The sequence below is a fragment of the Microcebus murinus genome, chromosome 2 (genome assembly GCF_040939455.1).
Source record: "Microcebus murinus isolate Inina chromosome 2, M.murinus_Inina_mat1.0, whole genome shotgun sequence".
In the NCBI taxonomy this organism is placed as follows: Eukaryota; Metazoa; Chordata; class Mammalia; order Primates; family Cheirogaleidae; genus Microcebus; species Microcebus murinus.
Window position 1 is genome coordinate 27,099,549 of NC_134105.1, and position 142,060 is coordinate 27,241,608.

Consider the following 142,060-nt stretch of genomic DNA (forward strand, 5'->3'; position numbering starts at 1 on the left):
TATGTCAACTAGGACAAGGGACTACCCCTATCTCCATCTCAGTTTCCTCATCTGTGAAATGGGGAGTAAGTATGGTACCTACCTTATAGGGTTGTAGTCAGGATCACATGAAATAATGCTTGTAGGGTGCATGACCCAATGGTAGCAGGGCTCGTTGAGATGCCTGTGGTGTTACCGCCGTGGGCTGTGTTCACAGGGTTTTACCTCCATCTGCCATCTCAGATGTCTCATCTGACCCTAAAAGAAAAGAATAGCTCTTCTTTTTTTTTTTAGATGAAAAGTGGAGTGTGAATGTTAAATTTTAAGTGAAAAGCTGGCCTATCAAGATGACCCCCCCACACACACCACCAGGTAAAATGGAAAAAATAGTCTTAATATTATTAATATATCTTTGAACATCTCACCTGATTTGTACTTATTGTTTGTGAAGCTTTTATATCTAATTTTTTTAGAAACTGCCTTAGTACAGAACAACTGTACAGCATGTTGAAGAAAATGCCACATTGGTGATCCCCTGTACACAAGGCCCCCACCTCACTCTTTACCCCAAACATTCTTTAGAAGCCTACACTTAAGGCAGGAATCAATGCACAATATGGAAATGATTTCGGCAAACCCTTTGAAGCTCCTGCATGGTATTCAAGGTGACCCATGCCTGTTGTTTCCAGCCTCCTCAGGTTTTATCTGCACAAAGAAATGTCATTGCCTTATATATAAAATACTTTTCGAATCAAGAACTGTATTCTGGGTTAAAAAGCTATTTATGGCCTCTGTTGGTTTTTATGGGACAGGAAGCTAAAATACCGGACTGTCCAGTTCACTATCAGCCACTTGGCAATGCTTAGTGACTTGCCCAAGGTCCTGCAGAGGAAGGACTGGGGCAGGGACTTGAGTCCTGGTGCCCTGGCCTCCAAACCTGATGGAGGGCGGGCCGTGGATACTACTTTGCACGACTTAGACCTCTGCAGGGATCGGGGAAGTGAAGGTCCCCTCAGCCCCACGCCTCACAACTCGCTCAGGTTTACAACACTCACCTGGGAATCCCTCCAGCATCACAGCTGAAATGACCACCACGCTCACCTGCTCAGGGACAGGTGCCCCACAGCGCCCCCCACCAAGCCTCCTACATACCACAGTGGGACTTGGAGGCCTGGAGGCCTCAGAGGTCATTGCCTAGAAGAAGCAGGGAGTGCTCTCACCCCAGCTCACCTGACAGCTGGCCATAGACTTGAGAGTTCACACTTGCTTCTTGAGTTGTATTCTTGGTCATTTGCTGCTTTTGCTTATGGGAGCAGGGGAGGAGGGGTGATCCTACAGGCAGATGGGCAGTGGGCAGCAGTTCCTGGCTGGCTGTGGCTAATGTCTGGAGGCCATGTCTGGCCCTGCTGGTCCATCGACAGGCACCAACAAGGACAGTGGAGCCACGTGCCAGGTGCTGGGTTCCAGGGAGGACTGGGTCAGTTCAGTACTCCTGCTGGCCTGAGCTTGTCCCACGCTTTCTCAGCAGCCTCGAACTGGCTGGGCCTGCTATCCAGGCCTCTTTCTCAATCTGGCTTCTGGGCAGAGGTACTCAGAGGTTACCAGGCCCAATGCTCAAGACGTTTCTTTTCTACAACCTGGGTTTTAACTCCCAAGTTCTCCCTGGCACCACCCACTCAGGCAGCTTAAGTAGGTGGCATTTACTCACAGGGCCTCAGTCTCCCCACCTGTAGAAGGGACCCAATGGTCTTTGCCCCTATCTAGATTTGGTGAGAAGATGCCTCAGTTTAGAAGCAAACAGGAGAGGGAGGAGGCCTGGATTCAAGCCCCAGTCACTAGCTGTGCAGCCCTGGGCAACTTACTACCCCTCTCAGAGCCTCAGCTTCCTGGCCTGCCCAAGTTCCCTGTGTGAGCTTTGAAAGGGTAGGGGGTGACAGGGATGGAATATAACCCTTGAACCAGAAGCTCAGGCCATTGAGCGTGTTGGATTGAACTCCAGGCAGCTGCCCCACTTGCTCTTTCCTCCTCTTGTTTTCCTGGTTCCTGGAGCCAAGAAGCTGATGGGGAAACTCATGAGTATGCAAATTCCTGCACTGTTGGGAAATGATCCTAGGGAGCTGAGGAAGGACAGCCTCCTGCCTGCCCTTCCCCCCCCCACCCCCCCAACCCTGTGGCTTCACTAGCAGGGGCCTGACCCTGAGTTTTCTGGCAAGTTCTGTCTCACACACATGGGTTAACCTCCCTTGGAGTGCAACCAAGATGACTATGGCTGCTCTATCCTCGGGAAAACTCCAGCCTCCCTGGCAGAGAACACACCAGCTCACAAAGGGATGAAATATCCCTGCTCTGGACATCCAGGCCCTCTCAATCCCCATCCCACTCCTCCAAACTAGGGGAAAACTCAGCAGGCCCTAAAGATCTATAGACCTAAACTAGGAGCAGAGCTTTGGGGCTGCAGGAGAGCAGCTCTCTCAAGCCCCCACCCCCACCCTGCGTGCTGCTAACATCCCAAATAAACACTGCCAGCCTCCTGTGAGGGGAGAGCACAGGTAGTGCCTGGGAAGCGGCCAGCACTCATCACTGCAGCTGCCACTTCCTTCCTCCTCCCACCAGCAAAGTTCTCTGCCTTCCCTCCTCCCCCATGCCTCCTGCAAAGGCAGAAGAGCAAGACCCCTGTCCTGAGGGAGATGCTGGGAAGGACTTTACCAAGACAGAGAATAAGCAACAGAGAAAATGGGATTCAGGGGGCACATATCTAGGATTTGGGGGAAGGAAAGTGGTGCCATCAGCCTGAGCCCTGGTCCCTGCTGGTCCCTAGGGGCTCCTCCCAAAAGAAGGCAGCCCAAGGATCCTAGCACTTTTGTCCCAGGGCTTCTTAAACCTCTGGCTCATTTTTTTCTCCCTAGACTGTAGCAGAGTGGGTGGAAGGTGGTAAGAGCCTGTTCTGGGGACCTCCCAGTTCATGGGAAGGGTGTGGGAGATTTGGCTGATAGGGCAGGAAGTAGTGCCCTACAATTAAGGAAACCCAAGTCATCCCAGGCCATGGCATGTAAATCCTTCCAGCTAGTTCCTGAAAGGGAAGAGGCCCCAGGCTGTCACCTGGGGTGTGGCCTGTTGAAGCTCCTGTCAAGGCAGCAGCTGCTCATCCACTTAAGAAATGACAGCAAAACTAGGTGGGAGAGAAGGATCAGGCACCCGCCCCAAATTCAGCTAGGCACAGTGCTGGGAGGTCAAGTCACTGGGAACCATCCAAAGGCTCCAATTCTGGCTGTTCTCCAGAAGTGCCTCACTAAAGCCCAGTGTCTGTGGTGCCCTGCCTGACACCTGCTGGCGACTCTTGGTACTACTGCCTGTGGAGCATGGGCCTCTCTAGGCCTCCTGGCTACCATGTCTGGCTTGGAGATAAGCATCTTCTGGCAGGATCTGAAAACAAGAGTCTAAGGAGAATAGTATGAGAGGTAAAGTGCTAAGGTAAAAGCAAGGAATTCTTTTTTTTTTTTTTTTTTTTGAGACAGAGTCTCACTCTCTTGCCTGGGCTAGAGTACCGTGGCGTTAGCCTAGCTCACAGCAACCTCAAACTCCTGGGCTCAAGCAATCCTCCTGCCTCAGCTTCCCAAATAGTTGGGACTACAGGCATGTACCAGCATGCCCGGCTAATTTTTTCTATGTATTTTTAGTTGGCCAATTAATTTCCTTCTATTTTTAGTAGAGACGGGGTCTCACTCTTGCTCAGGCTGGTTTCGAACTCCTGACCTTGAACAATTCACCTGCCTCAGCCTCCCAGAGTGCTAGGATTACAGGCGTGAGCCACCATGCCTAGCCAAAAGCAAGGAATTCTTAATGGCTTTTGCAGCTCCACCTTGGAAAGCAACACCAGAGGTCACTGTCATGCCTTCTATAAAATCTAAAGCTCCAGAAAGTTCCAGCTATTCCAGGTTAAAAAAAAAAACCAAGACAAATTCTCAGGAACTAGAGGAATAAGGAGGAAAGGAAAAGGAGGAAAAAAAAATCCAAGTATTCATATTTAAAAAGTGACCTGGAGAATAAAATCACAAGAAGATACTACTGTTTAACCCAGACACTTTGTCAGGGTAAAGGCATCATCCTATCGCTAGTAGGAGTGTCAACAATAGAGGGTAACATGGTGCTCCAGGTTACCAAAGATGCACACACCATTTGACTAAGAAAACCCACTGCTAAGAGTTTATCTTACAGGTACTTGTGTTTGCAGAATGATGTGGGTAAGGCTATTCACCATGACACTGTCTCAAACAGCAAAAGAAGGGAAATAATATTAACACCATCAAGAGAGGACTGGGGCCAGGCGCGGTGGCTCACGCCTGTAATCCTAGCACTCTGGGAGGCCGAGGCAGGAGGATTGCTCTAGGTCAGGAGTTTGAAACCAGCCTGAGCAAGAGCGAGACCCCGTCTCTTCTATAAAATTAGAAAGATACTAACTGGCCAACTAATATATATATAGAAAAAATTAGCCGGGCATGGTGGCACATGCCTGTAGTCCTAGCTACTCGGGAGGCTGAGGCAGAAGGATCACTTGAGCCCAGGAATTTGAGGTTGCTGTGAGCTAAGGCTGCCACAGCACTCACTCTAGCCTGGGCAACAAAGCAAGACTCTGTCTCAAAAAAAAAAAAAAAGAGAGGACTTTCATACGCTTAAACTTTCATACACACATACAATGGAATATTAAATAGCCAGTAACAATAACGAGGTAGCTATACATATGGAATGTTTTCTATGCTAGATTGCTAGATGAAAAAAGAAAGGGCAGAAGAAAGAGCATGCATAGTATGCTACCATTTTTGTAAACAGACACAAGTATGTGTGAGTATTCCTCATACATGTACAAAGTTCCTCTGGAAGGATAAAATCTCTGGAGTTGCCTCTGGGAAGAGGAACTAGTAGCTAACAGATAGGAGTACTTACTTTATCCTGAATGCAGTTCAGTACCATTTGAATGTATGCTAGCTGCATGTTGCTATAGTCTGAATGGTTATATCCTCCCAAGATTCATATGTTGAAATACTAACCTCCAAGGTGATAGCACCAAGAGGCAAGGCTTTGGAAGGTGATTAAATCACAAGGCAGAGTGCTCATAGATGGGATTAGAGGCCTTATAAAAGAGGCCTGAGGGAGCCTCTCACATGTTCCCCACATGTGAGACACAGAGAGAAGGCACCATCTGTGAACCAGAAAGCAGGCCTTCACTAGACACTGAATCTGGTAGTACCTTGATCTTGGACTTCCTAGCCTCCAGAACTATAAGAAATAAATGTTTGTTGTTTATAAGCCACCCAGTTTGTTTTTGTTAAAGCAGCCAGAACAGACTAAGACACATGTATTCAAATGAATTAAATATTTTAAAGTCTCCTCACCCCTGTGCCTAGGATATAGAAATAAGTTATAGGGTGGGTGTGTGGCGCTAAGAAGGGCTGTATTGGCCAGGGGTCTCCAAACTTTATTTTTGGTACACGAACAGTAAAAACTTGAAGCAATACCTTCAATATGTGTATGTTGTTAAACTATGATAACTGCCACCTTTATAGGTCAAATACAATTGAACCAGTAATGTCTTGTGATTCAACCTAATATTTATAAATTATCTACATGTACTCATGAACTATTATATAACAATGTATATTATAAATAAGGCTGACCCTGAAAGTGAATATAAATCAATGACCTAATCTTTTCTTCCTACCAACCCCTGCCATCCTACATGTTCTCTCCCTTGGAGACCTCTGTCCTAAGTGAGGGTCAGCATCAACTCCCACATCTCACTTCAGTGGTAACAACTTTCAGTCTATAGAAGCAGGGTCCCACTCTGTCACCCTGGCTGGAGTGCAAAACTCCTGGGCTTAAGCAATCCTCCTGCTTCAGCCTCTAGAGTAGCTGAGACTACAGGCATGTACTACCATGCCTGGCTAATTTTTCTATTTTTTGTAGAGACGAGATCTCATTACATTGCTCAGGCTGGTCTCAAACTTCTGGGCTCAAGAGATCCTCCTGCCTTGTCCTCCCAAAGTGCTAGGATTATAGGCATGAGCCACCGTGCCCAGCAGAGGGAGTTTTTCAAAATGAAAACTTTGTTTCAAATCATGCAGCTTACCACAATTCAGACATGGTAACACTAATTTAGACTGACACAGGAATGAAAATTCCAATCCTTTTTCTCATTATCACTGCATCTTAGACGCACATCACCTTCCTAAGCACTATGACACTCACCTGAAAGAAGTAAATGTGTACAAAGAAACCCAATCCTGCTCTCTACACACTTCACACAAACCAGTGTAGTGTCCCTGTAGTCAGGGTTTCAGATGTGAATTTTTTTTCTTTTTAGAGATTAGGTCTCACTATGTTGCCCAGGCCGTAGTACAATGGTTATTCAAAGGCACAATTCATAATGCACTGCAGCCTCGAGCTCCTGGCCTCAAGCAATCCTCCTGCAGCAGCTGGGACTACAGCGCATGCCACCAAGCCCAGGTCAATGAGAATTTTTAAGCATAATAATGCCTCAGTAATATGGAGCAAGGTTGAGGGGTAGAGAAGACAGAATAAATGCAAAAACTAAGTCACAGTGTTTCAAAACAACATACTTAACTGCTTTCAAATGTAGGCTATTTAATACTTGTTCTAATTCTCTCATTTACTACATAGGTCAGTATGTCAAGAGTACTCTTTATAGATAACTTACAGAGTACTCACATCACCCCACCACCCACAGGCTCAAGCTTAGAATTGGAAATAAGTCTGATGCCTGCTTCCTACTCTTTCAAAGTGAGGGATTTTCTTCTAAGCAAACAGTATAAACTTGATTGTGGGGAGAATGTCTACCCTACATAATTACTAATCAGTTCCTTCTGGCGCCCAGAGGTCCCTAAGCCATGTGGCCTCTCCAGATCAGTACAGCAGCTTTGAATTCCACACGCTCTCACCCCACATTGGCCTTGTCCGAATTCAGAAGCCTCCTGTCAGTCCCTCCCCTAGGTCCCAAATGGCTTCTGAACGTCATGGGTTGTTCCTGCTCTCCATCTTCAACTTGTAGGGTCTGACAGTGATAAGAATATTTTGATTTTAAACAGAGTGAACTATTTCCTCAGTCCCATGGAGAAATATACTCCCCATGAAGCTGAGTACTGGCACCACCTCCCAGTATAAGACAAAAAAAAAGTAACTAAAAAGGGCCTGGACTTTTTTTTTAACGTCTCATAACTACCAAAAAGAGCAAAAGACAACCTATTACCACCTTAGAGAAGGATAAATCCAGAAAAACAAATTTATCCAGATAGTAGAAATAAACTAATAGGGCTACCCTCAGTCCTCTCATTCCCTCTTTGGTCCCTCTGGATTACAAGAAAGGGGAGAAAGAAGGACACATCGTGGGAGCCAACTTTTTGCAATTTGGCTCTAGTTCTTTAAACCAATTCATTCTGTCCCTATAGCATGTTGTAAAGTACTGTTCCAAACACAACTAAACTTGTGAAGGCATTTTCAGAGGAAGCACATTCTCAGTGGTTCTGGCAGGCATTCCAGTTCAGGGACACCTGATGAGGCTGCTAAGATGGGAAGGGGTAGGCCACCAAGCAGACAATCGCTGCCAAGTGTCACAGGCAGCAACTGTGAGGGCAACTGCCACCTAAATTGCTATGTCAATCCATCTTAGCACATTTGCTCTTTTGACCAAAGTCATTAATTACCTCAACCACTTTTAAAATCAAAACTTTAACTAAAACTAAAATTAAACATGACAAGCACAATGGCAGGGAACCCTTGGTGCCTTTTTCTAAACACCCCAAAGTAGAGAAGCTAAGCTAAGCTCAGGCTTGAAAATCTCCAGGATGCCTAGCCAACTTACAGGAAAACTGGAAGGTCCCGTACTCAATGATTAAACTTTATAGAGAAAATAAGTATAAAGCAAGTAGCCTGTCTTTAACCATAACTACATATATACACAGGTATATTCACACACATAAATATGCTTTTAAATAACTTTTTTTGGGGGGGGTCTTGCTTTGTCACCCAGGATGGAGTGCAGTGGTACAATCATAGCTCACTGAAACCTCAAACACCTGGGCTCAACCAATCCTCCTGCCTCAGCTTCCTGAGTAACTAGGACTACAGGTGTGCACCACCAAGCTCAGCTAATTTTTTAATTTTTTTGTAGGGGCAAGGTCTCACTATGTTGCCCTGGCTGGTCACCAACTCCTGGCCTCAAGTGACCCTCCCACCTCAACCTCCCAAATTGCTGGGATTATAGGTGTGAGCCACTGTGCCTGGCCTCAATACTGTGTCTTTTTAAGAGTGCTATTCTAGAAAAAAAAAAGTTTAAAAAAAAGAACAATACTATTCCCTCTCCAGCAAATGTTTTGAACTATAAGAGTCAAACTATAACATCTGCTGTGTGCTTTCCTCAGAGTTAAGGAAACTGCAAGCAACCCACTCCTCCCTCCCAGAAAAGGAGACAAAGGATACAGAATGCTTCTGGGATTTGAGTTTTTATATGGAACAATCTGAGAAACTACTTCCTTAAAAACTCTGACATTGAAGTTCTGCTACCAAAGACATAGCAAAAGACATCTAAATAGTCACAGAGTCAAAAAAAAAAAAAGTTTATTTGAGAACAAGAGTGAAAGCTTTTACACATCTGACAAGGGAGACTTGTTATGACAGCAGATGCTATCCATATTGAGCTCTACCAATATTATCACAAATGGAACAAACTGTTTCTTACAAAGATACGGTCATGAGTAAAGGAGTATGATAACTAGAGTCAAAGGAAAGGTCAGGCCCCAGATCTTATTCATTAGACTGATTCATAACATACAATTTAAGTCAAACCATTCAAGTCTCCTAATGCAGTAGTTCTCAACTTGGCTTCTTATCAGAATATCTGGAACTGTTTGAAAGGGAATCCCAATAACTAGGCTATGCCCCAGATCTCTGGGGATGGGACCCAGGCATCAGTACATTTTAAAGCTTCCTAGATGATTCCAATGCGTAGCCGATCACCAGGCACTAAAGACAGGTAACTATTATCAGCAAGTCCCTAAACCCGTCAACTCCGGCAAGGAAGGGGGTTCTCTTGGGCGACGCTGGCTTTCACTGATACAATCTTTCACTCCACTTAAGAACTCCACACATTATCAGCTTTTGGTGTCATTTTGAGTCTTTCCATATGCCATGTTGATTTTTAGAAAAATTATTTAATCAGGTGAATACCAGCAAAGAGAGAAAATATAGAAAAAGAAAGAAATTTCCATAAGGCATGATATGAATAAATAAGTGAAAAAACAATCACAGGCTTAAAAGTAAAGCATGAGAAGTCAAAGCCTGTGAAATTTTATTTATACAAAAGAATAAAAATATTTAGAAAGGATTGATTTAAACTTATGTTTTTCCATTTTTCTTGTTCCTTGAACAGGAATTTGCTTCCAACTCAGAAAGATTAAAGATAGGTAATTTCTAAATAAACACTCTTTACCTCCCCTTGCAAAAAACCAAAGAGCCAAGTTTCCCATTTTACTTATAATAAACCAGATTATTTTCAGTTAAGAATATTGGCAACTGCATGAAAAAGATTATCAGATATGCCAGCAGGAAGGTACGAGCTGTACAAAGGCATTACAAAAAAGACCCAAAAGAAAATACGATGATAAAAACAACAATAGAAAAATAATAAAGCACAAAACCAAATAAGAAAATGCCAGATATTTACAGCCTCCATCTGAAATGTGACTTGTGTTCTACTTTCAGCATAAAATAAAACCAGAGAACATTTCTTGATGGGTATCACAGATGAAGCTGGTGCCAGCCAGTTTGGGGGGAGACATTCATTCTAAGAAGGGAGAAATGCACAGTTAGCAATTTGCTGGGATTATAACCATGTCTTGGTCTTCCTGCAGTTCTGTTACTAAAAATGACACAAAGTAAATGATCCAATGTCTTAGAGAAATGACTTGTTTGTCACCACATTTAGAACAAACTACTCAAGAGTCACAGGCACTGGGTCTGGGAGAGCGGAGGTGGATGGCCACACACTCAGGTGAGGGATGTTTATCTTTGTGAGGTCGGAGAAGGGAAGCAGGGCTCTACAGCCTGGAAGCTTCTGCACTAACGCATCTTCTAATAGTCCTAAAGAGAGAAAAACAAAGTCCCAACTTACTCTCAGCAGAACATTAGTTTGACCCTAAGGGAAAAAAATCTCATAAAAAACAAACAAACAAACAAAAAAACCCTACTACGGGACTGTTCTATAGCTAAAGATTCTATTTCAAATGTAATGTACAATATTTTGCATCTGAAAATGGCATGTCTTCTGAGTCCATAAAGGGATTGAAACATCAACTCTGTTCTTTTTTTTTTTTTAATCTTTTTTTGTGATAAAAAAAAGTGCCATGATGTCAGCTTAGCTTACAGAAACCTCAAACTCATGGGCTCAAGTGATCCTCCTGCCTCAGCCTCCAGAGTAGCTGGAACTAGACGTGTGCCATCACCGCCCGCTACTTTTTCTTATTCTTAGTACAGATGGGGTCTTGCTCTTATTCAGACTGATCTCAAACTCCTGTGCTCAAGCAATCCTCCTGCCTTGGCCTCCCAGAGTGCTAGGATTACAGGCATGAGCTACAGTGCCTGGCCCATCAATTCTGTTCTTATTAGACCACCTGAACTTATCAGTCAAGAAAAAGAGCTAGTATTAACAACTTCTTATTAGGCCAGGCGCAGTGGCTCACGCCTGTAATCCTAGCACTCTGGGAGGCCCAGACAGGAGGATCTCTCAAGGTCAGGAGTTCAAAACCAGCCTGAGCAAGAGCAAGACACAGTCTTTACTAAAACTAGAAAGAAATTAATTGGCCAACTAAAAATATATAGAGAAAATGAGCCGGGCATGGTGGTACATGCCTGTAGTCCCAGCTACTCAGGAGGCTGAGGCAGGAAGATTGCTTGAGCCCAGGAGTTTGAGGTTGCTGTGAGCTAGGCTGATACCACGGCACTCTAGCCCAGGCAACAGAGTAAGACTCTGTCTCAAAAACAAAAACAAAAAACTTATTATTTAATAAAAAGGATTTTTTCTTCAGTAAAAATGTGACCTCCTTCTCTCTCCAAAATATAAAAAATGTAAATAACATCTAAAAGGTGAAGTATATCCAGAAGGACACCCCAGACTTTAAAACAAGAATTGTGAGCCCAGGTTAGGAACACTCAAGCTCTAAAGATGAATACATTTTTCTAATCATCTACAAAATTGCCACCCCTCTGAAGTGGTCTGGCTGATACTTACAGCTCGTGGTTTTTTGTTTAACTTCAGATCAATCCTGTGATAGGAAAGATAAAAGATATTTGGATTTTAATTTACAGAAATGAGTCCAACAATCACCTACTGCATAGGGCACAAGCTATAACAAAGACTATTTGGTTAAGTAAAATCCACATTCTTCATTAAGCTATATCATATTTAGTTGTTTACCCAGATATTATTAAGCAAGTATTAAAAATTAAGAGCAGATATTTTTGCCATAGGCAAACTTAGATGACTCTAAAAAGAAATGTATATAGCGGTTACAAAAGCCATATAATTTTTAAAAACTATCCCAAAATTACATATTAAAGAGACTGAATTAAAAGGGCATGCTCTATGTTAGTATGTTAGCTCTTTAACTATATCACACTGAAAATTACTGAGACATATGGTGATTAAGAACAGGAAAGAGACTAGGAGTTTGTATTTCTGGACATGAAACACAAAAGAAATTAAATGAATTTCAATTTTTAAATCTTTCCAAAGCAAAATATCAAGATCTGAAACTATTAATCTCCTTATGAAGCAAAGCCAGAAAATCAATTTAAATATGAATTAAAGTAAAGATTATCTATTTTAAAGGAAATTAAAATGCATAAAAGTGAAGTTTACTTAATTTTGCTTAAGTTATTAAATAAAATGTTACCTCCATCACGTTTTTCTGTTTTTAAAAAAAACTTCCCAGCCTAACCTAATATACATACCTACAATTAAACAGATAAACTATGGGTTAGAAAGGTCTCAAAAAGGCATACTGGTGTCTACACACTAAACAACACAGCACAAATACTAATTCAAATCAAACTTACTCAAAGTCATAATCAAACATGCCAGACGGGCTGAGGGGCAGCATTTGAAAGGAAGAAAGCAATAGAAATTAATACACTAATTGAAAAAATTAGTCGATTAGCCACCCTAGCAAGAATTGTAGACACAAAACAGCTTTAAGAATCTTAAGCCATAGAGTTTCAAACATCATAGCACCAAAGATTTTGTGGCCAGGAGATTCCCTTCCCTCAGTAGATTTCATATCAGAAGAATAGACTATGAAAGGAAAAGTTATTTCATTAGAAAACTACAAATACCTGGAGCCCTTTTATTAGCTGCCAGATTCAGAGTTAGAATTTTAATGATATTTAACTGTATTTAAAAATATAATTAGGGCATTAGAAGAAAACACAGAAAGAAGGGTTTAGTCATATAATGAAGGGCACTTTGAAGACAGTGCTAACAACTCAGCATAATACACTTTCACTAAAATAAAAGATGACAAAAACATTCTAAACTTTAAAAAGGAAAACATTTTACAACTTTTTACTCAAGTTATATGTTCTAAACGTGTCCAAGGAACATGGTGCTCCTTTTCTACAGCCTTCATCCTAGAAGCCAAGGGTTGAATGAATAAACTTCAGTGGGAGAGTCTTTTTCCAAAAACTGAAGAGCAATATTACTCTGTAGCCTAAGTTGGTGCTGGCAGTTAACTGTTTATGCCAGGACTACAATTAAGGAACACCAAATCTGCAGTGCCCCTATTTGTTGACATCCACAAATACCCAAGCCTCAGGGATCTGGATGGAAGTACAGAGGAGGAGGCCATTTTGTGCCATCACTGCTAACAGACCATGGTCTGGGCAGACCTCCAAAGCAAACATTAACCCAGAGCATGATACCTGCTTCTTAGCTGGCTCCAACACCCCAGGCTTTAACAGGTGGCAAAACAATATACAAATCACTACATTTTTCTCCTAAAAATGTCTGCAAGAATGAAGCAGGAAGAAAGCTAATGTCAATATCCTTGACACAATATTTTCACTTAAGACATTTGGAAGAATATACAGTAAGTATACAAACCAGAAATTATCAAATATTTCATTTTCAGCCTGACTTAACTTTGCTCAAAAATTAAAATAGACTGTACCTAATTAATCAAAACTTCACAAACTACCTAGAAGAATTTTAGGGTTTACTATAGAAGCAGAAACCTGCAAGAGCAGCTATATGCTATTATTTCAACTTTTTCTTTATTTTTTTCTATTTTTATTTTTTTGAGACAGAGTCTCGTTTTGTTGCCCAGGCTAGAGTGAGTGCCATGGCGTCAGCCTAGCTCACAGCAACCTCAAAATCCTAGGCCCAAGCAATCCTTCTGCCTCAGCCTCCCGAGTAGCTGGGACTACAGGCATGCACCACCATGCCCGGCTAATTTTTTCTATATATATTAGTTGGCCAATTAATTTCTTTCTATTTATAGTAGAGACAGGGTCTCGCTCTTGCTCAGGCTGGTTTCGAACTCCTGACCTCGAGCAATCCTCCCGCCTCAGCCTTCCAGAGTGCTAGGATTACAGGCGTGAGCCACCGTGCCCAGCCTCAACTTTTTCTTTAAAGACACTAGGACTCACTTATTGTTCAGGTTATCATTTAAAGTATAAGATTAAGAACACTGTGATCACCATGAAGGCTAAAAATTACTTGATATATTTTCATATTCCTGAAGAGGGCAAATTCAAATGTTATTTCCTTTTGTTAAAGTGCCATGCTTATTTCCACTTTGCTTTGTTCAGCAGTGAACGGTACCTAGCACATAGTAAGTTCTCAAATATTTGTTCAAATAATTTACTATTGACTCTCTCTGACCATACAGAGTATGGCACACTGAAGGAGAAACACACTGTACTAGGTATAAACTTCTCAATATGCAGGGACAATATTTATCCCCGCTCCACTAAGCTATCAGTCAGGGGGGTAAGAGACTTGGACAGACATAATTCCTGAATAAGGATGGCCAGAATTCAAGAACCTTAACTAGCCACTGAAGTGCCACTCAGTCACACTGAATCTGGACTCCCTAAAAAAGCAGCAAATCAGCTCTACTCTCCTCTCTTAGGGCAGATGAGTGCTAAGGCAAAGGCCTCTCCTAAGGTCAAAGGAGACAATCAGCCAGATACTAAATCAGAGGAAAGACAAAGGACAGCTATAAAACCCAGGATTCTGCTTTCCGAACAGAAAACACCATTTGTGAAAGCAATAACTAATATCAAAGATCTTTATAACTATTAGTATTTTTTCTGGAATGAGTTAGCTTCTAGGGCCAGGAGAAGAAAAGATAGCAAGAAGTATTCCTATGGAAATTTACTAGAAATCTGCAAGAAGAAAGTAAAGTTCAATGCTTCTCTAATGTCTTTTTATCAGTCATCAGCTGATCATGTCACTAGTGGAAATGAGGTATTACCTGAAATAAACAGGTATCTAGAGAGTCTATTGATCAGTAATGGGAAAAAAAGTCCCAGAAACTTTCAAGGAATTTCCTTCCTACTCTAGACATTATGAAATAACTAAATAATTATTATTTTAAAAGGACACTGGAATAAATTCAATAAAAGCAACATAGAGCATGACATTTAATTATCTTGACAATTTTAAAAAATATTATTTTCGGCCGGGCGCGGTGGCTCACGCCTGTAATCCTAGCATTCTGGGAGGCTGAGGCAGGAGGATTGCTCGAGGTCAGGAGTTCGAAACCAGCCTGAGCAAGAATGAGACCCCCGTCTCTACTATAAATAGAAAGAAATTAATTGGCCAACTAAAATATATATAAAAAATTAGCCGGGCATGGTGGCGCATGCCTGTAGTCCCAGCTACTCGGGAGGCTGAGGCAGTAGGACTGCTTGAGCCCAGGAGTTTGAGGTTGCTGTGAGCTAGGCTGACGCCATGGTACTCACTCTAGCCTGGGCAACAAAGTGAAACTCTGTCTCAAAAAATATATATATATATGCATAATTTTTGCTATTTCTTACTACAGTTATGAAATTAGCATGGTGACTTATGGTTTGCAGAAAAATGTTAAGCAGCAGTTCTTAGTCACTACTTGGAGGAAATACTATTTCTGCAGCCTAAAAAACACTACTGTTATCAACAAGAAAAACTCTTAAAAGAATTAAGGAATCAGCTGATGCCAAGGAGGTTGAAATCAGTTAGAGTTAATTCTACATTATCCCCATATTCATACCCACGAAGCTAACAATTTTACTACCTTGCATGTATGAAAGAATAGCCAAAAGTTTTGTAAAGCAAACCCAGAAACAAACTAGAAGACAGGGAACCCTATCCAATCCTTGCATACCCCACCCCCTCTCACCTCCACAGCATGCAGGCTCCCAAGAGGAGTGGACAAATGCATAGTTTCTAGAGTAAGGAATCTTGCCCTGGCTTCAAACCTGCTGGGAGGCATGGAAACCCTGTGAATACCTGGTTTCCATGTCTCCTAGGAAGTCTGAAGGACTATCCTTCCATCAGCAACAGAAAGGCTCTGAAACAATCCTGAAGAGTTTAATTCTAGGAAAGTCCCTTCACAAGCAATGGTCATGAAGCTCTAGGCAGTGGGATCCCTGCCACTGACCTGTGCCGGTTTTTATTCTTTCGCTTTTTATGGCTGCTGTGATGACTCCCTGAGGAAGTAGAAGAAGCAGCCTTCTGAGGTTTCACTCCCTGCACAGATCCATCCAGATCCTCAGGATCCTCCTGGTTGGGCTCATTTTCCTGATTGTGGAAGTCTGGAGAAGTATCGCTTTCTGTCCCACTTCCTGGCTCCCCTGGAGGGAATAAAACACAAATCCCCAAGTACGTCATCAGTACTACTTGGGCAATCTGTCCATAATCAGGAAAGATTTTCTGAGGACTAATATGCAGAAAAAGACCATTCTCTACCCTCAAGGACCATACATTCTCTTTGACAGAGAAAATTACATGTTGACAGAGAAGATACATACAAAGCATCAAAGTTACCAGAGCTCCTGAAAAACATGTAATCAGAAACAGTATAACCAGAGGCAAAAGATCTAAGCACAGCTGGGAGATGCGAACTTAGGACCAGGATAACCTGACTGCATAAAGGTTATTTAAACATCAAATACACTCATGGGATTAATAATTATACAAAAAAAAAATTACTGAAAATGCCAGATAGATCTCCAGAGGGATAAGGGATGATCCTGGGAAAACTGCCTATAGCTGGCCATGGTTCTTTTCCCAAACCATACAGGAGTCCCATCTTTCTATCAAGAAAAAGGGCCCAAGAGTGAGAAGAGTCCATTCCTGAATTACTAAAATCTTTTTTTTTTTTGAGACAGGGTCTCACTTTGTTGCCCAGGCTAGAATGAGTGCTGTAGCGTCAGCCTCGCTCACAGCAACCTCAAACTCCTGGGCTCAAGCGATCCTCCTGCCTTAGCCTCCCGAGTGGCTGGGACTACAGGCATGCGCCACCATGCCCGGCTAATTTTTTCTATAAATATTAGTTGGCCAGCTAATTTCTTTCTATTTATAGTAGAGATGGGGTCTCACTCTTGCTCAGGCTGGTTTCGAGCTCCTGACCTCGAGCAATCCTCCTGCCTCGGCCTCCCAGAGAGCTAGGATTACAGGCGTGAGCCACCGCGCCCGACCTACTCAAGTCTTAAGAATGTTTTTAAAAAGTACTAATACTCTTCAGCTGACACATATTCTCAATATTAAAGCCTCACTTAGATATAATAAACAAAAGCAAGTTCAAGAAAAACTTGAATAAAAAAATACATATTTTTAAGAATATAATTACATATATTTTTATATACGTATATTAGTTTTTGCTGAAAGGAATTTCTTGAAACTCCGATAAGGATGAAGGAAGACTTTCACATTACTCAAATGTCGAAGGATCCCAAATATATACATTATCTGTTTCTAAAAATTGTCAAAAGGGATTATGTGGATAGCAGGACCAGGGACCAATTTTCTTCTTTTTATGGTCTTCATATTATAAGCTGCTGGGAGGAGATTTTAAATTGAGTAGCATATGGATATAAGAAGTAAAGGAAAGAGACAGTCCCAAAAAGGAGAAGAGATAAACAGCCAAATCTCAGAAATCATGAAATCCTATTTTTGAACACATTTAAAAAAAAACAACAAAAAACGAAGCTCTAGAGCTATGAAGCTAGAAAAAGTAGACTAGACCAATTTTGTCCTTCTGAAGTTCAAGAAAACTGACTTCACATAAAAAAACAACATACTACACAAAGCTGCAGTAATCAACAGTGTGGTCCTGGTACAGGATAGACATATAGGTCAAGGACTAGAATTCAGAGTTCAGGATAAACCCCTTACATTTTTGGTCAATTGATTTCCAACATGGGCAACGACAATTCAAAAAAGAAAGAATAGTCTTTTCAACAAATGGTGCTGGCACAACTGGATATTCAAATGCAAAATAATGAAGTTGGACTGCTATCTCATATCATATGTAAAAAATAACTCAAAATAGATCATAGATAGACCTAAATGTAAGAGCTAGGACTAAAGCTCCTAGAATCCACTGGGTTATGCAATGGTTTCTTAGACATAACCACAAAAGCAAATGTAACAAAAGAAAAAAATATATAAATTGCATTATATCATTTACATAAAAACTTTTGGCCAGGCACAACAGCCTACAATCCCAGCACTTTTGGAGGCTGAGACAGGAGGATTACTTGAGTCCAGGAATTCAAGACTAGCTTGGGCAACATAAGGAAACCCCACCTCTGTCAAAAAACTTAAAAAAAAACAAATCAAACAAAAAAACTTTTGAGCTGCAAACAATAACAAGAAAGTGAAAAGACAACACACAGAATGGGAGACGATATTTGCAAATTATATATCTGCTAAGAGATTTGCATCTAGTATATATAAAGAACCGTTAAAACTCAATAGTAGAAAGACACAAAGCCAAATTTATAAGTTAGCAAAGGATTGGAATAGATATTTCTCCAAAGATAGACAAAATGGCCAATAAGCCATCCAGAAAGATGTGTCAGGATAATATAAAGCTTTTCATGCTAGTTACCTCCCTCAGAAAGTTGGGACTGAAGTATAACAGAAGGTAATTAACCTTTTTCATATTCATTTTTGAATTACTTGACTTATCACATTGAGAATGTATTGCTTTTCTAGTTTAAAAAAAAAAATCTACTAGTAGTCCCAGCTACTCCAGAGGCTGAATCAGGAGGATCACTTGAGCCCAGGAGTTCAAGGCTGTACTAAGATCATGCCTGTGATTAGCCACTGCACTCCAGGCTGGACAATACAGCAAGATCCTGTCAAAGAAAGGGGGAAAGGAAAGAGGAAAAGAAAGGAAAGGGAAGAAGAATAATCTAATGAAATATAAAAAGATACATCTGAAAGGGAGAACTGTGGTCAGGACAGTGAACCCTCCTCTCCCATACCCAGTCACTCCTACTTTGACATAGGTAAAGAAATATCATTTCTAAGAATGCAAATGGCAGAAGCACTGGTTGGAGTGAGAAAAGGTTGACAGGGCATGAAGCCACAAAAGCTCTGGATCATGCCAGAAGGGATTCAGGACTAAGGGGGGGAGGGTGGAAACAGGGGGAGAGAGGGAAGAGATAACTAAAAGGTGGGAGACAGGTAAGAAAGGCAAGTTAGATGCCACAAATTTTTTTTATGTTGCAATTCTACTAAAAGATGCTGATGAGCAAAACCAACTGCTTCTTCATTTTGGGCCAGTTACTATGGGAGCATTGAGTAAAAGGATGAGTTGGTCACTCTGCAAATCCATATGTCCATACACATGTGTACAAACATATATAAAACAGTTTAAATTGAATCAAAGCCCTATAAATGGAGAATTCACCTGTGTTACCTCTCTGAAGTAACATACCAGGCAGTTAACAGATGTCCCAAAGGACTGATATGGACGTTAGCACCATAAGAGTGAGAGAATAAAGAGCAGATTATCCAGGAAAAGCTTCATTAAGAGGGTGGAATTGAAACTAGACTCTGAAAAATGAGAAGCCAAGATAAGTACAAAAAATAGCACAAGCAAAGGTACAGAGGTGAGAAACACAAGGTATATTTGGTACAAATGAATCTAACAATATCTCTCAAACAGAAAGCTTGAAAAATGAAAGATATACTGGAAAGACAGGTTAACAGGGGTCATAAATACCTGACTAGGGAATTTCATCTACACAAACAGTGTGAGGGGATGGTTAAGAGAACTGACTTGTCACTTAACTTTCTGAGTCTGTTTCCTCATTTTTAAAATAGCAATTCTTTCTCACATATGACAAATATTAATATTTATGAGTATCTCTTATGGATGAGGCATCAACCTAGACATTGGAGCTATAGCAATGTTCCCTACTTTCATGGAGCTTACAATTCTGTACCTATCTTTAAGGAGTAAGTAGCTTTAAGGATTAAAGGTGATAATACAAGCAAAGTGCTTGCTCAGAGTCTGGAACACAATAAATTGTGTTCAGATCTTAATATTCTTGAGATCTACAAACATGCAAGTCAAATTTTAAACAAACAATAAAGATTATTTCTAGCACAACAGTTGTGAGCAAGATATAACAAGGGAAAGCCATCAAGAAAGAATTTCTGGGCCGGGCGCGGTGGCTCACGCCTGTAATCCTAGCTCTCTGGGAGGCCGAGGCGGGCGGATTGCTCGAGATCAGGAGTTCGAAACCAGCCTGAGCAAGAGCGAGACCCCGTCTCTACTGTAAATAGAAAGAAATTAATTGGCCAACTGATATATATATATATATAAAAAATTAGCCGGGCATGGTGGCGCATGCCTGTAGTCCCAGCTACTCCGGACGCTGAGGCAGTAGGATCGCTTGAGCCCAGGAGTCTGAGGTTGCTGTGAGCTAGGCTAACGCCACGGCACTCACTCTAGCCTGGGCAACAAAGTGTGACTCTGTCTCCAAAAAAAAAAAAATAAAAAAAAAGAATTTCTGAACAGAGGAGCCACATAAAACAATGAATATTTTGTAAGTTCTCTGTATAAACCCACGTTTTAGGATTACTAGGCTAGAAGTGGTTTATGAAAAGAACCAGGAACAAGGGTGACTAGATTAAACACTATTAACATACAAAGTGAGAAGGACAAAGTGAGAATAATCTTCTGCCTTGGCTCATGGAAGCAGAAGAGGTATGATCATAAAATGGGCAGGTTACGCCTCAAAGTGCAGCAGCAAATGAATCAACTGTATGATGCTGCCATCATGAAAAAACACACAAGTTTGTTTCTCATTGGCATAAAAATAAGCAACTCATTTTAGGGGAAATTTTGATTAATTTGTAAAGCCATAAATGAGGTGCTGCTCTACTTACTAAAAGAAAGAAATGGCTATTAAGGCCAATAACTTTTTCTTTTTTTTCTTGAAACAGGGTCTTGCTCTGTCTCCCAGGCTAGATAGAGTGCAGTGGAGTCATCACAGCTCACTGCAACCTCAAACTCCTTGGCTCAAGCAATCCTTCTGACTCAGCCTCCCAAGTAGCTGGGACTATAGGCATGCACCACCAAAACCAACTAATCTTTCTATTTTTTATATATATGAGGTCTCACTTTGCTCAGGCTGGTCTCAAATTCCTGGCCTCAAGCAATCCTTCCATCTCAGGCTTCCAAAGCCATTAACTTCGGAGCAGCAAAAAAGGTTTAAAGGAGGAAGAGAAGATACCCAGTACAATGCTTACTTACCCACTGGAATGATTTAAATGCTGAAGAGAGATCTGATTTGATGAAAGCTTCAAACAAACAGAGCCTGTGCTGAGACTAGATAAAATCTGCCTGTTTTCTTTTTCTTTTCTTTTCTTTTTTCTTTTTTGAGACAAGAGTGTCACTTTATTGCCCAGGCTAGAGTGAGTGGCGTCAGCCTAGCTCACAGCAACCTCAAATTCCTGGGCTCAAGCAATCCTACTGCCTCAGACTCCCAAGTAGCTGAGACTACAAGCATGCACCACCATGCCTGGCTGGTTTTTCTATACATATTAGTTGGCCAATTAATTTCTTTCTATTTATAGTAGAGACGGGGTCTCCCTCAGGCTGGTTTTGAACTCCTGACCTCGAGCAATCCTCCTGCCTCGGCCTCCCAGAGTGCTAGGATTACAGGCGTGAGCCACCTCGCCTGGCCTTCTTTTTCTTTTACTTTATTGTTTTTACAAAATATACAATGCTTCACAAATTTGCACAAAATTCTCCTTTAGGGATCATGCAAATCTTCTCTATCATTTTAGTGTGTGTACAAATGAAGCAAAAAAAAAGCAGAAAGTAATGCATTTTTGAGAAAAAATTTCAGAATGCTAAAAGTACAAAACTCCAAAATCCTTTAAATCTAAGAATATGCCAAGTAAAAATTCTAAGAAAAAAGAATGTTTGCTTCATCCCCACTGGAGATCAAAGGCATTATGAACAAGAACTCATTCCACAAAATTTGTCACAGAAATTCTAAAACACTGGAAGGACTCTATACAAAGGAAAAGAAGTGAAAAGCAAACTAAACCATTCCTTTCATGGAATTAAAGTTTGGTTTGAATTATGTGGGCCTTCCAGGGACCCTCAAGCCTTGAACCTGGTTTAAAGAAGTCCAAGTGCCTAACAGAAGCAAACATTCTTATCTGGGAGGCAGTACCTTCCATCCTAGCCCTCAAATTATTTTACTAAATACTTTTTAAATTACAACGAGCAATACACAAGAATAACCTAGCATACAAGGAAATTAGATTTCATCAGCAATAACCAACAGAAACAATAGACAATAGAAACAGGCCCTGAAAGCCTTTGGAGGCTGAAATAAAGTACAGACTATAGAACAACAATGCTTACTATGTGTAAAGAAGTAAAAGACAAGTTTGAAAATAACTGCAGAGAAAGCTATTAAAAAATTAAATGGCAGAGTTTTAAAATAATTGAATGATTTTCTAGAAATCAAAAATGCAAAAACAAAGATTTAAAATCAAGAAAAGGGTTAACAGCATATCAGACACAGCTACAAAGAGAATTAGCGAACTGGTAGATATGTGAGGAAAAAATGTGGTCTTACAATGTAACACAGAGACAAAAAGATAGAAGAGACAATAAAAAACATAAAGGATAAATTGGGAAGATTTAAATACATTTAACCAAAGTACCAGAAAAAGAGGAAAACGGCAAACCACAGTTTTAAGAAGTCTAAAGAAAGCCAGCCAGATAAATGAAAAATTCATACTTAGACACATTGTAGTTAGCTGTAGAAAATCAAGACAAAAACAAAATCTTAAAAAAGAGCAGTGAGGGACAGTAATGACAGAGGTGTGGGATATAATGCAACAGAATTACTGTAAAGGGCCTCTGAAAGAATTCAAGGCAGCTTACCAAGACTTATATAATGAAATACAATAAAATAAATTAAAAATGAGAAAAGTAAGGCAAAGATAAACAGAAGAGGAAAATAAGCTGGATATAGTTTTAAGATTCATTCCCAAAATGTATCCTATAAATATCTATTTGGTTGCTAGAGGGGAAAAACAAATTTGGCTTTAAGCATTTTAGCACCCACACAAAGAAGAAAACAGTCAATTACTAGATTTTTCAGTGAAAAAAACAACTTTGTTCAGGGAAAATTACTTCTAAAGGAGATAATTAGTAATGATAATAAACATCTGTAACATCCTCTCACAATATACAGTAACATATTTTACAGGACTAGAGCATAATTCAGCAAAAATAATTTTACAGGGAAAACCAAGATACCAACATGATATACTCCAGAGTGTGGCTCAATCCAGGATGAAGACTTTATTTTTATTTATTTATTTATTTTTGAGACAGAGTCTCGCTCTGTTGCCCGGGCTAGAGTGCTGTGGCATCAGCCTAGCTCACAGTAACCTCAAACTCCTGGGCACAAGCAATCCTCCTGCCTCAGCCTCCTGACTAGCTAGGACTACAGGCATATGCCACCATGCCTGGGTAATTTCTTTTTTTGAGACAGAGTCTCACTTTGTTGCCCAGCCTAGAGTGAGTGCCGTGGCATCAGCCAAGCTCACAGCAACCTCAAGCTCCTGGGCTCAAGGATCCTCCTGGTTTAGTCTCCCGAGTAGCTGGGACTATAGGCATGCGCCACCATGCCCGGCTAATTTTTTCTATATATATTTTTAGTTGGTCAATTAATTTCTTTCTATTTATAGTAGAGACGGGGTCTTGCTCTCGCTCAGGCTGGTTTCCAACTCCTGACCTTGAGCAATCCGCCCACCTCAGCCTCCCAGAGCACTAGGATTACAGGCATGAGCCACCACGCCAGGCCTCCTGGGTAATTTTTTCTATATATTTTTTTAGTTGGCTAGCTAATTTCTATATTTTTAGTAGAGACGGGGTCTGGCTCTTGCTCAGGCTAGTCTTGAACTCCTGACCTCAAGCAATCCTCCAGCCTCAGCCTCCCAGAGTGCTAGGATTACAGGCGTGAGCCACAGCGCCTGGCCAAAGACCTTAAAATCTTTAATATACATAAGTGTCTCATTTCTAAGAGTAGTGACTTTAAGAGTCTTTTCCTGGCCAGGCATGGTGGCTCACACCTGTAATCCTAGCACTCTGGGAGGCCCAGGCAGGCGGATTGCTCAAGGTCAGGAGTTTGAAACCAGCATGAGCAAGAGTGAGACCCCTAGCTGTGAGCTAGGCTGATGCCAGGGCACTCACTCTAGGTTGGGCAACAAAAGCGAGACTGTGTCTCAAAAAAAAAAAAAATAATAATAATAAGAGTCTTTTCCTCACCAGTACATAGACATAGCTATTCTGCATAACTAGACAGATACAGAACCATATACTGAATTATAAACTCATCTCATCCAGGGTGGGATTACAGGCTCTTATGAAAACCAAGTCAGACATCATTCCATCTCAACTTACAGGAATGAGGCCTAGGATGTTCCTTAACCAGTCTTGTTACTCTACAAAGGAGATGACACAGCTCTACATTCTAGAATTGGTATTAATTGAAAAGAAATAAGACACGGCTAAGAGTTACAGTAAAAGAAAAATCAAAAAGATTAGTACTGGGTCAAAATGGTTCTTGAAAAAAAAAAAACGGCTTGGTACAACTGATTAGGTTGGCAGAAAGGAGTCAAAGATGTCCACAGATTTCTGAATGAGTGTGAAGAGAAGTACCATCACAAAAAAACTGGGTAGACAAATTTTGAAAGAAATAAAACAACTCTGTTTTATACAAAATGTTTTGAGTTTAAAGATCTGAGTAGAAATGTCTAGAAGGAAATGTGGGACTAAAGCTCAGGAAATAAGTTAAGGATACAGCAACAAATTTAGAAATCCGTACAGAGAGATAATAACTGAGTAGTTCTAGTTTCCAAACTACTAAAATCCTTTTTCCTCAAATTATTGCCCCAATGCAAACAAAAGAACTAGATCTCACAAGATACATCACCTGAAAGAAGTACACAGCAATACAAAAAAAAAAAAAAACCAGGCTGTATTTCAAAGTGATCCAATACAGAGGAAAACATCCAAACAGCTACACAAACTCAGAAAGTTAAATGTACTGATCTACATCCCATCACTAGAAATTAGAACAGAATGAAATTGTATGGCTTATGAACAGACAATGATATAATTTGTTTACAAAGTAAAAGGTACCTACTTTCCATTATATATTTAAGAACACACAGTACATTCTGTTTATAGGATGAGAATTTCCTAAGAATTATTAAGCTGGGTCTGAGGGGATTTATTAGGTATGTTTGAAGTTTTTCATTAAAGTTATTGCTTTAATTTTTCTAAAATTCCCTAAGAATTTATAAGATTTATCTGGAGTGAAGACATCTTTGTGTATCTGAATATTTGAGATGCTAAAACCAACCTTCATGTGACAGAAGAGGCAGGAAAGAAATGGCAATTTCTTCCTTGAAAGAAAAGCATGATTAAGTCTACCTGAAAGGCTTCCCAACTGCTAAAAAGAAGAGGGAAGAGTACAAGAGATGTAGTCCTCAGATACACAACTGGATATGGGTTAAATATAGGCACTCTGGTAGTTTAAAAATAAACTGACGAGAAAAGTAAAAACATAAACTTACTCTTTTCAATGAGCTGGTCCTGAACTCCTGCCAATGCGCTAACTGCCTAAAAAAAAAAAAAAAAAAAAAAAACACACCAATTACTGGAAAAGCAAGCACAGACCTCAGGAGAGCACTCCCAGAGGAATGGAAAGAGAAAATTCACATTCCCCTACAACAGGCCACAGAAAGATCCACCCCCACCACCACTTACAGCTGCTGATGTAACTGAAGATTTACTGAAAAGCCGCTCAGCTTCCTTAAACTTCCGGTTCCTTCGATCGTTTTTGCTATTGGAGTTTCTACAACACATAGAAGAAATTCATTATAAGCACCAAGCTATGTGTATAGCTCAAGCTGGGGATGCCCCAGGACTTATGTAAAGAACCATTTTTTTTTAAACCAAGTTTCATGCAGGAAGCCTCTATGTCACTTAGGTTGGCCCAAATAACCTTCAGGCGGATTGACTACATAGAAAGCAATGTTTTCTAATGTATGGTATGTGCTCCACTGTGGGACATGAGATTTAGTTGCTTCACAAACATTTTCACTTTAATATTTATTTTTAAATGCTTATTATTGGCCAGGCATGGTGGCTCATGTCTGTAATCCTAGCATTCTGCGAGGCCCAGGTGGGAGGATCGTTTGAGCTCAGGAGTTCGAGACCAGCCTGAGCAAGAGAGACACCCCATCTCTACTAAAAAAATAGAAAGAAATTAGCTGGACAACTAAAAATATATAGAAAAAATTAGCTAGGCATGGTGTCACATGCCTGTAGTCCCAGCTACTCAAGAGGTTGAGGCAAGGAGGAGAGGATGGGTATATACAACCACAACGAGTAAGATATGCAACTTTTTGGGGGGATGGACACGCTTGAAGCCCTTACTCGAGGGGGTAGGGGGACATGGGCAATATATGTAACCTTAACACAAGTACCCCCATAATACACTAAAATAAAAAAAATTAAAAATAAAAATAAAGCCGGGCGCGGTGGCTCACGCCTGTAATCCTAGCTCTCTGGGAGGCTGAGGCAGGCGGATTGCTCGAGGTCAGGAGTTCGAAACCAGCCTGAGCAAGAGCGAGACCCCATCTCTACTATAAATAGAAAGAAATTACTTGGTCAACTAATATATACAAAAAATTAGCCGGGCATGGTGGCGAATGCCTGTAGTCCCAGCTACTTGGGAGGCTGAGGCAGGAGGATTGCTTGAGCCAGGAGTTTGAGGTTGCTGTGAGCTAGGCTGACGCCACGGCACTCACTCTAGCCTGGGCAACAAAGCAAGACTCTGTCTCAAAAAAAATAAAAATAAAAATAAAAAAATAAAAAAATAAAAATAAAGAGGTTGAGGCAGTAGGATTGTTTGAGCCCTGGAGTTTGAGATTGCTATGAGCTAGGCTGATGCCAAGGCACTCTAGCCTGGGCAGCAGAGTAAGAATCTGTTTCAAAAAAAAAAAATGCTTATTATTAAAAAAGACTAGCAAAAACTAGTGAAGTGTCTTTTAAATAAACTTAATTTTCAAATTTAAAGAAAAAAATCAGGGTTCCTTAGAGAAATGGCTAATACTAAGTCTGGAGTGGGGGGAACGAGGTGAGTATAGAACATCTTTTGGGCCAGAAAGCAACAAAGTACTACAAGACTAATGGTGTCATGTCAAAAGGACAAAGGAATCAGCTTGAGGAGGCTCCCTCTGACCACATTTGGGACAAATGTGGAAGAACAAAAGGGAGAAAAGTTAAAAAAGGAAGACTCCTGTTCAGAATGCCAGTAATAAATATAAACAGAATAATAAAATTGGAGTATAACCATTTTGCAACTTCCAATGTAATAACTGAGTCAGATAAGAATCAACAATGGATATTAAAACAACTAAATAAAAATTTAGAGGAAGCAGTATATTCACAATGTCTAAAAGTATAACATTTAGAAACAACATGGCCAGGCATGGTGGCTCATGTCTATAATCCTAGCAATTCAGGAGGCCGAGGCAGAAGGAACACTTGAGGCCAGGAGTTCAAGACCAGCCTGATCAATATAGTGAGACCTCCATCTCTACAAAAAAATAGAAAAATTAGCAGGGGCTGGGGGCGGTGGCTCACACCTGTAATCCTAGCACTCTGGGAGGCTGAGGCGGGCAGATTGCTTGAGGTCAGGAGTTCGAAACCAGCCTGAGCAAGAGTGAGACCCCGTCTCTACTATAAATAGAAATAAATTAATTGGCCAACTAATATATATATAGAAAAAATTAGCCGGGCATGGTGGTGCATGCCTATAGTCCCAGCTACTTGGGAGACTGAGGTAGTAGGATTGCTTAAACCCAAAAGTTTGAAGTTGCTGTGAGCTAGGCTGACGCCACGACATTCACTCTAGCCTGGGCAACAAAGTGAGACCCTGCCTCAAAAAAAAAAAAAAAAAAGAAAAGAAAAGAAAAATTAGCAGGGTGTAGTGGAACCCACCTATAGTCCCAACTACTCAGGAGCATATGGCAAAAGAATCGCTTGTGCCCAGGAGTTTGAGGTTGCAGTGAACTGTCATCACACCACTGCACTCTAGCCTGGGCAACAGAGCAAGACCTTGTTTCAAAAAAAAGAATAAAAGTATAACTTCCAAAATTATTCGTTAATCACACTAGGAAAAATAAACTTTTATAGCAGAGATCATATGATCAAACTTAGCAGCACGAATAATGGGACAATCTGACATTATGTGCCCACTGGTAAAACAGAGGTAGACAACAAAAGGTATACAAATCACTTATGTAATGTTTTTGCCAAAAATGTTTAAAGGATCTCTCATGAGGTCACAATAAAAATCTGAAATTGGTACATTCTACAAGGCAATGTCATGAACACCACTATAACAACCATCAAAAAGGGTGACTCTCTGTAAGACATTAACAGCCAAACTCAATGCATGAATGCGTAATGGATGCTGGATCAAAACAAAGCAGCAAAGCATCTGGGGCACAATTGAGGAAATTGTAATAAAGACTGTATTAGGGCTGGTCACAGTGGCTCATGCCTGTAATCCTAGCACTCTGAGAGGCCAAGGCAGGAGGATTGCTTGAGCTCAGGAGTTTGAGGCCAGCCTGAGCAAGAGCGAGATCTCGTCTCTACTAAAAGTAGAAAGAAATTAGCTGGACAACTAAAAAAAATAGAAAAGATTAGCCAGGCATGGTGGCACGTGCCTGTAGTTCCAACTACCCAGGAGGCTGAGGCAGGAGGATTGCTTGAGCCCAGGAGTTTGAGGTTGCTGTGAGCTAGGCTGATGTCATGGCACTCTAGCGCAGGCAAGAGAGTGAGACTCTGTCTCAAAAACAAAACAAACCAAACAAAAAAGACTATATTAGATGATACTATTAACATAGTGCTAGTTTTCTAGGTATGATAGCTATGGTTAGGTAGGAGAAATGTCCTTATTCTCAGGATAGTAACTACTGACATATTCAGGTGTAAAGTGTCAGGATATCTGCATCTAACTTTCATATGCTTTAGCAGAAAAAAAAGTACAGGGGGACAAGGGGACATAACCATAAAGGAATAGGATGAAGATCTCTGTGGTGATGGAATAGTTCTGTATCTTGATTGTGGTTACATGAATCTACACATGCGATAAACTGATACAAAACTATATATAAACATTGTACCAATGCCAAATTCCTGGTTTTGATATTGTATTATAGTTACATAAAACACAACCATTGGGGGAAACTGGATGAAGGGTACAAAGGACCTCTCTGTACTATTTTTTTTTAATTAATTAATTTATTTTTGACACAGGGTCTCACTATGTTGCCTAGACTAGAGTACAGTGGCGTGTATCATAGCTTACCGCAACCTCGAACTCTTGGGCTCAAGTGATCCTCTTGCCCCAGCTGGGACTATAGGTGCACACCACCAGACACAGCTAATTTTTAAAAATTTTTTGTAGAGATCGGAGTCTTTGCTATTCCTCAGGCTTATCCCAAACTCCTGAGCTCAAGAGATCCTCCAACCTCAGCTTCCCAAAATGCTAGGAGTACAGGTATGAGCAACCATGCCCAGCTCTGTACTACTTTTGCAACTTCCTATGAATCTATAATTATTTCAAAATAAATTTAAGTGTAGATACAAGTGTGTGTATATATGTATTATAGAGAGAAAGTGATAAAGAAAATGTAGCAACATGTTAACAATTTATGAATATAGGTGGATAGTATCAAGTATTCATATACTACTCTTTTAATTTTTCTACAGATTTGAAAATTTTCCAAAAGTTTAGAAATTTTTAAAGAGTATTATTACTAAGTAAATAGCCGTACAGTTGGCACAGAGGTATGGCAAAAATTGTGAGGGTGGAGCTCATGACTGATTAAAATGTGGAAAACATGAACACAACCCTGTTGTGTAAAGTATTGTCATGTGTTGTATTTCATTTTAAGCCTCATATAACTCTGTGTCATAGGCCTGACTGTCCCTATTTTACAGAGGTGGGCTTTGCCAAGATTACTCAGTAAGGCAGTAGCTGAGCCAGAGTCCAAGTTCAAGTCCAAACCTCTTTCCACAAAACCACTTTAATACTGCCTTCTGCAAAGCTGCTACCAAGAGCATATAGTCCTACAAACAAATGTTACTAGGGCACAACTGGTACAGGCTTCTGACACTCACTTTTGGTTGGTCAGGTATCGATCCCAGCCACGAATAATATTGCCATACATCTGAGTGTCTTCCAAGTAGCTTCCTTCAAAAGCATAGATCTGTCTCTCCAAGTTTGCCAGTGTTTCCTGAGAGATGCCAAACAAGGACATAAATAATGCCTTTTAAATATAAACATTTAAGTTTAACCAAACTGAAATCCTGATATTAGACTTGTAAACCCAAGCTCGCCCACACTAAACCACCCTTGCAGAGAGATGGATGACTCGGAGAGAAGCAGACTATTTAGGACCGGACAGTCTAGACCCGGGGTCTCCAACCTACGATGAACTGAATAATTATTTCATTATATATCACAATATAATAATAATAGAAATAAAGTACACAATAAATGTAATGTGCTTAAATCATTCCGAAACCATCCCCACGATCCATGGAAAAACTGTCTTCCATGAAAACGGTCCCTGGAGCCAAAAAGGTTAGGGACCGCTGGTAGACCTTTGGGGGTGATGGACCCCTTGAGAACAGAATGAAATGTATAAAACCTGTCCCCAGAAAAATGCACACATGAGAAAATTTTGCATATACTTCAGAGAGTTCGTGGAAACCCAGCGTCAAGAACCCAGGTTAAGGCAGAACGTGGGGCCGTCTCCACTCCCACGCACAAAAGGTATCGCTACCAGGAGAGGGAAGAGTGAGCAGCCTTTCAGCATCATCTCGCTCCCCTCCCCGCAGGCTCAGACAGGCCGCTGGTCCTGGGCTGCCAGTTGCTATGGAAACCTAGAAGGGCAGCTTCAGGTGAGATAAGCCTCCCGGGTGCTCAAATCAAAATGCGGGGGGATGGACAGCTTTGCCATCAGGGTACACGGGGCCTTGGGAGCATGTCACAATTCCGAATTCTCTAGATTGAGTCCTCTGCCCTTGCCTGTCACCCTCTAGATGTTCCCAAATCACATCCCTGCCTATCAAAAACCCAATTCAATAACTCCTAGTACCAAAAAGGACACGCTCCCCACCATCCTCCGAGTCCAGACTGAGTGAGTGGGTCCTCCTCCCACAGCCGCCTCATTCCCCACAGCCCACGGACACGCCCGCACCCCGGCCGTCAAGATCACGGACTCGCTCGCTCTCACCCACCTCCCAGGCTGACAGACACTGGCCCTTTCTAGCGCTCTCTCAGAAGCGCCGGCCTCCGGCCCCGGCGCCCTCCTCCCTCCACGCCCCCTCCAGCCCTGCCGCTACCGCCGCCGCTGCCCCTCCCCCTCCCGGCTCCCAGCTCCGGCTTCGCACAGTCGGGAAGCCGAGCCGCCGGCGGGCAGCGGGGTGCGCTGCCCGCCTCAGGCCGCCGGACGCCCGGCCCGCGGCGCTGCGTCCCCCGGGGCAACGAATGGCCTGGCGAGGCCCGGCCGGGGCCTGGAGGCAGGGCGGGCTCGGGGCCCCACGCCGGGCGCCCCCGGTCCCAGCCCCTCACCGCCAGCTCCTGCTTCCGCTTCACGAGCTCCGCCAGCTCCCGCCGGGTGTCCGGGATCTGCGGCGGGGCCGCCTTGTTGTGCATCGCCATGTTGGGCTGAGGCGGGCGGCAGCACGAAGCTGGGGGCGGTCCCTGCGCGCCGCCGCCCGCCAGGGGGCGACTGGCCTCACTGCGCCTGCGCGCGCGGCTTCCGGAGGGGTGTCCTGCACGGCGCCTGTGCATCCAGAGCTGGAGTCCCTGGTGATGGGGCTGCTGCTTTTGGTACTTTTCGCCTATCTGCCCCTCGGTTGGCCGCTGTGCTTTATATACACCACACGTTCACCGCGTCCAAAGACAAGCTCGTCCTTAAGCCTCCCACGTCTCCTGTGTGCCCCACTTTAGCCCACCTCAGTGAATGACTTTCCCTATCCACCCAATTGCCCAAGTCAGAAACCTGGTTTTATCGTTCTCATTGTCCACCAGGATTAAAATCTATTCAAAATCAAGTAAGTCCTGCGGACTCGACTCCGAAACAGCTCCCAAATCCATTTGCTTGTATCAGCTCCCCTCTGCCACCTCCCTAGTTTATTCAGGCCCTCCCTATTTTGGGCTACATTATTCCAACAGCCTCCTTATTTTCACCCTTAGCCCCATTTAATCCTTTATCCGCAATGGTACCAGAATTATCTTCTAAAAACAAATGTGCTATCGCTCCCCCATTAAAAACCCTTTCAGGCCGGGCGCTGTGGCTCACGCCTGTAATCCCAGCACTCTGGGAGGCCGAGGCGGGCGGATTGCTCAAGGTCAGGAGTTCAAAACCAGCCTGAGCGAGACCCCGTCTCTACCATAAAAATAGAAAGAAATTAATTGGCCAACTAATATATATATAAAATCAGCCGGGCATGGTGGCTTGTGCCTGTAGTCCCAGCTACTCGGGAGGCTGAGGCAGGAGGATAGCTTGAGCCCAGGAGTTTGAGGTTGCTGTGAACTAGGCTGACACCACGGCACTCACTCTAGCCTAGGCAAGAAAGCGAGACTCTGTCTCAAAAAAAAAAAAAAAAAACCCTTTCAGTGGCTTCCCATTGCCCATTAGAGAGACAAGTATGTGTAGGGGTTAAGGGCACAAACTGGAGGCAGAACTACCTGTTGGAAATCCTACCTCTGCATTGATAAAATGTGCCACCTGGGGCAAGTAACTAGATTTCACTTGTCTCAACTCCCTCATCTGTAAAGTGAAAGTAATAATAGAATCTACCTAATACAGTTGCTGTGAGGAGGAAATCATCTAATATACGTACTGCTGACTAAGTCCATAGCTTTTATCTCTAAGAGCAATGTGTAAAATGGTGTTTTCACTAGGCTCCTGCTTACTTCTTCAGCCTCAGCTCTCCAATTTTCAGTGTTCTCTAATTTCACTGTCATAACTTTAGGTGGGATTTTTTTTCTTTTGATCCACAGCCTTCATTAGATTACCTATATGGGCAAATAGAGTTTAGTCATATGTACTGGTTTCAATTTTGTCAGAAATATAATTTGGATCCAACTGTCTTTTATAAACTAGTGTATTACATGATTTGAAAATGATCCAGACATTTAATGACTAAAATTCTAAAAAGAAAGCTGTAAGATATTTATGTGTGTATATGTGTCTAGATTTTTTTATGTATACGTAAATGTATTATATAGGTGTACATGGTAAAACCTGGCAAAATCAGCCAGAAATCTCTTAAGAAATTCTATTTAGATAGATGCTCATATAAAATATATAATAATTAACCAAAGTGCCTGTTAGTTCACATGACTTTAGTAAATCTTTAATAAATAAGCCGGTTTTAAAATTGCTAATTAAATAAAAATAGAAATGTCTTCAGAACTGTCAGCAGACATGTTTGCCAGGATTTACTAGTCAGTTTTATATTTGTCTCTGATATATAGTTTAAGGTGTCGTGTCAGGGTTTAACATGAAGGTTATAAAACTATACACCCAGCCTAAAACAAAATGATCTTTGTATAATTTTTGGATAAGACTAATTTAATGTTGGTTTAATGAAAACAGCTGTATCTTCTAAGTTACTGGCAAAATACCCACATATTTAACTTTAAGGTTCCTACTTAGGTGAACACCTTATATTTACAGGTTATAGATATGGTTAATAGAAAACTAACTTGAAATGATGACTAGCTTTGTCTACTATCTCAGTTATCATAAGTAATCGAAGTAAACTGTTAAAAAATAAATAAGTTAGGTACATGTAAATAGAATAGGCATCTATAAATGCACTTTTTATGTAATTTGAAATCTAAAGTTATGTTAAATAATAGTCGTTGGGCATTGTGGTGTTCACCTATAGTCCCAGCTACTCCAGAGGCTGAGCAGGAGGATCGCTTGGGCCCAGGAGTTTGAGATAGCAGTAAGCTATGATCACACCACTGCACTCTAACCCAGGCAACAGAGCAAGACCCTGCCTCAAAAAAAAATGAAAAACATTCGGGTGCAAATGTCTTTATAATAGAATGTCTTATGCTCTTTGGGGTAGATGCCTAAAAATGCTATTGCTGGGTAGAATGGTATTTCTATTTTTAGCTCTTTGAGGTATCTCCAAATTCTTTTCCACAAAGGCTGCACTAATTTGCAGTCCCACCAGCAGTGTAAAAGTGTTCCTGTCTCTCCATATCCTCACCAGCTTTTGTTGTTTTGGGATTTCTTGATACAGGCCAATCTCACTGGGGTTAGATCATATCTCATGTAGTTTTGATTTGCATTTCTACATATATAATATGCTGAAATAAAAAAAAGAGAGAAAAAATTAAATAATAGATTCTCATTAAATGTCTGGATAATTTCCAAATAAATTTTAACAAGAAACTGAAACAAATTGAACATAAATAAATTTGTTCTTGGCTTAATTTTATAGGAAGACTAAATACATTTAATTAATATAAGCCTATTAATATACATAAAATTATGTATATTAACATTTTTAAAATTATAAAATGGTTCTCATCTATAAAATACTGATATGTGACAATTTAAGATTTCTTGCATCCTAGATTTTCACTAAAAAATTTAATGTTACTAAGAGTTCAAAATGCTAATATATATGTAATTCTGTATATAAAATGTGTCCCCCCCAAAATAAGTTGTGTTTTTAACTTTAAAAAATCATTACAAAGGCATAAAATCTGTTGTTTAAAAAAGAATAATTTTGCCTAATTTGGAGGTTATTTAAAGGTTGTTTCAAAATATGGAACAAGATAGAAACGAACCAAAAAGTAGGAGAGATATGAAGAAAGTTACGGATATGAAGATATATTTTTGGTCAGGAAGGCTAAAAAGAAAAATGAATAATTTTATGAGAAATAATCTTGTGTGAATTTTTGTCTAAATACAAAATGACTGGTTATTTAAGATGTACAGAACAAAGTAGAAAGTTCAACAATGTTGTCAGTGGTCTAAGTCATGATAAGGTTTATGGAAAAATTTATGAAAAACATTTTGCATGTGATTAAGTCAGCTATAATAAGAAAATTATTTGTAAGTTTTCTAAAGATGTGAGGTTTGACAATGAGTGAGGTGTGCAATGTTTGAGGGATGGTCATGCTTGAAGCTCTGACTCGAGGGGGTAGTGGGGGAATGGGCAATATACGTAACCTTAACATTTGTACCCCCATAATATGCTGAAAAAAAAAAAAAGATGTGAGGTTTGAGCTGGGTCCCATGATACATGCCTGTAATCCCAACTACTTGGGAGGCTGAGGCCAGGGGTTCAAGACCAGCCTGAGCAATGTAGCCAGACCTCAACCCTGACAAAAAAGATAAGAGCTTTGGCCGGGCGCTGTGGCTCACGCCTGTAATCCTAGCTCTTGGGAGGCCGACGCGGGCGGATTGCTCAAGGTCAGGAGTTCAAAACCAGCCTGAGCAAGAGCAAGACCCCGTCTCTACTATAAACAGAAAGAAATTAATTGGCCAACTGATATATATATATAAAAAATTAGCCGGGCATAGTGGCACATGCCTGTAGTCCCAGCTACTCGGGAGGCTGAGGCAGAAGGATCACTCGAGCCCAGGAGTTTGAGGTTGCTGTGAGCTAGGCTGACGCCACGGCACTCACTCTAGCCTGGACAACAAAGTGAGACTCTGTCTCAAAAAAAAAAAAAAAGATAAGAGCTTTGATATTAAAAATGCATTTTAAAAAACTAAAAATATTTGGTCCCCTATGTTAGAACAAGGTTTTCTTAAAGTATTGATTTGCTGTTAGTAAAATTGCAAGAGGTTTTTGTTTTTTTGGTTTTTAAGAAAAGGTCTAGCTCTGGTGCCCAGGGTTGAAATACAGTAGTGTGATTACAGCTCACTGCAACTTTCAACCCCCAGGCACAAGCTATCCTCCTGGCTCAGCCTCTTGAGTAGATGGGACTATAAGCACGTACCACAAAACCAAGCTAATTTTAAAAAATTGTTTTGTAGAGATGGATCCTGCTGTGTTGCCCAGGCTGGTCTTCAACTCCTGGGCTAAAGTGATCTTCCTACCTCAGCCTCCAGAAAGTGGTGAGATTACGATTTTTTTGAGACAAAATCTCACTCTGTCCTGTCACCTGGGCTAGCGTGCAGTGGCATCATCATTCACTCACTGCAACCTCAAACTCCTAGGCTCAAGTGATCCTCCTGCCTCAGCCTCCTGAGTGGTTGGGATTACAGGAATTAGCCACCACGCCAGGCCAATATTTTATGTTTAATAGGGACAGGGGTCTCACTCTTGCTCAGGCTGGTCTCAAAACTCCTGACCTCAAGCAATCCTCCTGCCTCAGCCTCCCATGGTGTTAGGATTTCAGGCGTGAGCCGCCACACCTGGCCAACAAGTGATTTTTAATTCTGAAATCTGGTTCTTTAAAAGCCATTTTCTAACCTAGACAGTTTCGCTTGTTCTTTAGATCTAATTAATTTCCCTAGTTTCAGATTGGAAATGCTGTCTTTTTCATTCAGACTAGTAGCTTCATTTCTTGAAGAAAACAAAAATTTTTTTTCAAGAGACCAGTCTTGCTCTGTTGCCCAGGCTGGAGTGCAGTGGCGTGATCATACCTCACTGTAGCCTCAATCTCCTGGGCTCAAGCCATCTTCCTGGCTCAGTCTCCTGAGTAGTTGGGATTACAGGCATGAGCCACCACACCTGGCTAATTTTTTATATTTTTAGTAGACACGGGGCTTTTGCTCTTGCTCAGGCTGGTCTCAAACTCCTGGCCTCAAGCAATCCTCCCAAATTGGCCTTCAAGGTGTTAGAATTACAGGCGTGAGCCACTGCACCCAGCCCAGACTGGTCTTAAACTCTTGGGCTGAAGCAATCCTTCTGCCCCAGCCTCTGGAGTAGCTGGGACTATAGCCACCATGCTGAGCTATTGCTCCAGAATTCTAAATCACAGCTGTAAATCAACTGCATAAACTAATGCAACTGTTGATTGGATTAACTCGCTTTAGAGTAAGCGTGAACAAATCAACTGTCTTTTAAAATTGTTTCCCATTTGATAAATATACTGAAAACTTTACCCAGGAGACCAAATGAAGCTTTAAATTCCAAAGCTTTAATTTAAATTAAGTAGCCTTTTCACTTGACATAAACTCACATACCCAGGAACATGTGGGCTTAGAACATTATTTCACAAGCATTGCTGGTGTGTTGTGTGCACATTTAGATTCCAATTAACATGACATCATTTTGTTCCTCAGATGCACAACTCATGTCCATAATGGGAAGAATGTTAAAAAATATAACCACCTGTGCAATGTATCAAATGATAATCAACCTGAAATATATACTTAAATTCTAAGCTTTTTCAAACCAAGCTATATTGTATATTGGCATACTTAATACAATTTAAAAAACTGTTTAAAAATCTTCTAGTATCTCAATTGATTATTTCTGCTTTAGCTTATCACCAGGACACAATAAAGGTATTTGAAAGCTACATCACATCACCAGTTGCACCTAATGAGCTGTCCTTTGTCAATATTAGAATGAGGAAACCAGGATACATCTAGGAAGAGACTCCAGGGGAAAAATCTGAAGATTCTGTCCCATACCTCTACAGAACTGTGGACCACCATAGAGGACTTAGGGGTATGGCTCAGAAACAAAGGGCTGTTTTGATTTTGACAACAATGACTTGTGGCAAACAAGCCACAGTGAAGAAAAGGTAATGACGAAGGTGCAAATAGCTAAGATGAGCACGAGTTCCTAATCAGAATGCATTAATTCAAGAAGAAAGCTTTAGCATTATGTCAACTTCACATGAGAAGTCTGCTGGTGATATCTCTCCTTGGAGATGAGTAGTATCTTTGCTTTGATGTTCTTTCTTCAAAAAGAGTGGGAAGGCGAAAACAAAAACAAAAGAACACCTCTCCAGATGTGTAGCATGAAAAATCTCTTAATCCAGGAAGCTATTCCACCACTAAAGCAAAAGTTAACTATACAGTCAGGGCCTCTAGCACAATGCCCACCAAGATGGTGTTTGAGGCAAAGACCAAGGCTACCAGGAAGCAGTACTAGCAGCACAGACTGATCAAGGAGGCCCTGGAATGAAATACCAGACTAGTGTCTAATCCCAGAAGAGAGAAAACCATCAGTCTGGATCAAGTAAAAATTCATCAAAATAAAATCTTCTTAGACATGCACATACGTAATATGTGATCAATGGCACATATCAAAGTGAGGAAAATAGCAATTATGGTAGCCAATGTAGAATACACCCTTCATCTTTTCATGTAATGATCTTATTAAGCGTTCATTCTTCAAACAGGATCTTTTAATTATTTTGAATGAAAATTCGCTGCCCCTCCCCACACTGGCCAACCTTTAGCCCAGAGCATACAGGTATGTGAGATCATAATGTAAAAACAATTGAAAGGAAGATAATCTAATTTAATAGCATCAGAAGTTTCAATCCAAAGGGAACAGTCAGTAGCAGTACTGATTGAGTTGTATCATCTCCTTTCTCTCCAACCCCCCCCCATCACCACCTGAAGATGAAATAGCAGGACTGGTATCTCACTGATGTGAAGGCCAACTGCATATGACTTGTCCCACAATACCCCATATAGTTATCTATTTTTATCTTAAAAATACTGATATACAAAGTCCCCTTTAGCAGCAAACAGACCTATGAAAACAAGGTCTTCTATGCTAGGAAAGTATTACTCTTTGAAATGGGGCTATATTTACAAATTTTATTTTCTATCTCAAAAATACATATAAATGAAAACCTGCTCTTAAAATGCAGGGAGACCTTTGCCTAACATTGTCATATGAAAATCAGTATCAGCTCTTTAACACACAATTTATATATGTACATACATACACACTATATGTAAGTAGTGAATACTTTTCTACTTACACATATTCCTCTGGTGGAAAATTAGGAAACATGGGTAATTCCCTTGCTTTCTAGCCTTGGGAAGGTAAATACAACCTCTCTGAACAATTTTTTTAAAGATGAAATGTTTAGAAATATGTAAACAAAACAACTTCCTTTAGACATATACACATGTTGTTAGAATAACATGAGGACCCTGCCACATAAGTGACAGTGTATTTCTCAAAGAAAAAAGGAGATAACATTTGAGTAAAAATACAAAACTGAAGAACAGTTAATATGATCAAAATTGTTATGTACATGCTCCATGGAGAAATCAGGGATTCTCTCGTGGAGATCAGATCCACAACCCATTTCACTCTTCCGTGACATTAAATCAGCACCCGTTGGTAGTTGCCATGATCCTTCTGTGTAGTCTGTAGGCTTAAGCAGGTGCTTTAAAGCATCTGTTTAAGTTAAATAGTCAATAATGTTTATTGGCTGCAGTAAATTCCCACCCCCAAAACCTAAGTGCAAAATCAACTTATATGACTCAAGAGCTCAACCAGGTCAAAGCTTTGGTATATAGAGGAGACTGTTTTGGTGATAACCAAAGCTTAGTAAGATTCTCTGCTCAGGGGTTTGCCCCCAAAACAAACACACCTGGTCCACAAAGCTTAAACAACTATATAAATAAAGTTAACTGTACAAAGAGAACAAGCCATAATTCCCCCTTAACCAAGCGTTTACAGTTTCCTAGGCAGCAGTTCTGAAAGGACCAACTAAAGCCACAACACTTCTATTAAAACATGGATGTGCTATAATTGGTGAGACTGTTCTGAAAACAAATGCCCCCAGGCATGTGGCTGATGTGCCCCAGAAAAAGGTTCAACAAAACATAAATCAGTGTTCATAAACTGTAACATAAGCTGGTCAGCAACAGAGGAAAGACTTAAGGCATTAAGAGGCATTACAGAGAGCCCCACAGTGCTCTCTGAGTCAAAGCCTTCCAAGAAAAAAAAGGTGTCTCAATAATTTAGGTTCTTAGTTTTGCTAGCTGTCAGACACTTCTTCCTCCTCTTCATCATCCTCATCTTCTTTCCTGTCTATTTCAGAAGTGTCTGATGACTCATGGAGCAAGACATATTCTCTGCTACTGAACCCAAACTTGAGTACGTCCTTTTCTTTAAGTTCATAGTATCTCTGAGGCTCAATACGTTTGTTGTTTAAGAAGGTTCCATTGCCTGAGCCAAGGTCAATGATGTATGGTTTCACCCTTCGACCAACTGTGCCATCAGCACGAGTATATTCCACAAGCCTAGGAGAGAAAAAAGAGAAACCTGTAAGCAAAACCCTGACTTGGATCACCCAGTTTCTCTAAAGCTCTGTGCTAAGACAGCTTAAGTAAATAACCTGGCGTGAACACAGTCCAAGTTAAAACTCTAGGAAATCAAGAATTCAAGGGGAAAACTTGAATTTCCCTTCCCTGGGTAGGGAAATTGGGAGTTTAAAATACACTTAATAGAAAAGGTGAGAACTGGTTGCTGAGGGATAGGGGGAGATGAGAAGATGGAAATGTACAATCCAAAGCCTCTTGCTGTGGTTAAGAAAATACATTTTTTTGCTGTTGTTTATAATCAATCCAATGCTTCTTTCACCACTATTTCAATATATCTTAGCTCCTGTCCAAATATGAAAAACAGTGGACTTGGACTTCAGAGTCAAGGGAGCTATATATTTGAGCCAGAATTCTACCATGGTGATCATTTATTAGCCAAGTCACTTGGTGTTAAGTGAGCTTCAGTTTTCTGTCAAATGGGGATATTAATACCTGTCCTACCCTCCTCACAGGATTGTTAATGAGAATCTAATGTAACAGATGTACCATACAAGCTATCAAGATCCAGATTCAGCTAACACAAATGACAGGCATTTTCAGTTACATTTCCACTTAACCCTCATAATAGCCTCATGAAGCAGGTATAAACCGAGGCCCAGAGAGTGGCTTGTCCCAAGGTTAGGTGGCAGTGGCTAGATTCAAAATCTGGGTTTCTCACACGAAGTTTAATGCTCCCATACAAATGTAAGCAATTATTCAAAAGGCATACTCGTTAGAACTAGCATTTTATGTGAGGGGCATGGGATTCTTCTGCATAAACATGTACGCAAATCTTGGTGATCCTGACTGAGAAATTCAGCTTGTGCTCACATTTTAGTTTCTTCCCCCATATATATATACATACCGATACTGAAAGACCGCATGCTGCTTTGAACAAGATGGATGATCAATTGGAATGTCTGCAATGCGGCGGTGTCGACCCAGGAGGTAAGCACTTTGTCGATGTATGTACATTATTGGAAGCACCTCATCATTTTTAAACGGGTAGAGACGCCACCGTTTTTTGGGGATACGTGCTTCTGGGGGCTCACTATATTTAATGACTACACCTCGGAAGGTGTTGGTGTCCTCAAGAAGTGCCCCAGAAAGTTCAAAGCTTGGTTTTTCTTTAGCGGGCACTTCTTTTTCTTTGTTGTTTCCACCAGGCCGAGGAACCAACTCCTGAGACTCATTACCACTGCCACTAACTTCGTCCTTCTGGCGATGCTCCCGACGCCTAGCATTATAAAACTCTCGCTCTTCTTCTTGAGCCTGCAGTTTCTGAATGTCTCGATCCCGTCCCTGAGCCTGCCCACTGCCAGGCCTCTCATTAGATTTTCTCCTTTGGTGGGAATAGCCCCGGTGTCTGTCTCGGTCACTGTTCCTAGCTCTCCTGTGTTCCTGCTCTGATGGTTCCCGGTACTGCCGATCCTCACGTCCTCTCCGGGGATGATCCTCACGTTCCTGAAATTCAAACAGACTCAGTAAATTAAAGGCAGTGCACAGTCTATGAATAAGCTGCACTCAAAAAGTCATTTGTAATAGGCACTTTGCCCGTTAGAATAAAATGTCCCACACAAATAAGACTATCTGTGGTGGTTATGTTCCCTTGCAAGGACACAAAGACAATATACCATGCCGCTACTCAACTATAATCCCAACAGCAGATGCCCATGTCCAGAGCCCTAAAAAAAAAAGGAGATTATTTGGCATGGAAAGGAGAAGAAAAAATAATCCTCTCCCTTTCAAACAAAGGCAAATTTACAAAGAAGAGTGTACAGAAAACAGAATTAACAAAGAGTTAGTTAAGTAGTCATGTACAAGATATGTAAAGAAAAAAGCTAGCTTTCTCTTCTGCCAAAAATGAAAATATAATAGTAATTCGACAAGATCTTACTTTGGCTAGGGGCAGTGGCTCACCCTGTAATCTCAGTACTTTGTGAGGCTGAAGTGGAGGACTACTTGAGGCCAAGAGTTCAAGACCAGCCTGAGCAACACAGCAAGACCCTATCTCTACAAAAACACAATTCAAAAAAATTAGCCAGGAATGGGTGGTGGTGCGTGCCTATAGTCCCAACTATTCAGAGGGCTGAGGCGGAAGGATTCCAGAGACCCTATCTCTTTACTCCATGTGATGTAAATTACAAATAAACTGCAAAGGGAAAAAACAGAGAGAGAACAGGAATCTACAGACAAAAGAGGCTTAAAAGAAGCATTGACACAATGTATACATCTTATTTTGATCCTGATTTGAACCGATAAATTTATACAAAAATTACAAGCCACCATACAAAATAAATATGAACACTGACTAGACATTTAATGATGTTATGGAATTATTTAAATATTTAGGTGATCTCATACCCATTAGGATGCCTACTATCAAAAAACAGAAAATGGCTGGGCTCGGTGGCTCACGCCTGTAATCCTAGCACTCTGGGAGGCCGAGGCGGGCAGATTGCTCGAGGTCAGGAGTTCGAAACCAGCCTGAGCAAGAGCGAGACCCCATCTCTACCATAAATAGAAAGAAATTAATTGGCCAACTAATATATATAGAAAAAATTAGCCGGGCATGGTGGCGTATGCCTGTAGTCCCAGCTACTCGGGAGGCTGAGGCAGGAGGATTGCTTGAGCCCCGGAGTTTAAGGTTGCTGTGAGCTAGGCTGACGCCATGGCACTCACTCTAGCCTGGGCAACAAAGTGAGACTCTGTCTCAAAAAAAAAAAAAAAAAAAAAAAAACCACAAAAACAAACAAAAAAAACCCCCAGAAAATAACAAGTTTTGGTGAGGATGTGGAGAAACTGGAACTCTTGTACACTGTTGGTGGAAATTTAAATGGTACGGCTAATTTGGAAAACAATATGGTGGGTCCTCAAAAAATAAAAAAATAGAATTACCATATGATCTAGCGATCTCTCTTCTGGTATATATATCTTCAAAAGAATGGAAGCAGGGTCTTAAAGAGATATGTGTACACGTACCATGTTCATAGCAGCATTCACAACAGCCTAAAAGTGGATGCACTGTGACCAAGACCTCATCCCAAGGCCTTCTACCTGCCATAAACAGGAGTCAAGTGGGGGCCTGTTAGCTTTGAGTAAGACTCAATTTCTCTAGACTTCCTAGCTTCCAAAAGACAAGATCAAGAGGGAGCCTCAGACATCCACCCTTCATAGCCCCAAACACAAGACTGCTACTGCTATCTGCCTCCAGTTCACCAGGACTAATCTCATTACACCCTTTATCCCAGATTAAGAGTCACTAGGAGAAGCCACAGACTCCTTCCTGGTCATCACACCCGCTTCCCTGGTATTCTAATCCCCATGAGGTTTTGAACATCCAGTATCTGTCTCCAAAGTCCAACATTCTTCAACTCCTGAACCATTGTACTAAGCCCCCTGGAACTGAAAACTCAGAAAACCTACACCCTTAACATTTCCTCTGACAGTTCCCTTCCCCTTTTGCTCTAACAGAACCCTACCTCTGCCTTGAGGAAGTGCTTCCCCAAAGCTCTCTCAAATGGTAGCTGTTCTTGTCTTCCCACCCCGACCCTCAATCTCTGGACATAGATATAAAGCAAATGTTCTCCTTGCTTCTTGCTGCCAATTCTAGAACACTCCCAACCTCTCATTTCTACCTAAAAACCCTCAGCTCCGAATCTCACACAAGACCATTATCAACACCACTCTTACTGTTACTGTCATCTATTAACCCTCAAATCATTTTCCCTCATTTCTTACTACCCTTCTTACCCTTTCACTTCTAGCTCAAGTCACTTTCTGACGTCATTCTTGGTGATTTTGGTTACACACACACAGGTTTTCCAACATGCTGGTCTCTCTGTTCTCTGAGTTCCTCTCTCCCAATGCCTTCACTTCAATACCACCCACTCTCTGTTATACACAGACCTTTTTGTTTCTAACAACTAACCTCACTATAATTGCAATTTCAAGAAATCCTTTTCCTGGCTACCATTCATCTTTCTAGCTCACATTTTACCCCCAAATCCAACAATCCTTATCCCAGTAAGACAGCCAATCCTTTGATCCTACTACCTGTGTACAGTCCCTCACCCTGATAGCCTCTCACCACTTCTTGTCTAGCTTAAAACATGACTGTCACACTAGAAAAAAAAATTTCCATGGGGCCAGTGTTTTATTATGAAAATAGAATAAAAACTTCAAAAACAAAAGGATCCTAATTTAATGAAAAATTTGTTATTGTTTTCTGTTCATGAGTTATATGCAACCTGAAAAACAGTTCACACGGTTCCCAAGGTGAAGGGCCATGAAGCTTCACGAGGCCCGGCCTCAAAACTAGCGTGAGTTAAAAACAACTCACAGGGCAGTTAATTTGTTAAGTTCCATAGTCAAGCAGTATGATTATTCCTTGCACACACATTCAAATCCTTTGTCTCTGTGCCATTTTGTTGCACTTTCCTGGCAGAACCACAACCAGCACCAACAGATGAATTGAACATGGTTAGAAGAAAATACAAACCATTCTGACTTAGATGCATGATCCCATGACCTCTTTTTTTTTTTTTTTTTTTTTTTTTTTGAGACAGAGTCTCACTTTGTTGCCCAGGCTAGAGTGAGTGCCGTGGCGTCAGCCTAGCTCACAGCAACCTCAAACTCCTGGGCTCAAGCCATCCTGCTGCCTCAGCCTCCTGAGTAGCTAGGACTACAGGCATGCACCACCATGCCCAGCTAATTTTTTATATATATATTAGTTGGCCAATTAATTTCTTTCTATTTATAGTAGAGACGGGGTCTCACTCAGGCTGGTTTCAAACTCCTGACCTGGAGCAATCTACCCACCTCGGCCTCCCAGAGTGCTAGGATTACAGGCGTGAGCCACCTCGCCCCACCGATCCCATGACTTCTTAGGGACACCCAGGAATTACCCTACAGTTCCTCGATCTATTCACTCTCCCAGAAGACTGTTTCACTCCTTCTCTCTCCTCAATCTCCAACATGCTCTTCCCGTCCCTTCCTCACTTACTGAGAAACAATCTTTGACAACTACCCACCCATTAGTATCTACACCCATATCCTCTGCCTTCCCTTCCTGGGATCATAAATGAACTATTTATGCTGCTATCTAAAGTTAACTCCTTACAAGTCAGAATCTGCTTATAAAAAAAAAAAAAAAAAAAAATAAAGTTAACTCCTACACTTGGGAGCTTGATCTCATCCCGTCTCACCAAGACTATTACTCCAGCAGCAGTACCGTCTCGACTGGATCACTACCACCAGCATAGGAATATGCTCTTCTCTAGACTCCATTTCCACCCCATTTTTTCACTCCTCTTTGCAGTTATTCTCCTCAAAGGGGGCCTGGTGTTGTGGCTCATGCCTGTAATCCTAGCATTTTGGGAGGCCGAGGTAGGAGGATGGCTTGCGCCCAGGAGTTCAATACTAGCCTGGGCAATATAGCAAAACCCAATCTCTACAAAAAGTTGTCCAAGTAACAGAGACTCCATCTTGAAAAACAAAAAAGTGTGTTGTTTTTTAAAAATCAGTTCCCAATTCCTCTCCACTGTCTTCTCTTCAACCCTTCTAATCAGGTTTCACCCTTACTACTCCACTAAAATCAGTGGTTAAAATTATCAATGACCTCCACATTGCTAAATCCAATGGCCAATTCTCAGTCTTCGTTTTACTTAACTACCAACAGCATCTATCACTCTGCCCTCAACACACTTCCTTCCTGTGGCTCCAAAGTTACTCTTGCTTTTCTTCCTTTCCAGCCCCCTTTGCTGATAATGCTGCCACCATTTCTTTACACTAAACCACCCCAGAATTCAGTCCTTGGTCGGCTGGTCATCTCTACACTCATTTCCTTTGTAATCTCATCTAATCCTAATCCTTTATATACATCTACATACAGATGATTCCCAAATGTTTACCTCCAGCCCAGATGTCTCTAATTTCACTGTCCACTCAACATTTCCATTGGGATGTCTAACAGATGCCTCAAACATGACACATCTATAAAAGGTTGAACAGTGAACCCTAAAACTCATGTCCTTCCTAAAACCTCAGAATGTGACTTAATTTGGAAATAGGGTCATTGCAGATGTAATTAGTTAAGATAAGGTCATACTGTAGTGTGGGTCATTAATCCCATGTGACTAGTGCTCCTTTTTCATTTTTTCAAATTTCTATAGTTTTCTATTTTTATTTATTTAAATCATAAATTCTTTAAATTCTTTTTTTGTCCACAGATCACTGTTGATGTGCACCATGTGACTGGTGTTCTCTCTCTCTCCTTTTTTTTTTTGAGACAGAGTCTTACTCTGTTGCTCAGAGTAAGACTCTGTCTTACTAGAGTGCCATGGCATCAGCCTAGCTCACAACAACCTCGAACTCCTGAGCTCAAACAATCTATCTGCCTCGCCCTCCCAGAGTGCTAGGATTGCAAGCAAGAGCCACCATGCCCGGCCTGTGACTGGTGTTCTTAATAAGAGACACAGAAAGCCACATGATGACAGAGGCACAGATTCCATTATAGCAATTACCTCTGGCAACAAGGGAAGTGGAGGTTTTTTGTTGAGGTGGTACAATTTTGGGAATGAGAGGAGTAACCATAAACTACAAACACTATACTCTCAGTTTATATTTTATATACTTTTCTGTTATTATAATGAGCACTCAATCAATATATTTGTTTTCTGTTTTTTTTTTTTTTTTTGAGATAAGGTCTTACTCTGTCGCCTGGGCTGGAGTGCAGTGGCATCATCATAGCTCACTGCAACCTCAAACTCCTGGGCTTAGGCGCTCCTTCTGCCCCAGCCTCCTGATTCAGCTAGGACTACAGGTGTACACCACCATGCCTGGCTAGTTTTTCTATTTTATTGTAGGGGTAGGGTCTCAGTCTTGCTCAAGCCGGTCTCAAACTCCTGATCTGAAGCAATCCTCCTGTCTTGGCCTCCCAGTTTGCAAGGATTACACGCTGAGCCACCAACAGCAAACTCCTGGGCTCAAGTAATCCTCCCGCCTCAGCTTCAAAAGTAGCTGGGACTACAGGTATGCGCCACCAAGCCCAGCTAATTTCTAAAAAAATTTTTAGTAGAGGTGGGATCTCATTATGTTACTCAGGCTGGTCCTGAACTCCTGGCCTCAAGCCATCCTCCCACCTCAGCCTCACAAAATGCTACAATTACAGGCATGAGCCACCCACACCTGGCCCAATGTATTTGTTTTGAAAATGGTGATTCAGAGGTAGAAAAGAGAATACAGCTGTCCCTCAGTATCCTTGGGAATGGCTCCAGGATCCCCAGAGGATAAAAATATCCAAAGATGCTCAAGTTCTTTATATATAACCATATGCCTTTCTCCAATTAAGGTAGTAGAAAGGTGGCCAATCTCTCAAATTCACAGAAAACACTATTTGCTTAATGCCAGTATTTCAACCTTCACTCCATAACAGAGTTTAAAACTGAACTTAACTCTCAAGATTTTATCTGCTCTCACTACTATTACTCAACAATAGTGCTTAAAGTTCTAGCCAGTGTAATAACAAAAGGAAATAAAATGCATATTTTATTGTAAGGAAGAAATAAAACTGTCCCTATCTGTAGATTATGATTGTCTATGTAGAAAATCCAAGTAATCTATAATTTAAAAAACCTCCTAGAATAAATGAGTTTAGCAAGAACACACGATGAAGATAAACATGCAAGGATCAATTATATTTCTACATACTAGTAATGAACATGTAATCATCGAAATTTAAAGTACCATTTATAGGCTGGACAGTGGCTAATGTCTGTAATCCTATTTACATTTACATTGGGAGGATGAGGTGAGAGGATGCCTTGGGGCCAGGAGTTTGAGACCAGCCTGGACAACATAATGAAACAGCATCTCTAATAAAAATTTTTAAAAAACTAGCTGGGTGTGGTGGTACATGCCTGTAGTCCCAGCTACTCCAGCAGAGTCTGAGGTGGGAGGATCCCCTGAGCCTAGGAGTTTGAAGCAGTGGTGAGCCATGATCATACCACTGAGCTCCAGCCTGGACAATAGAGCAAGACTCTGTATTAAAAAACAACCCCCCTAAAAAACATTTATAATTATTCAAAAAAGAGGAAATATCTAAATGTAATCTAACAAAATAAGTATAGGACTTGTATGCTGAAAACTATAAATGCTGATAAAATAAATCTAAGAAGGTCTAAATAAAAGGAGAGACAAATGGTATTCATGGATTTGAAGATTTAAATAAAAAAGTCATTCTTGCTCCAAAAATACCATTTTAAACACAATTCCTATCAAAATGCCAGCAAAAATTTATATAGACAAGACTGTTCTAAAATTTATATGGAACACCAAGGAACTAGAATATCTAAAGCAATTTTAAAAAAGAATACAGCAGGAGAAATCAGTCTATACAATTTCAAGACTTATACAGCTATAGTAATCAAGACTGTGTGGTACTGGCAGAATGACAGACTTGTCAATAAAGGGAACAAAATAGAGATCCCACAAACAGACCCACACATATATGCCCGTCTGATTTTTGACAATCAAGCAAAAGCAATTCAGTCTCAGTTTATATTTTACATACTGAGGAGGAGAAAGATGGCTTTTCAACAAACACTAATGCAAGTGGACATAGGCCAAAAAAAGGAACCTTGACCTAAGTCTCATACCTTATATCACAACAAACTGAAAACAGATAATGGACTTAAATGGTAAACTTAACCCTGTTAAGAGAATGAAAAGACAAGCTACAGACTAGGAGAAAAACTTGTAAACCACATATCCAAAAGGACTGTATGTATAATACACAAAGAGCTCTTAAAAACTGTACAGTAAACCAGCAAATAATCTAATTGGAAAATAAATATGGAGACATTTCACTTGAGAGATTATATACAGATGGCAAATAAGCACCTGAAAATATGTTCAACATCATTAGCCCCAGGAAAATGTAAATTAAAATCACAATGATATATCACTCACTACACAGCTATCAGACTGGCTAAAATAAAGCGGTAACACTTAACACTGGTGAAGATATAGAGAAACTGGATCACTCATACATTGCTGGTGGAATGGCAAATGGTATAGCCAGTGTTATGGACTACACTGTGCTCTCCAAAACTATTATGTTGAAGTCCCAAACCCAAATACCTCAGAATGTAACTGGTTTTGGAGATTAGATTTTTTTGTTGTTTTTGAGACAGACTTGCTCTGTTGCTGGGGGGCTAGAGTGCTGTGGCATCAGCCTAGCTCACGGCAACTTCAAACTCCTGGTCTCAAGCCTCAGCCTCCAAAGTAGCCGGGACTACAAGGGCAACCACCCCGCCCGGCTCATTTTTTTCTATTTTTAGTAGAGATGGGGTCTCACTCTTGCTCAGGCTGGTCTGAACTCCTGAGCTCAAAGGATCCTCCCACCTCCACCTTTCAGAGTGCTAGGATTACAGGCGCGAGCCACCACGCCCAGCCTGGAGATTAGGTTTTTAAAGAGTTGATTGAATTAAAATTAGGGTAGGGCCCTGGTCTACTATAGCTGGTGTACTTATAATAAGAGAAATAATAAGAGAAAAAGACACCAGGGATGCCTGTACACAGCAGAAAGATTATGTAAGGGCATAGTGAGAAGGCAGTCATCTGTAAGCCAAGGACAGAGGGTTTCTTTAGGAGAAACGAAACCTGCTGACACCTTAACCTTCGACTTCTAATGTTCACACAAAAACCTGTACACAAATATTTGTACAGCAGCTTTAAGTGTAATAGCCCAAACCAGAAAACAACCAAGATGTTCCTTAATGGGCAAATGGCCAAATCCATGGTATACCATGGATTACCACTTAGCAATAAAAAAGAATGAACTGCAGATGGATACAACAACCTGAATGAATCTCCAAGGAATTCTGAGTGAAAAAAGACAACCCCGAAGATTATATACTGCATGACTACATTTATGTAACATGCTTGAAATGACAAAATTATAGAAATGAAGAACAGATTAGAAGTTGCCAGGAGTTAAGGATAAGGTGGGAAAGAAGTGGGTTTCGCTATAAAAGGACATGAGGTATCCTTGTGGTGATGGAAATGTTTTGTATCTTGACCATATTAAGATCACTATTCTGATTGTGATATTGTACTACAATTCTGTTAGATGATGCCATTAGAAGAAACAGGGTAGAGATAATCTCCCTGTATTATTTCTGACAACTGCATGTGAAACAATAATTATCTCAAAATAAAAAGTTTAAAGAAAACAAGCAGAAAAAACAAAGACACACTCAGTTTTTAGGAACCATTGCAGGTACAGGTGGAACAGGCACTCAGGCTCTTTAGCTATTATGGGAAATGGCTCTTGATTTGGACCCAGCATCAAAACACCCCAACCCCATTTACCTGCTTCACTTTGACTGTCGAGTGGTGAGGACTTCGGCTTCTCTTACTCCGAGATTTGCTTCTTCTCCCTGAGGACTTGTTTTTCTTTTTGGCTGGGGACCTTATTCAGAGCATGGTACACAGGATTTTATCTCAATTTCCCTTCCCCCATATAAATTAGCTTCAAATATCAGGCTTACCAACTAACACAAACCCACATTTGTGAAGGTCTGTACTGACCACACTAAAGGAGCCAAGAGCATCACTTTCCTGTCCCTTAACGTCTCCCTTAAGTTACAGACCCACATATACAACTGCCTACTGCACCTTCTTACTTAGATAACATAACTCTTGATTCCCAACCGCTCAAAAACCTTTCCTCTCCCATGCCATCTTGCTACTTGGCACCACCACCACCCGGAAGTCACCACTCTTTTTCCCTTCACCAACAACCTCCTCCCCCAACATAATCCATCCATTCTGCGGCTCTACTTACTTCTTCCTCCCTATCCCATCTCATTCCTACCACACCCCCTTCTTGATGGTTATACTCCAACTACACTGTTTCTGCCCCATTCCAATCATCAGTCACTTAATTCTACTTCACTGTTCTTTGCACATGCTGTTTCCTCTGCCTGGATCTTTGAGAGGTTGAATTATTCAGCCTTTTAAAGTAGAGAACTATCATTCAGATCTCAGCTCAAATGGCACCTCTTTAGAGAGGCCTTCTCCCACTTCCCTCCAATCTCTCTTACTACCGTTTTAACCTATCCCTAATATTCATTGCTAATTGAATCTGTTTTATTTGCTTGTTATCGTCTGTCTTGGGGCTAGAGTATGACCAATTTCTTGAGGGTAAAGACCATCTATCTTGTTCACTCTTCCAACCCCAGTACCTAGAACGGTCTTTAGCATCTAATAGCACTTTGTAAAATTATGCTGAATGAATGCGAAAAACAAAAAATTTCTCCCCAGAGTTTCTGTCACACAGGTCACCTAGACCTCGATGTGGAAACGTTTAGGGCAGATAACTGGAAAGACAACACCCGCACTCCATTTGCGGGCAGATGGGGAGAAATCTCTTAACAGACGACCAGTGCTATCTGCTGGGCCACAGTCTGCAAAGTGCTGGGGCCACAAGAATGAAGAGGCATTAGGCTCTTAACACTCAGCTATAATGGAAGTGACGGGTACCAGAGTAAAAACTCTTTAACACAAGCACAACTGGGTCCCTCCCACCGCCTCAGTATAAAGTCTAAGCAGCTGCGATCGGTATTCAAAACGTGTTTCTGACGCCAACCCTGTCTTCCTTTCTGAACGAGCCCTACCTAAAAGCCATCCTGAGGCGTTTCCCACTTACCGGCTAACTCCTCGGGCTCGGTTTCCGCGGTGGCTGGGGCGGCCCGGCTCGCCGGCCGGCGGGGACGAGCTACCGCCAGAGCAGTCTGGACGGCGGTGGGCCGGAGGCGCGGGTTCCGGACTGAGCCGCTCCTGCTTCACCACCACCGCCGCCGCCGCCACCACGTCCTCGTCCCGGTGCCTTCGTCGGCTCCCCCGCTCCCGCTCACTCTTCACCGCCTCCATTCTGCGATGTATCTGAGCAAGAGAAAAGAGGTCCGTTGAGCTCCTCTCGCCAAAGGAAATGACGATTTGTCTTCCGGGCTTCCGCTTCCAGGGTGCTTGCTCTCCCAGAAATCTTTGCGTCAGCGAGGTTAAACACGTGACGACCCCCTAGTGGGCGGGCCCGCAGGGACCGGCTTGGGTGGCGGGCTTTTGACTTTTAAAAGCAAACTTCTAGGAAAAAACAACCCTGTTAGGGTTGTTTATTGCCACTGCTGGGGCTCAGAAAGCAAAATATGGCGCGTTAATATGCTGGCCTGAAGAAGCGTCACGGTCTCTCTGACCTTCCTCGTGCGCACACACCGTCTCTCCCAAAACTGCAGTTCTTTTATCTGCGGAGATCCAGCCCCACCGAAAGGAACAATTGTTTTTTTCTTCCCCTCCCAGAAACACCAGGAAAGTAACCAGAACACACCCTTTCACTGTCAAAGAGAACTAATTTATTTACAAGTTAATCACAAATTAATCTCTCTCCCCTCCATCCATTCATTTCTCTAGTAATCTTTTATTGCCCCTCAACAAAATTTGTTTTCCCTTCTCCCATAACCTTTGTTACCAGGATGGTATATAAGCTTCTGAACCCCTTTGGAAGCTGAGCAATCATTCTCCCGTGTCTAGACGTTAAATAAATTTGCATGCCTTTTCTCCAAGTAATCTGCCTTTTTAAAAAAATTTATTTGCGTCTTCAGGAGTTTAGGAATAATCTGCTTTTTTTTTTTTTTGAGATGATCCTTCAGCGAACTTTCAGAAGGTGAAAGGGGCTCCCTTGGCCCCTACACCACGTTATTAGTAATTAGGACACACGAAGACAACCTAAATGCCTAGCGGTAGGAAACTGTTTAGACAATTTGTGGATCTTATGTGGTCATTAGTAAAGCTATTTACAAACTCTAAATGGCAAATGGAAAGTCCCGACTTGTTAACTATAAAGCAAGATACAAATTTGCGCGCAAAACTGTGACTACATTTACGTTTGGAAATGCAAAAGGAAGAGGAGACGGAAATGCAATCGGAGATGGTAAAACCATGGGCAGATCATCAGCATCCCTTCCCCCATCTCCTGAACTTTCTGTTACGTTGCCATTTATCCACTTAATAAACAAAACAAAACAAAACAAAACAAAAAAAAACTCTTAAAAACCTGGGAACCCCAGATGCCTTCCTTTGGGAAGCGTCCCCAACCTTTCTCTGTTGGGTCAGATGATTCCTGTTTTTCAGGTGACAAAACTGAGACTTACCAAAGGTGATCTGCCGACTTCATTCAAATAGCGACCTGGACGCAGCCAGGGACTCGAACCCCGATTCTCTCTGTTTACAAGAGTACCGGGGACACCTGGTGGGCTGGAGGCCTGAGAAGCCAGCACAAGAGCTCTCGCGGAAGTTAACGCAGAACGAAACTCTTACGCTACTGGCCCCGCCCCACTCCGAAGCCCCGCCCAGGCCATGAGGAAGTGAGGGGAAGTTTCCATGGTGACGGCAAACAAGGCCCAGCTTGGAGGGGCCGCCGAAGCTGGGCTGCAATCCCTGCCGCCGCCATGATCCCCCCCGCGGACTCTCTGCTCAAGTACGACACCCCGGTGCTGGTGAGCCGGAACACCGAGAAACGGAGCCCCAAGGTAAGGACGGGGCTCAGGGGATGAGGAAGCCTGGAAGCTCCAATGGGGAAAGACAGACTCCTGCGTTGAGGGTTGGGAATCCCAAGGGACAGGGATTGCAGCTATGGGAGGGAATAAGGGAATTGAATCAGGAAAAGGGTGGGAAAGCGGTACAGGAAGCCCAAGATACTGAGTGTGACACCACCAGACAACAGATTTAGGAAGAGAAAGATGGTCACAGGGAGATGAGTGGGGCTCACTCTTCTTCATGGTAGCTGGGTCCAAGAATAATAGGTCAGGTAGTGATTTCCCCATCACTAGAGGTGGGAAAGCAGAGGCCTGAGCACTTGTGCCAGAAAGACCTGTTCAAGCATTGAGTTGGCATTGAGTTGGGGCCAGAGACTCTTCATGGCCTCCTTCAGTTCTGAGACATAATTTCTGCTGAGAAGACAGAGAAACTAGACTGGGAAAAGAGGAGTGGTGTGCAGGTAACCTGGAGCTGTCCCCAGGGCCAGGATGTGTGGAGCTGTGTGCCTGAATCATTTCCTGCCCTCACCTGTCCCTTCTCAGGCTCGGCCACTGAAAGTCAGCCCCCAACAGCCTGGACCCTCGAGTCCAGTCCCACAGCCACCAAAGGCCAAGCTCCCCTCAAGTATTTGTGTCCCAGATCCTACGAAGCAGGCAGAAGAAATCTTGAATGCCATCCTACCCCCAAGGTAACGGAGGAGGAGCAGTGGCTGGGAGAAGGTTTAGGCTTTGCATTCCAGAATTTGGGAGTGTGGGGAGAGGCACTCTGCCTCTGCTCCTGGCTGAGGTTTCCTCCCAATATTCCAGAGCTAGAGCTTAGTTATGGCTGGATCCTGGGAGGGTGGGCGACAGGAGACCTCTTCTCAATCTGCCTTCACCTCCTGAGCACTCTCACCCAATCTCAGGGCTTTTCTTACCATCTGTATGATGATGGCTCCCAAGTGTTTATTTCCAGCCTTATCCTCTCCCCTAAACTCCAGTCTTCTAATTCCTCATTCCCTTCAGTAAGATCTCTAACAGACATGGCATGACAAACTTGACATGTCCAAACAAAATCACAGGTTCTTCCTCCCTAACCTTCTCCTTTCTACCGGGGACTCAGGCCACCTTCCATTCCCTTTCATCTCTCGCGCAATGTGTCTATTCTTCGTCAAATTCTTTTGGTTTCACCTTCAAATTCTATACCAAATCCAACCACCTCTCACCACCTTCACCTCCACCATCTTGTGCCTAGTCACTGTTGGCCACCGCACTCCTGCCATGGCCTCCTAGCTGAAACCCTGCTTCCACTCTGCTCCTAAAATCTACAGAGCCCCTAAAGCATAAGTCAGGTCATGCAGTCTTCTGCCAGAAATCCCTTAATGGCTTCCCGTCTAACTCAGACTCAAATCCAAAGTCTCTGCAATGGCCTGGAAGATGTGGCATGGCCTGGCCTGTGAAACATCCCTGATTTTATCTCCTGTTATTCTCCTTGTTTGCTGTGCTGAAGCTACAGGAGCCTGGTTTACAGTTTCTGAAATGCCTCAATCACTCTCCCACCTCGGAGCCTTTACAGTTGTCCTTACAGCCAAGAAGGCTCTTCCCTTGCTATACTCCCGGTTCCCTTCATTTCTTCGCTCAGGTCTTGCTTAAATGGCATTTCCTCCAGGAGGCCTTCCTTGAGAATCCTGCATAAAAGAGCACCTCTCCCCAGCACAATCCCCTTTCCCGGCCTTTTTCTTCTGCAGCCACATCTATCACTAACATGCATTTTCATCTGTTTATGTAATACGCTGACAACACAGTTTTTAAGATCATGATGAAAAGGAGTAACAAAGAGAGACTGTGATCTCCTCTGAGATGGAGGTCAAGAGAGAGGGGTGATTTTTAAATTGATTCCCTCCCACCAACAGCATAGAGGTCCTATCCCCCATGGAAGTTCTGCCCTTAAGCTCCATCTTCTTGTGACTCCAAACCCTGGCCACCTCTGATGCAAGTTGCATTATGGGACCCATGCAGACACATACCTTCAAGAACCTCCCCAAGCCCATTACACACATTTGCCTCTTTCTGGTTTGCGCAAGGTTTATGTTTTCCTGTGTCTCCCACCCCGTAAGCCAGTGGGGAATTCCCACTGGGCTTTCTGTTCAGATCAAGCAACAACGACCATAAATCTGTCTTAAGCATGTTAGGAGGTAAGGAACAGTGGCTGGCCAGGCGCAGTGGTGGTTCACGCCTGTAATCCTAGCACTCTGGGAGGCTGAGGCGGGTGAGTTGCTCGAGGTCAGGAGTTCGAAACCAACCTGAGCAAGAGCAAGACCCCGTCTCTACTATAAATAGAAAGAAATTAATTGGCCAACTAATATATATAGAAAAAATTAGCCGGGCATGGTGGCGCATGCCTGTAGTCCCAGCCACTCAGGAGGCTGAGGCAGCAGGATCGCTTGAGCCCAGGAGTTTGAGGTTGCTGAGAGCTAGGCTGACGCCATGGCACTCACTCTAGCCTGGGCAACAAAGCGAGACTCTGTCTCAAAAAAAAAAAAAAAAAAAAAAGGAACAGTGGGTGATGATTTCACAGAGGACCCTTAGAAACTGGAAATTGCCCACCTACCCATTCCCAAAGTAGGGTCCCTGTGGAGGCAGCAGAGTGGGTGTGGCTTTGGAGCCTCACACTCCAAGGGAGGGATGGAGGATTCAAAGCTGTCCCTCACTTCTGCTCAAGCAGAGAGCTCAAAGGGCCCACTCTGCTCATGCCCTACGGACCCTCTCACATCAATGGTTTTGCTCAGCTTGGCTGTGTCTGTGCCACAGGGAGTGGGTGGAAGACACTCAGCTATGGATCCAGCAGGTGTCCAGTACCCCCAGCACCAGGATGGACGTGGTGCACCTCCAGGAGCAATTGGACCTGAAGCTGCAGCAGCGGCAGGCCCGGGAAACAGGCATCTGCCCTGTGCGCAGGGAGCTCTACTCACAGTGTTTTGGTGAGTGGGCCAGGTGGGATTGAGTGCTACCCATCCTACTGCCTCCTTCCTTTCCCCCTCAACACAGACCCAAGCTCTCAGCACCCCTGAGCTGAAGCCCACCCCATGCTAGAATCATCTCTTCTCCTCCTGCCTAACCCAGCCAGCAACTGCTAGATGCCCCCTCCTCTCCCTCCCAGTCCCCCAGCTACCAGTCACTGTCTTCCTGACAATCTGGGCTCTTCGCCTCTTAGCAGAGATTTGGAGTAAGACAAGAACATCCATTTTAAATCTTTGTTTGTTCAAATATTTCTCTAATAAGCATATATTTATCTATTTATTTATTTTATTTTTTGAGACAAGGTCTCCCTTTGTCTCCCGGGTTAGAGTGCAGTGGCATCATCATACCTTACCACAACCTCAAACTCCTGGACTCAAATGATCCTCCTGCCTCAGCCTCCTGAGTAGCTGGGACTACAGGCCTGCACCATCATACTGGCTAATTTTTCTATTTTTTGTAGAGACAGGGTCTCCCTCTTGCTCAGGCTCATCTTGAACTCCTGACCTCAAGTGATCCTCCTGCCTTGGCCTCCCAAAGTGCTAGGATTACAGGGATGAGCCACCCTACCCAGGCAGCATATGCTAATTTTTTAATCAGAAAAATTAATATTCTATATTTATATAGAATACCCACCCATCAACATTTGGCCCTCAAGCCAGAAAAATATTGCAGGGTAACTTGTTGTTAGCATACACAGGGACTTGAGATCTGCCTTGAGTGCCAGTGTCAAATGACTGTCTCCCAGCCCAGTCTCACTGGCTCTTGTGGACTCTGATCTGCAAACCACCTCCAAATGCTCAGGCAGCGGCAGAGCCTGCAGGCTCCCGTGTCTGACTATGGTTTACCCTCTAGGTCAGCATTTTTGGAGGAGATAGGTGGGTGAGCTCTAGCCCCTGCTGTTTCTAGCCCCAAACTAGTCCAGCCAAGGGGGCACATAGGATTTCCCAGCTGCTTTAAAACAGCCACCATCTTTAAACTCAGAAAGTCAGATTTCTTTGACTACCAGTTTCTACCTGAGGATGAAAGGGAGGGGACCCACTGCTGCAAACAAACTGGAGGTTCTTGTCTCCCTCTGCCCTGGCCAACCTAGGCTTGCTGACTGCATGCTACTCCAAAGTGCCAAGTTCAGAGGAGTGGCCGCGTGGCAATACTCCGTGGGCCACTGAAGGCACCCTCCCTGAGGACCTTCTCTGAGACCTTGTCTCCAAGCAAGGAGAGCACACCCTAGAGTCCTTCCCAAGAGGAAAGGTAGTTTGCAATAGACGTGCATCCCCCTGCCCCTGCCTTCTCTGATCCCCTGGTGTGTGTGCATTGGAAGATGAGCTGATCCGGGAGGTCACCATCAACTGTGCGGAGAGGGGGCTGTTGCTGCTGCGAGTCCGGGACGAGATCCGCATGACTATCGCTGCCTACCAGACCTTGTACGAGAGCAGTGTGGCGTTTGGCATGAGGAAGGCACTGCAGGCCGAACAGGGGAAGTCAGACATGGAGAGGAAAGTGAGTGGGGTTTACCATGACCTTTGGTCCTCTGTGACTCATCTGTCAACCTCAGAGCCACGTGGTTGTCATTCGTGGCCCCTTAAGGCGCTCCCCTGACATTCACCACCCCTGGACCTGCATAACCTCAGCAAAGACCATTGGTTGAGGGTAACGGCCAGCCTGGTGGTCCTGGCAGGGTCTTCTCCTCTGTGGATGTTCCATGCCTGTCACTGACCTCCCACCGGGTGGCAGTACACACCCTGGCAATGTCTTGGGATGGACAGCTGTGTCCCATATCCCGTCCTCCCAGGCTTTCACACCACCCCATCCATCCACTTGCTGACATCCCAGGATGACTGGGCTTTCTGTCCTCAGATTGCAGAACTGGAGAGCGAAAAGAGAGACTTGGAGAGGCAAGTGAACGAGCAGAAGGCAAAATGTGAGGCCACAGAGAAGCGGGAGAACGAGAGGCGGCAGGTGGAGGAGAAGAAGCACAACGAGGAGATTCAGTTCCTAAAGCGGACGAATCAGCAGCTGAAGGTAACAGCGCAGGCCAGGCATTGCGTCCTTTGCCACCAATGGCTTTTAGACTTCTGTCCACACGCACTGCCAAGGAGTAAAGGGAGCTGACTTGGGGGTGGAGGAGCTTCTATTCCACCTGGCTCTGGAGGGGGCTCGGTTCTCAACTTGGAATCCCCATGAGACTGCAGCCTGGCTCTCCAGTGGAGGATTCCTCCTCCCCCACCGGAAAAAAGTTGCCCATCCTCAAGGGAGAGGTGGATATGGCAAAGAGTAGAACTTCTTTCCTGTCAAAGTTGATATTTTAGAGCCTTCCTCTAGTGGGCAGGATTCTTCAGCAGGCTGGCATGGAAGTGCTTGCCCACTGCCAGGCCCCTGAGGCGCTGTGTTTGGGACATAACCAGGGAAGAAATCACAACTGGTGGGCAGGCAGGGAAGGCCTTTTGAAAGGAAGAACCATTTCAAGTCAGAAACCTTCCCCAGGTGTGTGACCAAAGGAACCCAGCTGTAGGTGTTTTTCCTCAAAGCCCAGTGCTAGAAGCATGCCTTTCTGCAACTGAGGTGATGTGAGGGAGGGAATAGGCCTGAGGCCATGCTACCGGCCCCTGCAACTCCAGGCTCTGTCTGGTCCAAAGGTTCTCAAAGGTTGGGCCCCAGAACAGTAGCATCCTCATCATCTGGCAACTTTTAGAAATACAAATTATTAGGCCCACCCAGATCTACTGAATCAGGAACTTTGGGGCTGGGGTCAGCAGTCTGTTCTGACAAGCTCTCAGATGATTCTGATGCTTGCTGAAGTCTGAGAATCACTGTTCTGGGTAGATGGCCTGCTGGCATTCTCCCATGGCCCCGGCCCAAAAGGCCCCTGGATGTTATCTCCCTCTCCTCCCTGGTCTCATAGAGAAAGCTTACATTCCTGAGATTGGCAGGCTTGTTAGGTCTACAAACCTAAGGGCCAGCTATTTGTGATAAAGGCAGCTTTCTATGAACCAAGAGTGGAAGGTGACAGATTTCTTGTTGCTGAAAAGTTGAAAAGCTAGAAATTTTCACAGCCAAAGGTGAATCTGTTTGCTTAGCAGCCTCCGAAGCTGTTTCCCTTATCTGCTATGTTCCTTTATCATAATCCTGAGTCTCTCAGTTTCTCCTATATAGTATTAGCAACAAGAGGAAACCAAATATCTTAGCATCTTTCTAACATTTAAAAGCAAGCTTGTAATCCCCAGGGTGAAAAATTCTTTAGAAGTGAGTTATTTTTATTGGCACAAAGCTGCACTGCAAATAAAACAGCTTTGCCTTCCCAAGAACAGAACTACTTAAAATCTGCCCACATAGCATGACAGCAAATTATTTTACTGGCTGCCAGAGGAACACGGTAAATAACTCCCAAGTGTCTTAAGCTTTACAAAAAAGAGGGACAGCTCTTTACTGACTGGTAGCAATTTTCTCTAATTGGGTGTCAAGTTGTCTTGGTGGCTGAAAATCTGCTGTTTCCCAAACCTCTGGTCTCAGCAGAGCTCCTAGGATCCTAAACCAGAGAGACAAATGTTTAACTCAGCCGACATATTCAAGTCTGGAATCTGAGCCATAAAAACCACTATTTCAACAACTTATTCAATTTTTTTTCAGTGTTTCATATTATACACTGAACCATTATTGTATGGAAATCAGGACAGCTCTGGTTACTTCTAATGTAGCAAGACTGTACGGCAGGCTAGAAACCAGCTAATCTAGAAAATATGGAGTTGGGAATGAAGGAAAAAGCAATCGCTTGGAGTGGCAACATTCGGATTATTCTTCCCAGAGATTTTTATCACCTCTTAGCTATTTGTGTTAGGCTGCAAGTTTCAAATATTAATGGAGCTTGTTTTTGTTTTTCAGGCCCAACTGGAAGGCATTATTGCACCGAAGAAGTGATAATTTCCATATGGGTCTCGGCAAACACTACTATCCGATCATAAGCCCTTTGTAATAAAAAGCTAGTTTCCTGAGTGAGCAAGCCATATCCTCCCCTAATCACCACCTGTGTTTTTCAGAAGTCACGCCATTGCCCCAGTGTCATCAAACACTTAAGGTCTGCCAGCCAGGTTCCTGGCTGGGCAGTGGAACGTGGTGTAGCCCTGACAGTCTCAGTATATGCCTATTAGCCAACCTAGGGATTTGCCAACTCAAACAGTAAGACTGTGGCTTTCTCATCACCACACCATCACTTATGTCTAGCCAAATGAAGCTGCCTCTCTGCCCCTCAAACTTCTGGTTCACAATTCATCTTGTACCTCAATTTGGGCTTCTCTGGTCTCAGTTCTTCCTTATTTGATGGTTTTTCATCCCTATTACAATACATTTCTAGTTACTCATTTTGGAACTTTGGCTTTATACTGTTATTATTCCCACCTGCTAAGTCAACTGGACCCCTTCCTACTTTCAAACTGCCTCAGTTAGGAAACAATGGCAGTCAAAGCCATGGCTTTGGAGAAAGTAAATGATTGCTGGAAAGGAATACAAGTCACAGTGTCCTTTTGAGCTGTTAGCAACTCAGCTTCTCCACCACCAGATTTGATTTGTTCACCTTACTCTGCAGAAAATCTAACCCTGACTCTACGTCTCCCCCAGTTAGCTACGTTTAATTAACTGGAGAGGTAACCAAATCTCACATGTAGTTCTAATTACTAATGATCAGACTATGGCATGTAGACAACTGTATTTTACTATTTCTCTTAAACTCTTCTGGTTGTGTAGACCGAGAAGATTGAATTAGTGGCATAAACCTGGCAAGGGTGGCATGATAAGGGACTTCCATCATTCAGTGAAATTGCACAAGTAACATTACCTAAAGAAGGTACTAACATGCTCAATATTCTCCTAAAGAGGTAGAAAAAGGGACTGACTTCTTAGCAGAGCGTGGATCTGCCACCCACCCTGGTTAGGACTTCAAGGCTCACTGGAAGAACGATAGTCCCACAGGACGCGCTGTGTTTCCCTGAGACAAACATGCCCTTGTAGGCTCTAGTCTCGAGTTTGAAGTCACAGCTTTCACACTGATGCGTTGTCCTGAGGAATTACAAGGCTCCACTAAAACGAGCTGCCCATGCTGTCACTTCCATGGGAAAGAACTGTCCACTGAGATCTAGTTCCAGGGCTCTACAGTAGTAACGCACAGCATATGTCCTAAGTGGGTCCATTTCAGACTCAATGAGGGACAGAAGTTGCTGCTGCCATTCCCTCAAATTTTAAAGCCCAGGCCATGTGCACAACCATCCTTGAGATTTTTCTTCTTTTGACAGTTTTGTACCTTCTGTTCCAATTTGCTAATTACCAGCACAAGAGAAATCCACTTTCCATTTTATAGACCTCATTCCCTATTTCTGTCAGACGTTTTCATGACAAAGTTACTCTCTGCCAGTACTAAGAGGGCTAATCCAAGCACCTCAAGTGCCAATGGACTTGATCACTGAAATCTTTAGGGGTGAGGGGGCTTTACTCTTCACCAGCACTGGTGAATGGCTTCAACTGTCAAACCTCAGAACAAACGCAATATGGCCTTAGAAATGCCAGCTCGTGGGAAGAAAATGAACACAATTTCTAATTGCATATTTTTGTATAATTTAATAAACAACTTTGTAAATGTTACTGCTTATGTCTGAATTTCTTGTGTTTGTTTTTCTGTCCCTCTGAGTCATTGGTCTTCTTTTTGTTCCTGTTCCTATTTTTCACATTGTGTGTCTCGTAGTAGCGCACACCGACTTTTTTGGATTGCTGCTGCCGCACTGCTCGCCTCCGCTGTAAAAAATGGCACAATAATGGGAGAGCAGAAAGAGACTTTGAAATCAAACACTGAAAGTCCTAAGACAGGAGCCTCCTCTCCACACGCCACTGCCCGTGCTGCCTCCACAGCCACTGGAAGCAGTGCTAATGAGGGAGGACTCACCTCACAGACCTGTTTACTCTCTTCCACTGTGACCTGTGAGGACTCCAAGTTACAGACTCCCATTTGGGCCCACCCTCATCCAGTGCTCGAATCTTTTCTGCACAAGTGGTCCCCTGCAGTAAGGCTGAACAATGCCAATGACAAACTATGCCCCTGCCCAGTAGGCCTGCCCTAGCTCTGAACAGCTCTGCCCCCAAGCACTCCTTCCAGAGACCGAGATTTGTCTTCCTAACCTGCTCTGCTTGTTGTGTGTCACTTCCCTGGGGCCACAAAAAAACATACAACTCTTCTAGATAGCCCATAGGCTTGAGGACAGTGACCAGGAATTCCTAACACCAAGACATGGAGTCAAGGACCTTCACTCCGCAGGCAACCTCTTAGCCCATTTCTCTCCTCAACCAGGTCACTGATGACTGGGGTTCCTGGCATTAAGCTCTAGACCATTTGTTTCAGAAACAGTGGGTCTTGAGAAATGTATCTCTCTACTTCCTCTATCTGGGTCATATTTAAGACCCAAAATACTCACTTCCTTAGATGTAAGCGTCCTGCGGGTTTTATCTGAACGTTCTTCTTCCCTCTGAGCCTTCCGCTTCCTTCCCTTTTTGGTAGGTGCTAGATACAAACAATACACAAACACATACAAAAAAATAGGAATTTAAAAAAAAGAAGGGAAGGAAAGAAAAAAGCCCAGGAATTTTCTATTAAAAATTTGTCTGTGAACCCAACATGGTGGGAACGAGCTAGATATGTCAGGGGGAGGAGGAGAAGGAAGGCCAGTGTGGATGGAGCTGGTGACCAGGATGCTGGTCAGAGTAAAGCAGGCTTAGACAGGAAGCCCCTAAACACACTCTCAATATGGATGCTGACAGCAAAAGGGAGTAAGAATAAACGTGTGATCCATGCCCCCTCATTTGGCTGCAGATCCACCCTTGGATTTTAAGGTTAATAATATTCCCTTTTAAAGAAGTTTCCTGAACTGCCATTTTAATCCTAAGAAATGTGCAGAATAAAAAAGGGATGATCCAATTTGTATGATAAATACCATGTTTCCCTGAAAATAAGCCCTACCCATAAAATAAGCCCTAGCAAGATTTCTAAGCATTTGCACAATATAAGCCCTACCCCAAAAATAAGACCTAGTGATGGGCGTGGCTACACAGCGTATCTGCACAACCCATGCATTTCCTTGTGGAGCGGTAAAGAAGACGAGCAGCCCTTCTCATCTGCCCCATCGTGACAGCTACTATCCCAGAGGTGACTGGAAAGGTGCGGGCAGCCCCACCAACAAGGTCAGCTCCCCGTCAGGTCCCAGCCATCCTGTGCGTGCTGCAAGCTGAGACTTTGAGGGGAAAATAACACATCCCCTGAAAATAAGCCCTAGGGTGTCTTCTTGAGGAAAAATAAATTTTAGACCTTGTCTTATTTTCAGGGAAACACGGTAGTATGTGGAAGCAAGGCAATCTGTAATCTGCCAGATATGATAAAGACCTGTGTGGACTGTTGTATGAGAGATAATCTGGAGATTAAACTTAGGTTTCCCAAAGTTCTAAAGACGCAAATCACATCTAAATGACTTCAATAATTTATCTTCACCTGTATCATCTACATCTTCTTCAGATGTTTTTCTTTGTTCTTCAGGTTTTGCAAATACCTTTTCACTTAGCCCCTTGCATATTCTGAAACAGAAGAACAAAGCAATGAAGCTGTCGACACCATACATCACATGACCTGGAACCCTGCAACAAACTCACAGAAGACCCCACCCCTTATTTATATAGTTATCACCAGTGTAAGAAGTGAACATCTAACAGTTTTTACAGCTCCCTGGGCATTTCTAAAAGACTGGACAACTAAGCTTCTCAAACTTCAGGCAACTGAATTTTATAAAATTTACAAATCACTTTTTTAAATGGCAATAACAGCCAGGCATGGTGGTATGCACCTATAGTCCCAGCCACTTAAGAGACTGAGGCAGGAGGATCGCTTGAGCCCAGGAGTTTTAGGCCAGCTGGGGCAATATAGAAAGCCCCCATCTCAGAGAAACCAAAGAAAAACAAAACAGAACCCACAAAAAAATGGCAACAATCCCCCTACCCCCATACATATACTGCTCTATACCCACAGCAAGTTTCTGGAAAAAGAATGAACAAAGTACAATTTGTATAAGATGAAAATATTACCTGACTGCTGAAAACTTTTTAGCTTTGGCTTTGTCTAAAAACTTCTGATATTTAGCAATCTTTTCATCAAGGGCTTTAATAATTGCTTTGGTGTCATTTTCCACATGATCTTCCTGGGACTCCTGGTAAGATTCTTCCTCACTGTCTTCTTGTTGCTCTTGTTCCTCCTCTTCTTCCTCCTCTTCAGCAGAGAAGTTCTCAAGCTCTTCCTCGAGATCTGACATCTCCACAGGAACCAGGTCATCCCCAGAAAACTGAGGCACGACGTTGATTTTGCCAAAGTTCTGCCGAACCCGTGCAAGAATCTGTTGCATCTCAGAGTTAGCATCGCAGTGACTGTTTTCTTGTTTTTCTTTCTCAGTGACAGATTCTGCCCCTTCACCTACAGTGCCTGTGACTTCCTCTTCTGGATTGTTCTGGGTAGTTTCTGTGGTAGTTTCTGTAGCAACTTCCAAAGACGAGGATGGTGGGAGCTATTGAGGCCAAAAGGGGTGGAGGTAGGGAAGAGAAATGGAAGAAAATGAAAACTGAAATTTTCAACTTATATCTTACTCTCAAATGAGATAGTTCTCTTTTTTTATTTTTAAATTTTTTTACAAATATTTTTAATTTACGTGAACAAAGTAGCTGAAAGAGGTAGTTCTCTTTTTAGGACTAAGGGAAAGTATTGAAAACACCCAAATTTGAATTATATCATTAATCTATTTCAAGCCAACATACATTAAATCCAGAAACCAGTATTAAAGAATCAAAGGAATATATCTACAATTCCAAAGGATAAGCCAACTAAAAGAGTATTTAACCATTAAAACCAATCAATAATTTACCAAAGCCAAGTAAGATTCCCTAATCTTCCTTGAATATCATTAGGAACAGGAGGCTGTTGAGATAAGCACATACAAAAGTAGCACTCACAACATCAAAATCAAAGTCAGGCTGAATGGTAAGTATGAGAACAGTACTAGCTTAGAAAGTGTCAAGTACTAAGGAGAGGCACTGAGGAGGTCTCGGGCTTTGAATGTATCCTCCAAAACTCATGTGTTGGAAACAATCCCCAATGTAACAGTGTTGGGAGGTAGGGCCTAATAAGAAGTGATTAGGTCATGAGGACTCTGCCCTCATGAAGGGATTAATGCTATCTCAAAAGTGGGTTAGTTGCTGCAAGAGTGGCCAGGTAAAGTGCTAAATAAATGAGGACTCTACAAAATTCCAGAAACCATATAAAATATTTGTATGTACATTTGTACATTTTTCTAGTGAGGCTATTTTTAACTTTCAGATTCTCAAGGGGTTTCTGCCCTCACCAAAGAAAGAAAATAAGAGAATCACAGAAGAGGTGACATAATAGTTCTTAAGAATTTTCTGAACTAATTATTTAAACTTAAAGGCTAGATATGGAGGAAGGATTCAAGATCATTCCATGTTTCCACACAGGGTCATAAAAGCAAGTCCAGCCTCTTCTTGCTCACTTGGCTGTAGCCCTCTCTTGCCGTTTCATGTTCTGCCACGGGATGATGCAGCGCAAAGGCCCCCACCAGATGCTGGCGCCACGCTCTTGGACGTCCCAGCCACTACAACCATGAGCCAAGTAAATTTCTGTTCATTATAAACTACCCAGTCTATGGTATTCTTTTTTTTTTTTTTTTGAGACAGAGTCTCACTTTGTTGCCCAGGCTAGAGTGAGTGCCATGGCATCAGCCTAGCTCACAGCAACCTCAAACTCCTGGGCTCAAGCAATTCTGCTGCCTCAGCCTCCCAAGTAGCTGGGACTACAGGCATGCGCCATCATGCCCAGCTAATTTTTTCTCTCTATATATATTTTAGGTAGTCAATTAATTTATTTCTATTTTTGGTAGAGACGGGGTCTCGCTCAGGCTGGTTTCGAACTCCTGACCTGGAGTAATCCACCCGCCTTGGCCTCCCAGAGTGCTAGGATTACAGGCGTGAGCTACCATGCCCAGCCTATGGTCTTCTTTTACAGCAGCACAAAACAGACTAAGACAGGAGGCAACTTGAAGAAAGACTATAACTCAAGGAGTGGGCATTTTGTGAGTGAGGACAGCTGACAATGAGCACTGAGTTTGAGGACATTAAAATCTAAAATGATCAGCCTATTTAGGTAATAGTGCAAAGATAAGCATGCACAAAGCTCTCTACTGTTGCTTCACGTATGTAAGATCATTTTATCCTTGCAACTGAGAATCACAGAACTTAAGTGATCTTCCAAAATCAAGAGTGGCCAGGTAAAGTGCTAAATAAATGAGGACTCTACAAAATTCCAGAAACCATATAAAATATTTGTATGTACATTTGTACATTTTTCTAGTGAGGCTATTTTTAACTTTCAGATTCTCAAGGGGTTTCTGCCCTCACCAAAGAAAGAAAATAAGAGAATCACAGAAGAGGTGACATAATAGTTCTTAAGAATTTTCTGAACTAATTATTTAAACTTAAAGGCTAGATATGGAGGAAGGATTCAAGATCATTCCAGTGTTTCCACACAGGGTCACAAGACAGCAGTGATAGAGACATACAGGCATCGAGAATGATGCTCAGACCCGAATGATCTCTAACTCAAAATCCCCCAACAGCTTCCCATCACATCACCCTCCCCTGCCCATTGCATTCAAGCCACAGTGACTTCCTTCAGTACTTTGGACACGCCAAGCACACTCCTGCCTCGGGTGCTTTAGATGTGCTGCTCCCTTTGCCTGGAATGTTCTCCCAAGACATTTGCACGGCTCCTGCCTCCTTTCGTTGGGTCTCTGCTAAAATGCCACTTTCTCAGAGCCCTTTCCTGACCACCCCTCACACAAATGTACTCCTGTGTCTCCCCCAAACCCCTCACCTGGTTCAGCTTCCCTCACAGCACACACTACTTCCTATCACTGTATATTTCCCTGTGATATAATTAAAAATACACACACACACACACACATTTGGTCTTTGTCCCCAGTTCTTGGCACCCATCACCCTAGGAATTTCCTGAGTGATGGGTGTCTTTCGTTATTCACAACAAGTCCCTCAGCACCACACCAGGGTTTATGCCAATGTGGTGACTCATGATGGGGCCCCCAGATAGCTTCAGGATGGAGCAACGGTCACCGAAAGACCGAACACTTGATTGGAGGGTTGGAGCTTTCAGCCCCACCTCCCATCTCTGGGGAGAGGTGAGGATCTGAAGATTGAGCCCAGTCACCAATTGCCACAGATTTAGTCAGCCGTGCCTATGTAATGAAACCCCCCAAAAAACCCTACAAGCTGAGGTTCTGAGAGCTGCTGGGTTGGTGAACATCCTAGTTTGCTAGGAGGCAGCCTGCCCTGAGAAGGCACGAAGCTCTGTGCCTCTTCCTTGCCTGTGCTTCTTTCCCACTGGCTATTCTTGAGCTTTATCCTTTATAATAAACTATAATCATAAGTAATGCACTTCCCTCTGTCCTCTGAGTCATTCTGACAAACTATCAAACCCCAGAACCCCTAAATTTGTTGTCAGCCGGGCCCAAGTGTGAGGGCAGCCTGCAGCTGGCATCTGACCGTGAGGGTAGGCATGTAGGACTGAGGCCTTAACCTGTGGGGTCTGCACTAACTCTGGGAGAGTGTGTAAGAATCGAATCTAATTGTTAGACATTTAGCTGTTGTCAAAGAATTGTAGAATCGGTGTGGGAAGAACACACATATTTGATGTCAGAAAAAAACCACACACTCCCCCACTGGAATATAAGTGCAGGAGGGCACGGCCTCGTCTGCTTCTCACTGAAGCACCTCCAGTACCCAGAAGAGTACCTGGCACAGAGGACATGTGAGTTCACCCAGCACTCAATACGTGAGTACCAACAAATGAATAACTTAATATAAAGGAGGGAGAAAACTGCTTTGTTTGGTTGTTTGATGGTTTTGAAAGAGAGAGGAGAAGGTTGATTAATATCAGTTTCAGGCACACTAATTTTAAAATGCTGGAGAATATGTTCTGGGAACTCTGGGCTACACCTGCATCTCTGGGAATGGAGCTCAGGTAAGCAGCAGCTAGAACTGTACAGACCCAACAAGATTACCATAGAAGCAAAATGTGAAGCCACCTCTTCAAGATACCTGGCTGAGTTCTGAAAAAGGTCCTAGAAACAGAGAAGCGAAGCACTGATGTTGAGCCCTGTGGCAGTGCACTGCCGGGGTGTGGGAAACAGGACAGCAGGGAAACCTCTTAACACAGCCAAAGGCCCCAAACCCACAACTTCTTTCCCCTAATATTGACCGTATCACTCTACTCTCCTACCAATCACGAGCTTCTCAAGGGCGAGGGCTGTTATTCATTCCTATATTCCCTGTGCCTGGCACAGGGTTGACACCAGTTAGTGTTTGTTAAACAAACAAACTTTGACAATGATTCTGTTCCTCAAGCATGAGACAACACATGCATATCAGAAGATTACTTAAATTTAATGAGCCATCTCTTTCCAAGGCCCTACAGACTGGTATCTAAGTTTAGTCTTCTCTCAAACATCTATTTATGAGATACTAAATGCACCCCCAACAAGGCCATGGCACTGGCACACTGGAATTAGAGATACTGCAATCCAATACCTACCACATAAGAAAAGATGCTCCTTATATAAAGGGAGGCAACCAAAAGTTACACCCCATCTAGAGAAACCATGCTTTCCAAGAGGTAGGTCCACCGTTTTTACCTGGGGGGCTGCAGGTGGCTCTGCATCAGGCGGCTTGACAAAGAAAGGAATCCGGCCCCTCTGCCAGTCATTGAGAACCATCTTACCCACTGTCTGCAGGTCAGGCTCTCCTCCCTGAAATGTCACAGAAAGATTCCCAATTAAATTCAATGAACAAAACCACCTCCCACTTTGGGGGCATTTCAGTTGTCCCAATTCATCAGCCCCTACAGGACAATAAGCATACCATTTTGTATGCTCACACAACGCATACAAAAAAAGGTCCACATCACAGACACACATGCCTGCGCTATGTACCAGTCTACATTCTCACAAACCCTGGCTCACCTTTAGTAACTTCCCAGTCCGGAAAGCTAGCTTCTCAAGAAAGTCCTCAGCATTCTCCCAGGAATCAATCTTGTACGTTTTGCTGATATATTCTGGCTTTGCTCGCTCAAGTACAGCACCAATGTGGTCTTCGGGAGTCTTAATTTTTTCCACTTGAACCTAAATGTTAACATGAAATCTCCTGCTTATGAAGTTTGTTGTGGAAGTAGTAAAGTTCCCTGTGTTCTTTATGACACTATTTGAAAATAGATTTCAACATCACAAGGCGAGTGGAGCCTGGTCGGAGCCTGTCTCCAAGGTGGCTAGGCACAGTCAGCTGCAGGGAGCACCACTGAAGGCTGACCACAGCCTTGAAGCCCCAAACTCAGCCTTAATCACAGCTCACCACAAACTAACTGTGTGGCTTCCGCAAGCGGTTTAAACTTGGAATGCTTCCTGTTACTCACTTGCAGAAATGGTTAAAACCTGCCAATCCTAGGACACAGAAAGGATGGAATAGTTTAAGAAAGGCGAGGAATGTGCACAGGATGTATAGCCAGAAGCACAGTTAAGGTTAAGTGGAACCATTTAATGTTCTCAGTCATATTCAGAAACAAGTGAGGAAATGACTGGGTTCCAAAATGACTCAACCCATAAACCCACAAAGACGAATTATCACTAAACATAAACAGGCCCTGCTTCCCTTTGGATCCTGTGTGTAAACTATGAACTCTTTTTGTGGGATGATATTGACCAGATATGCCCATGGTTCCACTAACTACTCAAACAGGCTTACACTGAGACGCTGCCCTGTTTAGCATCATGTTCCTAAAGTTTGGTCAGGCAGGCTGTCCCCAGACTGCCTTCAGAATGAGTAAAAAGCAAAGGTACCCAGGATCCCCTACAGAACACTCTCCCCAAAACACAAATGGCCCATCAGGACCAAATACTCACAACTCCTTTTAGCACGATGTCTGTCTCGGAGTCCTCAGAGGGGTAAACCACACCTGGACAGTCAATCAAGAATATCCGACGCATCAAGGTAATATACTGCCAGACCTGAAGACAGAAAAAAGTCAGAGATGTCCTGTGTCAAATACTAGGAATGTAATTTCACAAACCCCTGATGCTCATGTATGAAGTTAGAAAGGAGGGAAGGGGAGTCAAAGGAAAGTAACCTGCTGAGTAATTAAGCTACTCTCTCCTCTATCTGTGCTATGCACGAGACACTGCCACGAAATATAAACGATAGTTTCCATCAGCTAAGAGTCTAAAAATAATACAGAGACATTCCACCTGGTATCGTGAAATAATACCCAATGAACCTTTCCTTGAGTTTTAAAAGTACTCCTGGAAACGCAGTACTGCTTAGCCTCTTTGCCTTTAAGCAGAACCATGCTGTTCCCCAAACACTCTTGTGTTCTAGGATATGACCCCAACTCTCAGAACCTACCCTAAAGTTGAGTTTTTGTTCTTAACCCAGGCTTCAAATTTTCTTGGGTTTGTTCTGTTTACCAAAGTAAAATGTTGGCGTGACAATTTAAAATAGACTTAAATATGAATCACATTAACCAAATCACACCAAAGCCACACAGTGGCATACAAAGTATTCTCTGTCTTATCAAAGTGGGCAGAAACAACTCCAGTATGTTCCAAACTATCATGTGGAGAACCTAAACTCTCGATGGTAGTCTGCATTCAAGAGAAGCAGACAGAAATCTCCTCCGTGGAAATAAAATATGCAGAAGTAACATCCCCCTGAGCCAGACATACCTTCGTTTCACCTGCAATGGGGGCCACGTTGCAAACTTTCTTGGAACGCAATGTGTTTATCACAGAGCTCTTGCCAACATTTGGATAGCCAATGAACCCGACACTGATCTGCTTCTTGTCAGTGTGTAACTGTTCAAAAGGAGAATACATACCACATACATACAGTCATGAATATCCCTTTGGACAAGCAGGATGTGTTAATGTGCTAATATCAAGAATACAGTGGAAAAAAAAAAGAATACAGTGCAAAACTCTTGATACAACTTGATCTAAAGCCTTGACACACACATACAACCTACATAATCTGCGTGAACTGGATACATATGCTTATTAAGTCAGAGGTGAGTCATTTCCTCAATCATCTATGTGAAATTATTCTTCAATATTTAAGGTTAAAACTATGTAGGTCAAGAAACATGGGAAGAAATAGATCATTAGTCATCAACTTAGAACAATACAATCCACTGATAAAATGTCTTCAGGAAAGAAAATTTTAACAGATTTGCCAACTGACAGTCCCATGACTCAACCCTCCTTTTCTCTGCAAAATACGTTTTGTTTTCTTTTTTTTTTTCAGAGTCTCGCTTTGTTGCCCAGGCTAGAGTGAGTGCCGTGGCATCAGCCTAGCTCACAGCAACCTCAAACTCCTGGGCTCAAGCAATCCTGCTGCCTCAGCCTCCTGAGTAGCTGGGACTACAGGCATGCGCCACCATGCCTGGCTAAATTTTTCTATATATATTAGTTGGCCAATTAATTTCTTTCTATTTATAGTAGAGACAGGGTCTTGCTCTTGCTCAGGCCGGTTTCGAACTCCTGACCTGGAGCAATCCACCTGCCTCAGCCTCCCAGAGTGCTAGGATTACAGGCGTGAGCCACTGCGCCCGGCCCATTTTGTGTTTTCACTGCCAAAAATAAACAACAAATGAAAAAGGGCAACCCCGAAAGTTAGACTACTGGGTGAAAGTCTCAGAGAAAGAGCTCAGCCTGTTATCCAGAAGAGATCCATGCACAGATGGGGCCTTCTGATCGAAGATGCTAACCGCACTCCCTCCCTAACTCCACCAGAATGACAGCAGTGGGTATTAACACAGTGGGTATTTTAACCCAATAGAACCAAAAACATAATATCAAAGAATAAGGTGGAGATGAGACAATGAAAATTAACGTTATGTTAAATAAAATACTAGATACTAAAAAGTAGTATCTAACCTGGCTCACCATAAAATATAAAAGCCAGGTGGTTGCAAAGATAGAAAAAGTAAAAATTCAGCAGTAATGATGCCAATGAATCACAGAAACCCCCAGGAATTGATGGTAGATGCCCCTAGGGGTAGGACAAGAGGACTGGCAGAAATCTCTGGAAGCAGCCATACCCCTCCACACTCTCCTCACTCAGCATGGGCACAAAACTTCTCTACCCTAGAAACAGCCCAGAGCCTTAGGAAATAAAGATTTTTTTGAATTCCTATATGTCTGAATATATCTTTAATTTTCAGACCTGAAAGGGATCCTAGATTAAGAGATAACAGCAGCTAAAGGCAAGTATTCTCAGAGTGAATAATTAACAGTCTAAATATTGAATAGTGAGACTCCCCTTCCCAATCCCCTATTCCCCCTGAGTACCCAGAACCCTGGCAATCAGGTTTATACATGCCCAGAGCTGAGACTGGAAGATTCTCTTCTGGGGAAACTCACAAGCACAAGAAAAAAGACCCACAGACAGTGAGATCCTATAAGGTATCCTCCAATAAAATAGTTGAGTTCCTAACCAATCACCCTACAGTGAAGTTTATCAGTCAACAAGCCCACCCCATGCAACAACAAAAAATTCTATCACTTTTTGTGCCTTACTCTTAAATATGAATGGAGAACCAAGAATAACCAGACATTTGAAGTGTGACTCTAATGGAAACTTGGAGGGAACAGAATCAACATAAGCAGAGAGGAAAATTCCAAAATATCACTATTATTAACAGTCTCAGAGAGACAGAGAAGACACTGCATCTGTGAAATAAGATGTCATAGAGGGTGGGGCAAATCATGAGTTAAACAAGAGCTCTCAGAAATTAAAAATTAAAAGTGAAAGGCAAAATAAATTTGTGATAGAACAGCATACCAACCAAGTCAAGGGAATGGCCCAGAAAATAGAGCAAAATGTTATATCTACCAAAATAATGACAAGAAAATTAAAGAATTTGACCAGGAGGTAAAACGAAATATCTAAACAGGAATGCAGACAATAGAGGGGGATAGGAAATGTCATAAAAATAATGTAAGACAATATCAGGCTGAAAGTCCCCAGAAATGCCTAGATCGCTAAACAGTAAAAGCCCCACTGAGGCACATCACTGTGACGCTTTAGAACAAGAGAAATTTTAAGGAAAGATCATAGCCATAAAAGATTAAGAGTCAGAATGGCCTGAGATCTCTCAGAAGACAATGCAGTGGTGCCTTCAACATTCTGAGAAGAAAAGGTACGAGGGTAGAATAAAGATATTTTCAGAACACAAGGTATCTCAAGAAACATTCTTTCTAAGCACCCTTCTCAAGAAACTTTTGCAAAATATGTTCAATCAAAAGGAAGGAGTAAACCAGAAAAAAAAGAAAAGAAAAAAGAAAAGGAATCCAATAAACAAGGAATCCAATACAGGGAAACAGCCATTAGAATTCTCAGGATGATGGTGAAAGAAAATCCCAGAGAGATGAGGCTGCAGCAGGCCTGGAGGGCAGCCAGTCCTGACTGGGGGACAGAGGACTAGCCACCGAAGGGAACAACATGCTGTGCCCTGGACATCCTGAAAGTTTCCACTCTACCAGAGAATTTGGGGGCACGTTAGTGACAGAAACAAAACACAGCAAAGTAACACCAGAGAAAATGAAGGCTTCTATCAGAAAGGAATGACAGTCATAGCACACCAGGTGGCTCAGGTGCGACCAATACTTTACAGTCATAATAACGTAAACACTGACTGAATAATAATGTAACCCAACATTGTTGCCTACAAATATAGGGAAAACGGAGGGAGGAAAGTATGTATAGAGGGAGGGGGGATGGCTGTGAGAAACCGAATCCTCATTTTCCATAGCAGGAAATTAATAAGCATCTAAAACTGGGGCGGTGTGTCGGGGCAAGATCAAGAAATAAAATCATAAGCCTGCACTAAAGTACAGAGAAAAACAACAGAAATAACAGCTAAGGATTGGAAGTATTTGCTTCTGGGAAGTGCGGAAGGGTGAACAGGAGACGTGTGTTTTTTGTTAGAAGCCAGGTAGCATTAATCAAATACACAAATTCAAAATAACAGGGATAGAACATGAAGCTGTGAGAACATGTGATAAGGTAATGCGGTTTCAGTGGTTCCCTGAAGAACTGACATCTGACCAGGGATCTGAGGCTTGAGCTCTGCCATGGCCCTGTGCAGCTAGAGGAGACAGAAACTGCACAGGCCCCGAAGGCAGAGGAAGCAGGGCGAGCCCTGAAAGCCCAGGGTGGAGAAGAGAGTTGGGAGGAGGTCCATCCTCAAGCAGAGGCTGGACCATAAGGTGCCAGGGATGTGGCAGTAAGGGAAGCAACGCTGGTCAGGGATGGAGTGAAAGGTTGAGCAAGAAAACATTTCAGAATCCCTTCCAATCCACAGGCTCTGTGAGTTTTACATCTCTAGAAAACACAGCAGGATGAGGGAAGCGAAGCTAGTAACTTTGTGCCACCCTGTGCTAAGCGAGATTCTTACACAACTCACAGCTACACAACATCAGGAGAAGCAGATCAGGTCTCCATACCTTTCCAAACTGCCGCAAAAGCTGAATGAACGCCCCTTTGCCAAAGGGGTTGGTGAGACTTGCATGGAAAGCAAGTGTTGGGTAATCCTGGGAGAGAACAGCAACCCATCGTTTCTAAAGGGAAAGAAAGAGGCATGCTGGTAAATCATAGCTTGTTTATTTACAATATGTGGAAGAATCAGAGTTTGAATTACAGGATTGTGTTCCAAATACACTGTTGTCTGAGGAAAATGTTGGCTATATTTCTTTGAAATGTTTTTTTCAAGTATGACAGTTAATGCTTTGTCTTTTGTCTTATAAATGCAAAACAATATTCCCAAAATGCCTTCATAGCTACTAAGCACAGTTAATGGAACATAATGTGAAGCAGGCCGGTGGTGGCGGCAACTGTCTCCTTCCGAAGGGGCACACAGTCTTCATTGTGTGGGGATACTGCAGCTGTCTCGTCAGAGTAAGATTACAAACGGCCAGACAATAAAAGGTGCCTCTGCCAATCAGCAATGAAACACATTTAAGTTTCGTTTTCAGTGAGAACAACCCAATGACTACAAGCAATCTCCAAAGTGCAACACGTTATCCTAGAAACCGTAAAACTGATTTACATATACTTCAAGGTCTATACAAGATGTGTGGTCTTGACAGATTGTTTTGGATTAGTAGCTATACTTACTGTTGCCCAGGTTGGAACAAGGTCACATTTGTTAAGAACAAAAATGAGGTGTTTCCAGGGTTTTTCCTTTTTCAAGTAAGTCTCAATGTGAGGGGAACGAGTACCCATTGGATCTCTAGCATCAAGAACTTGAACTACAACATCTGATGAATCTATCACCTGCAAATTTAAAGAGGCAAAAATGATTTGCTATGAGACAAACACAAGAGGGATGACATTTAAGGGAATGTGGAAAAAATAAGAATATTTAGAGATAATTTCAAACCAGTTGTGGGGAGAGTAGATTGTAGCCAATCTCAATGCCCAGAGATCAGAATACAAAAGGTTTTTCATCCTGTGGGTACTTGAATTTGTCAAATTTCAAACAGGAAAACAAGTTAGATGAAGCCCATCTTATTTCATAACTACTATGATTATTGAACTGAATCATTTACTCCTTAGACTTCCGTAAGTTTCTATTTTTATAGGTTTTACGTATTTCATAGAAAACTTAAATATGTAGTTTGCCTTTATGGTACTAGTTTCCAACTATGTTACTGCTTAATTATGTGACTATGCTTGAAGGTCTTTCTTCCCAAGGTTATTATTGCGTGCACATAAAATCAGCCATTTAAAGAGCATTGGATCAAGAGCCACAATATGCAAACCCTCTTCTACTAATGAGCTGGGTAAGCTCAGTAAGGTATTAAACCTTTCTAGACATGTGTCCTCACCTATAAAAGGAAATGGGTGGACTAAATAGCTTAAAACTTCATGTGGCTCTAACCAGGTATCATAAATTTAAATAGGAATATTACTATAGCAGGTAATCTAAAGAAATATTGATAGGTAATATATGAGTGTATAAAAGGTAGCTGCTACTATTTTACCAGTAATTCTAAAAAGTTAGTTACCTAAAACAATGGTAATACATCATGCATGGCTACATCAATCCTAATTTCTTTGGGATGGAGGAAGAGGATGGAACAGGCAGTGGAGTCTGTACTTTAGCTGACAGAGCTTAAATATATCAAAACCAATATTCTCATACAAAATCATGAAAACCAATGGAATCACTCAATGAAAGAGAATTTAAGAGTCTTACCTTGTAGAGCTCACCCCATATTCTTTTTGACTGTCCCTTTTTATATATCTCTTCTTGGGCTTCATTTCTAAATAAGAAAGCACCCAAAATGAGCAATTGAAACACTGTCAAGATTAAAAGGCTGCTTTAGGGAAAAGTCCATGTATGAAAGGTTACCAAACCCAGTTAGAGATGGACTGAAAACAAACTAAATTTAAAAAGTTGGCTGGGCGCGGTGGCTCACGCCTGTAATCCTAGCTCTCTGGGAGGCTGAGGTGGGTGGATTGCTCAAGGTCAGGAGTTCGAAACCAGCCTGAGCAAGAGCAAGACCCCGTCTCTACTATAAATAGAGAGAAATTAATTAGCCAACTAATATATAGAGAAAAAATTAGCCAGGCATGGTGGCACATGCCTGTAGTACCAGCTACTCTGGAGGCTGAGACAGTAGGATCGCTTGAGCCCAGAAGATTGGGGTTGCTGTGAGCTAGGCTGACGCCATGGCACTCACTCTAGCCTGGGCAACAAAGCGAGACTCTGTCTCAAAAAAAAAAAAAAAGAAAAAAAAAAAGTGACTGTACTCAAATGTCCGTTAACAGGTGAAAACACAATGTGGCATATACAATACAATGAAATATTATTCAGTTTTTAAAAAAGAAAATTCAGGTGAGAAAAAAGTAAATTAATTTTAAGAAAAAAGAAGGAAGTTCTGACACATGATGAACCCAAGGACATTATGGTAAGTGGAATAAACCAGACACAAAAGGACAATTACTGTATGATTCCACTTATGTGAGGTACCTAGACCAGTCACACCAGTAAGAGACAGAAAGTAGAATGGTGGTTACCAGGGGCTGGGGAGCAGGAGAGGGGGAAATAGAGAGTTAGTGTTGAGTGGGTGCAGAGTTTCAATTTGGGATAAAAAAGTTCTAGAGGTGGATAGTGGTGATGGTTGCACAACAACGTAAATGCATTTAATGCCACTGAACTGTACACTTAAAAACGGTTAAAACAGTAAATTTAGGCGGGGTGTGGTAACTCACACATGTAATCCTAGCACTCTGAGGCCGAGGATAGCTTGAGCTCAGGAGTTTGAGACCAGCCTGAGCAAGAACAAGACTGGTCTCTACTAAAAACAGAAAATATTAGCCAGGTGTGGTGTCAAATTCTTGGCCTAAAGTGTTCGTCTTGCCTCAGCCTCCCAAAGTGCTGGCAATACAGTGAGACTTCATCTCTACAAAATAATTTTTAAAAATCAGGCCAGGTGTGGTGGCTCACGCCTGTAATTCTAGCACTCTGGGAGGCCGAGGTGGGCGGATTGCTCCAGGTTAGGAGTTCGAAACCAGCCTGAGCAAGAGCAAGACCCCATCTCTACTATAAATAGAAAGAAATTAATTGGCCAACTAATATATATAGAAAAAATTAGCCAGGCATGGTGGCGCATGCCTGTAGTCCCAGCTACTCGGGAGGCTGAGGCAGTAGGATGGCTGGAGCCCAGGAGTTTGAGGTTGCTGTGAGCTAGGCTGATGCCACGGCACTCACTCTAGCCTGGGCAACAAATCAAGACTCTGTCTCAAAAAAAAAAAATCAGGCTGGGCACGGTGGCTCACGCCTGTAATCCGAGCACTCTGGGAGGCCAAGGCAGGAGGATCATTTGAGCTCAGGAGTTCGAGACCAGCCTGAGCAAGAGCAAGACCCTGTCTCTACTGAAAATAGAAAGAAATTAATTGGCCAACTAAAAATATATAGAAAACATTAGCCGGGCATGGTGGTGCATGCCTGTAGTCCTAGCTATTCAGGTGGCTGAGGCAGGATTGCTCGAGTCTAGGAATTTGAGTTTGCTGTGAGCTAGGGTGACGTCATGGCACTCTAGCCGGGGCAACAAGAGTGAGACTGTCTCAAAAAAAAAAAAAAAAAAAAAATTACCTGGGTATGTTGGCTTATACCTGTAGTCCTAGCTCCAGAGGCTGATGAGGGAGGATTGCCTGAGCCCAGGAGTTTGCGGTTACAATGAGCTACAATTGCACCACTACACTCCAGCCTGGGCAAGCAGAATGAGGCACAGTATCTTTAAAAAAACAAAAAAACGAAAACTATCTAGATGGATATATATCAGTGACTAATTCTTAACCTTCTTTTGGGTATAGATTCCTGCAAGAATATGATGAAAGTTATGGACTCTTCCTCTCCTCCTCCTCCCCAAAACAATACAAAAACAAAAATAAAAACAACAAAACCTCACCACCTTTATGCATGTTCATAAATTTCTCATATTATCTTCAGAGGGTCACAGAAACCTCAAAGGCCATCCATAAACTCCCCAGTGGTCCAGAGACCTCCAGTTAAGAAAGGTGTTAACAATGCTTAACATATGTCATGGGTGAGTTATTTTCATTTTGTTGTATTTTCCAACTTAACCGTATGTTTTAATTTGTCCATGACAGGATATACTACTATGATATTGAAGAAGAAAATGTCATCTATTTTATTTGGGGGATGGAAAGAGATGTGTGGCAATCGGCCATCAAGCCACCTTGAACTATTTTCAGTTTGGCCCCAATTTCACCAACATTTCTAGTCCGAGAGAAGAGGATAACTCTCCATCTATGATTTAAAGCTACTGAGCTTCACATAGACAAAATAAGTTTAAGGAAAATGTTTTGTTGCAGAAGAGCAAATGACAAGATCTACATGAACCTCAAAACTGTACCTCACACCAGTGTCTTCAGTGACCAAATCTCGATCTTTGCCCTGGTCATAGCTCTGAGTGGACATTTCAGCATTTTCTAGAAGAGACTGCATATCACTTGCAAATAAGTTTGGTCGCTTCCTCTGTGACTTAGGGCCAAATGTAGTTTCAAAACTTTCAGTATCAAGAATGTGCACTTTCGAGTTCTAATGAGAAAGGAAAATTACAGGTAAAACTAAGGAAAGCACAGAAGAAAAGCATAAAGTTAAAAACCTACCTGGAAAAGACTTTCTGATTCTATTTTTCCAAACTCAGCCCATACCAAAATCCACAAGAACATGGATTCAGTCTGGTTTCAAATCATCAATCCTTTTTTAAATAGCACAACAAGCACTTGGTTCCCCTATTCTGAAGTTCTGTAAGCTTCCTTGGAGAAATATAAAAGTAATATAAATAATCAAAGCAAATATGAATAGTTGTGTAAGACTTGCCAAAAGCTCTCCTTTATTTCATTTATCATAAACTTTAGTCAAATGTAATTAAGGCTACAATGATGAATATTAACTTATCTTTTCTGCCATTTTTTGAGCTTTCAAACAAGTGCATAAAATTCGCCAAATTCACAGATTTTGTCAAGGACAATCATACTCAAATTTGTGTGTGTGTTTTTTTAAACCAACTATAAATGCCAACTTTTTCTTGGAAGTTAATTTCTTTCATGGCTAAAAGGAATTGCTTGTTTTGTAAGATGCATTTTAGTTTCAGATAACATTTTCCCTAATTTAGGTAACGTTTTTATTAAACACACATGGAAAGTCTTCAGATGAAAAACATCTAGCAAAAGTCCAAAATAATAGTTTAGATGTGATAAAAAAGGAACCTGATACTAACTAGAACTTGATGTGCCTGTAAAGAAGTTACAGACATAGGAATTTTTGAAGCAGGATAAAAGTCAAAGCTTGAGTTAGGATCTATCACGTAACAAAATGTTAACAGGCCATAGAGAATATCCTTTAAAAAAAAAACAAAAAAAAACCCCCAAAACTTCCTTTTCTCCTCAGTATAAGCTCCCCCTTCTAAAAGCTGTGGGGATGCCGGAGCAACCCCCTATAGATTCTGAGCTTTAACAGATCTCTGCTTCCAACTTTTACAGATCCTTAAACTATTAGGATTTTCTCAGATTCCCTAACCCAACACTTAGTTTAGTTTTAGTCACTACCCTCCACCAGGACATCTCCAAACAGAAGAATCACATTTTACATGAGAAATAGGTTCTAATGTCACTGGATAAAATCAAATGTAACCAAAATTATCCCTGAAAGTCTCTTAAATAACCTATAAAGTACAGTAAACAAAAAGTTTTATGTTTATAAACCTACACATTAATAAGTATATAATAGAGTACATGCAAAATAAGTTACAGCATTTTTACTGCATTGCTACAGAAATATAGGAATTCTAACACACATATAGTTGAATGTGCAAAAGCTAAAAGCACATCTGATTTGATTCCACTGTGCAGAATAATCTCAGAATTAGAATGTATAACAAGTAGTAGATATCACATTAAAATAAAATAGGTAAGGTTTTTCAAGGCCAAAGCAGAAAATTCATCAACTACACTGAGTACCTTTCTGCATCAAAATAGAAGCTGACTGCTGCAACTGTAGATCCTCATTCTACATGTCAGATATTTAAACACTGAATTTTAGAAGCAGTGAACAACTAGAACAGGCAACAAAGCAATAAATCCGTAATAGAACCTCTCTGTCCTTCCCATAAACAGATTCAATAGTTGGTTAAAAGATGGCTTTAGGGAGAATAGACAAAGAGAACAAGGGAAATGAGCAACTTGTCTGTGGTTCATGAATTACACTCATGTGTTTCCCTGAAAGAAAACAGTCATTCCACTAATAGGTGCCATTCTTCTAGTCCATCATAAAACAAAACATAATTGACAAAACCTGAGGCAATAACCAGGCCTTGGTTTTATTTTGTTCTGCAAGTAAACACTTTTCTTTGAACTGTTTAATCCATGTATGCATGTCAATGTTTCCCTCCCCTCCTTATACTGGAACTGAAGCCTATGTCCTGGCTACATTTCTGGGAATTATTATTCAATGCAAGTAAAAGCGTGCAGGCAAACATTAGGCCACTTCTTTGTTCTGTGTGAAACTCATTCCACTCAAGCCAGACCGAATCCTTACTGTACTTCAAACTTCAGCAACCAACAACCAATGTGAAGAGCACCCTTTCCTTCAGCTGAGAAGAAATCTCCAAGGATCTCACAAAAGCTAGAGGTACACAACACCAAAGTTCTACCAACTCAATCCTAATTCTACGTTTCCCCGAGTTAACAGAATTACGACTTAAAACAAGTTTGCCTGGCCGGGCATGGTGGCTCATGCCTGTAATCCTAGCACTCTGGGAGGCCGAAGCGGGAGGATAATTTGAGCTCAGGAGTTCGAGACCAGCCTAAGCAAGAGCGAGACCCCATATCTACTAAAATTAGAAAGAAATTATCTAGACAACTAAAAATATATAGAAAAAACTAGCCAGGCATGGTGGCACATGCCTGTAGTCTCAGCTACTTGGGAGGCTAAGGCAGTAGGATTGCTTGAGCCCAGAAGTTTGAGGTTGCTGTGAGCTAGGCTGATGCCACGGCACTCTACCGTGTTTCCCAAAAAATAAGACCTACTCATAAAATAAGCCCTAGCAAGATTTCTAAGCGCAGTATTAGCGCAGTATAAGCCACCCCGAAAATAAGACCTAATGATGGGCGTGGCTACACAGCCTATCTGCACAACCCATGCATTTCGTCTCGGAGCAGTAAAGAAGACGAGCAGCCCTTCTCATTTGCCTCAGGAGAGCTCTATTGCTCAACATGAGAGTTTGGGGCCAATGGTTCTAAAGGAAATAGAGTTGCAAGAAATTCAGGATGGAATTCGGGGTTTGGAGAGTTATGATGATGTTCCAGAAGACGATGACTTAACTATATTTGAATAAATGTAGGTTGTTGTACCATACTTAAAAAAAATAACATATCCCCTGAAAATAAGCCCTAGGGTGTCTTCTTGAAGAAAAATAAACATAGGACCCTGTCTTATTTTCAGGGAAACACAGTAGCCCAGGCAAAAGAGTGAAACTCTGACTCAAAAAAAAAAAGAATAAAAAAAAAAGAATTTAAAGCTCACAGAAGAACCTAACTAAGAGCATAGGAAAGGGTAGAGCAAGGATTAAAATTCAGGTCTCACTCCCAAACCTGCGCTTTGATTCACTATACTACTGTACCTCTCTGATAAAATGTGATTCACACTGAAGGTAACTGACAAAGATGGAAAGAGAAGTCCCAGAGAGTTCATCACTGCTACGTTAAAGTCACTATTTTCTAAGAAAAAACAAAAGACAAGAGGGATCTGTATGGAGTTTGCCCAAGAAATTCCATCACCAGGCATATCCTACATCTTACATGAGGCCGGATTCGATCATGGAGAAGAGACATTGGTAACTTGCTTTGCTTCATGACAACTTTGTATGGATCCTTCATAACTGTATCCATTTCTTCTTGAAATTTTTGTAATGATGACTGCTTAATCACACGTGTGTTTCCTGTTTTACAAATAAAGAAGGTTGCCATTTAATAAATAACTTGGTTTTACTTCTGTATCCATCTTCCACTGACACAGTGAAAGGCAAGCTTTTAAATCACCCTCACTCACCCAAGCACCTAATACATCTATCACTTGTAGCTGTTTTCAAACTTAGGGGAAAAAGAAACCAAACAAAAAACTGCCTTTTCTGCACTCATACACTATGAACTATTCTACCAACCCAGACATACAAAGGGTTTCAACAGTTTTCCAACCGAAAAATAAACAGCACTGAATGGAACTGAGATCTAACAAATGTCCTACTTCCTGTTAGATCTGGCAGAGAAATTTGGAGCTGATTGTAGCTGATCAGTCAGTATAAACAGAGAATCTTGAAACACAGACATTTGAGTCATAGTTACAATTTTTAGGGTTATCAGGGTTTGAAAGGACGATTAAATTAACTAATGAATGCATGCAAAGGGAACAAGATGCAGGCCTGCAACACCACAACACCTTGTAAGTGAAAGATCATGAAGAAAGTAAAGTATTGGCAGGGGGTGGTGGCTCACACCTGTAATCCTAGCACTCTGGGAGGCCAAGGTGGGCGGATTGCTCCAGGTCAGGGGTTCGAAACCAGACTGAGCAAGAGCGAGACCCCATCTCTACTATAAATAGAAAGAAATTAATTGGCCAACTAAAATATATATAGAAAAAATTAGCCAGGCATGGTGACGCATGCCTGTAGTCCCAGCTACTCGGGAGGCTGAGGCAGCAGGATTGCTTGAGCCCAGGAGTTTGAGGTTGCTGTGAGCTAGGCTGACGCCACGGCACTCACTCTAGCCTGGGTAACAAAGTGAGACACTGTCTCAAAAACAAAAAAAGAAAGTAAAGTATTCAATTAAATAGTATGTTGCTTTAAATTCAGATGCTGCCCAAATATAAAGGAAAAAAAATCTAAAAGTAAAGTAATTAATTAAAATAAAATAAAATATTTTAAAAAATTACTCTCTATCTGCTATTTACCATAGGCACTATTCTATGCACTCTATATGTATTTACTCATCTGATTACCACGACAGTCCCATGAGATATGTTCTATTTTTATTCTCATTTTAGAGATGAGAAATATCAATGAACAGACTTAATAACTTGCCCATTGTCATGTAAATAACAGAACTAGGATTCAGACCTAGGCAGTCTGGATCTGGAATCATAATACCCAGTCATCATGCTAAATGCCTCTCCATAGAGTTTCCTTCGGACACTTCTCTGTGTTGCAGTTTTTAGGGGGTATCTTCTCAAAAGTTGTAAAAGATACTTAATGGTAGTTGCCATCTGCCCCCAAGCACAGAGGTCAAATGCCAAGCAAACACTGGGGCTGACCATCTGAAGTGCCCACACATCTACCAAAGGCTAAGGGAAAGACTGAAAGCCCAGACTGAAAAGAAGGGGAAGTTTCCAAAGGAAGAAGCTTTGATCCCTTTGTGATTAGAGATACCCTATTCACTCCTGGAAGGACCAAAAACGAGATCCTTTCATTGTTACTCAAGTTCAAATACAACCCCATTAAGAAAAAGTGTTTCAGAGGAACTTCAGCTTAATGCACTTACCCTGCAAGCTAAACACACAAACACACCTGCAAGGCCACCTCTCAAACAATAATCTCTTTAGGCAACCAGAGATTAAGATGAGAGTTCCAAGGTCTGTGAATGCTAGTCATCAGGAATGGTCTTATCTGCTTCAGAGGGTTCACTTACAATTAACGATGACGAGCGCTCTTCACATAGAAGTTATTTATTAAGACTTCAAAATGAGTTTAGAAAAAAGAAAGAAGTTATTTACAAAATCTACCACCCCTACTTTTCTCAGCACTTTTTCCACTAAGGGTATTTCTTATCCCTTTCTCATATAATCCTTGATCATTCCACTTACCACAAACTCCTGCCCGTTAGACATTTAAACATTTTAGCCTTTCCCATACAGCATACATTCTGTAGAGCAAAGTAACAGGTGATAATACTCACCAAACCATTTAATATTTGGCTCTACTCTTGCCACTGTGCCAGAAGCCACCGTTGATTGATATTGCAGAGGCTTAATTACTTTACCACGACTGTTCCTAAATTGAGGAAATAACAGATTTTGGTTGACAACAGAAGAAAGGCAACAGCAAAGTTTGGTTTACAGAATACACTTTCCATCAAAAGAACTTTTTATTCTGGTTCTAAATGATCATGAAATACAGATTCCAGTAAACAAAAAGTATTTCTACATTTGAAACAGATTGCCCCAAGCCATTTAACCTCTTGCAACAGAGCACGTAATGATTTCTGCTAGAGGAATAATAAATAATGCTGATGTTTAACAATCTGTTTACTGTTTGTTTACTTTTTTAAAAAAAGTCACATACTTGAGTTTTTTGGTAATTATTTGAAGGCTGGTTTAAATGAATTTCTAAGTAGAGGGTGATTTATGATGGAACTCAAAATGCTAAAACAAACTGCAAAGTAGGTGACTAAGGAAGATCAAGTTCACTGTTTGGTTTTAGACATGTCTTTTAGAACAGATGAAGAATCTAATTACCAAACAAATTAAGACCAGCAAGCAAAATGCCACACTCAGCAAGTTCCTGTGCTAGAGGCTGTCTCAGTAGAACTCAGAGTTGTGATGAGTGTCCAAGTGCCACAATGCTGTGATCTAAAGTTTGGCATTAAAAAACAAGTCTGCTGGTAGCTTTCTTAACTGTAGTCCTATATGCTTTGTATTTCCATTGACAGGTATTTACATGTGAGATTTAATGTGACATTCATGTAGGCTGGGGCCATGAGGAACAAGACCTCCACTTGTGGAGTATTGTGAAACCACCCACTACTCTTGCCCTTAACAAAAAATTAAGTGTATCACAGCAACACTCATATAAAATGATATTTGAAAATACACTACTAACTGGAATAAGCAGAGATGTGAACATCAAAGGCTTAATCAGTCTCAGCTACAACTCAAGAGGGAAGGATAACAGCACCCAATGCTCACCTGCGCTCCTTTTGCCTGTACATATTCAGGCGCCGGATTGTAGCCCGGTCCCTCATGTTTTGGCCTCCTGCTCCCTGCACTCGATCTACAAAAAGCAGGAGACAGTGCACTATTTGATAACCAATAAGTACAAGTAAGGTCATTGCTTAAAATACGCCAAGTAGCTCACCCAAGCTAGACAAGCTGCCGCCTTGCCACAAAATCTCTACTTTTTCTGTATGTTGCTCCAATAAAATTATTATTACTAGAAGCTACATGATATGACGAAGCTGGCCCAATCTTTGATCTTCACTAGGATTGTGTTTGAGAATGATAATAACTAATACTTTTGAACATTATCACACCACTGTGCTAGCCACATTACAGGTATCACCTCATTTAAGTCACACAATAATTCTATATACATTATCCCAACGCTACAGACTGAGAAATTGAGGCAGTGGTCAGACACCTTGCCAAAGGGCACACAGCTATCCAGTGGCAGAGCGAGAATTTGACACAAACATCCAATCACCATCTGTGCTCTTAACCATGAAGACATGTACCTCTGTGTCTCAGTTTAACAAATACTGAGGGCCTGCTACATGCAAGGCACCATAGAGACAACTTACATATATAGAGACACATAAATATTTATATATATATATATACACACACATACACAGAAGTGTTCTTAACGTGTCAGTTTCTTAACTTCCTAATGTTTGATTTTAGTTCAGTCAACAGCTAACTAGGTAGCAATTCTTGCCTTCCATCTCCAAGAGAAAGAGAAGGACAAATAAGCAAGGTAATACTAGCCTAGCTTCTCATTTTAGGAGCCCTTCAAACCACCTGTCTGCGCCTGAAGTGATGCTGTATAAAACCAGCTGGCGGCTCTACTACTCACTGACTGTGCCAACCGTGACTTTCCCTGTTTTGGTTCCTTCTCTTCACCTATAAAATCATCTCTAAGGGACTTTTCCGGGCTAACATTCTGAGATTACAATCTACACCAATTGAATGATTTATTATCAATCCAGGGAAAACAGTCAACATGCATTAAAGTTGTCAAAAACTCTAGACCATATTTAAAAACAAAGATTTATTAACTAAACCCGAATGGAAAGGACTCCCCCAAAGGCTATCTTGTTCATCCTGTAGGTGGAACCTCACCCCAACTTATACACATCTCCAAAAATAAATTTATTGACGCGATCATATTGATTTATCTGTAGGATTCATATGCACTTTACAGGAATGGCATGATTCCAAGGGCCACATCCACAATCCCGTTCTCATTTAAATGGTCAAAGCTAAGGTGGCAGGCAATTGTAGTTAAGTGTAAAAGGCCCAATGGGTCGGCCTACACCATTTTTATTCGTTCTCTGAATCTCTCAACTTGAGACGACCCAAGGCTGCCGGGCTTGAGTGTTCACGTTACCAGGCGACTACACCTCGGCCTGTCAGTCATGCAAAATGTCAACCCTCCTCAGGACCCCCGAGTGAAGAAACCACCGCAAATGTTGCTTTCCTTTTCCCTTCTCATCCCCCACAGCCACTTTCCTCGAGGTCACTCGCCAAGCAGCGCCACCCAGGTGCCCCTCCTCCCTCTCGGCCTCCTAAGAGCTCTCCCCCGTACTTTCTCCAAGCTCCACCCGCCTCTGTACACCAGACGAGCCCCGCCGCCTGTACCCGGGTTTGTGCTGGCCTTGGAGCGGTTGATGGTGCTCCGTCCTTTGAACTTGGGCTTCACCATCTTGGCGACGAGACGGGGACCGGACTGCGAGGTCCTGCTAACGCCGGGTGAAAGAGCTCAGAACTTCCCAGGCCCGGCCGAAGTGACCCGCGTGAACCACGCCGCACCACGTGTGCAACGACGACGTCACTTCCGCTCGCGCCCAGCCCTGCCCCTGCGCGACTTCCTGCGAACGCGCGGCGCAGGGCCGCCACCTTCCTGGCTCCGCCCCCGCCCTGGCCTCTTAGACACGAGCCTGAGCCAAGTCCCCGCCCTCTCCTGCCCTAGCAACCGCCAAGCTGCCCCTCCATAGCAACCGCCTAGTTACCCTGGACGCGCAGTCCAGAGCTCCTAGTTGGGTCCACTACCAAATACAGAAGCCTCTTCCCAGGCCAATGGCACAAGCTTTAGTTTAATTATCTTCTCAGTTTGTCCTCTAAGCCCTTCCAAAGTGGCCGACCACACGGCAGCCAAATGTCAATGAGAACATGTCATCCTCTTCCTTAAAACGTCAATGGCTTATCATTCTTAGAATGGGAGTGGAGGGGAGGGAGAGAGGAGAGAGAGACATTCAAAATTTTTGCCATCCCTACAGAATTCTGTGATCTAGTCCCTGCCTATTTATCTGACCTCATTTGTACCTCCCTCCCTCTGGTTATTCTGACATTTACTCTGGATGTGCTCTCTGCCTGGACCACTCTGTCCCTAAATCTTTGCATCTCTGATTCCTTCTGGTCATTCACTTCTCAGCTCAAATATCACCTACTAGGAGGGCTGCAAATATTAGCAAATAAGAATACAGGACACCCAGATGAATCTGAATTTCAGATAAAGAGTGAATACTTTTCTTTAGGACAAGTATGTCCCAAAGATTGCCTAGAACATGGTTATATTAAAAAATTATTATTTGTTCACCTGAAATTTAAATTCAATTGTATGTCTTGTATTTTATCTGGCAATCTTTCCTACTGGGAGAAGTCTTTTCTGTCTAAACCAGCCACCTCCCAGAATAATTTTGCAATTATTCTGTTACATTATTCTGTTTTATTTACTTCATGGCATTTATTACTAAATGAAATTATCATGTTTACAAGTTTATTGGCTGCTTGCCTAAAACTAGAATGTAAGCTGCTGCTGCTTCTTCTTCTTCTTTTTAAAATAGGGACAGGGTCTCACTGTATTGCCCAAGCTGGAGTGCAGTGGCTATTCACATGCATGATGATAGCACACTGCAGCCTTGAACTCGCCTCATCCTCCCAAGTAGCCGGGACTATGGGCATGCACCACTGTGCCAGCATAAAATGTAAGCTTCTTGAGAGCAGGGACCTTGTAAGTTTGCTCACCACTGTGACATCAAGCCTTGAACAAAGTAAGTATCCAATATTCATGGAATGAAAGAATGAATAGATGGAAATGCCTCTTGCCCTGAGGGTGAAGGATGTCAATGAGACCTGTCAAAATAACGTCTCTAGATGCCAGTGTTTCAGCCAAGAAGCCCTCCTTCTTGTTTGGTACCTCAAGAAGCCAGAAAGTGTCCATCACTGTGCACTCAGGATAGACCAGACGAGAGATGGTTAGGCAGGAGGAAGGGTGGGTTCCTGCAGTGTAGCTCATTTAGTAAAAACAAACAACTTCTTATAAAGTGAGGTACTCTAATTGAGGGAGGGATGAGTGAGTCTTTATTTCTCTGAGTCTGAAACAAACAAACCAGAAAACATTCTTTCTAGAGCAAAAGCAGGCCATGTCCCAGATAAGAGCTAGACTTACCTTCTCTCCCTTGAGCTTCACTTTTCTTGCCCTAAGGGCAAGTATCATGAGATTAAACAGGTTTTAGCTAGGAACGCTCTGACCCTGACATGTACCCGAGGGAATCTCTCAAAGCTACTTGGAAAACTCTTCATGCTCAGATGCCCCCTTGTGCCCATACTGTCCCTTTGATCCCCAAAACGAGGGTGCAATCGCCTCCACCCAGAGGCTGCTTCCCTGAACTAGAATGTAAGCTAGAAGATTGGGTTAATGTGTTTCTGATGCCTCAACTCGGTGCAACCCAGAATAAACACGAATGGCAAAAATCAGCCCATGAGCTCATTCAGGCTTTGATCAGAGACATAATTTCATTATGAAATTTTGAATCAGGCTGTTGTGAAGTCTTGCCAAGGAGTTTCATTTTCCCAGATGATATGGTGGGTTGTTTCTCTCCTGTTCTCATACTCTGCTTGCATTTATCATACAAACTTTCCATCTATTTTTATAATCTGACCCATCAATCCTTTTACAACAGTATTTGCTGATCCGAACAATCAACTTCAGTTCTACCAGCAGATAATAGGCCTGATCAAGGTAAGTCAAGCTTAAATTACTGGTTTAGTTTGCCTGCCCTGCTTACTGCGATTGTAATACAAGGACTATTTTTCACTCTCCTTTCTGATGTCATGGTGGCCAGTGGAGAGACAAGACACACCTACAGGCCTACAGGCCCTCAGCTTTGAAATAGATTTAACAATTTACCCTGAAAGATTGCAGTATGGTCATATGAGTTATGGTATATGAAAGCATTGCAGACATGGCACACCATGCAGCTGGGATGCTTTCTTTCTTTCAGACCCAGGGTTAGTGCCTCATCTCCTGGAATCTTGCTCCTAGTAACCACAGGTTTGTGTGAATGGGAAGACCTTAGCAGAGACTGGCTGGAAAGGCCACTTTCTGAAACAGCCCTGTGCCACGTTCTGGACTGGTGTTTTCACAGGAAACAGAGAATCTTGACCTCGAGTTTGCCTTCGTTCTGTAAAAGACTTTGTCGCTGGGGTCTAATGAGCAAATAGCAGCAGCCTCTCAAGTAGCAGTTTTCAAAGTGTGGGCTGAGGGCCACCAGCATCAAAATCACTTGGGGGAGCTGGTTAAACATGTGGACTCCTGGGCTTCAGCTCAGAGCTTCCGAAATCACACCCTCTGGGGTGGGGCCCAGAGAATCTACCTTTTAGCAGCTCCTTGAGTGATTCCCATAACCATAAAAGTTTCAGATTTTAAAAGCAAAGTCTTTTCCGAAGGTCACCCTGAGGCTTTCTGTCCAGCTGACCAAAGGCATCCCTGGAAGATCCAGCTTCTTTCCCACCTATCTTAAAGCCTCTCGTTTCTCACAGCAGGGCGAGGAGGGCTGCCGCAGTGTCTAATGCACTCTGAAAATATATGTCTTGGCTCCACCCCAAATGCCTTGATATTTATGCTGCAGCCGGAGGGTTGTTATCCTTTGGCAATGCTCCACTGTAAGGCCATTAGCTCTTAATTAGTGCCAGCTTGGTGGTTTATACTTCCCAGTTGAACTGCTCGCAGAGGCTGCTCTATCCAGTCCCCTCGTGTCTCTTCTCTGGTAAGTCCATGATACATTGACTCGTGCCTGCTGGGGCCAAGACTGGGGCCCCTGGAATGGCTGCTGCCCAATGTGAAACAGTCCTGGTCCCCAAGCAGGAGGCTCTGGGACACTGGAAGAACAGAGAAGTACTCAGCATATGTTTTTCAGGGTTTTGTTGTTTTGTTTCATTTGTAGAAAACAAAAATGTGAGTCCTTAATTATACAACCTCAGCAGTTTACAAGCTTAAGAAAAATAAGGCGAAGCTTCATAGGCCAAATTGCCCTCAGTTTTCAGCCTAGGGTGCCCGGGAAATTCTTGGGCAAAGATTTAGCAAGCTGGTGGGCTAGCTAGCTACGAAACATGGCAGAGAGACTCACCTCTAGGAACCCCAAGAAACTTCTCTTCATGGTCACTACTTCTTAGTGAAAAAAACATAGTTTGTGTTAGTCTTGGCATTCATCTCACCGCTGGGTAGGAGCTCTTCAAAAAGATCCCCAGATTAAGCATTGGAAAAACAACTAGAAGCATTCTGCTCCTTCCTATCGCTGAATCCCTGTGGCCCTCAGCATATTCAGCTTAAGAAAACCTGAGAAGCCCTTTTCTGAGATGCTATTAATGGCCTCTAATTTTCAGCCTGGTTTAGATAACTCAAGATTGCTGGCTGTGTCCTGAGAAATGGATCCAGAAGACACACCGATGTGGGAATTTAAAGTGTAATTCCAAATTGTAGATAACTGTTTAAGCTCTGAGGAGGCTGAAGGGCCCATAGTAAGTCATCTTCCCAGGATCATTCGGTTTTCTATTACACTTGGTATCTATTTGTCTAGTGATCCTTTTGATTCTGAAGCCATTAGACTAAATCTTTACATAGTTCTTTATCCCCTTGTCTGCTATCCACCTCCCCTCTTTTTCTTTAGGAAAACACTTTTTAAAAAATCTGACCAGGTCCCTTGGATTGTTTTCAGAAGAATAATATCATGTTAAAGAATCTGAAAAGTCAGCTCCTAAAACCAACGTGTCAGGGGAAGCTCTGTCTATCAGGAGGTCATTCTTGCCTTAAGGGCAGCTTCTGTCTATGGAGACAGAATGGGATGACCTCCTCCATGCCTCTTGCCCCCCTGTCTGATCTAGTCTAGACTGGGAACAAAATCTTATTTCTAAAAGAGAGATGTAGGCTAAAGTGTGGAAGAAAGGCAGGGAGAATAACTTCTCAAACAGCAGAGGAAAAACTAGTCAAAACCTTCAGTTATGTAACTTTTTAGAGCCCTGATTAGAAAAAGACAAGTCTATCACTCTCTCATCTTTGGAAAAAGCAATCCTTCCAACTCACTGTGTAGCCTAGGTTGGAGGAATCTTCTAGATGCTTTAAATGTCTCTTTGAGAGACTTTAGAGTTGCCAGTTTTGTTTCTAGCTAGAGCTAGGAAAATCCCCAGGATGCGTAGCCACAGTGCCCAGACCTAGGGACTCATGCTTCTGCTGTGTCCTTCCCTCTCCCCTGTATCCCCAGTGCACAAGAAGAGGCATGAACCACACCAAATAGTTTATCTCTGATTGCAAGAGTAGGCAAACTACAGACCCCAGCCAAATCCCACCAGCCGCCTATTTTTATATGGCCCACAAGCTAAGAATGGTCTTTATGTTTTCAAATAATTGAAAAAGTCAAAATAAGAATAATATCTTGTGACATGAAAATTCCATGAAATGCAAATTTCGGGGTTCATAAATAAAGTTTTATTGGAACACGGCCGCACCGTTTGTTTACCTATGGCTGGTGGCTGCTCTTGCGAAACGAAGGCAGAGATGGGTGGCTGCAACAGACGACATATGGCCTGCAAAGCCCAAAATATTTACTACCTTGCACTTTACAGAAAACACTTGCCCACAACCCCTATCCTAGGGTGCTGGGGTGTGTTCTGAGCATTGAATAGACATGTAACTGACGATGAAATGACTATCCATTTGCCGTTGCTCTCTGAGAGTGAATGGTGCCTATCCCCACGTAGAGGTACATTTCATTTTTTCTGCCCTAGGGATTCAGATGAGGGGGTTCACTCTGCATCTGAGTGTCGCTGATGCTTTAGTGGGCCAGCAGGGGGCTCTCTGCAGAGGTTTCAATATCTCAGAGAGCACCGGTGCCAGAGGACAAAAGGGGATCTGGGGGGGTGGCACTGACCTGTCAGTCTCCTAGCCAAGCCTCGGGATTTTTTTTTTCCTGAGCCCTAAAGAGAAGGGAGCTTCAAGCAGAAATCCGAAGAGCCCCTTTGTTCAGAGTCTTTGTGAGAGCAGCTTTGGTGACCTTGAGGCAAAGCATGACACAAAATAGAGGAGACCTGTGCACGGGGGATTCTCAGGGGCTGCCCCCCAGGTGGGCAGCTTCAAGAGCATCCGAAGGCAGCCCCTTGTGGCACGACTCTGGTGCACACACGGTACACGTGGCAGTGGTAATGCAGTCTTGGGCAGCTTTGGGAGCATCTGAGATCGCATTACTTTTGACCCAGTGTCCCATTGAACTTTGCTGTTGGCCTCATTTTTCCTCCCAGAAAGGAAAAAGGAGTAAGCACTATTAATAACTATCATCTCCAGGGACAATATGAGACAAAAACCCATTCAAGTGGGACCTTTTCATTCATTCACTTTTTTTCATTCATTCAACAAACATCTAGCCTGTGATACCAAGAGACAAATGCAATTGATCAGATATATGGGAGAAATATGCACTGGGCAAGCCATGGCTATGAAGAACCTGTGACTACACATCCTAAGGAAAGCAAAAAAAAAAAAAAAAAGGAAGACAAAGGATGGTCGTGAATGGGTGGTAAAGTTTCTCCAAGAGCAGAAAAGCCAAGTCAGCCCACATGCAGGGGGATCAAGAGGATCAGAAGCAGGTTTGGAAAAAGCAAAGAAAAAAAAAAAAAGGTGGGAAACAAGAGAAGGGTAAACCATGGGAATGCGATGAAATGTGTTTGTGAGAAATCGAGATGCGATGTCTGTAGACATTTTGTTGGTTTGGTGGTGGGAAAAGAATTGGAACTATGCATGGTAGGCAAATACCTTGTACAATAAAATACCTTGTGAGAATGAATGCGAGAGCATGAGAGAAATCAGGCACAGTCTATCGGAATGGTCCTGCCCTTGGGAGAAAGGCCAAGTATACATTCGAGGTAGCTGTTGCCAGAGTCTGCAAGCCCCCTGAGGCGTATCGGAGGCCTGAGCCAGATGCGTTATGTGTATCTCAGCCTGGCACAGCAGCTTTTTATCAGGCTTTTCTGTGCAAAGTAGGGAGGCGCTGCTGCCCTCCTCCGCTCTGAGCCCAGCCCTAGCGGTGGCTGCACAGGCTGCAGTTCCACCGTGGTGACTGTAGAGAGGTGATGACTGTCCCAGAGTAGTGCTGGCTTTGGACTTGCCATGTCCCTGGCTCCTGAGGCCCACAGTGCGTCAGATCTAGTGAGTCAAGGGCAGTCCAGTACTCTCTAGGATGTGGTTCTGCAGCACGAAGAGCACAGAAGGGGAGACACCAACCAAAATCAGGAACCATTATCTACATGGAAAGCCCTCAGAGATAAATCTAATGGTAGAGACGTTCAGATTAAAACGTTGGGTTCTGTAATTATGAGCCTGCTTTGTCACTTGGCCTTGGCATTGTGTCCCCTGTTCAAATCCTACAAGATGATACAGTGGAGTTCAACTGCCCGGGTGGCCATCGGCATGGACCTGGGGCCAGCAGAGCCACAGCTCACTGCCCCCACCTCTGTCCATTTCCGTGTCTTGCTCCAGCTCCCAATCCTTAAGAGAACACGTCCCCTGGCCCTCGGGATTGTGACACCCTGGTAGGCACCACCTTTGCCAAGTGAGCCTTCCAGGACTGGCCTGGAAAAGCATTTCTCTTTGTTCCTTGAGCTGCCAGCTCGTTGGACAGGCTTGGATCTGGTGTCTCTGTTGCAGCATCACCTCAGCTCCTCCTCTGCGCCCCAGGCCCTGCCCCCCTCCCCTGCTTCCCTCCCCTGAAGGCTGTGGCTTATTCCTTTCAGAGATGAACTCATTGTTGACTTTAACTCACTTCGATGTTTCCCAGGGAAGCACACTGGCGGGAGGCCCACCCCAGATCCTTGAAGAAGACAGCCAGGCCAGGGCCAAGACTGGGTGCCAGGGGCCTTGGAACTGCCAAAATGCCTCCATTTTATGGACAGGCCTGGCTCACCCTGAAGACATTCCAAGTATTTAATCAGCAGCCCCTGGTACACACTGGGTTGCAGAGGGAGCCCTCAGAAGCCAACCCTTCCAGGAGACAAAACTCAGCCAGGGGAAGGAGCCGCCTTCTCCATGGACCAGGCTGATACTCAACAGATGGAAAGAGTGCATCCCAATAACAATAATCAATAAGCAAAGGCTGACAGCTGCTGTGACCTGGCCTGATGGGCCCTTGGGGGCTTGGCTCTGCCCTCTTTCCCACACTCCACTGAGTCCAGCCAGGAATCCTTCTCACCCACCTCCCCGCACCAAGCTCCGGGAGAGCAAATGGGTGAGGGAGGAACCATTTTTCACATACTTTCTCTTTCAAAATGTAGCCCTGTTTCGCAATTTCCTACTTAAGTTCTGGAAGGCTCCAGGGCAGAACCCAAGCCACCTTCTCCAGCCTCTGGCCTGGATCTCTTGTTGTCACCACCAACCTGGTAGGTTAGTAGTACTGGAGAAAGACAGGGACCCAGATTTACTAAGTCACCCATCGTCCCCATCTGTGCTGCTCATCCAAGGGTCTATTAAGTGCAAGTCATGCTCTTGATGCCAAAGGAGCCTCAACCAAGCCTCCAGCCAAGACCTGTTTATTCCTCACCCTGCATTGGCTCTTCCCCTTGGGAGAGCCAGGAGGTTCGCCACACCAAAGCAGGTGCACCCAACTCTGGTATGCTCACATGTCAGCGATCCCTGAGGCACCTAATCTTCCCATCTTCTCCACTCCCCTATAACGAGGCTTTTGTTCTGGCTCACTTCTGCTAGCAGTACGAGACAGCACTCCAGTTCTTTTGCAATGAATCCGTTCAGTCCTTCAAAATGGAACCTGTTCTCTTTGGTTGTTTTTCTCCTACCTTATCACCATCACTAGGGTTTCTGCCTGTTGCCCATTTAAATCTGGCCTTGGGCCGGGCGCGGTGGCTCACGCCTGTAATCCTAGCACTTTGGGAGGCCGAGGCGGGCGGATAGCTCAAGGTCAGGAGTTCAAAACCAGCCTGAGCGAGACCCCGTCTCTACCAAAAATAGAAAGAAATTAATTGACCAACTAAAAATATATATACAAAAAATTAGCCGGGCATGGTGGCGCATGCCTGTAGTCCCAGCTACTCGGGAGGCTGAGGCAGTAGGATCGCTGAGCCCCGGAGATTGAGGTTGCTGTGAGCCAGGCTGACGCCACGGCACTCACTCTAGCCTGGGCAACAAAGTGAGACTCTGTCTCAAAAAAAAAAAAAAAAAAAAAAAAAAAAAAAAAAAAAAATCTGGCCTTGGTCAGAGTTGGAGGAGTGACAAGCAAAAAGCCAGCACCTGGGTTGCTGGCCCTGTATTGGGGACTTGTGACAGGGCCCAAAAAGCTGACCCTTTTCCTAAATTCCTTCTCAGTTCTCCTAAACCAAACCAAACAAACCAGGAGGAAAAATCGCCACTTGAAAATCCAGAAAAACCATCACCCAAAATACTGAAATGGAAAACAAATCCATATTCTGGTGACTTGATCTGAAACATACCAGAGCTGGGACTGGGTGAGGTGGCCAGAAATGTGTTAGTCTGGGCAAGTCTGTGACCCTGTAGAGGAAAAAGCTAACATTTTCCAAATAACAATGTGGGCAGATAACAACCGCATACAATCATGTGCTGTTGTTGCCTAAACCTGGGCGTAGGGTTAGGCAACCCTACATCTTGACAGATTCCCTCTCTCCAGCACTCGCTCATCCTAAAAAGCACAAGGTGTGAATTCTGGACCAACTGTGGGCTGCTTTCAGCCCTCATTGTCTCTGCCTTAGCTGGGATGCTTCTAAGGTGTAAGCAGGTAACTGTCCCTCATTTTGAAATCCATACCCACCTCCAGCTCAAAAAAGGAAGGAGTGAGACAGACAGGAGTCGGTCTGGGCGGGGCTAATTGTTTTCAGGGATGCATTGGGATCACATTTGGAAGCACCCAGCAGATCAGTACTAGAACATTCTTCGGGCAGTAATTCTGCAGAATGTGGAAGCTGAGGTGTGGGGCGTATAACAGCGGACCCTTCCTGAAACCTGTGTTATGTTTCTTTGCTTAGCTGCCCAGAGCTTCAGGAGCAGCTTTTTAGGGGGTTCAGGGAGGTGATGCAGAGAAGCTGAATGTCTCAGAGCATCACCAAGGTAATCCAGGAGGACCCTGCTCATTCTCTGATGTTGCTAAGATTCTGGATTTCTGTTTCAGTGTTGTTTTAGAGATAAGCTCATGACAGTCCTTATGAAACGTTGAATATATGCATGAATGACCTGGGGCATCTTGTTACAAGGCAGATTCAGATTCTTCTGTCTGGGTGGAGCCTAAGATCCTGCGTTTTTAGCAAGCCCCCAGAAGAGGCCAAGGTCACTGGTCTAGGGCCACACTTTGAGTAGCAAGAGAGATAGCCTAGACATATCCAGACTGAGGATTGATACCCAGAAGGAAGAGACAGAAAGACAAAGAGAAACAATGGTGCATGCAAACAGAGTCAAGGGTTGAGGTGTGAATAGAGAAAGGGTGACAAAAAGAAGGATCAAGAAGAAGACAAGAGTTAGAGAAACAGAGTGGGGCAAAAGCAGAGATGGAAGACTGAGAGGGACAGAGAAACTGGCAGAGAGAGCCAGGGTCAAGGAGAGGAGACAAGGTAAAGAATGAGGGGATTCACACTATTAGAAGTTCAGGAAGTAAAAAAAAAAGAAAACAAAAATTAAATAAAATAATAAAATAATTTAAAAAATAAAAAAAGAATGAGGGGAGAGGGGCTGGTGCTGGCCATGGGCACCTATGACCCTGCAGGCTCCAGTGCGGGCTCTGAATCCCGGGCAGCAGTGAAGAGGATCACAGGCATATGGGGAGGGTGACACAGCAGGGTGGCAGGTGCGAAGACCTGAGGTCCCCCACCTTCCTCGCCTACCAGCCTTCCCACACCTGCATCACCCGCTCCTTGCTCCTGAAGAGCTGTCCCTCCCCCAGAACCTTCTTCTGCCGATGTCCACGTCTCTCTCCCATATACTCAACCCCTTTCTCTTAACTGCACCATTCACAGAGGCTTTGAACATGCTGAAGTCTTTCCCACCAAGGAAACAAGACTCTCTGTTGACTCACAGCTCTTTCCAGGCCCTGTCCTATTTCTCCTGCCCTTTTCTCAGCTAAACGTCCTGAAGGAATGGTCTGCTTCCGTCACCCTCCCCCAACAGCTCTTGCGAGGACTGCTACTGGCACACGTGTTGCTGAGCCCAGGGGCTTTCCCAGGCCTCTTTCACGAGCTCGCTCCCTCCTTCGTGCTGGCTTCTGGGACCTGATACCCGCCGGCCTTCCTCTTACCTGTTCCTTCCCTCTTTTCTTGGTCAACTTGCCCTCCATCGTCTGTTCTTGATGTTTAGAGGGACATGGAGCTGGATCCTGAACCTTCTCTTCACCCAGTGCTCGCTTTTTCGTTGACCCCTACCAAACCCACAGCCTCAAGTGTCTTCTCTGCACCAGTGTATATTCCAGCCCACATGTCCCCTTCCCACCCAGACCTGCATTTCTGTCTGCGCGGTGTCGGCTCGCCGTCTCCACCAGCACGTCTCAGAAGCACTGCAAACGCAACAGGGCCAAAACCAAATTTATGTTTGTCCTTCTTCTCCCAAACTGGTCCTCCTCACAGGCTTCCCATCTCGGAACACAGCTCTGCCATCTGTCTGGATGTTTTGAACCAGAAATGGGGACTGCGGCCATCACACCTCCCTCTCCTTCTCTCCCCTCTCCCATACCCACAGCATCGCAACACTCTGTCGACTTTATTCTCCAAATACCTTTTGACTTTGTCCACTTCTCTCCATTTCCACCACAACCACCCAGAGTCCAGGCCTCTAGCATCTCTCACCTGGACGATAGCAACAGCCTCCTGAGCAGCTTCTCCCCAGTCTGTCTTCCACTCTGCAGACAATGTGACTGTTGCAAAGTGCAAGCTGGCCTGCCACTTAAAACCCTCCAGCAGCCTCCCTTGGCACTGAGAATAAATGCCCAATTCCAGGTAACCCTTCTTGAATCATTTCACCTCATTTGCCCTGCAAGCCTTCCAGCTATACCGGCTTTCTTTCAGTTCTTTGACCAAGCTACTTTCTGCCACAGGACATTTGCATGTGCTGTGCCTTCTGTGTAGACCTGTGCTGTCCAATATAGTAGCCACTAACCACATGTGGCCATTGAGCACTTGAAATATGGCTAGGGCAACTGAAAACTGAAGTGCTAATGTCATTTAATTTTCATTAATTAAATCCAAAATTTAAAAACTTATATTCCATTTGGTTATTGGAAAACTGTTAAATATTCTTAAAACAACTTGAGTATGTCAATCTTCTTTTTCAACTTTAATGTTCATGAAATCTAAATACAGATCAGGTATTTCTGGTGAAAATTTAGCTTTCAAATTAAGATATGCTGCCTATAAAAAAACAAATTAAGACATGCTGTAAGTGTAAAACTACACACAGAATGTTACAGATGTAGTTTAAAGAATGTAAAAGATCTAATAATTTTTTATATTGATTCCATGTTAAAAAGGTTATATTTTGCATATATTTGGTTAAATGACAGATATGATTAAAATAAACTTCACTTCTTTCTTTTTACTTTTTAAAATGTGGCTACTAAAAAAAATGTAAATTACATGCGTGGCTCACATATGTCTATTGGACAGCGCCAGTCTTTGTCCTAAATCCTTCTACCCATCCTTCAGAATTTGGCTTCAACATCACGCCTCCCTGAGATAAAGTCTTTTATTTTTATTCCATTTTATTCACTTTCACAGCTACGTGTATGTGCCAGTGGTTCTTGCCCTCGACTCCAACCTTTTATAATTGTATGTTTGTTTGTGTGATTGCTTGATGCCTGCCTGTCCTCCCCACCAACCTTGAAGCTCCAGGAGAGCAAGGCCCGTGTCTGTCTGGCTCCCCACTGAGAACCAAACACCTACCCCAGAGCCTGGCACGCACTTCAGAATGCAATGAGAAGTCATTCCACCCACTGCCCTGCCCTTGGGCAGGACTGTCGCCAGCTGTCTCTTGAGAGCCTATGCACTCCCTTCCCTAGGAGGGCTGCCATAGCCTTCAGATTCTGCCTTTCCCTGGCTGGAAGTCCTCCTTTATAGCTGACCACAATCCCTCCTGCTGCGAGCTGGCTGGGGCCCTTTGTTCCATCCTTAGGGGTAATTACAGCAGCTCTTCTCAAACTTAAATGTACGTGCCAGTCATCTAGAATCTTGTTAAAATGCAGATGCTGGCTCCTCAGCTCTGGGATGGGACCCAAGAGTCTCACTCCCAACAGGCTGCCCAGTGACAACATTGCTGCTGGTCCTCAGACCACACTGAGTAACGGGGACGTGGAGAACCTGTTTACAGCCCTCAGAGTAGCCCCAACATCATCTTCCTGTGCGCACCTTCTGCTGAGGAGGCTACGAGGGGTCTCTGGAAATTCAGCCCTGTCCCTTCTTGCTCCTGTCGGTACCTCACCAATCCTTGCACCCTGAAAAGGAACGTGGTGCCTGTGGCTACTGCTGTCGTTGATTTTGTTTTTAATTTGAAATAAACCTTAAAGCTGTTTTCAGAGTCAGGTCAGCCCTGCTAAGTACCATGGATGTGTAACAGGACTCTCCAGCGATAAAGTCACGCAGCTGGGAGTGCCGAACAGGGTGGGAAGAAGACTTCTCCCCCAGGGGCCCCAGCGGTCCTCAAGCTTTGGCATCTGCCACACCCGCCGGTCCAACCCCAGCAGCTCCGCCGGAAGGCTCCACTCCGCAACGCTTGGGCTTGGATGCCGGAAACGTTCTCTCTGACACGTCCGCTGGGAGCTTCGTAAACCAAGCAGGTGCTGCTGGGCCTGAGGATGGAAGTGTCTTCTGGTGGCTTCAGTTGTGTGTGCGTACACGCATCACATGTATGCGTGTATGTATGGCTGCATGTTTGCACATGGGGTGTGTGTGTGTGTGTGCGTGCATGGATGGAGTGTGTGTGCGCGTGTTGCCCCCGATGCTCCAGTTCAGGAAAGCTGTCATCACGCAGAGCAGCGTGGGACTCCTTCTGCATGGGCCTGGGGGCTGACCATGTCCCTAGGTGGGCCCCACAGATATGAGTGGCCCCACCGTCCCTTGCTGCTGCTGCTGCTGCCCCTTGCGTCTCCGAGAGCCAGCGCCCGCCTCCTTGCTCTCCTTCCTGGCCAGGTTCCTGCTGGCGTTGTCGCGTCGGCCCTGGCCTCCCTTCCTTCTCTTCTGCCCTGCAACAGCCCCGACAGCAGAAAGAGTCAACTAAGGATGCTCAGGGAGGCCCTGGGCCTGGCCAAGGGCCCTGGGAGGGGAGCCCGAGGACGCTGGGGATCGAGGCAGGGAGGGGGCCTGGGGATGCTGCCTTTGGGGTCACCTGGAGGCCTCCTCTGACCAGCAGCCACTCCAGAGGAGTGCCAGCATGGGCACTGAGAGGGGGTCCCAAGGGCCTTGCCACCCTCCAACCCTCAGTGCACACTGGACATCATCCTCTTCCCTGTGGCTTCTTCAGACCTTGGATGTCAGTAGGCCAGGAGTACTGCCCAGGTGTTCGGTGCAGCCCTCAGGAGAGACGGGACAGCCCCCCACACCCTGACCACCATTGGCCGCCTCTGGGGCCAGGCAACTGAGCAGCAGCCACCTCACTGCCAACTCCCGCTGTGCGACCTTGGTGGAATCGCTACACCTCTCTGGATCTTAGTGCCCCTTCCCACCCCCACAACTGACCTCTGGGGCCCCTCTAGCATGGACACCCACTGGCTCAGGAGAAATGCAGAAACTGGAGGGATACTGGCCACAGAGCTTACAGCTCCCCACACACACAGAGTTCTGGAGCACCAGGCTGGAACAGCACGGGGGCACGAGTCTCGAGTTGACACTGTCGGGCCTTGCCCAGAGGCTCTCTCCTGAGCAGCGGGGACGGGACCTGCCGTGGCTGGCACCCTGACCCCAGGGAAGCAGAGGCTGCAGCTCACCCTCAGGGCACGGCACCCTCCGCACCGTGCACCTCCGGGTCTCCCTGGTGTCGGAGCAGGTGGCGTGGTCGCCCCCAGGGGCATGGAGCACCCTGCGTGTCCGCTCCTCGGAGCCCCTCCGGAAACCACAGAGCTTCTTCTTCTTGGAGCAGGGTCCCCATGGGGACCACTCGCTCATTTCACATTGTGCTGGCAGCAAGAGAGGGGAGAGGAAGAGAGGAAGAGGTGGGGGGGTCACATCTCCGCCCAGGGCCCAGAATACTCCAGGGGAGCCTCCCCCACTTGCCCTCTTCCTGGGCCTCCAGCCAAAGGCAGCTTCAGTCCAGAGGGCAGAAAAGTCCTCAGAGAACCCCCAGAAGGTGGTGTGGGGTCAGCCCTTGTGGCACAGGGCCCCAGCCACATGCTCCCCAGCCAGACCCCACCCTGCCCCCCCCCCTCCTCCTGGGGTCCGGCACCCGCTACCTGCGGAGCCGCCACAGCTTACCAGGACTGCTGCACTCCATGGTGCCATTGGCAGCGGAGGAGCCCTCAGGACAGGCCGGGTAGCAGCGGCCCTTGTGCAAGTACAGGCCCTCCTTGCACTTGGTGCAGAAGTTGTGGCTGAAGCAGGCCTCGCAGTGCTCAATCTTGCATTCTGAGGAGAGAGCAGATCGGGGCCTCTGGCCCGACCTGGAGTGGACATTTCCCCTCCCCTCCCCAACCCAGTGCCCTCTCATCCACACCCACCCCCACGGAGGGGCTGTGACGACTGCAGAGGGGGTGTGGGAGGGGGCAGGGAGGGGCAAGGGCCAGGGAGGGTGGGAGTGGCTGAAGTGGCCCTTGAGGCCAGCTAGGGACGCTTGTTGCCATCGGCTAACCCAACGCAAACCTGGTCTCAGGCCCTGGAACCCAAGGCGAGGCCCAGAGAGGAGAAGGGCGAGGCTCTTGGGGCTTGGTGGTGTGGGAGAGGAGTGTTTCAGCATCTCATGGCATCTCAAGGGCCACCCTCGTCAGAGTTGAGCCCGTATCTAATGACCCCGGAGAGTGGCCATGTGGTCCCGTCTTCCCCCAGTGCTGGGCACCCACCACATCCCAGACCCTGGTTTTCCCCCTTTCTTCGGCCTAGGGCCAAAGGAATCTGCTCAGAGGAGTCGGAGCAATCCCAGGGCAAATTCTTCTCCCTGTGCAAGGCTGAGTTCCAGGAACCACCTTGGTTGGACTCCTGGGTCCCTCCCTGGTTCCCTCCTACTAGTTCTCTCCTCTGGGGGATGGGAGGAGGGAGAGCCGCACACGGCTTGGCTGGAAGCAGGCAGGGTCTTTCACAACCTCTCCCTTCCCAGAGTGTGGGCAGGGCTGACTTCCTCCCAGTCTCTGGCACCTGAAGCCCAGGCTGCCAGTTTCCCAGGAGCCGACACAGCCAGAACCTCCTAACCCCAAATGCCCTGAGGACCAAGAGGGCAGCTCCAGGGTCCCCTCCATCCTCACAATCTCCCCACCCTCCTCTGTGCCTCCTGGCCTCTGTGGCCTTATCTCAGTCTCACCCCCTCCTTCCCTCCCTGACTCTCTGATTCCTAGGTTTGGTTGCCAGCAAAATAAGAAGGAAAATAAGAACAATAGCAGCTACCACTTATTGGGTTCCAGACCCATGTGCATCTCACAACAACCCTAGAGGGTAAAAACATGTATTCCCATTGTAAAGATGAGGTGTCGCGAGGTTGAGACATGCGCAAGGTCACACAGTGACTGAGTAGCAGAGCCGAGATCAGAACGCAGTCTGCTAATCCTGGGCCAGTCATCTCCCTTTTGGGCCTTGATGTTATTAGCTCTAAAAAGGCCACCATCACTTTTGTCCTGTCTCCCTCCAAAGGCGGTTGTGAGACTCAACCGATATGAGATCTGGAAATGCACTCTGAACTGCAAGGCGCTGAACAAAAGGGTGGGAGCATTGGCACTGTCCCTGAGTTTGTTCGCTGTGTGTCCCCCAGGTGGCACAGCTGCGGCTACAGAGATGGGATGGAGACATGATAGCATGTGCCTTGGAGCACGTGGAACTGTAGCTAGCGTGAAAACAGAGCGAGAAGACTGGGGAGAAGTGGGCGGGAAAACGCGCTGACAGGGCGTGTGTTTCCCTGCAGTGCGGAGCCAAGAGTGGTTTTTAAGGAGAAGTGTGATGGGGCAGTTCGTGTGTCTCAGAAGCGTCTTTCTGGCTTCAGCACAGCGGGCGGGTTCTAGGGACCCAGATGAGGGCTGGAGGACAGTTGAAAAGGCTATTGCAGGCCGAGTGCGGTGGCTCAAGCCTGTAATCCTAGCACTCTAGAAGGCTGAGACAGAAGGCTCACTTGAGGTCAGGAGTTCAAGACCAAGCCTGAGCAAGAGCAAGACCCCATCTCTAGTAAAAACAGAAAAATTAGCCGGGTGTCATGGTGCACGCCTGTAGTCCCAGCTGCTCCAGAGGCTGAGGCAAGAGGATGGCTTGAGCCCAGGAATCTGAGGTTGCAGTGAGCTACAATGACGCCACGGCACTCTCACTGGGGCAAGAGAGTGAGACTCTGCCCCCTCCCAAAGGCTATTGCAATGGTCCAGGAGAGAGGCAAGGGGAACCTGGGAAAGACAGCAGCAGTGAGGGCAGAAAGGAGATGAGTGGGCAGGATCTGGTGACTGGATGCATGAGGTGGCAGCACAAACAAGGTCTGTGGCTTGGGCGATGGGTCGGGGCATGAGACAGGGACCTGCGGGAGCACAGGTAGGTGCAGGTGCGGAGGGAGGAGCCGGGTTTCTGGTATGGACACACTGGGTTGGCAGCGTGGGCAGGATGCCTGGCTGGCAGTGGATACCGGAATCAGGAGCCTCCTCCTCTGCCCTGAGCGCCCCCACAACTCCTCTCATCGACCACCAGTGGTTTAAAGCACCCCCTGCAGTGCAGTGTGGGCCCCCTGCAGCCCTGCCCACAACTCACTTATGCATTTGTTCATGTCGGGGTTGCGGGCGTCGAAGTAGCCAGGCGGGCAGGACGGCAAGCAGACGCCCACCTGGCGGATGTCGTTCCTCTCCAGCAGGATGAACAGCTTGGGCGAGCACTTGAGGCAGCCGTTGACCTCTGAGCAGAGCTCACAGCCTTTGGCGCAGGCCTGGCTCCCCTCGGCACTGACTGCAAGGGTGGAACCAGGGTGAGAAGGCAGCTGGAGAAGAGACCCCCGTCTTTCCAGGCTCCCATGAGAACGGGACGTGAGTAGAATGGAGTTTCCTTCCACCGAAGGAATGTGCTTCTCAGAAAGCACGGGTCAGGCTGGCAGCTCTCTGCAAGGCTGCTCTATAAACGTCCCAGTGTCTTCTCTCCGGGGAATTAGCACAGACGCCTGGAGCAAGAGCGCCCAGGGGTCCCACGTGCCTCCCTAGCCCCAGGCATGACACAAGCTCACCCTCTAGGCTGGGTCCACCATCCCCAGGGAAGTGACTGAAGCTAAACCCTTCCTGGAACTTAACCCTACTCTACCCAGAGCAAGAAAAATTCAGCCTCAGGCATGGAAGGAGGTTTTTTTTTGTTTTGTTTTGTTTTTTTTCTTTCTAATCTCTCAGAAAGTTTTAAGGACAAGAGGGATATAGAATCAAACTGAGAAAAGGACTACCTGCCCAGCGACAGGAAGACGATTGGAATAACCTGTCTAGAACAGTGGTCTCAACCAGGGATGATTCTGCTCCTCCCCAGGGGACTTTCAGCAATGCCTAGAGACATTTTCGATTGTCACACCTGGGGAGAAGGGTTGCTACTGCCATTCACGGGGTAGAGGCCAGGGATGCTGCTAAGTATCCTACAAGGCATAGGACACAGCAAAGAATTATTTGGTCCAAAATGTCAATGGCACCGAGGTTGAGAAACCCTGGCTTGGAACCAGGGCTTGAGGCGGCATGATCTTCCGTCCCAGCACCAAGCCTCAGACCTTTGATCTCATTCCCTCATTCAGTGTTCGGCCAACACTCCCCCAGCCCCTGCTGTGCACCACGTGCAGTGTGGGCCCCAAGGACAGGGAGGAAATGAGCCCGCCACTCTGCAGAGGAACTCGCCTTTCAGCGCAGCGGACAGACCCACAAACAGGTAAAAGCTGACAACCAGGAGTCATGCCAGAATGGACCCGCAAAGAAGAAGTGAAAGGATTCACAAAGGAGGTGCCACTGGGGCTAACTCTTGGAGGATTACTAGAGATTTGTCCTTTTGGAAGCAGAGATAGGGGCTCTCAAGGAGCAGCCCCACCAAGATGTAAATCCCCAAAAGGGGGAAATGCAGATCCCTTGGGGTGGAGGTAAGAACGGGAGGGGAATGGGGGAAAGACAAGGTGTCCCATTTTATACCATATCATGATAAAGAACTTGAACCTGATCCTGCCAGGTGACATTTCCCGAAGAGTGTTCCTCAGAGCACGATTCCCCATGCATTAATTCCCAACACGTTAACGTGGAGAAAAGGCTACCACATCAGGTGAGACCAGGAGCCAGTGGCTCCAACAAATCTAAACAAGATTCTGGACCGCGGGGCACGTTCCTGTGCAGAGCAACTCTTTAAGGAAGAACAGAGTGAGCTGCATTTCCCAAACATTCTGGCCACAGAGCAATTGTTTTGCGGAGCTTTCCTTGGGACCTGCTCAGAGCTGTTTAGACAGCAGGGAGCCAGGCTAGTTTGAGACCAGCCTGAGATTTTTAAGCAGGGGTGAGACCTGGTCCAATTTACATGTTGGGAAGATTCCTCTGGCAGCCAGGGTGCAGATCAGGGATGAAAGGACTGTTTGGGAGGAAGCTGGCTAGGTCACCCAAGTGACAAAGGCGAGAAAGTCTTAAAACTCTGTTCAGTGGCAATGGAGGGAGAAAGGCAGATGCGAGAGGGGCTCGAGGAATGCCGTCGGCTGGCCGTGGTGGCTACGAGGTGCAGAGGAGTGGGGAGGAGGCTCGGGTGATTCCCAGGAGTTTGGCCTAGGGTGTGGGCAAACCATGAGGCCAGACATGAAAAGAGCCCCAGGGGCAGAGAAGCGTGTTCACGTGGAAGGAGAGGAAGGAAAATAGTTACGAGCCATTGAGGAGGAGCCACGCTCGAGGCTGCAGACAGAGCACCGCGAACATCAGCATAGAGAAGGCAAGAGACAGCTCAGCATAGCGGACCTAGAGCTCAGGCTTCGGAGTCAGGGGGACCTTGAGCCAATTTCCCAGTCTAGGAGCCTGGGAAAAACACCAAATCCTGTGCACCTCCCCTTCCACCCCTGCAGAAGGACGATAAGGATGTTCACTCTGGAGGGCTGCTGGGGGAGTGGGGAGTCTATGCTCCAGGAATGATTCCTGCTTTCAGAGCAGGAGAACATGTAAGAAGAGTTAGGAGGGTGAGAAGCAGCAGGCAGGAGGGCGATACCAAACACAGCAATCATCACGACAGCACAGTAACGACCACAACAGTGGCAGGGTGTTACTAACTCTCAAGCAGGCCAGGGTGGTAGCTCACACCTGTAATCCTAGCACTCTGGGAGGCCAAGGCAGGAGGATTGCTTGAGCTCAGGAGTTCGAGACCAGCTCTCGAGCAAGAGCGAGACCCATCTCTACTAAAAATAGAAAAAATTAACTGTGCAACTAAAAATAGAAACAAAAAATGAGTTGAGTGTGATGGCCAGTGCCTGTAGTCCCAGCTACTCGGGAGGCTGAGGCAGGATGCTGTGAGCTAGGCTGACGCCACGGCACTCTAGACCAGGTAACAGACTGAGACTCTGTCTCAAAAAAAAAAAAACAAAACAAAACAAAAACTGTCAAGCACTTACTCTGTGGCAGGCACTATTCTCTGTGTTTGACAAGTATAACTCATGCAAGTCTTACAACAACCTGCAAGGTAAGTACTATTGTTATTGTTATTTTTAATTTTTTTTATTGTCCTTGTTTTTACAGATGACGGAATAGAGAGGTTAAATGACTTGAACAAAATTTCTCAGCCAGTATGTGTTTCAGGCAGAGGGAACAAAGTATATAAGAAGGCTAGGGTAGAATGATAAGGGGTTGCATGGAAATTCCAAGTATGATTAGACTCATTTTTTTTAAGTATGGAGTTTATGGCCAGGTGCAGCAGCAGACACCTGTAATCCTAGCACTTTGGGAGGCCGAGGCAAGAGAATGGCCTGAGGCCCGGAGTTCAAGACCAGCCTGGGCAACATAGTGAAACCCCCGTCTCTACAAAAAATTAAAAAATTAGGCTGAGCGTGGTGGCTCACGCCTGTAATCCTAGCACTCTGGGAGGCCGAGGCAGGAAGATCGCTCAAGGTCAGGAGTTTGAGACCAGCCTGAGCAAGAGTGAGACCCCATCTCTACTAAAAATAGAAAGAAATTAGTCGGACAACTAAAAATATATAGAAAAAATTAGCCAGGCATGGTGGTGCATGCCTGTAGTCCTTGCTACTTTGGAGGCTGAGGCAGGAGGATTGCTTGAGCCCAGGAATTTGAGGTTGCTGTGAGTGAGATGGATGCCACGGCACTCTAGCCCAGGCAACAGAGTGAGACTGTGTCTCAAAAAAAAAAGGGGGGAATTTGTATAGAGTCAATGGTGCTATTAATCAATAAATTTAAAAATTACTACTGTTCTTGTTGGTATAGTCATCATATAAACAAAAGTACTTCAAATGCTGTGTTGGAGCTTATAAGGGAAGCCTTGGGATTATTTTTCTTCTACTTTGGGCCTTTATTCAGCTGTATCACTAATTACTAAATCATCGTAGATTTTAGGTACCATTTCCACTTCAAAGACATTGAATGCTCTACCGCTCACTGCTTTTATTTAATTCATTGTTGAAATGAATACTCCCTCTAGGTCTGTGCCTGGGTTTCAGCAACTGAGGTGACCGGGTGTGCCATGTGCAGCCCTTTCTCGCTACGTTGCCAAACTCCTTTATTCCTTTGCTGTCACCTTTGCTGAGGACAGATTGCAAAGGGCGCCTTCTCAGTATCCTGATGCCCAACCCCCCCTCAACCATCAGCCATTCTCTGCGCGCATTTTCCTCCAGCGCTATCAATGACACGGCAGAGAACGTGGCGCACGGGGGCCTGGAATCGGCACAGCAGGAGCGTGGAGCGAGAGGTGGGACAGGAGCCTGGGGCGGGAAGCAGGGCCAGACAAGGAAGGGTCTTCAGCCCGGATGAAGGAGGCCAGACACTATCCTGAAGGCAAAGGGGGCTCTCTGGGGGGAGGGGAGTTACAATAGGAGATGTGGTCAGAATCGCCTTCTAGAAAGATCACTCATAGAGCGGAGCATGGTTTGTAGGAGGGCACAAGTCCAGGTCAGGAGAGCTCAGGCTGAGCTCAGAGGAGGGAAGGAGCAGACACCTGCGACAGCCAGGCGGCAGGGCCAAAAAGACAAGGGGGTGGACTGGGACGTGGGGTGCCAGACGGGGACAAGCACAAGTCAAGGTGACTCCAAGAAGCTGGGCTTGTGTAGCAGGGTGGCCGTCAGCCCTTCCCTGCGAGAGGGACCACAGGAGGAGGAGTGGGCTTGGGTGGGGGAATGATGAGTTGCCAAGTGTTAAACGCGTCGGGTTTGCGGTCCCCGTGGGACGTCCAGGGGAAGGTGTCTATCGGCAGTTGAACACGTGGGTCTGGAACTCAAGAGAAATATTTTGGCTGGAGATTGAGACGTGGAGTCCTGAGTGTGAAAACTGTCATCACGGGCCTGTGGGCCCATGACGGCAAAAAGAGTGGGTCCAGAGGGTGAGAGAAGAATTAGACATTTAAGAGGAGGACAGAAAAAGGCCTTGGCAGGGCACACGGAGGATCAGATCGCTTCATGGAAGCCGAGAGAAGAACGCACTCGACAGAAGAGGGAGGGTCAGCACGCCAGCTGCTGCCGAGATGGCACATAGGGACCTGGCATCCTACAGGTTGTTGGCGGCAGGAGTGGACGCAGAGGGCAGTGTTCGCAGAGTAAAAGGCAGGTGAGGAGGTAGAGGGAGGAAGTAGTGCTGCCTCCTTCTAGAAGCTGGCGTGGAGGGGAGGAGAGAGCCAGGGAGCAGTCTAGGGGGGCTGCCGTTGCTGGTTAGACCATGGGGCTGGCAGCCCCAGGAAGAGGCTGAGCCCCGGGCAACACCCGCACCCAACAGCTAAGCAGAGGAAGAAGAGCCCAGGAAGGAAGCGGAGAAGGACCTTCAGAGAGACTGAGAGGGAGAAGTGACAGGAGCCACATCAAAAAGGAGAGATCTTCAGGGGCCGGGGCTGGGAGGAGGGCGAGGCTGGCGAGCTCCAAAGCAAACCTACAAGACTCTATGATTATCGGTCACTGAGGGGGTGACCTTGAGAAGGGCAGGCTAGGTGGAAAGGTGGGGACCAGAGCAAGCCACAGCGTGCTGAGGGCAAGTGGAAGGGAAGGAGGAACGGACAAAGCAAGGGGAGGGACAGAGAAGAAAACCAGAGAGCACAAAGAGTGCCCAAGAGGAGACAGCTGGGGTGGGAATGTGATTTTGAGGGGCTCAGTGGTGGGGGATTGAGGGAGTAAAGACCCGGGATGTGAGGACATGGCAGGGCCACGGTGCACAGCTCAGGGGTGAGTTTGGCCCTGGTCAGGGGAGGCACCAGTGACCGGACTCAGGGGAAAGGGACTGGGAGGCTGAGCTCCATGAGGGCTGGGGCTCAGAGGGGGTGGCAGCTCAGGGACGGGCAGGGGCCAGTTCAGGGAGGAAAGGGATGTCGATCCAGGAACAGAGAACACAAGGTGCTCTGAGCTCAGTGAGGCAGAGAGCAGGTGGAGAGCTGGGGGAGGGGGCTCGACAGTAGGAGAATGGCCTTGCATGGAGGGTCCGAGGAAGATGGCACGTGTTTGGGGGGATGCCTAATGATTCAAAGGGGAAAACAACACTCATTCATACAGACATTGGCTGCCCACCTCACAGGTGCCCAGAAGTGCTAGCAGCTGGGCTGTGGAGGAACAGCCGCAAAGGCCCACCCAGGGAGAAGGGAAGCAGGGCCACTCACACGCTGCAGAATGGGTGCAGAGGAGTGGCAGAGCGCACTCCTGACCCCGCAGCCTGGGGGACGGGGGTGCCACACAGGAGGAACAGCCTGTGCAAAGGCTCCAAGGCCCTGAACATCCCAGAGTGCCCACCAAATGGGAAAGAAGGCTTCAGGTATTCTAATGGGGAGGAAAGACCGTGGAAAGGCATGGTCGGGTGGGGACGCAGGACATGGATGCAAGAAGCCCCTGCTGCTTGCCTGTCACAGGGGTGGTGTGCAGGGGAGGCAGCCTCCTAGGGGTGTAAGCCTGGCTGAGGAGGCGGGTGGGCTTGGCAAGGGTCTGGGAGGGAGCCTCCTTCCCAGCTTCACACACACACACACACACACACACACACACACAGCTCTGCCCTTCCCACCCCACTCCCTTGGCTCCCTAGCACGCTGCTTCCCAGCCTGCTCCACTGACCCAGCACTTCTGCTCCAGCCCTGGGCAAGGATGAGGACTTGTTCCAGGCGGCCCAGCCCCTGCCCCTCCCTGAAGGATGGCCCAGCCTCACAGCCCCTCCCAGGGGCTTCACTTCCCCCATTTCCCACCTGCCTCCTCTCCAGGGATCTTTCTTAAACCAAAAATCTGATGTTGTCACAGCCCTCCCTAAACTCTGGCACTGCCTGTCCATCATCTCCAGAGTTAAGACCCAGCTTCCTGTCTGGCCTAAAAAGCTTTCATGGGCTGATCCCACCCACCCCATCTCTCAACACCACCCCTAAGCAATATCCAACTATTTTTGTTTTTCTGGACACATCATGCTATTTTGCACCTCTGTGCCTTTGCTTAAGTTGGTCCTGGAAAACCTTCTGCCTCCTCCTGAGGCTGACTGACTCCTTCAAGCCTCAGAATTAAAAATCACTTCCTCCAGGAAGTCTTCCCCGATCTCGCCTCCCTGCAAAGTCTGAATGGAGCATTTCTCTGTGTTCCCCTGCCCCCAGTACTTGAATCTAGCATGATAAACATCACCTTATGTTGTCATCATCTGCTAACATGTCTTTTTCTCCCTCCAGAAAGAGCTGTGGAGGGCAGAGCCTGTCGTTTCTGAATGGGAGCCTAGTGAAGGGGTAGGTCTCCACGAGGGGACAGGGCTCCCCGGGATGTCGGGTTGAGGGTATGGTGAGTGAGACAGAGGCTCGAGAAGGGGGGTGCTGGTGTGTGGATATCTCAGTGAGCATTCACTCCCTAAAGTGCAGGGACTGGGTCGGACAGATATGGGGGCCCAGGGTAGGCTGGATTAGGGTCAAGGAGGGTGGAGAGACTTGCCATGACCCAGAGGAGTGATGGCCTTGGTTTGGGGTGGACTCTAGCCTTGGAGGAACTAGGTTCGGTAAGACAGACCTGAGTTCAGTTGGCGGGGCTCAGAGGACAGGGAGCGGGGCCTCAGGAGACTGAGGAAGGGGCAGGCAAGAGCCTTGTCAGGACACACATCGTCCCAGGAGCTGTCCATTCCTGTGGCTTCCTGGTACCCAGGGCCACCCGCTGCACATCCAACAAGCCCTGGGCATGTCCTCCCGGAAAGACCCAGGGTTCTTTTAACTCAACTGGGAACTTAGTTTACACCTTCACTTTTTCTCCCCTGGGCCAAACAGCCTTGTACCTAGGTTGCTTGTCTCCTGCCACCTCCTCCCCCCACCCCGTACCGCAGCTGGAGCATGTGCGCCCCCGGTTACAACCTCTCAGTGGCCCCTCAACACCCAGAGCTCAAGGCAGGCCAAGGCCACACTCCTCGGCCTGGCGAGTACCAAGAGTGTAATAAACTGACCTCTACCAACACCCTTCCCTTGGCCCCAGACAGCTTTCATTGCTCTATCCTAATGCATATTGGGTCTTTTTGTTTTAGCAGCAGAACCCTTTTTTTCAATAGAAAAGATCCCCAATATATGAAACAGATATAAACACAACTTCTCCAGTTAAAATAGTAGGGCCCCACAGAACCCCACAGACAAATCACTTCGCCAGCTACTCCTAGCAGCACCCACTTCCTAATCAAATACTCCTCCCAGCCTCCTCCCAGCCCCCCTGGGCTCCCCCAGCCCCGGGGCTGCCTCCCGCAGAAGCATTCGTGACACCGGCAGCAATGGTCTCGACCCCCCACCGGCTTGCAGGTGCCTCAGGATTCGCCTCTGCTGTGATCCAGGGCCAGCCTCTGTAGGCTCTAGTGAACATTTGCTGAACGACCCAAGGAATGAGCAGACCGTGAGGGAGGAGGGACAGTGTGGCAGGTGGACAGGTGGTGGGGGTAGAGGCTCCAGATGGAGGAGGGGGTACTAGGAAGGGACAAAATGGGATCAGGATCGCAGCTCTGGAGGGGTCAGCGCTCAGTGAAGGAATGGGGGCTTCATGGAGGACCAGGAATCAGAGCAGAGAAGGGGCTCAGGGAGGGGAGTGCTCCATGCAGGGGATGGTGAGGGGATGAGGTTCTGTGAGGTACAGGGACCCCAGATGGGAAAGGCATCCAGGGGGGTGAGAGCTCATGAGAAAACAGGGGCTTGGTGAGTGAGGAGGGGCTGAAGGAGTGGAGAAGGAGAAGGGGGATGAGGGAAAGGGTGAGGGGGGGAGGAGGGGAGGAGGGGGAGAAGAGGACAGGGAGGAGGGAAAGGGGAGGAGGAGAGAAGGAGAGGAAGAGGAGAGGGGGAGGAGGAAAGGATGAGGGGGAAGACAGAGAGGGGAGGGAGAGGACAGGAAGGAGGGGAGGTGGATGGGGAGGAGGGAGAGAAGGTGGAAGAGAAGGAAAGGAGGAGTAGGGGAGCAGGGGGAAGAAGGTGAGGAGGACGGAGAGGAGGAGGGGGAGGAGAGGGGGAGGGGGCGGCCTTGCCAGGGACTTCACAACTCAAAGCTAAAGAGAAGTTCTTTGCTCCACTTCTCCCCATCCGTGCAGGGAGACCATCACTCAAACTCTGAGACTAGACATTTCTGGGTTCAAAACTGGAGTACCGCTCAGGATCAGAGTTATATTAGGTGGCTTCTGGCGGCTCTAGTGACCTGCAGTCGAGGGATGTCAGAGTCAACAGCCCTGAGGCTCAGATGCACAGCACACCCACCTGTGCCCCGAGTCTGCCCCGTGCCCACCCCGTGCCCTCCCACACTGACCATAGCCCGAGCAGCCACACACAGGTGTCTTGGTCCTCCTCCTTCCCTTGCCTATGCCCCCAGAGACCCGGGGCAAATGGTCCACACTGTTTATATAACAATGACTTGCATCCTGAAGTCTACACAGAGCTTGATACTGTACAAAGCTTATTAAAAATATAAATCTATTATCTCATGTCAGCCTTACTACATCCCTATACAATCACATTTCAGCTTTGTGACTGTTATAATTATCACGTGACAAGCATTGCCTAACAACATACACCCTCATCCCTCTCTGGGCCTCCGTCCATTCTGGACCCTCACCGCGCCCCACCCCGACTCTCAGGGTCAAGGATGCCTGTCACTCACATCGCTTGGTGGTAAAAACTGGCTCACATGCTGCCAAGGCTGTGAGACGTGGCTGTCTGAAAATGGGCACAACAAACTGCTTGGCCGCTGCTAAGACCAAGCCCTTTCTGACACCCAGTCCAGTGCTTTTTTTCTTTAGCACAACAGACTTGAACTCAGGTCTGTGACCCCTGGTTTAGGTGGGCGTGTGGCTCTGCATGTGTGAGTGTAAGCGTAAGCACTCATGCATGTCGCATGAGCGTGAATGGTTCCTCTCATTCTCTCTCTCATTTCGGAAATAGAGGAGACTGATTATAAACCGCTAAACTGCATCTGGCCCATGGAGTCCAAAATACTGGCCACAACAGATGAGAGGCAGGGAAATCACGGCCTTGCTGCTGATTAAACCTAACCGTCTCTAATTGTTTGTTAAGCCAGGGATTTTCAGCTTCACCAATTCTCTGAGCTTCTCTCCCCAGGCTAAGTTCTGGCCTTGGCCGCTCCCGTGGAGACCCAACGAAACTCCACTGCCTTTCAGCCTTCACTGGTGGGCCTCGGCCGATGGGAAACGTGAAGCAAGAGGTAGCTGCGCTGGACTCCAGGGAGACTTCCCGCCTGAGGGCGTGGCATCTCTGTGGGGGGGATGTCGAAAGACAGGGGACTTTGGCATTCTAGGGCCCCTACCCTCTCCCTAGCATGGGTCCCTCATACACTATGGCTGCTCGCACGATATATGGGCCCCATCACGGGAGACAGAAAGCAGAGGCTAAGAAGCACCTAGCCAGGGGGTTACTCTCACCTCTGTCGAACTCTGTTTTCAAGCACACTGAGCTCATAGGCATTAGGAGACCTGAGCTCCAACCCTGACTGTCCCGAGGCCTGTTTCTTCCCTTCTTAGCATCTGTGCAATCATAGAATTTAACTTTTCCTCTTAAGCTATGAGGACCATTTCTTCCAATGACATTTTATGAGGAAGCTCATTACTGAAAGCAGGGAAAAGTGAAGCTGCTCTGGTGTGAAGGGTGCGAGGACCAGACCCCTGCCCTCCTGCCCACCCTGACCCCAGCCGCAGCTCCCTGATCCCACAGTCTCACGACCCTCCCTACTTCCCTGTTCCTGCCCTGGGATCCAGGATCCGGGCAGGGGAAGCCCTGTTGCCCACTGCCAAACTGTGCAGAGTTCCCGGCCCAAAGGGCTGGAGGGCTGCACTCCAGCCACCGCTAAAACCCAGCACGCTGGGGCGGGGCCGGGGAAGCATCTCCATGGATACCGCACAAAGCTGGTGTTATGTCAAAGGGCATAATCCACAGCCTGGGTCCTCACAAGAGAGGGGTTAATCTAGAAACCAGAGTCTACAAAGGGGAAAATAGACAAAGTGAGTAATCTACAGAGTGGGTAATCTCAACAAATTAATCCACCAACTGGGTGATGCACAAACAGGATCGTCTACTGAGTAATCTACAAAGCTGCAATAGACAGAGTGGAAATCTGCAAGGGTCATCACTGAATAAAACTTCTGAAGGCCCCCTAGTCCCAGTGGTCCCCTCCCACTCCCAAGGCCAGCGGCGGCCCCGCCCGCTGCCCCATTACTCACTCCGCCTCTGCCTCTTCCCCTTGATACCACGGCTGCCGACGGCCAGGTGCATCCAGCTCAGAACCAGGGCCACCACACACAGCCCAAGCCGCATAGTCACTCGCCAGCTCCAGGCCCCTGGGAGGAGGGGTGGTCTCTGGGAGGGTGGATGGCACAGGGCTCTTGCTAACGCCTCCGGGGCTGGGTCAGCAGCAGGAGGCCCAGGCCTGGGCCATAGCCCAAATCCACCATAATCTCAGCTGGGGACAGAGAGGGCATGGGGAGCCCCGTTCTCCATCAGCTCAAAGGGAGGTCCTCAAACAGAGCCTTCCTCAAAGGCACCCTGGAGTGTCACATGGGAGATCTCTTTGCCACGTCAGCAGGGACTACTCCAAAAACCAACCTGTGGGGGGAGGAGAGAGAAGGGTTAATTCTGTGGTACCATGGGCTGCCCCCCACCTATACCCCCTACCTTCCCATGTAGTCCTCTACCCAGAAGACTGTGAGAACTCAGAATATTTGGAAGGTTCAAGTTACCCACCTAGTTACCCCTTCTAGAAGAAATCTGCTCTTTTTGCAATCTTGCAGAATTCCCTGACCTGGGACTAGAGCCGGCTACCTAAGTAGCCAGAATATGGTGGGTATTCAACCAGACTTGTGGATCACTGATGATTTCTCAACAATGGGAGCCAGCTGGCCCCACCCCTGCCTACTATTGTCCGGCTCTCATGGGAAGTCCTTCTTTAAGTCTGCCCTACAGACCTCATGCTGCAGTAACATCATGTCTCTTGAAGAGGAGCTCTCTCTCTCTCTCTGTCCTTCCATGAGTGACCCCTCAGCCTTCTCTTCCCAGTGCTGAGCCACCCATGTGCCTTTCACCTGTCCTGGAGCTACAGCAGTGGCCCCCGACAAGCTGGCAGGCTCTGCGTGGCCCTCTGGGCTTGGCGGGAGAAAAGGAAGTAAGGCTTCCCCCGGCCACAGAAACTCTGACACAGCAGGCCCGGCGGGCCTGGCCTTTGTGAGAGGATAAAAGAGGTAGCAATGCCCGCCCTGGCCAGAGACACAGAGAATGGGGATAATCCCCCAGCCCAGCGAGAGCCAGGTCTCTGGACCCGCTGGCCGGCTGGGGTGATGGGGGCAGGGGAGCTGGTCCCTCCCCTGATGTGTCTGGGAAGTTGGACATCTGAGCCCAACCTAGGAGTGAGAATGCAGACTCTGCCTCCCACTCACGGGTCACACGCAGGCAGTGACACTCCCAGTATACTGTCGCAGCAGCGGCCTGCCACACCCCCCCGCACACCCACCCACGCCCCACAGCAACGCCAGACGGCAGTGAGTGCTCAGGGCTGAGCACAGGAAGCTCTGTAGATGCATCGCCTTCCCATCCTCTGGTGAGATGCCTTTGGACAGGTCATTTAGCCTCTTTGAACCTCAGTTTCCTCATCTATAAAATGGGGATAAGCATCACAGGCTGGCTCCGAGAGTCAGCTGACTTGGGGCTTCCCGGTGGGAAACCTGAGATGCTGGAATGGAGGCGCCCCCTCCCCTGCCCCGCACCCCCATCCCAGCCCTTTCCCCTCTAGGCTCCTCAGTGCCAGTCCACTCCCTCGCCTCCCGGGGAGGCCCCGGCAGAGCCCACCTGCACGGAGATAAATCATTATCCCCTAAGGGAGTTCGGTACCCCTCTCCTTGGCCTCTCCCACTGGCTTTGAAGGCCAGACACACTCAAGTGGTTAAGCTGCCTGTGAGAAGTGTTTACATGAGGCTGATGGATCCCACCTGGTGCTGTGGCCGGAGCCAGCGGAGATGCCCCCGGCCACCCCCAAATGCCCGTCAGCTGCCAGTCCCTCCACACCCCTCCAGCACTCCCCGCGTGACCTGGCAAAGCCTATCTTTCCCAGCCCCCACTACACACTTCCAGCACCCACAGATTGTGGGTGTCCAGCTGAGTGTATCAAACTGGAGTCTTCAGCCTCAAGTCTATAGTCTCCGAGGCTGGCTGCACAACATGATGGTTAAGGGCATAAACTTCCGAGCCAGACTGCCTGGCTTCAAATGTTGGCTCTGCTGCTTATGAGCTGTGTTACTCTGGGTTAGTTGTTTAGTTGGTCTGAGCCTGTTTCCTTATTTGCAAGAGGGTGGTGTTTTTTGTTTTTTTTTTTTACAACAAACGAGTTAATGCCTATAACTCAGCTTAGGATGGTGCAGGGCATGTGTGATGACTCAATAATATTTGCTGTATTTTTATGACCAAAGCTTCATTTTGTGTCTACATTCTAATGGTCATTTAAAAAGCAGTGTGTTTATTGCAAAGTCAATTAGCAGAGAAGAAAAAGAAAAGAAAAAGAAAAAGCAGTATGAACATTTTCTATGTCATCTAGATTCTAACCTTAATACTGAGCACTGTTATACAAATTCCACGTTTGCATTTATTTTTATGTTTGATTGCCTTGGCTCCAAAGCAATCACTCAGAGTGATAGGATTTGCCTTTAATAGCAGCATTTCTTAAACTGAGGTCTGGGGACCCCCAGTGGATCTATTCCTTGAGTCCTTGTGTTTGACAAACACTGGAGAAGACTACATTAGACACACTTGGTGCTAACCCCGGGTCCATGACACTTTGGTCTCACTGTGTGATCAGTATCCATCCCTGGGGTGCTTGGGGCAGAAAAGGTCGTCTGCGCATCTCTGCACTCCTTGTGCCTGCCCGGCACGGCGCCTGGCACATCAGGGCTGGGGCTCAGCAGATGTTAGCCCCCTCCCTCCCCCTCCCCCCAGTCCTCTTGCACGTTCCCCCTCAATCCTCCCAGGTCCCAGCTCTCAGCCCGACCCTTGACACTCACCCTGTTCTTGCTGGAGAAGATCTTCGGGCCCACTCCCACCTGGATCACCAGGGAACCTCTGTCTCAGCCGGGAACCCGTGAGGAGGATCCAGATGCGAATTTCACCGGAGCAAGGGACGCAGGCCTCCCTCACCTCTGGGATGAGAAGAGTTTTAAGCACTTTTTGAAAAAATACAGAGAGAACCAACCCTGCAAAGGAACTAAGGGTTCATCTATCCCAGGGATACAAGAAACAGGGATGATGGAAGCTGGATGTGGAGGGGAGGGCAACGTCCGTCTGCGGGAAGCGTTTCTGTGCCACTGCAGCCGGTGGTCGGCAGGCAGGAATAATGGCTGCAGAGTGCCAGCTCTTCTGATTTTTCAAAGCAGAAGTGGAAAATTTAGGAACTTATGTGACATCTGATTTTAAACATTGGCCAGGTCTTGGACTAGGAACCCTGCAGTATCAAGCGCCAGAGGGCCACAGGTCCTACCTGAGAGGCTCCACATCCCTCCAGCTAGTCCCTGGCCCCCCAAGCACGCACGCACCCATACACGCACGCATACAGCATACTGGCAGACAGGGACAACATGGACTGGGGCTGAGAGGGGAGGCAGGCACTGGTGACTACCTTTTAGGTAGCATGCCTCCTTTCTCTTATAGTTCCTTGGCTGATTCCCTTTGGGCTTTGGGCTATATGGCACAAGCAAGTCGTTTTCTGAAGTTCATTGCTCTACACAGATAGAATGGGATCTGCAGGCAGTGCCTCAGGCATCGGTGGGGGGGGGGTAAGAAACTTGGCATTTCTCTCTGCCAGGGTAGGGGTGAGGGAATCACACCTAGGTGCCTCCCACCACCTGCCTCCTGCTAGGTCCTCACTTAAGCCTCACAGCTAGAGGAGGAAGGTAGAATCACTCCCATTTTACAGGGGGAGAAACCGGGCCCTGCGAGGTGAAGGGTCTTGGGTGTTACAGACCTAGTTAGGGGCCAGCCGGTTGGTTTGATACCCAGGACTGCATGTTGGCAAGGTGTGTAGGGCACAGCCCAGCTCGGGGAGTAGACCTGGGAGCTGGGGAAGGAGCTGGGGGGCCAAGGCAGAGCTGGGGCAGGAGACCAAAGAGAGGTCACATGGTCCTGGGAGGGGAAGACACAGGTTGGGGAGGGGTGACACAGCTGGGGGTGGAGCTGAGGCTAGGGACTAAATCTCAGCAGAGGGCAGGAATAACTTTTACCTTCTTGCCTGCAACACTATCAGGATAAACTGGTACTCCATCCGGGGCCAGATTCAGACCCCAAAAATGTACACCATCCCCATAATTTCTCATTAGCCCTTCCCAGGACGGGCTAATTGGCCGCCCTGAGCAGGCTAGCAGGCAGGGGCAGAAGAATTGCGGGCGGGGGGTGGGACCTGTGTCCGCCACAGCCAGAGCCTGGCCAGTGCTGGGGCAGTACCCCCAGCCCCAAAACCAAGGGCAGCGGAGAAAGTCTCCTTCACGCCCCTCCACCATGCCCCAAGCCCGCACATTCTTCTTCCCTCCCCACTGTCTTGGAGAGGCCCCAACAGGTGCTGAGGGAGAGGCGCACCTGAAGTCCCCCTGGCTGCCCCCCAAGAGCCCAGAGAGCTGTTCAAGTCAGAGAGGCCAGTTTCCCAAGAAAACTCTTGCTCCCAAGCACTCATACCCAAATCCGTCTCTGCCGTCCTGGGAGCCCCAGGCGAACACAGCGCCCACCTCTCCCCAACTAAGCTATTGCCATCGGTCCCTCAGCTCCCGACCCCACGCGCCAAGAAGCCGAGCCACTTCGCTGCGCACCAGCACCGGCCGATGCTTGTGCTGCCTGCCACGTCGAGCCCGGGCCTGGGCTGTGGGACTGGGGTGAGGGTCACTAAGGACCGTGGGGCTGGGGGGAGTCCGAGGCCATGAGACTAGGCATCAAGAACTTCTGGGTCGGAGGGGGGAAGTCAGGACAGAGAGTGAGGATGACCACCCGAGGGATGACAACGACGGCAGCAGGACTGGCAGGAGGGCGTCCAGGAGGTGCCCTCTCCTGCTCACAACAGCCGGACTCCCCTTCCTCTCGCTGTGTCCCCCCACACCCCCCCGCACCCAGCTCCAACCAGAAGACCCGACCTACCGTAGGGCCTGCCGCTCCGCTGCTCCCGGGGAGGGGGGCGCTAGGGAGGAGAGCGGGGCAGCTAAGAGGGGGGCAGTAAGAGGGGACTCACCTCAGTGCTGCCAGCTGCGTAGGGGCAGGCCCGGGAGGGGCGAGGGCGCGGCCCGCTCACCCACCCGCCGCAGGACTGTCCTGGGCGCCCCGCGCTCCCGCGCTCCGCCCGCCCGTTCCCAAGTTGCTCAATCTGCGGACGGCGCACGCCCTCGGGGCCAGCGCCCCACCCGGCGCATCGGTCCTCCGGGCGGCTTGGTGCGGGCCCTGCTCTCCGCGGCGCACGGGCTAATGCCCCGCTCTGGCTGGCCGCTCCGCTCTCCGCCCTGCGCTCCTGCTCTCCGTCGCGCCTCCGCTCGGCCGGAGCTTCCAGCCCGGAGAGGGGCCAGTCCTCTGCGAGCACGAGGGAGGGAATCCCCCTCTTTGCAGTCCCACCCCCGAGCCGGCCCCCCTTCCAGGGATCCGCAAGAAAAAACGGACTGGAGCGCCGGCCTGGGAGTCCCTTGCCCGAAGCTGGCGCGCTGCGCTCTGAGCGCGAGGCTGGCGGAGGGACGAGTCCCCAGGACCCTGGCGCAGACCCTCTTGGCCTAGGCCCCTCTCCGACCCCGCACCCTGGGGATTCCACGCAGCCAGAGAACCCGCAGCAGCTCCGCGCATCTTGGGGCGAGAACACCGCTGGGGACCGTCGCAAAACCTCAGCTTCCCCATCAGGAACCGGGAAAGTGACAAGGAACAGGCTCAACAGAGGCCCGTGGTCCTGGCCATACCTTCCTCCCTTTCGTGGTCAAGTCTTCATAGCATCTTCCCTGTTAGGAAGAAATACTAAGCCCCGGGGGAACCAGGTTAAGGACACCTCCTCACGCAGCTACATGTACATGAGAGTGAGGAAGATTACAGAATAAAACCTCCACTCAAATCCCTACTCCATCACTTACCAGCTGTGTGGCCATGACTAAGTTACCTAACCTCTCTGGGCCTAGGGCTCTCATCTGTTTGGAGGGTTCAGTGAAATAAAGGATGCAAATGCATGGTTAATGTCAGGAACTCTAGAAATGTCTGTGGAATGAGTTTTGGAGGGCCACCGACACCTGCAGTGACCCGGATGATGTTGAAGTCAAGGCTGGAGAACTAGGGAAGGAGACACTTCTTAGGGTGGCAAACAGCTGTTCTGCAGCTTCCCCTCCGACTGGGAAAGGAAAATGGGCTAAAACTGCGGTTAGCGGGAGTTAAGCTAGAGCAGAAGAGATGTCCTGATGAGGGTGAGTGATCAAGACAGGCTGTGGAATCCCCTTAGGAGAGAAGGAGGGAGCCCCGTGTATTGAGAGAAGGGCACAGGGTCCTTGACAATGACAAGGGAATGGGTGGAATGATCCCTGAAGTGTCCTGGCGGCCAAGGAACAGGGATGGTGGATGGCCAGAAAAAGTGGAGCGCTCGGGTCCCCAATGCCCAGTGTCTGGGTTCATTCAGCCGAGCAGTTGCCAAGTTTGCAGGAGGCAAACAGCCATTTCCGAGTTGGTCCAGGGGCCCCCTCCAACCCCCCCATCCCTCCCCTCTCCCCTCTGCCCTGAGCCTTCCCTGCATCTAACCGGCCCTTGGCTCTACTCTGTGCCTCATCAAACAGCCTCAAATGCCGAAAACTCAATGTTTATTTTATTTTATTTTTTTACACACTTGCATAACTCCCTGACAAGCCACGCCAGGCGTTGGGCTTTTTGTTTGGTTTTATTTTGTTGCATTTAGGGGAAAAAAGAGAGAGAGAAGAGAAGAAATAACACAAACCACCCAGCCCTAGAAGCTGTCTTAGGCCAGGCAGTGGGCTCGGGTTTCCTGCCTGAGGAAAAGTCCGTGGGAGTTAGGGGGCCTCGCTCCTAGGCTCGGGAATGAGTGAGAAAGGGAAGCAAGCCACCTGGGTCAGAGGAGATAATGAATTAGAAGCATGTGATGATAACGGGTGCGTAATAAAGAGCATTGCTTGTGTGCCTAATGTGTGCCAAACACTGCACTTCACATGTACATTCTGTTACCTAATGTCCCAACCATTTTCATTTCTTTTCTTTTTTTTTTTTCCTTTTTCTTAAAAATGTGAATTCTGAGCCTTAGAGACATCAGGTAAATTGCTCAGAGACATAGGACCTTTAAGTGGCCAGCCCAGTTCAGGTTATGCCAAGGGACTTGTAGTTTCCCTGAGAAAGTTGTGTCACCCTAGGTTTGCATATGCTGTTCATTCTGCCTAAAAATGTCTTTTTCCCTAACCATTTTCTTATCATCTTTTGAAATGCCTATATGAAGTTTTACCTGGCCACCTTGCAAGTCAGGCACCGGACCTCGTGTAGACCTGTTTGTCACTCATCATTGGCCTGTGATCTCCTCTCCACCTCACTCGAGTTCCTTAAGGACTGAGACTGTGTCTCATTTGTCCTTATGATCCCAGCACATTGGACATACTTAATCATTGTTCAGTGGACTGAACCCCCAGATAGCCAGGACTGAACATTTTGTAGGTCCTACAGGCTTACTCAGGTGATGTCCCAGGTCACTATCACTACTCACCCCTCAAAATCATCATTCTCATTAGAAGACCAAAGTTCAGTGGCCCCAAGCCAAGGCAGTAGCTCCTAGAAATTAGCAAAGTTCCTCATCATGTATGTCACTTTACAAGGCAAGAGCTATTTTACCACTTGCATTGTAACTGTATCATAATACTTTCAGCTACAATTAATAGAAGACCAACTCAAAATAGCTTAGACAATAGAGTGATTTATGACTTGATGAAGGGCTGGCATATGAATGATCCAGTAGTTCAACAACCCCACGAAGAATCAAATTCTTTCCTATATTCTCATTCTATCACCTTCAATGTGTTGGCTACTATCCTCATGAGCAAAAGTGGCTGCAGCAGCTCCGGGCACTAAATCTTCACCCACCAAGTCCACGAACAAGTCCAACTGTCTGTTTTTAGTAGTTAACAGGATTACATGCTAACATACAAGAGGGATGATGCTACTAAAATTAGTTTAGAACAGTCAGGATTTACCTGAATTACCTGGGGGAGGATATTCACAGACAAAAGTGGAACCCCGTCAGCACCAAAGAAAGGCTAATGCTGACTTTGTTATTGTCACTTTATCACAGACTCCCTGGCAAACCCTGGTCTCCATGAGCCTGTTCTCTGAGATCTTATCATTCTCTCTTTCACAGAGGCAATATAGCATTGTGGCGAAGAGCGTGGACACTGGAATTAGCCCTGAGTTTGAAGCCTCTCTCCACCACTGACTAGTTTAATGTCCTTGGGCAAGTCACTTCACCTCCTTGAGCCTCAGTTTCCTCACCTATAAAATAGGGACAGTAACAATATCTAACCCACCACTGTTCTTATGGGGATAACATAAGGTAATGCATTTAAAGAGCTTAATACAGGCAGTCGCGGTGGCTCACGCCTGTAATCCTAGCTCTCTGGGAGGCCGAGGCGGGCGGATTGCTCGAGGTCAGGAGTTTGAAACCAGCCTGAGCAAGAGCGAGACCCCGTCTCTACTATAAATAGAAAGAAATTAATTGGCCAACTAATATGTATAGAAAAAATTAGCCGGGCATGGTGGCGCATGCCTGTAGTCCCAGCTACTCGGGAGGCTGAGGCAGGAGGATCGCTTGAGCCCAGGAGTTTGAGGTTGCTGTGAGCTAGGCTGACGCCATGGCACTCACTCTAGCCTGGGCAACAGAGTGAGACTCTGTCTCAAAAAAAAAAAAAAAAAAAAAAAAGAGCTTAATACAGTGTCAGGAGAATAGTAAGTACTTAGTCCATGCTGGCTGTTATTATTAGCTATAGGTTCGTCATTGCATTCATTAAACAGGAACTGAGGACCATTGTATGGCAGGCACTGGGCTGGGAAGCGTGGGCAGAGAAATGACTACCACACGTTCTGTCTTCCTAAGCAGCTCCTGGTCTAGCGAAGGAGGCAAACTCATAAAAGTGTGGTGAGACAAGGTAGAGTAGAGTGATGGCACAAAGTAAGGGGTGATTGTGACTCCTTGAGGGAGTCCCAGAAGGCTTCTCCAAGGAGGAAACAGTTGAAAGATTTCCTGGCATTTTGTAGGCACACAAGATGGAAAGGCATTCCCGGCAGAGGGAATGGCATGTGCGAAGACCCAGAGGCCTGATTCACCAAGGTGCCCTTAGAGCTATAAGAAGTTCTGCTTTGTGGAGATTTAGGATGAGAGAGGTAGAGAGCTGGGGAAGAGGGCGGCAGAGGGGTCCTCCCAACAGCACCCTGTGATGCCAGGCTACAGAGCAGGGCCATTTGCCTTGAGGGCATTGGGCAGCCCCTGAGAGTTGAAGAGGAGGGTGAGAGGCAGGGTCAAAGCTGTGCTTTAGGAGTGTCTGGCAGCCGAATTTGAGCGGGAGAGGCTGGAGGGGCTGCGAGCCCCAGTGAGAAATGACAAGATAGATCATTCCCAAGAGCACTGTTCTGCTATTCCCTGTTCCTGCCTCTCAACCTCCCTTCCAGAAGGCCTGCTGTGTCCTCCTGAAACCCAGTACCAGCATAAACACACCTCGCAGATCCTCCACTGTGCCGCAGCAGAGCTCAGGTTCCTCTAACACACGCCAGGGACACTGTCCCCTTTGCCCAGCAAGGTCTGGAAAAACCACTCCTTCTCCCATGTGAGGGCGTGGCACCCGCCGCTCTCCACCGGAGCCCCCTCCCTGTCCCCCTTGTGACCCTTCCTCCCCCATCCTGCGAGTGCCCCTCTCCCTTGCAGTGCATGCTGTTCTCTGAGCCTCCCTCCTCTCCTCACCTGGTCATCGCCCACGTGCCCTGCTGTGCTGACTTTGCTCACAGAGGTCTTTGACATCTGTCTGCAGGTCCTCTTCTCTAAGGCAGGCTCACGCATCGTCTTGGGGACCTCAGTCTCCCTATCACTGCCACTCCCAATGCCTCCAGGGCCTCCTAGACAGTGTGGATGTTCTTGTGCACTGCACTGCAGCCTCCCACTCACATGGCCACTCCCCCTTGGCCTCGCCCAAACAACTCCACCCCGGAAATCACAGGCTTGAAGATCCTCAGACCCCCGTTATCCTCCTTCTGCTCCCGATCTCTCACTCCCTTCCTCCTACTTCAGATTCTTGGCACTTCACCTACTCGAGAATGGTGTCCACACTGGGCTGGCCTCTGCATCCCAACTGCCCCACAAGCCCTCTGCCACCTCCTGCAGAAGCCCTCAGCCACCTGGGACAGTGGCACTGCATTTGCACACAGCCAGCCTCCTCTGGGCCCCCAGCAACCACGCCGATGGCCCCGGGCCCCACCTCCCCACTCCCCGCAGCCCTCATCATCAAGACAGCCAAGAGTGACCCCTTCGATTTCCTGACCCTGAAAGTAAACTCTTTATTCCTGCACAGAACCTCTTTTTCCCCAGATTTTCCCCTTCTTGAAAACAGCAGTGAACTGATAGAGCAGGAAATTTGGAGTCGTTTTCCATTCTTCTCTTCCTCTCACCTCCCACACCCCCTCCCTTGGCAGATTCCGTTGGGTCGGCCCCCAGAACCTTTCCTGCTTCAAGCCATTTTTGCTGCATACCTGGATGACAGTTAGCGTCCCTCTGTGCTCCCCTGCTTCCTCTCGCTGCGCCCCGACCAACACAGTAGCCAGAGCAAACTTTAAAAATTATAAAGCAGATCCCATCACTCACTCCCCTGCTTAAACCTTCCAGTGATTTTCCATCACACTTAGAATCAAATTCAAACACCATCCCTTATAAGGCCACATCCTTCCAGCTTCATATATCACCTCTCTCTCAGCTTCAGCCTTACTGGGCTTCTTTCAGTTCTTTGATAATTCCAAACTCCTTCTCCTCCCAGGGCCTTTGCACAGGTTCTCAGCTGGCTCGCCCTTCCGATCACTCGTCACATGGGCTGCTGCTTTTCTTCCTTCCAGTCTCAGCTTGAGCGTCACCTTGGTAGAAGGACCTTTCCTGACCTCTCTATGCAGGTAGCTCCCCCATCATTCCGCACCCCGGCTTCCTTTCTGCTGTGTCGCACATTGTGTTTTGTCACCGTTTACTTGCATGTTCCCCTCCTGGACTGTGGTTCCCAGCGCTTGCCCGTGGAAGAGCCCTCTGCCTTCCCACCGTTCTCAGTCTCTCTGCACGATCCATTGCTAGGGTCACTGACGACCTCCTAATCACCATATTCTGTGGCTCCCTTGTCTTCCTCCTTCTCTCTCTCTCTATGACCTTCTTGGAAAGCTTCTCTCCACCGTCCTGGTTTCTGTTCCTTGTCCTTCTGCCCACCTCTCCTCCCAGCCAACCCTTGACTGCGGCCAAACACAAGGTGATTCCCGGCCCTCTGCGTTTCTCCTCAACCATGAACTAATCTAGATACACAGCGCAATGCCAGATAGTTAAAAAAAAAAAGTACGTGTGATGGTTATTATTATTATTTTTTTTTGAGACAGCGTCTCACTTTGTCATCCAGGCTAGAGTGCAGTGGTGGGATTCATAGCTTACTCATGATTCATAGCAGTACGTGTGATGGTTATTATTATTTTTTTTTTTGAGACAGCGTCTCACTTTGTCATCCAGGCTAGAGTGCAATGGTGGGATTCATAGCAGCCTCATGAATTCCTGGCTTCAAGCGATCCTCCTGTCTCAGCCTCCTGAGTAGCTGGGACTACCGGTGCATGCCACCATGCCTGGGTAATTTTTCTATTGCTGCTGTAACAAATTACCACAAACTTAGTGGCTTAAAACTGCACAAATTGGCCGGGCGCTGTGGCTCACGCCTGTAATCCTAGCTCTTGGGAGGCCGAGGCGGGCGGATTGCTCAAGGTCAGGAGTTCAAAACCAGCCTGAGCAAGAGCGAGACCCCGTCTCTACTATAAATAGAAAGAAATTAATTGGCCAACTGATATATATATAAAAAATTAGCCGGGCATGGTGGCGCATGCCTGTAGTCCCAGCTACTCGGGAGGCTGAGGCAGAAGGATCACTCAAGCCCAGGCGTTTGAGGTTGCTGTGAGCTAGGCTGACGCCACGGCACTCACTCTAGCCTGGACAACAAAGCGAGACTCTGTCGCAAAAAAAAACAAAAAAAAAAAAACTGCACAAATTTATTATTTTATACAGATCTAGCAGCCAGAAGTCTGAAATAGGTTGTTTGAACTGTATTCCTCCAGGATGCCTGGGTAAGATCCTTTTTCTTGCCTTTTGCACCTTCTGGAAGCCGCCTGCACTCCTTGGCTCATGGCCTCTTCCTTGCACCACTCTGACCTCCATTTCTGCCGTCACGTCTCATTCTCTGACTCTGACCCTCCTGCCTCCCTTTTAAAAGGACCCTGTGATTACACTGGGCCCAGCTGCATGATCCAAGATAATCTGCCCATCTCAAGATCTTTAATAATATCTGCAAAATCCCTTTGCCATGTAAGGTAACGTAGTCACAGGTTTTAGGGAGAAGGATGGAGACATCTTTGGGGGGCTGTTCACCACAGCACTCTTAAATCCTTCCAAAGGCTCCCTATTACTCTTAGAATTAAAGCCAAACATGTCACCTGACTCACAAAATGCTCAGGGCCCAGCTGCTGCCTGCCCTCTCTGCCCACCTTGGCTTCCTCGCTATTTCTTGAGTGCACCAAACTCGATCCTGCCTGAAAGTCTTCAAAACAACAACAACTTTCTTTTCTTCTGCTTTGAGTGTTCTCCTCCCAGATTTGTTCCTTCTTGTCATTTAGGTCTCAGCTCAAGTGTCACCTCCTCAGAGAGTCTCTCTCTTGTCTAAAGTAGCTTTAGTAGATCATTTTATATTGTTTTCCTCATAGTGCCTTATTTCTGCCTGATGTTTTCTTTTTCATTACGGATTGAGAATTCCTTATCCGAAATGCTTGGGGCCAGAACTGCTTTGCCTTTCAGAGTTTTGGGGGCTTTGGACTATTTGCATCATACTGGCTGAGCATCCCGAATCTGGAAACTCAAAATCTGAAATGTTCCGCTGAGCATTTCTTTTGAGCATCATGTTGGCACTCACAATTTCCAATTTTGGAGCATTTCAGACTTCAGGTTTTCAAATTTGAGATGCTTAACCTATATTGGTATGTTTTTTTGTCTCCCCCCAAAAGAATACAGGCATCTTTGAAGCTGGGACCTTGTCTCCTTAATCCCCAGCTCTAGAACTCAATCGGTATTTGTTGACTATGTCAATGGGCCTCGGTTTCCTCATTTTTCCAATGGGTATAATAGTAGTTTTTGTCTTATCAGCTTACTTTGAGGAGCAAATGAAATAATAATAGCTACAATTTTCAGATGCCAATAATGGGTCAAACACTACAATGGGAACTTTGCACTTGAGATATGTTGTTCATGTCTTAGTTCAAGACCATTTGGTGGCAAGGAACAGAAACCCTCTCAAGCCAGCTCAAGGAAAAGGAGGCTTGTTGTAAGGTCATAACAGATAATCTGGTAAGTATCCAAAAAAGGAGAGAATGCAGGAGAGAAACGCTGCTTCCCAGGAACCAGGGTTGTCGCTCTCCATCTCTCCCGCTATGGGGTCACACGGTCCCTTATCACCACCTCTCTCTGTGCAGCTGGGCCTTCTCTTTGAAGACTGGCTTCTTGTGCCTACACTGATGGCCCAGTATGGCCTCCGTGCTCTGGGACCTTACCTCGTAGCTGCCCAGCAGCTACTGTTTCTCAGATTTCTAAACCTCATTCCAGATAGGGACAGTCCAATTGCCCTGGATTAAGCACCTTGTCAACCCCTGGTGCAAGCACCTGTGGGCAAGACGATGAGGTGACGAGGCATGTGTGGCTGCCCAGGCATGAGCCCTCAGGAGGGACTGCGGATGGGGGACAATCCCACAGAAAGGAGCGTGGCTGCGTAGGCACCCCAAAACATGTCTGCAGTAACGCAAAGCACTTAGCACACTCTCGGGCACGTGGCACACCCTCCACGAACATTAGCTCCTTCTCTTCCAACCACCACCTCGTTGGACTAGTCCACAGTTCTCTGGCTCACTCTTGAATATATCTCTAGCTTTGTTCTCTTATCTTCACTCCAGTCAATACTGCAGCATATTTCCAATGTGTGTATCCTGCCAGCTCTTCAAATTCAACCTAGAGAAAACCTGGGTTACCCTTCCTCTACACACCAGCTCATCTCCCTAGTTTTCCTGTCTCCGACAAAGCCCAACCCTTCCAGGCAGCCCTGCTCCCAGCCTCCTCAGCCAGCTCAGGGTCTTGGGTTGAGCCCCTGCCTCCCTGTCCCCTGCCCACTGTTAGTCTTCTCCCCGCCTCTTGTACTCACCAAAGGGCAAGTGAGCATGTACATTGTGGCATCGCAGAGCAAGACGGCCAAGGCCAGTGATTTGGAGTCAGGCAAATCTCGGTGCAAATCCCAGCTCTGCTTTTTAATTTCGTGACCTTGGCAGATCTCTGAAACTTGGTAAGTTCAGTCTCCTCGTGTGTCAAATGGTGATAATTACAGTTCCCACCTTACAGGATTGTTGTGAGCACTGCTATCATGCATATGAAGCATGTGCATGTATTAATATATCTTCTTAATGATTGATGGATTGATTAGGTTCCAGCAGTGTTCCAGGAAAACAAAGATAGGTAAGACATGGACCCTGGTTTTAAGAAACCTGAGGTTTCTTGACAGGTCTGTATCGCTCCTTGCAATAGCCTTTTTACTCCCTGCCTGACAAGGCCCTTCTAGCCATACATTATTATAATTAATGCATATTAACATAATTATAGTTAATTATGTTGTATAACATTAATTATATAACTATATATTATATATGTAATTATATGTAACTAGTTTCCAGTTGTAAGAGCAATTTATGATCATTTAGAAAACACAGAGGCTTAGACTCACCCTTATCCCCCCATTGTGGTAGCATTTGCTCCTTTCGGGTGTGGCAGCCATCACCGCACAGGTCACATATGTCTATATCAAGTGTCACTGTGCAAGTGCTCAGCTGTGCCATTAAAGATCCTCTGCAAAACCTTTTTGAATGGCTTCTTTAGGTGACACCGCAAATGGTGAATGTAGCGTCACCTATTTATCACCTCGTCCATTGTTAGAAACCTGGGTGGATTTTCCCCCCAGTGATAAATAATACAATAAAACTCGTTATTCCAAAGGTTTTGCTGCTGACCAGGCACTTGCTTTCAACCTGCTCTTTTATACCTGTGGCTTCACTTAGTGCTGACGACAATGCTGTGGACCGGATCTTATTACCCCCTTGTACAGACAAGGAGACGGAGGGCTTGACCGATTAAGCAGCTCCCCTGCGGTGTCACAGCCGTAATGACAGATTCTGGGTTAGGATCCATGTCTGTGTGAACTGTTCCCCGGCTCCGTTAGGGGCTGTCAACTCAACTCTTTTTGCACTGCTGCTATCAGTGCTTCTGAGGCTCTTTGCTCATCTTCTGAACATGCTTTCCAGCCACCAAGACAGTGCCCAGCACATAGTATGCACCTGATAAATATCAGACTGATAAATAAGAATGGTGGCAGCGTATGAGGTGGTCTTTTTCACTACGGCATTACCTGCACTGGGTATTCTTGTTAAATACAAACAACTTGGCTAATATGATTGGCAGAAATGTTATTGTTGCTTTTATTTGCACTTCTTTGATTATCGATGAGATGGAACATGATAAATATTTATGATTTATCTCCTGTGAATTTTGCCATCCATTCATTTGCCCCCATTATCTATATCATAAGACCCCATTAATCTCCTGGTGTCTCTGTGTGTTTTTCCTCCTTAAGATGTGTAAGACAGTTACATGGCAAAAATATTAATGATTTGCTTGTCATATTCATTGCAACTATTTCCCCCAGTCCATGATTCGCCTTTTATCTCATATTCCATTATTCTGTCCTAACAGTCTCCTGGGTAGGCATGCATTCTCCTAGATGGAGTGAGAGTCTCAAAAAGTAGGCAGAAATCTTATTTTCCTGTCTCTTTCAGGTCTTTGTCAGGGGTCTGAGCACAAAGTAGGTTCCTAATAATCATAGGTCACACGAGTGCACTTCGTGGACAGTGTCACTTCTTTTCAGCAAAGTCTCTCCCCCCAGGAAGGTATTACCGTTTCCATTTTGCCGATGAGAAAACTGAGGCACGTAGAGGCCAGGTGGCTTGCCCATGAGCACACTGACTGTAAGGGGCCAACCTGGATTTGAACCCAGACTGATTTCTTATGCCGTGCTTCCTCTATCACGTGGAGTTGCTGAGGGAAAAGCCCAGGTCAGTAACGAGCAGTTGGTGCAGGTCCCAAACCCCTTTTTCTTGCTGGGCTGGACCCACAACCCTGGCTGAGCTGTTGTCCTGCCCAGTGTCCACGAGTGCATGCATGCATGCGTGTGTGTGTGTGTTTATTGCATGGAATGATGGAGCTGAGACTGCATTGTGGGAGGCCTTGAATGCCACGCCAGAGAGTCAGACTTTACTCTGTAGAACAACGCATGCTCAGATTCTCTGCTGCATCCTCTTCCCCTCCCAGAAAGCAGAGCCCAACCTCGCCCACCTGCGAGGGCCCCCACTGGGAAGCCTGAGACACTGCATGTGAGGGCAGAGCCTCGGGAAGCACCTGCCATCAGCTCTCACCCACCTCACAGAGGACAGACCAGGCCTAGCAGGGGGAGGTGACTTGCCCAGGGTCACACTACAACTTAGGGATTAGAACCCGTGTCCAACTCCCAGCTTAAGACCCTGTCTTCTGATCACCCAGCCCCTCTAAGCACAACCAGCGTCTCTGTGAACTGAGCTGACACTTGCCCTCATTCGCTCGCTCATTTCAATCATTTGATCAATACTTATTGGCTGGGCGCGGTGGTTCACGCCTGTAATCCTGGCACTCTGGGAGGCTGAGGCGGGAGGATCGCTCAAGGTCAGGAGTTCGAGACCAGCCTGAGCAAGAGCGAGACCCCGTCTCTACTAAAAACGGAAACAAATTAATTGGCCAACTAAAAATATATAGAAAAAAGTAGCCGGGCAAGGTGGTGCATGCCTGTAGTTCCAGCTACTCGGGACTCAAGCAGGATCGCTTGAGCCCAGGAGTTTAGGTTGCTGTGAGCTAGGCTGACGCCACAGCACTCTAGCCCTGGCAACAGAGTGAGACTCTGTCTCAAAAAACAAAAAACAAAAAATCAATACTTATTAAGCATTTACTCTATGTCAAGTTCTAAACAAAAGCAAAATTAGAAAACAATGACAAGCAAGACAGACTTGGTCCCTGTCCATGGCGGCAGCCAGAAGAGGAGAGGGGCAAGTAATGAGGCCAGTGCGATTCAAAGGAGCACTCTCTTTGGGGTGAACTGGAGGCTGCCCTAGAAATCCCGGAGAAAGTGACTCGGCTGGGACCAGGCAGCACGAGCTGGTTAGGCCAAGAGTGGAAGGGAGAGGCCTCCTGTCAAGGGCCAGGGTGTGTGGCAAGTCCTGGAGGCTGAAGACAAGTCGTCACCAGAGACTCACAGGAAGCAGGGATGACAGAGTGTGCGTAGTCAGAGGGAGGCAGGCCACCGTCATCACAACGTGGAGGGCACATTGGAGGGGGACAGCATGTGGGCAAGGAGGCCAGTGACAGGCAAATGCCACGGGCAGTGGGGGTGGGGTGGGACTTGGTTCTGGGACCCCTGGAGACCACGCTGAGAGCTGGCCTGGCCTGGCGTGGGGTGGCTGAGTCAGTGCACTGACTGTCCGCGCCAGCCCTCCTCCTGCCAGCCTGCCCAGACACGAGTTACACAGAGCAGGCCGGACAGCTAATTAGGTTCAGGTGCTCGGCCTCTGGACCCTGGGGAGGGGACCGGCAATGGAGAGCCCCACCCCCACCCCTCCTGCGGAGTAAATCCTCCGTGTGGCTCTCCAGTGCAGCTCGGCATCCCCAGTGAGCTCGGGATTAGGGAGAGAAGATACTGGTAGAGGAACAGGGTGGATGTGGGGAGCCGAAGGAGTCAGGCAGGGCTCGTCTGCAGAGACTGAATCTGTGCGTGGTGACGTGTGTGTCTGTGGAGCTGTGTACTCATTAGGCTGTTGTGTCCACCTGCTGTGGGTGACGTGAACCTGTGTCAGTACGTATGCTCACGCATGTTTGCCCATCCCATGTATGTGTATGTGTGCGTGTGTGTGTGAACGGAGGGTTATGGGTGTGTGCTTGTGTCAGTGTGTGTCTGCACATATCTGAGCGTGTATGTGCTCTCACGATGCTTGTGCCATGTCCCTCCCCTCTGGGAGGGGGTGAAGAAGGTTGGGATTTGCTAATTCCCAGCCCATCCCTGGGCTCACCAAGCCTGTCCCCGCGCCCAGCTGCCCCTCTGCGATGCACCCCCGCCCAGCTGCACCAGGCTGAAAGCTGACTTCTTCTGGCATCTTGGTCCAGCACTTCTAGGACCCTGTCTTGTCCGCAAAGAGTTGGACCCTGAGATGGGGCAGGTCAGGGTCCCTGAGACAGAAGCAATCAGGTTCACGTGCAAACACATGCACACCCAACACAGGCAGTAGCACAGACACGTATGCACACATATGCATGCCGGGCATGAGTACAAATGTGCACACACATTCATGTTCTCTAGGCACTGGCTTAAGAGAGGTAGAAAGAGCCAACCAGGGCACAGCTTGTCCCAGAGAGGTCTGGGTGCCCTGTCTCATGCCTTGCACCCTGCACCCTGTGTTCAGTTCATATTCAGCGGCTGCCCAGGTCAATGGAAGCAGCCTAGCAGAGAGGCAGGTTTCTGTATGTAGACTGTGCATGGGAGCCCTCACAGGTAGCCAAAGCACAAGAACACATGAGAATATCTATGTGTGATCATGCGACTTGTATGGGCAATGTGCCCCCATCGTATGATATTCCTGTGATAGGATATGTACGTGCACACGCGCACACACACACAGGCACACACAGAGCAGCTGCGGTCCAGTCACCTGGACCTGCTCAAGAGTACAGTGGACAGAGCAAGGGCTTTACAGCCAGACAGGCCCAGCTCTGCCACGTATGTAGCTGTGTGTCCTTGACCTTAACCTCACTTAACCTCTCTTAGTCACTTAACCTCTAAGTTAAATCACTTAACCTCTCTGAGCCTCAGGTGAAAATCATGTAACATGGAGATCACAATTATACCTGCCTCGTAGAGTTATGATGAGAATAACAGGTTCAAATTTATTTATTCAACATATATTTATTGTCTACCATGTGTCAGGCTCTGTACTAGGCACCAAGATTACAACAGTGAACAGAACAGAAAAATCTCTGTCCTCACAGAGTTTTATATTCTGGTACACACACACTAACATGTGTGTGGCCCTGGTGTGATGCCTAGCACACAGTAGGCGCTGAATAAATGTTTACTTCTCAGCTTCTCCCACCTGACAGTATTTCCCTGGTGAGAAGCCAGGCAGAGGCCCCTTTCCTCTCCTTCTCTTCCCCTTCGCAGCTCTTGACTCCAGCCCTGGGATGCTGCAGAAGCCTCTGGCTCCTCCTTGGAGGGCAGGGAGGGGTGAGTGCATGGCCACGACAACGCTGCAGGTGAGCAGGGGTTAAAGGCACAGGAGTAGCACGGGCTGCCCTGGGCGTGGGGTAGGGAGGGGAAGAAGGGTTTATGTCCCCACTGCCCCCCTTGTGGTCAGGAGGAGGCTCCCATCAGAGGGCACCAGGCAGCTCCGAGCATGTCACTGTCACCACCCGCCACCCAGCATCAACCCCTCCTTCCCCAAGAGCCCCGTGGTCCTTATGATTTGACAGGGAAACTGGAGGAGCCCAGGGGAGCAGGAGGGTGGTGTCTAACCCTGGGGAGGTGCTGGCCCACCTCATCCAGTGGGACCCCGCACTGAGGTGGAGGTGTACAGGAGAGTGTTCACCAAAGGGGGGATCCCCGGGGTGCAGCCTGCCCAGGAGAGGGGATAGGTGGCCTGGCTCCAGCACTGAGTAAGCTTCTGCTGAGTGCCATCTGCCAGGCCCTTTGGTGGCCAGCATCTCAGAGGGTCCCCTTCATAAATCCTGTATCTGCCCATTTCGCAGGGGGTGAACCAAAGCTTGCAGAGGTTAAATGTTTTGTGCCAGATCACAGAGCGAGTCGGCAGCCAAGAGAAGCTGAGACCGGGGCAGTTCTGTCTGACCCCAAGACCGGCGCTGACTCCAAGACAGAGAAGAGGAGGAGGAGGCCCGGTTTGCCTATGGGCCCAAAGCACAGTAGGGGGAGGGAGGGGAGCTGGGGCAGAGCCCCCCAGCACGCACAGTGCTGGGCTGGGGGCGGGGCTCACAGAGATCTAACACGAGGACAATCCCTCCTCCCAGCTGCTTTGGGGTCTGGGTCGGGGGAGCAGGGACTGGGACTCCCAGACAGCTGAGGGTCAGCTTGGGGGAAGTAGAGGGAGGCATGGTGGGCCCACAGGCCCCTTGTCCTTGCTGTCTGGTTCTCAGAGCTCCTCAGCAGCCCACCATGATGCCCGTCCTACTGGGGGCTTGGGGGCCTGGTGAGGGGTCAGCTGTGCCTCCCTGGAACGTGCCAGGCTGGAGAGGTCCCAGCTGGTCTGACTGAGCTATATGGAAGTCACCTGCGGCTGGTGGAGACTGGAGGCGGTGAGGGCAGTGAGAGAGGTGCTCTTGTTTCCAAGTTCATGGCTCAGATCTGGGGCCTGAGGTAGGTGGACAGGAGGTGCCAGTCAATGAACTCTCTGGACAAAGGTGTCATCGCCCTGACCCTCACCCTACTGATGGCCTCCTCAGAGCCTTCCCTTCACCTGGAGCTGCTCCAGGGCTCCTCCAGCAGAGGGGTGACTAGGGGGACACAGCCAGGCATTAGGAGAAGGGCTTATCACCCCCACCTCCCCACCGCAGACCCCCACAGTTGGGTAGGGCTGGTGCCACCTGCAATCATGCACCCAATTTGCCCAGAAGCCAGAGACTGATTACTTCCTCCCCCAGACGCCACCCCAGCAGGTCCAGGCTGGTCCCCATGAACTCGGCCCCCACCCCTCAATCCCCAGGTCCTCTGCTGGGCATCCCATGCATGGAGCTGAGTGTGGATGTGTGAATGGGCTCAGAGAGGCGGTGTGCAGGTGCAAGTGTGCGTGGTGGCAGTGTGCATACGTGCCAGTGTGCGGGTAAGTGTGTGTGTTCAGGAGTGTGCACGTGCTCGCCCAGGTTGCTGAGCACACATGCATGTGCAGCTGTGTATATCTGTGCGTGCCATCGAGAACCACAGAACCCCGAGGTTCCTAGGGACCCCGGTGGCTTCAATCCCCACTCAAAAGGCAAAGACAGATGTGGGTGTGTGTCTAAACTCAGGAGAAGGGGAAAATATCAACAGGAAGCAGCACCAGTGTTCCTGGAGCGCCAACTCGCCGCCGGGCCCTGCACTTAACACGCATGATTTGAACCAGCACAATCGCCCTGGGAGGTGAGGAAGGTGACAACCGCTTCATAGTGTCTAGACTGCAACCCAAGGCTTGGTCAGCGCCCCCGGCACTGTGACCTCACCATGACCTGGTGGGAGAGAGGCCCCAGAGGGGACAGGTGTGTGCGTGAGTGTGCACACCACTGTGTGCAGAGTTGGAGGGTCAGGGTCCCCACGTCGTCGGCAGGAGCTGCTGTGAGCCCGGACTGTGCTGGAGGGAAAGTGAGAGGCTCTGAGCTGGCTGGGGAGGAGGGAGCGTGTCACAGGGGCGGGGGGGGGGGGGACAGGGAGAGAGAGGAAGGGGATGTGCGAGCCTGAGCCTGTGTGCATTTGAGCCAGGGTGTGTGAAACACATCGAGTTTTTTCCTTTTTTCTTTCTCTTCTCCGCCTTCAACCAGGAACAGATGTCTGAGCAGTCTGACGAATTGGAAACATCTGAAACAACTGTCCGAGCTGAAGTATAATAAATAGATCTTTCATCACATTCCCTGGAAGGGGGTCGCTGGGGACAGGCTCCAGGGGGCATTTAGAGGGGTTGGGGTTGAGAGTGGCCCGAGGATGGGTGAGTGGAAGGACAGACAGACTGGCCTCCCATCTCCTTGGGAAGGACAGACTGCCTTGGGAAGACTGGGAGACAGGCCAGCCCCCAGCCCCTTCTATTAATAGCATCCACAGGCCTTGGTTTTCCTGTCTGTGTAGTGGGCTTGGAGTTCTTTCTGGGGTCTGGGACCTGGTGCCCTGAGGAAGAATTTTGTAACTTGGAAACAGGCTGGCAGTGGGCCAGACAATGGGCCCAAGGCCATAGCAAGGCTCCTGCCCCCTGCCCTGCCACTCCTTGGCCTGGCCTCCACGCTGCCCCGCCACACCCCAACACACACACACACACCGAGGCCTCCTGGGTCCCCAGAGGTTACTTGCCTTAAACTTTCCAAAGCAAGACGCACTGTCCTCCCTCCTCCTTCAGATGTGCTCATCTGAGGGTCGGGGGAGACTATTACAGCTGAGGCTGGTAGGAGCAGGCAGGGCCCTGGGGAACGGGGTGTCCTGGCCAGCCTCACCCCCACCCCTTGCCATGGCCTCGTCCCAAGCCCAGCAGCGTGTGCTGCAGCTGCAGAGGCACGTTCCTAGGAACCACCCAGGAAGTGGAGGTCCAGAGGCCTCTTCTCGCAGGAGCCAGATGCAACACCCAGGGACCCCAGGGAGGCCCAGTGAGCCAGGATCTCCAGTCCGGGCCTTTAAGAGGCTGGGGTGGAGGGAGGCATGGGAGAAGGTGAGACACAAGGCTCAGGATGGACAGGGCCTTCCAGAAATTTGGTCTCCAGGGATTTTGATCTCAGAGACCCCCCTGGGATGCTCCTCACGGGAGAAGCCCTCAGGGGCCTGTCCCCGCCTGCCAGTTCTCTCTTGGGTCTGCGTTCAGTGGTCCTCTACAGTAGCAGCAAAAAAGTTCCCCTGAACCCCAAAGCCAGGTGAAAGAGATGGTAGATGGTCCTGGCTCCACTAGTGACCCTACTGTGTGACCTTGCTCACCCATGTAAGCTGCTGGGCCCTCATGTCTGTCTCTGTGCCATGGGGGTCCATTAGCTCCCATCACACCAGGCTGCCACCAAGATCCCAGGGGTTGAAATGTGTCCACTGCAGAAGCTGGTAAATGAATGATCCATGCTCCATTCAACAAACATCAACCAAGGGTTTAGTCTCGGCCAGGCCATGGGATAGACCTTGGAGTTGGTAACAACGACCTGCAAGCCTTGGTGCACGCTGTTCCTCCTGCCTGGAGCATCTTCTTCTCCCTCTCCACCTGGTGGCTCCTACTCACCCTTCAGGTCTCCCCTTGAATGTCCCTGCCTCAAGGGCCCTTCCCCAGTCCACCGTCCGGGTTAGGACCCCTGCCTTCTCTTATTACAACAGTCATTGCACGTCACTGTGACCACTCGGTCAAGGAGGACATCCCACCCAGTCCCCTGGCTCTCGAGACTTTGAGCTTGTTGGGGGCAGGTACCATGTCTGCCTTATTCTCTGCCACATCCCCCGTGCCTGGCAGTGCCTGGCGTGGGGCTGTACATTTTTTTTAAGCCAACACTCACATGGCATTTATTTTGTGCCGGGTGGTGTTCCTCGAGATTTACACATAACAACTCATTCAGTCCTAATGATCCTGTGAGGACGATACTATTACCCCTATTTTAGAGAAGATAATTCATGGCCCCAGGTTATGTAGCTGGTAATGAATGAATGAATGACATAAAACAAGCTCACCCTATAGTGAAGGAGACCGGTAGGTGTTACAACAGAGACAAGTTGCAGCCCGGTAGCTGTAGGGGCTGGGAGGAAGGCTCTAACCCAGCAATGAATGAGGACAGTGAACTAATGGAGCACGAATGGCCCAGGGATCAGGCCCCAGGAGAGGGAGTCTTGTTCTGGCTCATTCCCAAGGTGCTCACTCTGGTCCCTGAGCAGGGCGAGTCTCTCCTCTTCACATCGCTCCCCTCCCTCAAAGCCCAGAACTCCTCCCCTCAATCAGAAGCCACCCTGCCCCGCCTAGGGGTTCAGATCAGCAGTCCTGGGGCTCAGGTTCCCTAACATGCCCCTGTCTTGGTCCCTGCACCTTCCCTGTCTGCTGGCCCATCCTGGGGACAGAGTGCCCAAGTTCCTTGCTCCTTTTGTTTAAACAAACAAACTAAATGTTCTCAGCTTGGCTGGGAGGAGGTGTCCTCCCTAATCCAAACCAAAGCTTCTCTTTGGCAAGGGCCCCCTGTGAATCTCCCTGCCCTCTCACCCCTCCCCAGAACCCCTTCGAGAGCCAGCCCTGGGCTCCAGCACCTGGGGCTTTGAGTCACCAGAGGTGGTTCCCAAAGGACCAGATCAACAAGGCCTATCTGTCATGAGCACTCCCAGAGCTGGAGCCAGGACCCAGCCTGGGGGAGGGCTGGCAGGGGCTGGGCAAGATGCACTTTCAAGTCCCTCCCAGTGCCAGAGCCCTAGGGTTCTTCACAAGTAACCCTGCCCTGGGAAGGAGGACACGCCCAAGTGTGTCTGGAGCAGTGTGCCCCAGCCACGCGGACAGGTGCTGTGTGCCTGTGTGTAATTGACGTGTGCATGCCTGAGTGTGTGCCCACAGAAGTGTTCTTGAGTGTGTAAGGGACTCTAAGTGCCTCCGTAGGGTGGCTGTCTCTATGAGCATCTGCGTGTGTTTATGAGTGTGTGAGTGTGTGTGTGCATGTCAGTAACTGGTGTCAGGGTCTCACGTGGGTCTCAGTGTGCCTCCATGGCTGCAACGGGGTGTGTTTGTGTGCAAGGAGAAGTGACAGGGAACTCCGGCAGCCTGACATTCACACCCTGCCAGTCCCTGGCAGCCCCTGCCTCGCCTGGCTCAGACTCTCAGAGAGGATTCTGGAACGTTTGAGAAGGCGGCATCCCAACCCCTTGCAGTCACCCAGACAGGCCCACTGGGTGGGGAGGAAACTGGAGCCTTCGGAGGCTCCTGTGGGCCTAACTCAGTTACACGCTCATTACCCAACTTCTCCACTGTGAGCCCCGTGCTGCTGGGCCCGGGGCAGGGGACAGCGTGCACCCCTCCACCCAGCTTGCAGCCCTCCTGCCGGGTGCAGGCAAGGCTGAGGGATCGAGCCCTGGCCCTGGAAGACTGGTCTGAGCCCCCAGCCCTCGGGGACCCCAGTGAGAGGGTAGTTACTGGCCTGCTCTACGGGAGCCCTAACTGGAGGCGCAGCCCCTAGAGGAGCCTAGAGATGGGCGGTCAGTCCATGCCCAGGAAGCAGACAAAGGGCGTGTGGCCACGTTGCAGCCCCGGCTGGCCCCCTCCTCCCGGCGCTCCTCTCAGAAAGTCTGCTCCTCGCCCCTCTGAGCTGGCACTCATGAGGGCTGGGGGCACAGCTGTCTCCAGTCTCTGGGAGCCACCCTGGGAAGTGGGAGGGAGCTGACCGCTCCCCTCCCAGAGAAGACGTGAGATGCGCAGTTCCTCACACCCCCAAACCTTCACAATTAGACGTGTGGTTTGCAAAACCCAACGCCAGCCTAATGAGAAGCATATTGTCTCCCAGAAGAAGCTGGGAGGAGAGGAGAGGGCAGCTCCAGCACCCTGCCTCCCCAGGGAGGGCCTCCGAGAGAGAGGGAAGAAGGCCGGCCGCCCCTCTGCCCATCCCTCCGTCAGCCCCCCCACCTTCGCTCCCCCTGCAAC

At 46.2% G+C, this 142,060-nt stretch overlaps 5 protein-coding genes and 1 long non-coding RNA gene across 11 annotated transcripts; 2 read left to right on the plus strand and 4 right to left on the minus strand.

The window, feature by feature from the left end:
• Positions 1-8,590: 8,590 nt before the first annotated feature.
• Positions 8,591-31,430, minus strand: MEAF6 (MYST/Esa1 associated factor 6). Of its 6 annotated transcripts, XR_001157811.3 has the most exons (9): positions 31,243-31,430; positions 29,784-29,899; positions 25,353-25,440; positions 25,160-25,205; positions 15,687-15,879; positions 12,103-12,132; positions 11,940-11,997; positions 11,276-11,309; positions 8,591-10,128 (listed from the first exon to the last, which is right to left on the minus strand). XR_001157811.3 is itself a non-coding variant. In XM_012779933.3 (8 exons), the coding sequence occupies exons 1-8, from the start codon at positions 31,330-31,332 to the stop codon at positions 10,120-10,122; spliced, it is 606 nt and encodes a 201-aa protein (XP_012635387.1). In that variant the 5' UTR covers positions 31,333-31,430; the 3' UTR covers positions 8,591-10,119. The 6 variants fall into 6 exon arrangements, 4 of the variants coding, with proteins under 4 accessions (XP_012635387.1, XP_012635388.1, XP_075852840.1 ...); XR_001157812.3 differs by lacking the exon at positions 12,103-12,132 and having other exon boundaries at positions 31,243-31,429; XM_012779933.3 differs by lacking the exon at positions 11,940-11,997.
• A 5,343-nt stretch (positions 31,431-36,773) lies between these two features.
• Positions 36,774-53,280, minus strand: SNIP1 (Smad nuclear interacting protein 1). Its single transcript, XM_012779930.3, has 5 exons — positions 53,152-53,280; positions 51,654-51,889; positions 50,315-50,414; positions 40,806-41,404; positions 36,774-39,880 (listed from the first exon to the last, which is right to left on the minus strand). The coding sequence occupies exons 2-5, from the start codon at positions 51,875-51,877 to the stop codon at positions 39,616-39,618; spliced, it is 1,188 nt and encodes a 395-aa protein (XP_012635384.1). The 5' UTR covers positions 51,878-51,889; positions 53,152-53,280; the 3' UTR covers positions 36,774-39,615.
• Positions 53,281-53,398: 118 nt separating this feature from the next.
• Positions 53,399-62,160, plus strand: DNALI1 (dynein axonemal light intermediate chain 1). Its single transcript, XM_012779932.3, has 6 exons — positions 53,399-53,529; positions 54,079-54,224; positions 56,326-56,495; positions 57,854-58,032; positions 58,390-58,554; positions 60,412-62,160. The coding sequence occupies exons 1-6, from the start codon at positions 53,449-53,451 to the stop codon at positions 60,445-60,447; spliced, it is 777 nt and encodes a 258-aa protein (XP_012635386.3). The 5' UTR covers positions 53,399-53,448; the 3' UTR covers positions 60,448-62,160.
• GNL2 (G protein nucleolar 2) lies at positions 62,122-88,091 on the minus strand. The gene is made up of 16 exons (XM_012779929.2): positions 87,896-88,091; positions 86,225-86,309; positions 85,216-85,310; positions 83,068-83,207; positions 79,620-79,804; positions 76,934-77,000; positions 75,850-76,008; positions 75,180-75,293; positions 71,400-71,528; positions 70,581-70,685; positions 69,648-69,806; positions 69,321-69,434; positions 64,639-65,111; positions 64,052-64,134; positions 62,985-63,070; positions 62,122-62,310 (listed from the first exon to the last, which is right to left on the minus strand). The coding sequence occupies exons 1-16, from the start codon at positions 87,957-87,959 to the stop codon at positions 62,158-62,160; spliced, it is 2,211 nt and encodes a 736-aa protein (XP_012635383.1). The 5' UTR covers positions 87,960-88,091; the 3' UTR covers positions 62,122-62,157.
• A 12,766-nt stretch (positions 88,092-100,857) lies between these two features.
• RSPO1 (R-spondin 1) lies at positions 100,858-119,457 on the minus strand. Its single transcript, XM_012779841.2, has 6 exons — positions 119,329-119,457; positions 116,506-116,887; positions 105,440-105,631; positions 102,989-103,138; positions 102,505-102,693; positions 100,858-101,763 (listed from the first exon to the last, which is right to left on the minus strand). The coding sequence occupies exons 2-6, from the start codon at positions 116,597-116,599 to the stop codon at positions 101,600-101,602; spliced, it is 789 nt and encodes a 262-aa protein (XP_012635295.1). The 5' UTR covers positions 116,600-116,887; positions 119,329-119,457; the 3' UTR covers positions 100,858-101,599.
• Positions 119,458-138,000: 18,543 nt separating this feature from the next.
• Positions 138,001-138,345, plus strand: LOC142876376 (uncharacterized). Its single transcript, XR_012923278.1, has 2 exons — positions 138,001-138,084; positions 138,261-138,345. It is a non-coding gene; the product is annotated as an uncharacterized LOC142876376 (long non-coding RNA).
• The last annotated feature ends 3,715 nt before the right edge of the window (positions 138,346-142,060 follow it).

Bases quoted from the DNA above. Each gene is read 5' to 3' on its own strand.
- MEAF6 (XM_012779933.3), bottom strand. From the start codon at position 31,332: ATGGCGATGCACAACAAGGCGGCCCCGCCGCAGATCCCGGACACCCGG. The intron at 29,900-31,242 runs GTGAGGGGCTGG...GGCATCTCTCAG, and splicing joins AGCGGAAGCAGGAGCTGGCG to GAAACACTGGCAAACTTGGA. The intron at 15,880-25,159 runs GTAAGTTTATGT...TATTCCCTCCAG, and splicing joins GGACCAGCTCATTGAAAAGA to GGGAGCCAGGAAGTGGGACA.
- SNIP1 (XM_012779930.3), bottom strand. From the start codon at position 51,877: ATGGAGGCGGTGAAGAGTGAGCGGGAGCGGGGGAGCCGACGAAGGCAC. The intron at 50,415-51,653 runs GTAAGTGGGAAA...GCTCTGAATAAG, and splicing joins CGAGCCCGAGGAGTTAGCCG to GTCCCCAGCCAAAAAGAAAA. The intron at 39,881-40,805 runs GTATGTATATAT...TTTCTCTCCTAG, and splicing joins CATGCGGTCTTTCAGTATCG to GCTTGTGGAATATACTCGTG.
- GNL2 (XM_012779929.2), bottom strand. From the start codon at position 87,959: ATGGTGAAGCCCAAGTTCAAAGGACGGAGCACCATCAACCGCTCCAAG. The intron at 69,435-69,647 runs GTGAGCCAGGGT...GTGACATTTCAG, and splicing joins GGACTGGGAAGTTACTAAAG to GGAGGAGAGCCTGACCTGCA. The intron at 65,112-69,320 runs GTAAAAACGGTG...TGGCCTCAATAG, and splicing joins AGCCACCTGCAGCCCCCCAG to CTCCCACCATCCTCGTCTTT.
- DNALI1 (XM_012779932.3), top strand. From the start codon at position 53,449: ATGATCCCCCCCGCGGACTCTCTGCTCAAGTACGACACCCCGGTGCTG. The intron at 56,496-57,853 runs GTGAGTGGGCCA...GTGCATTGGAAG, and splicing joins GCTCTACTCACAGTGTTTTG to ATGAGCTGATCCGGGAGGTC. The intron at 58,033-58,389 runs GTGAGTGGGGTT...TTCTGTCCTCAG, and splicing joins AGTCAGACATGGAGAGGAAA to ATTGCAGAACTGGAGAGCGA.
- RSPO1 (XM_012779841.2), bottom strand. From the start codon at position 116,599: ATGCGGCTTGGGCTGTGTGTGGTGGCCCTGGTTCTGAGCTGGATGCAC. The intron at 102,694-102,988 runs GTAAGCTGTGGC...TCTTGCTGCCAG, and splicing joins CATGGAGTGCAGCAGTCCTG to CACAATGTGAAATGAGCGAG. The intron at 101,764-102,504 runs GTGAGCTGCAGC...GGGCTGTTGCAG, and splicing joins GAGGGTGCCGTGCCCTGAGG to GGCAGAAGAGAAGGAAGGGA.